Here is a 144,179-nt window from a genome sequence, read left to right as displayed (position 1 = left end):
CGGAGCGTACGCACATCTAAAACACTGAAGACATCTAAAATACTGAACATGATCGATCTGGTTGGTGGCTTTTCGATCCGGAGACAGCCTGGAAGCTTGATGAATTTTTTTATGCTGGAATCTAGTCTAGTAACACAGATAACCATATTTCGGGCCCCGGCGAAGTCGATCAGCCTCAACCCATTTGGAGATGTTTCCTCGTGGGGGCTGAGTTTACCGACTGTTGTGCCAAAGACAACTTCCTTGCGAACCTTGGCGTTAAAGTCGCCAAGTACAATTTTGACATTGTGGTGGGGCAGCTTCAGAAATATGCTGAAGAACCTCGCTTTGATGGGCATTGTGGCTTCATCCACAAGGGTGAATGCCAGTACTCGGCGAAATAGTTCTCCCACAACGAACCCCACACCGAATTTGCGCTCCTTTAAATGGCCACTGCAGTAAATTCCACAAGGACCTACTCGCCTTAGTCCTTTTCCCGTCCATCGCATTTCTTGGACGGCGGTGATGTCAACCTTTAGTCGAACGAGGACATCAACCAGCTAGGCAAGGACACCTTCCCAATCGAAGGGCCGGATATTCTAGGTGCAGGCTCTCAAATCGTAATCCTTAATTCGTTTGCATTGGTCGTCATCAAAAGGGGGGTCCTTCATCTGAGGCTGTTAATTAGTTTTCATTGGTAGTGTGCTTTACGTGGCGGTTCCCAAACCCAACGCACAACCCTGTGGAGGGGATGTTTTGCCTTCTCATATTAGTTCGCCTTCAAACGGATGTTCTTTGGCTACCCAGAGGATACTTGGTCTAAGACCGGAAGTCGTGAGCTGCTTGGGGCATATGTAAAGATAAGACGCGTGCTTACGACGGTTTGAGCACTTCTCGGAACCACGTGAAAAGAGCGATAAGGAAGTTTGTAGAAAAAAGGTCGGTATTATAAAACGAGACTGTATAGTATGTGCTGATGGGAAAACATCTGGTGGCAACAAACTAATTATTTCTGTCAAACATGAATCAATCAGCCCGTAATGCATATTGGGGAGTGCTTTAAAATGTATCATACTCTGCAAAATTATAAACAATATTATGTTAATTTCTTTTACTAATAAACATTCCTCGATCTCAACCAATTCCTATCTGTCGAATATCATTATACGTTGCTTAATTCTAAAATTATAATAGGTTATGCCTTGGGTTTGTTTGTCCAGCGTCCAAAATCGAGCGGATTGCAAAGGGTTAAAGCAAAATTCGTCTAGTCTCCATATACTAAATAGAAGGATTTTTAAACTTTCAGTTGGTTTTATAACGTAAAGATCGTTGTTCATTGTTTACAAGCAAATAACGGACCCTCTCTACCCGACATCATAAGAAAACACCGAGGATTATTTTTTTCCGAAAATTAATCTGAAAGAAGATTTTTTAAATAAAATGAATTTGTATTTCTAATTTCAAGAGCATTTATTGCGAAGAACTTAAGTTGTGATTTCTTAGAATTCTAAGAAATCCTCCTAAAATTTGAGAACATTATAGGAACAAATGTTTGTCAAATGTAGCAAAAAGCATAAGTTTGCGCTGAAATCTTTAATTTTATATTTTCCAATAACAATTTAATTCGAATTTCATAAAAGAATTCTGTATCGCTATTTTTTATTTTGCAACAATAGCGATCAAAAATGCTAATATAGTTAACAAACAATGTGGATTATGCGGTACACCACGTGGTATGAGTGACATATTCACAGCAAAATGCATCCATATGAATATAAACAAACTAATGCTAATTCGAACACTTACAACACAAATTATGCAATAATTGCACCTTGGCGTCTAATCAAGCGTTCGAACAACAACAATGTAAGTGCATGCAATTTTAAATGATAAGAGCATTTACTATGAGTGAGTGGGTTTGCTAAACTCTATGTAGGTGGCACAGCAGCAATTCTGCCATTACAAATCAGTGCAAATGCATTTCTGAAGAAAAAACAATAGCAATAACTATCACTTCACTGCACGCAAATGTTGCACTTAGCAGCGTTGTCCGTTATATGCCACTCAGTGTTGCAATCGCATCTAAAATGCTTGCATACTTTCACAGCCGTAGCTTCAACGCAGACATTTGCAGCACTTAAATTGAAATCACAATTTCCGCCAACGTGCAATCAACTGTGCAACACGCCCACACGCCCACTCTGCCACACTTAAGCGTGTGCTCACACGCCCATCTATTTTCATTACAAGTTCAAAACTATTCCCACACAAATATTTAGAATCATGAGTTATGAATTTGTAAGGCCACGTGCTGTAAATATTTGTAGGTTATACTCAATAACGGTAGGTTTGTGCTGCCTTTACTTATGGACGCACTCATACAGCTCAAGCATCGCTATTCTCGCGGGAAATTAATATTAAAAATTTGTTAAATTCTAGATTCAATATGTGAATAATAGAAAAGGAAAGGTCCTTACGAAGTTAAGGAAATCTACGTCGAACATTCATCCATCTAAAAATTTACTTGAATTTGGGTGAAAGCAAATTCTTTTCGATCAGTTTATATTAAGTGTACATGCATCTCTTTCTTAGCGGAACGTGTTTGGCATTTGCCGGTTAGTAGATAAGCAGCAGAGTGGCGCAGTGGAAGCGTGCTGGGCCCATAACCCAGAGGTCCGAGGATCGAAACCTTGTTCTGCTAATTTCTTACTTCTTCAAAGTCGCTGGTTTATTTTTATTAAAAAATAACTTTTAAAATAGTACAATTAGTTAAGAATAATAACTTGTATCTAGCGCTAAATGCTAATAAATGAATAAGACAATGCATGCCTAACTATTTTTAATTTTCGCGCAAAATTATTTTAATCAAGAACAAGAAAAAACGTTATCTTCGGCTGCACCGAAGCTAATATACCCTTCACAGGTGCATTTCTTTTAGTAACTATGTGTTCAGTTTGTATGGAAGCTATCCGATCTGAACAATTTTTTCGGAGATTATATTATTACCTTAGGCAGTAATCCATATCAAATTTCGAGAAGATATCACGTCAAATGCAAAAGTTTTCTATACACGCCCTTGATTCCGATCGTTCGGTTTGTATGGCTGCTATATGCTCTAGTGAGCCGATCTAAAAAATATCTTCCGATATTACATCATTTATATGAACAATCATACCAAATTTCGTGAAGATATATCGTCAAATGCAAAAGTTTTCTATACACGCCCTTGATTCCGATCATTCAGTTTGTATGACAGCTATATGCTATAGTTAACAGATCTGAACAGTTTCCTCGGAGATTGCATAGTTGATTTAGAAAATAATATATACCAAATTTCGTGAAGAAACATTGTCAAATGTGAAAGTTTTCCATACAAGAACTTGATCCTTCTTCGGTGCTTATTCTCATATAATAAAAGGGTATATAAAATCTGATCTGAAAAACATTTTTTTTTTAAATTGGTCAAAAAACGTTCCTTCGTGCAAGAACTTGTAAAGTATTGTATAAAATTTCATTATGATAGGTTTAGTAGTTCGCGAGAAGTCTTGCCAACCGACTTTGAAAGCATAAACAACACTTCGAGAAAAACGCCTTTTCAGTAGGGTTATATATTTTTTTTTTTCCAGAGTTGTTATACAATTAAATAATACAATAAAAATATATTTTTTTGACGTAAAATGATGTTATATGCATGAAAATACTTGTAGAGTTCGAGCTCAATTGCGAACCTACTGAACCCTCTGATTTCTGATTGTCTTCCAAACTGGTGTGAAAGGACATAGCAATTTGTAGAATGTTGCTGAATTGACATGCGGTTGATAGTCTATGGATTTTGAGAAGAACTTTTTAACAGGCATATTCTCAAATACTGACAAAGAGCATGCATCAGCTTCTTTGTAGAATATGGTCGGACGAAAGCACACCCGACGATTGAACTTCTGCTCTGCCCAATCCACAAACAGGGAGACCCCACAATCTGCGCCAACTACCGTGGGATAAGTCTCCTCAATATCGCACATGCGATTTTATCAAACGTTCTGTGTAAAATATTAAAGCCCACTGTCAGCAAACTGAGTAGACCTTTTGAGTGTGGCTTTAAACCTGGAAAATCAAAAACTCACCAGATATTCACCATCCGAAAAATCTTGGAAAAAAATCCGTGAAAAGAGGATCGACCCACTCCACCTCTCCGTCGGTTTAAAAGCTGTTGTGACAGCATGAAAAGGAGCTGTCTTCATGCCGCTATGTCTGAATTTGCTATCTCCGCAAAACTAATACGGCTGTGTAAACTGATGTTGAGCAATACCAAAAGCTCCATCAGGATCGTGAAGGACTTCTCCGAGCCGTCCGATAACAAGCGAGGTTTCGCGAACGTGCTGAACTGATGTACCGCTATATACTATAAGTGAATATATTTATTTTTTTAAACTCACACAACAACACTCGGAATCAAACGCATACACATATACGTACATATATTATAATTGAGAATTAAACGTGAGCCTAAAAATAAACATCAGCCTGTTTGTATGCAGGTATGTCTTTATGACGGCTGGATTGTGTGTATATAATTATAAAGTATATAAAACATGTGTCTATATAATTAAAACATCCGTTCGTGTATTTACTTTTGCAACTTTTTAATTGCATTCATGTCCGCATTTGCACGTTCAAACGTTTGTGTGTCTGTCTGTTTCAACACTCGCACTCACAGTGTTGAAACGGCTGGGAAACTTTTGTTGGTTGCACGTACGAGAATGCTGGCACTTACAATATGCGACAACAAAAAGGCACCTTTTCCAGCATTGTGCGCACGCTTTCAACTATGCCACAATAAACATGTATGTATGTATGTACAGTATACATTTGTTGTTGCATTGTATCCATGCTTCCTTGTGTACCAGCATTGCCGGCATTGAAGTCCTTAATGACATTGACAACGAAAACGCATTTAAACGCTCGCATTCGCACAGCTTTTGTGACCCCAACACATGCACAAGTATACTCACACACATATACATTCAAATATTGTAAAACGCAGATGTACATACATATGTATGCACATACGCACATTTTCACTTGGAGCATCGTTTGCACTAATTTAATTTTGTTGTACATTTGCTATGTAGCATACCGAGTGCTTGAGTGCGTGAGTGCGGAATTGACAGTTGAAAAATTCGCTCATGTAAATATTCGAATATATGAGCGGAATGCGTTTCCGTTGCATGCTGCAGCGGAACCTACTAATTTTCACATTTTATAATCAGCAGTAAATGACTAATGTGTGCAATTATGTGCCTGCACACAATTACACATACACACAAACATACTAAATGATAGTAGTCTTGTTTGCGCTGTTTGTACGCCTGAACATGCCATAAAAACAGTTGTTTAATTTTAGTTTGACATTTTCGGTATGTTTGGAATTGTATACTATACGGTATGTGCATAGAGAGGCAACACCATAAAATTTCAATGAGAGGGGTTGAAGCTAATGGGATATACTACTATGAGCAGAAAATAGTAAGACTTTGTTCATAATTTTAGTATTCTTAATTTATTCTTCAAAATCCGTATAGTATCCCTTCAAAGTAATATCTCTTGACCTCAATACACTTATGTCAACGTTTTTTCCAATCCTCAAAACAGCTCTTAAAGTCAATTTCTGAAATAGCCTTCAATGCGCGCAGCGATTCACGTTTGATGATTTCATTTGACTCAACGAGTTTTCTCGGAACGTTCTTTTAAGTTTGCTAATTAGCCAGAAGTCACACGAAGCTAATTCTGGTGAATACGGTGGTGGCGTCACGATAGTGGTTGAAAATTTGACGAAAAACCCAAGAAGAATCAATACCGTATCGAGATGCAAAAACCAAGAGTTGTCTGCTCATAATTCCGTCCTTTTTTACGAATAGCTTCGCGCAAACGACGCATAACACTCAAATAGTATTCCTTGTTGCCAATGTGGCCGGTCGGAAAGAATTCGGAGTACATCACACCACGATAATCGAAGAAAACTGTCAACATAATCTTGATTTTCGGCCTACTTTGACGTGTTTTTTTCAGCTTCGACTCAACTTTGCCAAAATATTCGGCCGATTCATCGCCTGTTTACGTGTCGTAAGCAAGACTAATCGCCAGTAGTAATCCATTTCATGATATGCTGGTAGTCGGAAAGCATTCTTTTACAGACGTTAGCGCGACGCTGTTTTCCGAAAAAATTTAGTAATTTTGAAAACAATCGTGCTTTCACTTTTAAAATGGTTTTCACAGATCTTTTCGATATTCCGACGATGCCAGTAATATCTCTGAATGACAACACATCATTGACGTATTGATCATCAGTTGATGTTCATGACCGTCCTGAACGTGGTTCATCGTCAACGCGTTCTCGACCCTCCTTGAATAATTTGTAACAATCAAAAACACTTGCTTGTTGGTCTTTTCGAACATTCTGTTTCGGCACCAGACATTTGATTCCACACACAAAATTCAATGGAACTTCATTGTTGAATAATTTCACTCTTCGTAGAAAACGTCAAATGCACTTTATGTACATCAGAACGGCAAGCATATGCTAAGTGATTATATTGATGTCACATTTGGCAAGATGTCACTGGCAGTTATGTCAACCTTGAAAAATAATATTTCCACGTAAGGGTTTTCGCACGAAATTTAAATTAAAATATATCACTATTTTTAGGCCACAGCAGTACTTTACAGGCTTATGACTGGCTTCTTTCTGTAACAGTTTCGCGCTTTACTTTCAAAAGATTTATTTCTTACAGAAATATATATTTCTAATAATTTTGGGTGTATTTTATTTTGGAATAGTATTGATCTGCAGGCGATGTTAAAGAGATGCCTAATTTTTTTTAATTCTTGGCTTGCCAAATTCGTCAACCCTCCTAAGTGCCACTGTCCATGGTCTCCCATTCATAATTTCTATTGAACTCGAATTAAAGAACACCAAGCCATGTGATGCCAACAGCAATTTATGAGAGAATTTCATGTCCCCATCGGAAGCACCAATGGTGCCTGGGCAAAAATATGATCCATATTTGTTATTGCTTTGCATTCGGGTAGTTAAATTGATATGCAACACAGCTCGCTCATTATTTGCACATATATCAAACATATACAGTTAACTATATGCTATGTGTGACCTATTACGCGATTCCAATGAATTAGTTCATTTGTGGTTTTGCTGTTGATTAACGCATTGACGCCGCATTAAAATTACAAGTTCGCAATTTTCACAGATAGTTGAATGTGTGTGTGTGTGTGCATGTCGCATGTGTTAATGTTTTCATAGAAATTAAATAAAGAACTTGCAAAGCTGTGGTTGTAATTAGTAAATAGAATCAGGAGTTTGCAGTAAGCAAATTAGCCATAATAAATGGAAGTTAACTCGACACTAAGTGGTCGCCAGGCTACTTTGTGCGAAAACGCGTGTGCTTTTGTGACGTTTCTTTTTTTCATGATTCTATTTATATTTCTTAATAAAACTGATGTGATATTAGTGGAATTTCGTGGGGATATATGGGGGAGAAAAACATTAAATTCGGTTACATCGAAGCCAGAATATCCTTCACAAATTAAAGTGTTTCTATTCAAGAAATTGATTTCGGTCGTACAGATAAAGCTGTCCATACAAGCACTTCTTCTTCTTTATTGGCGTAGACACCACTTACGTGATTATAGCCGAGTTTACAACAGCGCGTCAGTCGTTCTTCTTTTTGCAGCCTGGCAACAATTGGAGATTCCAAATTTAGCCTTCCCTATCTAGTCTTTCCAAGGAGTGGAGGTGTTCCTCTTCCTCTGCCACCCCAGGCGGGTACTACGTCGAATACTTTCAGAAGTGTTTTCATCCATTCGGATGGCATGAACATGGCATACGTGTGAGCTAAATCGTTAGTGCGGCGACTATTTGTTTGATGACAGGAGTTATTTCGTCTTGCCGTCGTTCACAACCAAACCCATCTGCTTCGCTTCCTTATTCAGCCTGAAGAAAGCAGAACTAAAGGGGCGGTTGTTGAGTTCCATGATATCAATATCATCGGCATACGTCAGTATCTGAACTTTTATTGAAGATTTTACCTGATCGATTAAGCTCTGCAGCTCGAATTATTTTCTGCAACAGTTGATTGAAGAAGTCGCCTTGTCTGAAACCTTGTTTGGTATAGAACGGCTCGGAGAGGTCCCTTCTGATCCTGAGGTTACTTTTGGTATTGCTCAACGTCTGATTACACAGCCGTATTAGTTTAACGTTATCTATTGGGGAATCGGGTTCACCATCTCCTAGTGTTATGCTTTCACTGTCATTCAGAAGGCTTTGAGCTTTTTACCTTCTTTCAAAATCGTTTGTTACGTAAATTGAACTGACAAAATCTGCCGATTTTCAAAAGCTCTTGATAGGCACATTGTTTAACGCTTTCGTAATTTTTATTATTATGTGTCATAACTTACAAGCTATGTTTACATTTTGTAGAACTTTCTCATTATATTGCATGCGATAAGTATAACTGCCTCCATATCCTTTAAATCGAGGAAAATTATCCCTAATTGTAGCTTTATAAAAAACACTGCACATTAATAGTAACAGTAACGGTAACAGAATGGAATATGCAGAACACTCAAATGTGAACAGCAGAGCATGCGAATGCAACATTTCTGTTAAACACACATGTTTACTGTTAACCAATTTAACAAACACTCAAATGTGAATAACAGAGCATGCGAATGCAACATCTCTGTTATACTCACATGTTTACTGTTAACCAATTCAACATTGAGTGAAATGTTTACAGTATTAACATTCTCCGTTAACAGCTGCTATTATTCCGCATTGTTATTTGACAAGGAAAACAGGAAGACCAGAAATAGTTTTGTTACGCTCACAATGCCTAAGCTAAATAACTGTTATTGCGTTAGTCTGTAGGTATGTACATCCAAGCATACTTGTGTACAAATGTCCTTCACATACATAGGTGTGTTAAAATGATTTACATGTACCCAATTGAAATGTATATTTTTGTGAACCTAAGGGGACTTGTAAACTGCAATAGCACACTTGAATAAATTTGTAAATATTAAAATTAAATTTCGTGTTAAGTGAAAAAATGAATTCGTTGGCTGGAAATATTGTTATGAATTAGTACATACTTGTTCAATTAAATTTTATTTTTTGATGCACTTAAACATATCACGATTTTTTGTGATACACTTGCATTATAATTGATTTCTAACCTTGCTTTTTCAACTCCACCACTTGCACCACCCCTTTCGCCATCATATTTTATGGCTCGATAATTACGTCTGTCAGCACATATCAATAAATTGAATCGAACATTTTTATTGAAAATTCCAATATGCGCGCCACCAGCATCAGTTACATCAAAACGTTGACTGACTAGGTTTGTCAGCTCCTTTACATGGTGGGCGTTATGTTGCGGGGTGTATGATCATATATCAATGGCATTCTTGTTGCACGTTGGTGGTTTTGATATTTTTATTAACACTTACCAGTCGCTTGACATTCACTCGCCGTGGAAATGGTGGCTCACGATGATCGATGGCGAATGTTTTTTGTTGATTAAAAGTTGTTGCCACACACACAAACACACGGGCAGCAGCAGCAGCGAAAGTGTTGTATTGCTTGTCAATGTGGATTGTATGATTTCCAATAATCCCACACAGCACTTGACACGTGGTGCGATTGCACACAATTGAAAATATTAAGAAATCGTACACTTGTGCCATTTCCGCAGGCAATAAAATGTGCTTTAGTGGATAACGGTATCACTAACTGAAATATGAATAATATTATTTTGATTAAAATAGTTGAGTTCAAAATATTTGCTGAAAAGCGGCGTATATTGAGTTTATTTAGTTAATGCAATGAAAGAAAAAAGTATACCCACACTAGAATCTATAGTAAATTACTATACACTATATCCTTTTTATAATTTGATTTGCACGATTTATGACTTCTGACTTCTTCATTCTGAGAGTATTGGACGCAGTACCTGCCGCGAGAAGCAGAGGGAAAGGAAGACGTATACTCCGTTATAAAGGCCAGGTGGAGAAGGACCTGCCTACACTTGGAATCTCCAATTGGCGCCAAACAGGGAAAAGGAAGTCCTACTTGTGCGCTGTTGTGAACTCGGCTATAACTACGTAAGCGGTTTCTGCGCCAGTAAAGAAAGAAAGATGAGGCCAATTTCTGGTTCGATGGGTAATTAAAGAAGCAAAATTTTCATATTTAGCACGAAGAGCAACCAGAAAATATTCAAGAGCATCGAGAAATAACAACAGTTTGGTGTGGTTTGTGTGCCGTTTGAATCCATATTTCTTCAAAATTGATGCCGGTGAGAACGTAAGCGTCAGTGGCGACCGTTATTGCGCCATAATAACCGACTATTTGATGCCTGAAATTGAAGCTCGTGAACTCGGCCACATTGGGTTTCAACAAGACGCCGCCACTTCTCACTCACCGCATCAATCAATGGATGTATTGAGAGAGCACTTTGGTGAGCAGATAATTTCACGTTTTAGGCCGTACGATTGGCCACCAAGATCGTGTGATATCACACCGTTAGACTTTTTTCCTGTGGGGATATGAAAATTCTAAAGTCTATGCCGACAATCCCGCTTCTATTCAGTCAGTTGGACTAAACATCACGCGTGTCATACGCCAGTTATCAGTCGAAATGCTCGAACGAGTCATCGAAAATTGTACTCAATGGTTGGCACATCTGAGACGTAGTTGCGGTCAACATTTGAAAGAGATAATCTTCAAAAAAAAAGTGCAAAAAAAGTTTATTAGAATGATAATAAACATTCCTCGTTAAATTTGAGCGTGAAATGGATCACCCTTTATATATATTTTCTGCATATTAGCTACCAAATATATGGATATTCTCATTAATTATTTAATTTTTTTCTCCTATAAAAAGTACCACGCTTATTAACCATAATTTATTGTTCATTATTAAAGTAAAATATAGTTAACTAAAACTACCTTTATTTATGTACTAGAAAATATATAAATAATAAAGAGTTTATGATAAAACGCACACATGCAAACACACAACGGCAATGCTATAAATCAACGGTCACTTTCGCCGATTTAGCTAAAGTACTAGCACGTGTGTGCTGCTCGTTGGCTCTAGGTAAACCAACACAAATATAAGTAAGTCACTTGAAAGTGCCCCGCAGCTGCCACACCTCGTCTAAATCAACACATACAAACACACACACTCGCAGTACATGTTTATACCCATCAAATGGCAGCAGGAAGGGATTACAAATTAACTCGCAGGGAACTCTCAGCTTTTCAAATAGTTTGCGGTCAAGTTGTTGCTATAACAACTAGGTAAATAGTTAAATTTTAATAGACTTGCGAAAAAGTGAGAGTGAATTTCGAACTAATTTGTACTGTTATGGATATATTAATATAATAGAAAGTTTTACTATTAGCTACAACAACACTAATAGTTATAATTATTCACGGCAGATAACCTAGCAAGTTTTCGCATTTAAATTACATAAAGGGTTGCGTTATTGTATGGCCCAACGCTGGAGTATTTAAAGGCAGTTGATGGCTACGACTGCGTGAATGTTAGATGAAAAGTTGCCTAACACATATTTTAATTAAAAACATTATTTATTTACTGGGGCAGGTCGTAAGTAGAATACCTACCGTCATGACCTTGAAAAATAAATGAAATATTGTTTTAAATTACGAAAAAAATAGCTAAGGAAAATGAAAGAGTTGCACAAAAATATTAGAGTTAGAGTTATAGAGAGCAAAATAAGAGAAATTAAAACAAAAAACGTTAACTTTGACTGCATCGAGGCTATAATAACTCTCACTGCCTCATTTCTTACATCATTAAGGGTAAAAAAGATACTTATCTTTATTTGACCGGCGAATTTGTATGACAGCTTTAAGCAATACTGATCATTTATATTTTATGCCAAATTTTATAAGGGCATATTGTATAAAATGGTTATCGATAGATTTGTATGACAGCTACATCCAATAGCGGTCCGATATTCCCGCTTCCGAAAAAATGGGCTCCAAAACAAAAAAAGAATATATGTGGTCCGCAGAACCTTTCTCTTGAAAGCTCATAACGTCGACTTATCGTTCATGCCTCTACACCATTTAGTAAGGCGGGGATGATGAGTGACTTGTAGAATTTGGTCTTTGTTCGTCGAGAGAGGACTTTACTTCTCAATTGCTTACTCAGTCCGAAGTAGCACCTGTTGGCAAGAGTTATTCTGCGTTGGATTTCGAGGCTGACGTTGTTGTTGGTGTTAATGCTGGTTCCAAGATAGACGAAATTATCTACGACTTTGAAGTTATGACTGTCAACAGTGACGTGGGAGCCAAGTCGCGAGTGCGACGACTGTTTGTTTGATGACAGGAGATATTTCGTCTTGCCCTCGTTCACTACTAAACCCATTTGCTTCGTTTTCTTATCCATTCTGGAGAAAGCAGAACTAACGGCGCGGTTGCTGACGCCTATGATATCGATATCATCGCATACGCCAGCAGCTGTACACTCTTGTAAAAGATTATGTCTTCTCAATTCAGCTCTGCCTTTTCTGAAACCCCGTTTGGTATCGAACGGCTCGGAAAGGTCCTTTCTTATGCTGACGGATAACGCCAGTTTATACAGTTTGTTTTGCGGGGATTCCACATTCAGACATAGCGGCATAAAGATAGCTCCTTTTCGTGCTATCAAAAGCAGCTTTAAAATCGACGAAGGAGGTGGTGTGTGCCGATCCCCTGCTCAGTTGCTGATTTTCCAAGCCCAAATACACACTGATAAGGTCCAATGTGCGATGTTGAGGAGGCCAGATTGTGTATATTCCCGTCGTCGGGCATGCTTTGGGCCAATCATATTCCAGCTAATTACAAATTTTAAAAGGATTATTATCCATTTCATTCTGACCACTAACTAATTTTTAATTTAAAAGTTTTTTTTTGTTTTTGTTTTTGTATAATATTTTAATACTTTTAAATTTTTTTTATGCAATGCAAGTTTATCGTTTTATGATTACTGAATTTTTGTAATTTGCAAATTTATTCCAATTAGAAAGTTTATGAGACTGGATACTCCATTCCGTTCCAGTCGGAGTCGTCGATATCGGATTACGAAAGCATACAGCTGCCATACAAACTGAGTGATCCAATTTCGTATTTGACGAGACAAAATTCACCTTGGATTATTGTCCAAAGCAATGCAAAGCTGAAATGTGGATAACTGCTGTGAAGTCTACTACATATAATTTTGTAAATAAACCTATAAGTGCACAGATTCTTACATTGAGCCTTTTTGCACTCCTCTGTTACATATGTATGTATGTAAGTGTCATTCAAAACCTCATCCTCTTCTATAAGCATACACAACTTTACAAATGTAACTTTTCATACGTGTTTAGCACTTATACTACAAGTATATATGTATAAGTACACTCACCATACACACATACATCTGTGTAGTATGATGCTGACAAAATTTTTGCTAAAAATGATGATGATTTATGAGCGTCATGCGGCAGCAAAGAAATTGAATTTCACTTTCAAATTTACAAACTCACATATTTTTTCATCTGCCATTGGACATTTCAATGTTTTTGCTTGCCAAGTTAGGCCACAAGTTTTTATTTGTGTGTGTGTGGTAGGTGACTGCACAGCATTTTATATGCAAGCATGCAAATATATTAGTGTGTGTTAGTATGTATGTACCATATACATATATGCTGCTGTGTGCAACGAAATATGTAGTGAGAATCCTCATACGAAATCCCCTGCGAGCACATACATAGTTATTCGGATCAAGTTCAGTCCGGCTAATATGAATTTGTGTCAATGAAATGCAGGCAAATTAGCTGTGCGGATGAAACCATTTGGGAAATGCTTTTTCTGTTGTCGCCGTAACTTATTGAAATTTCAATCAAATTTCAGTGTTTGCTTGGTTCGAATTTGTTTTTTTTTTTTGTGTTTTTTTTTTGCTGCCCACTGCCTCTTTTTCTTTTTGCTTAGCATACTATCAGGCGCTTGGAAGGCATTTCAGTACATCAGTACATACTAGCATTTTTAGTCAGCATTCTGTGCATTTGTAGTGACAATCAGTGCATATATGTGACTGTGTGGGTGCAAAAGTAAGTTGAGCTGATTTTCCGGTAGGCGTGGGCGTGTAGATATGTATGTGAATGTGTGTGTATTTACCATTCTCGCATTGTTGAATGCAAATAAATTTTGTGATTTTCACGATAAAAAGTGGGAAATATAAAAAATTTTGCATTCGCAATTTGGCTCAAAAGTATACTGATGTACATACACTTTCTTGGTGCATAAGTTTATCATTTTCTTACATACCAGTTGTGTGTGAGTGTGTGTGTCACTGATTTCCATACGAATTGCATTATTCCTTTATCCTTACTCCCTTTTTTATATTTTGCTTCCAACACAAAAACTGTCGCTTTTTTCAACACTTACTATTTCTCTAGGTATTTGTTGTTATCTGTGTGTTAATGTATTCACGTTTTTATCGCCAGCTCAGAATATGTAGTCGCACTAGTTTTCTTCTAATCAGATACACACTTGAATGGCTTTGACTTCATGTGTGGTACAAAGTAGTTTCCGCTGTCTAGCAATACAAGCACATAAAAGACGAGTAAGGAGAAGCTCAGCTCGGATGCAGCCGAATATTTCAACTCTTATAACTACTGTCAACGAGTAAGAGGGCACTTGTGTGATTCTTACGGCGTTGCATGGTCCGACTTCATACAGCATGTCCAAGACAATAATTTTTTGCAAACTAAGCAACATTTTGGGAAGAAAATCTGCCACCAGTTCAAAGTTTTATTAGAATTCTAGGAGCTTAATTTTGCATATGACTATTTTGTGATGAGAGTTTCCACACCACCAGGCACTGTTTATATGAAATTTTATTTCATGATGTTGTTGCTTTTGTAGCGGCAGAAAACATTCCTGACGAAGTTTGGAAGAATGCTCTCGGTTTGACAGTCCTCGGCCGGTTAGAAATCCAGGTCCGCTTCGCTTACGTATACTCGACTGTCGTTGGAACGGCAATAAGATCTTTATTGATGCTCTATTTCTTCATTTATATATCGTAACGTGTAAGAAACTGCATTTAATGTGATATCTGTGGAAAGAAGGCGATTATGTCTAGCTTCAAACTGCAAAAAATTGGTTGAAACTTGTAGCCTACTTGCTGAGCTAAACGTGGTTGCTCACCAATTTACCATTCTTTCACTAAATCATGAAGTCTTACCTGAACTGCTTCCCCTAATTCTAATTTGTACCGTCTGATCAAATTGACCCGGACTTCCAAAAAAACAACTCCAAAAGTGGTGCAGAGGCAAGGACGACATCTGATGTGTTGGCGTTACGAGTTTTCTAGAGAAAGGCTCTGCGGAAGATTTATGGTTCTTTGCGAATTGGCAACGGCGAATACCGCAGTCGATGGAACGATGAGCTGTTCGAGATATGCGACGACATTGACATAGTTCAGCGAATTAAAGGACAGCGACAACGGTGTCTGGGTCACCACGTCCGAATGGATGAAAACACTGCAGCTCTGAAAGTATTCGAGACAGTATCCATCGGAGTAAGCAGAGGATGACCTCCAGTCCTTCAAGTAGAGTAGGACCTGGCTACACATGGAATCGCCAAACTGCGAAAAGAAAGAACGACTAGCGTGCTGCTGAAAACTCGCATATAACCACGTAAGCGTTGTTTACGCCAATAAAGAAGCAGAAGGTTACCAAGTCAAGACAACCTCTTAGACTTACATATGCGTTAGAAAAGGTGTTGGATTTCTGCAGCAGTCTCGAAGTAAGAATGATAACGATTGTGTTTCATCATACATAGCGCATTGCTCTACATTATTTGCTTTAAAGCTTGATCTTCAACGCATACTTATTTTTCCGCATACTGAAACTACGTAAAATACCACAGGCAGGTTGCCTACATTGCAACAGGTTTATTCCAACTCGAAATCTGAAATAAAACCTAACCTAAACTAACAATCAAATTCCATAAATAAACGGTACAGCTAAATAAACTTCTATCTATCACAAAAAACCCGTTATATAAACAAAGTTACATTACCTTACCAAATAGTGCGGGGGTATGTGTATGATAATAAACGAACATAATATATTTTTGGAATATTTATAGCAAAATTTGCATGCCAACTAAAGAACTCGGCACACAGACACTAAACCACTACGGACGCACCTACAAATAAAAGTTATCTCAAAGTGTTGTTCGCTTTTCTATGGCAGTCTCAATGCAATTCCGTTTTGCGCCAAATGCTTTTCATGCCACAAAGCCGCGAAATATTCACACACACACACATATACTCATACATATATTATCTCTATGTCGGTATATGCCTTCTCTCCACACAGCCTAGAGCACTGCTCGTATTATTTACCCATATCGCTCGCTATTTTTGGCAAATATTTTTCCTCTCGTAATTTGTTTGTGATTCGCACGTGGCACGCATGAATATTTCGTGCTCATCTCGTTTTGTAATTTTTCCGCTTCTATTTTCGGTAAACCTTTTATCGCTAACAACAACAACTAACAAAAGCGTCGAGCGATTTGGAGGTGTGAAATTCAACACAATAACGATTGAAGTAAACAAAAATAGCAATTGCTTTCACCAGTTATGTGCGCATATCCGAGAGGACTGAAAGTATTTATGAATGGCGCCGGTGTAGTGGATTAATACAGTGATTACGGTGTGGTCTTGAATTGAAAACGCGCAGCAGAGTGGTTACACAATCAAATAAAATGGAAATTGGAGTAAACATTGAAAGTTTTATTGATGTTTTCACACTTCTAAATTTATGGAGCTATTTGGGAAGTGATTGGATTTAAAATATGTATATTGTATTTGCTTAATATGACTACCGGCGCCAATCGTCGGAGTCGTTAGAGGCCTGAATTAGGCAATGCAAGAACATTTGACCAATATCGGACCGACTTAATACCGATTTCCTTCGACAAGTTCGCCCAGTGGGCAGCGGGTGTAGAATTTGCCCCGATGAGGATAAGTCTGTCGTAAGAGGGGCTTAAACACGATATGCACTATGTCTGCTATTTGACTTGCCTCGAAATTTCCGCATAGTTTTGTCAGAAATATTGCTATAATACTCAGCTTGCCCTAAGATTATAGACTTTGAATGACTTTGATTTTGAAAAGACATTTGAAGTTCAAGCGACAAATGTCACCAGTCATTGAGTTTGATGGGTGCTCAACTGGTAGTAGCAAAAGCTACAAGGTCTGACCGGAGACTTAAATCTGGTACCACGGGGAGCAGTTAGCCCTTGGAGTTCGCTTCAATCTGCTCATTGGGTTTGGCCCTTTGTGGAGATTTGTGGCGGCTGTGGTTTCAACCTAAAGGCAGGTAGAATTGAAGATTCACTTTAGTGTGGAGTCGCATTGCGGCCGGTTGCCGGACCCAGAGGTTTTAAGTCGGCTCAAACCGGACCACGGTAGAAAAGGTGTCCCTTCCACCTGGTCAATTGGAACCAAATATTCTTTGTAAAAAGCAGGAATTGTTTGGAGAGCTGATTAACGCATTATTTTGTTATGTTTTCGTTAAGCACCATGGGGTAAAGCCGTCGTCGGCAGGTAATTACGTAAAACAAAAAGCCTATTCTTCCTTCGAGAAGTAATTTGCGTATCTTTCGGAATCTATAATATCAATTAGACTTTCGAAAATGGCTTTAATCTTGCTCAATTATATCTAAGCTAGCACCTAAATGGAGGAACACGTGGTTTAAATAGATGGTGGTGTCACCATCTTATTTAACACCATACAAATTGGCCGGTCAAGATTCTTGTCAGCAATCTTTTATATTCGTAAAGGATATTATAGTTTCATCGCACCTGAAGTTAATTTTTTTTTGTTTTTTTATCGTGCTTTTGTTACTTGAAACTTCTTTCTGTTTGATTTATTGTATGACAGTTTAATGTTAGTGGAATGGCGTTTCGGTCTTAACTTGATTTTGTCCGCTAAATGTAGAAGTCTGTCGAAGTCTCACCTCAATTACTTGGGTACGCTGCTGGCGTAATTTTACTCATGAAGTTCTATTAGCCCTCATATCACAAATGTTCGACAAATATGTTTCGTTTCATTTTCAACTCCCTTATAGCTTTTATTTTCCAAAACATGTTTAACCTAATCTAATATGCTGAAACATGGTTCGGTAAATAACTATGTTTCGAACCCGTTGAAATCGGTCAGTATCATCCCTTTAATGGAACTTTACTTATGAACTTTGAATTTTGACTTGCGTCATCCTTTCGAGGTCTTACTCCACTTGGTGTTTCCACCGGAGTGGAGTTCTTCCTCTTTCCCGGAGGGTACAGCGTCGAATACTATCAGAACTGGTCCATTCGGACGACGCGATCTAGCCATCGTTGTCCCATAATAACTATGCCAATGCCGTCGTATATCTCGCACAGCTCATCGTTCCATTGACAGCGGTATTCGCCGTGGTCAATGCGCAAAGGACCACAATTCTTCCGCAGAACCATTCCCTCGAAAATTCGTAATGCCTGCTTATCAGATGTTGTCATCATCCGTTCCGCACGTGTTGTGGGTTGCGAAGTAGACAGTCTGTTTTCTCTCCACTGCGCCACGGCACTCTTCATCGTACCAGCTGTTCTTTTGCGTTTTCCGAAAACCAATGGTTTAGTTAGCAGCTGTTCAGGTACGTAAGGTAATTGAAATGGTGGGACGTCATTCCCTTATACTGAGTTGCTGAAAATTGTTCGCCTGTCTGTTATAATTGCGTGCGTTTTTTGCTGCACACAGACGGGTGCGTACCTTCGCTGTGACAAGATAATGGTCCGAGTCAATGTTAGGGCCTCGGAGCCTACGCACAACTAAAACACTGGAGACGTGTCTTCCGTCTATCACAACATGATCGGGCGGGGGCAATACTCACAAGTGCACTTCAAGCGCTAATAGAAGACATCTTTGATCACAACATACTTCTCTTCTGTCGGGGCGTAGGCGCAAATCATCGACATGTTGACGAACTTCGCTTTGATTTGGATTGTGGATAAACGTTCATCCACCGGGATGAATGCCAGGTCTCGGTGACGGAGTCTCTCTCTACCCACGAAACGCACAGCAAATTTGCACTTTTTTATATGGCCACTGTAGTAAATGCCACAAGGACCTACTCGTCTCAGTGCAGGTCCCGTCCATCGTATTTCTTGGATAGCCGTGACGTCAACCTTTACTCTTACTAGGACATCAACCAGCTGCGAGACCTTCATAATAAAGTATGAGGTTGTGCATCTGTACGACTACAATACTACTACTACATGTGGTTCACTCGCTGCAGGCAGTATTATAACTAAGTATTTATAATGAAATTGATTTCTCACAATTAAATACAATTTACTCGTCCGCATACCAGTATTTTTCTATCACTCTAGTTAAGTTTTATCCACTTAACCCTTACCCTCCTTTAATCCTCACGAGTAATATGCATATCCATTACATGTGGACTCATATTTACATTTCCATATCCCCAAGCCTTTAACGGTTTTGCCCCTGACAGCATTTAACTCGTTCTTTTAGAGCTCACACAAGCTTCCCCGCCGAGCTTTTATGACTGAAATTGTATACCTCTTCGCCTGAGTTTATGTAACAGTACGCTTGTGTGTAGCTGTTCTATAAGTCAAGAGTGTGGAGAAAATTTCTAATGAAGAAAAACTATTTGAACACTTTAGATGGCTATTAAGGTGGCAACACTGCTCGTTGTGGCATCGTTTACACGCGCATACCTTTTCATATGCACACTTAGCGTTATTTAGTTTAACTGTACTCTGTGTACTTACACCATTTAGGTTCATAACTTTGTAGCTCTATGTGGTTGTATGTATGTATGTGTGTGTGTTTGTTCGAGTAAAATTGCATTTAAATGTGTGCGTGTGTGCAAAATGGCGTAAAAGTGGCAGAAATTGTAACGACAGAAGTGCACGAGGAAATGGTGAAACCGAGAAACTCGGAGCATTTTTACTAATCTGCACATGAAGTGTATATCAATAACCGGAAAACGTGCCAAGCATAAAGCGACCGGCTGCCACTGCAACACAAACGTGTATGCATACACACACATATGAATGAAGTGGTGAGACAAATGCAGGTTGTGGCGAGAAACAAATAGAACTACGCAAGTAACTGGATTAAACTCAGGCGGTGAGTACGTAAATTATATAAAACAATTATTGTTGTTGCAATAAAATGTGCTTGCTATATTTTCAGTGAGGTACGATACAGTTATATAGTTATTGAGTTAAAAGCGGTTAAGTAAGAGTAGTGTGCAGAGCAGAGATGATAAAGATGAAGCTGCGGGAATGAGAGAATGTAACGGAAGCTGCAATATAAAGTTCTTCAGCCTGTAGACTTTATTAAGTCCAAAGGTCAGAAGGTTCGAGTGTATTTTAAAACAAGAGAATAACAGTAAATTTTTCCATAAAAAACGTGATTTGGTTCGACCCGTTTATATGGTCTCTATCGAACGAATGAGCAGCTTCTTGCGAAGAAAAGATCGAGTGGAAAATTTCAGAGTGATATCTGAAGAATTGTGGGAATAGCCACGTGTATACTGAGGGTCAAACAGATAGATGGGCATGACTAATATCGGTATTCTGCTTGAGACGATTGTCTCATGTCTCTAATTGTCACAATCTTCATTTAGTGACTCTGTTAGTCAGGAGTTTCATTTTGGTATTCTGACAGATACAGTATATTACTATACAGTATACTACTTCACTGTATCTGCCAGAATACCAAAATGAGACTCCTGACTAACAGGGTCACTAAATTACTATTGTGACAATTAGAGACCTGAGACAATCGTCTCACGCAGAATACCGATATAAATCAACTCGGTTCGTCAAGCTGATTATTATTATTCATATAAAGGGTGATCCATTTCGAGATTCCCTACTTTTTCTTTAAGAAAAAACAGAGAAACTTCAATTTTAACGAGCAATGTTCACTATTCGAAATAACATTCTTTGGCATTTATATTTTGAAGATTATCTCTTTCATATGTTGTCGATGTCCCTTGTCAAAGTGCTTTCGAAATTCTGCAAGTTTTTATATTAATTCGGCAAAAAGCTCAAATACCAACTATTCCACAGTAAGTCCACTCCACTCCACTAAGTGTTGCCAGGTGCAATATGACATTTCCATTAGAAAGTTTGACATTTTTTAGCATAACATCACTCAGAACGTTTTGTCATTTAATCGTGAATTGTTTTATTTACAGGGAATTAAAAAATTCATCTCGGCCAAAAAATGGAATTAACTCGTGAACATTTTCATGCGATCATTTTTCACAACTTTCGACGTGGATTATCACGACAAGAGTGCATCTATGAACTAAAATCTTTATATGGCTATGAAGCACCATCCTATAGCACTGTGAAAAACTGGTACAACGAATTCAATCGTGGCCGACGCTCGCTCAAACACGAATTCCGTGAAGGTCGTCCAAAAACAGCCGTAGTGACAGAAAACATCGATGCCGTACGTGAACTGATAATCTAACGATACCTTGGTGGCCTATGCATTTCTCCCACCAGCATACATTTGATATTGCATGAACACCTGGCCGTAAAGAAAGGTTTTGTTAGATACATTCATTGATTGACAATCGTGTGGATTGGTGTAAAGAAATGCTGAAAAAATACGATCGCGGTGCTTCAAAAGACGTTTATATGATCGCCACAGGTGACGAATCATGGATCTATGCGTATGAGCCCGAAACAAAACAGCAATCGACCGTGTGGGTCTTCCAAGACGAGCCAAATCCAACGAAATTTGTTCATGGAAGAAGCACTTCGAAGCAAATGGTCGCCTGTTTCTTCATCAAAACTGGTCATGTGGCGACTGTTCGGCTTGAGCAACGTAGGACGGTCAATTCTGAGTGAAACCACCATTTGTTTGCCTGAAGTCTTCGGAGAAATTCGAAAAACGAAAAAGAGAAGACGAATCATTGTGCACCTAGACAATGCGAGCTTTCACACATCGGCTCAAACCAGCGCCTTTTTGACCGGCCAAAACGTCGAATTGATGAGTCATCCGCCGTACAGCCCTTACTTGGCACCCAATGACTTCTTTTTATTCCCACACATCAAGAAAATAATGCGTGGTCAACGATTTTCGTCGCCAGAAGATGCTGTTGAAGCATTCAAAAACCATGATTTGTCTCAATCGGAGTGGAAAAAGTGCTTGGAAAATTGGTTTGAGCGCATGCAAAAGTGTATAAATCTTGATGGAGAATATTTTGAAAAACAATAAAACCATGCGTTGATAAATATTCCTATTTTCATTATTAGGCCAGAAATATATATAGCAGCCCGTAATATTTTGGACAGCTTCTGCTTGGAATTCGTAAGTCTAGTGGAACACGATTCCAGTAAACACACTCCGAGCAGAATGAAAACAAAGTCTGAATGAAGCTTTCTTTATGAGCTCAGTGACACCATAGATAAAGACGTATGATTTAAGTATTTAAATTTTGTATCAATTTATAAATCTTTCGTAAAAGAAATTTCTTCTACAAGCGTGTTCATATATTAGAAGTTTCTGAGTTTTTTTAACCAAATAAGCCAAGAAATACATTATCAATAAAAAGAAGCGATTGATATCACACGGATCAATGATTGCTTCTATATAAGTTTCATCGGATTTAAGATTTTCAAATTGTATACTTTGATTTCTTTAATATATAAGCTGGGAAGAAAAATATATATTCGGTCTTTCGTTGAATTTTGTTTTTTTGTAATGGATACCAAGCCCTACCACAACCGCAATTTAATACCCACGAATATGGACTGCGCTGTACGCATTACTATCAAATATGTAGCTACCAGGGGCGTGGATGCTATGTATGTAACACATTAGATCAAGTATAGGTTCAGATCATGCTGGTGCTTGCCAAATCAGTCACGCTCAGACACTTTACTTTGCATGCTCACTCCACTCTCAAGCACCCTTGGACCGCAACTATTGTAAGCTCAATAAACAATCTGGTTATAGAGCTCTCTTAACAGACAAAAGTATTACTATGCTATTCGCTCATAACATTCGTGTTTCTGTATCGAACAGTAGAATAGACGATGTCAACATAAACTAATGAGCTGGCGCTCCCAGGGTTTGCGCTAAAAACCCTTCGTAGGATTTTTCACCCTTTACATGTTGGCGACAACTATCGTATCTGAACAAGCCAGGAGTTGTTTGACCTGTACCATGACATTAATATTGTCCAGCGAATAAATATTCGGCGGCTGCGCTAGGTTGGTCATTTTATGCGAATGGAGGATAACCCTCCAGCGACAAAGGCTTCTATGAGCGAGTCGCTCGCAAAATACTTAGTGGTAGACTGTGGTCTGGTAGTTGGAAAATCGGTTTTTTTCTGTAGTTCGATAGTTTATATCTTGTATCAGACTGAAAACGTGTGCGCGTAAAGCTTTCCATCAAACTAGAAAATAAAAAATACCGTTAAATTAAATAATAAAGATTTTTTAACAAACAAAAACAAAAAAATATTATTAACCCCCTCAGATAATGGAGTCGGGTGTACTCAGTTGGGTATTGAAATACCGATTAGGCAAAATTATACGCTGAATGGGTGAAATTCAACTTTAATTTTTATTTAAAAAATGTTTTTCACAACCAAACTGATGTTTTCTTCGACATTGGTGGCAGCGAGCCACCATATTAAATGATCGAAGCCGCCTGTGTGTGTTTACTGATACTGTCGAGGCTGGCATTACGGCCCCCACTAGATCGTCCTGGAGCAGATTTAAAGCTTTTGCAATTTCCACATAAAAGTTAAATAGAGTTGTAATGATTTGCACATAAAACTTTTAGTTTTCATGCATTTACCATTGCTGCATCGAATTCATTTATAGGCAACGGCCAGTGTCATTTCTTTCCACTTACCCTAATGCGGTAGTTCATAGCATTGCCACCCATCCGTTGATTATATTCGCTTATTAAGTAAGGTTGGTCAATAATCGTCATTTTCCGATTTTTTCGATCGTATCTTTCATCAATGTTAATACCTATATAATAATGGTGATGCTTAAGAAAATTTGTCATTATTGTCTATCGTGTCGTTGTCGCAGATGTGTATTTCTTGTTTTAGACATTTAATTTAAGCCGTCCAATGGACTGCTTTATACACTCTCACCCCAATGACAAGCGATTAGACCAATACGAGTATGAATGTAAATGCGGCAACATGTGATAGCCAGTCATACTTCTTGAATTACAAGATGGTATATCATCAATGGCTTTAAAGTTTGCCGACCACTGTTCCAAAATGTTGAAGATGACGGCTCTCTAAAACAATTATTTTTGATAATTCTTATTTACAAAAATGGTGTTAAATTTTTTATATTTTGTTTAAGAATTTAAAAATCATATTCAATTAAGATTTACGGGTTCGCGAAATAAAAAGGAAATAATTGCAATGTTCAATCAACTATATTTTTTTAATGCATTTTTTCAAACCCAGACCTTAAGGGCTATGCACCATCCTTACATTTGGCTAATGTTCCTTTTCTCATAAACTTATCGACCAATTCTGATCTCCTTGTGTTTCCATGGTGTTCTATTGCAACACATTGAATATAGAAGACATCGAATCACAACCACGCCTACTTTCACTAGAATACAAATATCTCACACTGCAAAAAAGCCGAACTTTTCAAGCGCCTTCACTTTTAAGCAGTCCTTCAGACAAGTTATATCTGATCTGATAGAAATTGCATGAATTATCAAACACAGTTGTCATTAAGAATCAAGTGGCTCTTTATACTTAAGAAAATGGAAATTTTTAAAGAGACATTTCTCGTCTAAAACTTTACAGAATATTTCGTCAGAAATGAATATTCAACTGCAAGTCGTCCACCATAAATTACTCATAACTCATATTACACACATCATTGCACGTTAATGTGGTACAATATATACTACCAAAATCAAGTGCATACTTATTTGCTTATGCAAATGGCTCGAGGGAACTGCAGCTACGCAAACTTTTGCATGCATTTACATACACACACATACAACTCAACCGCAATTGAAGCACGCTTACATTGTACTTTTGAAAAATCGACAAAAGTAAAGCGATGTAACGGTGACATTTTTTATGCACCGAATGCACCGAAATTCCCCAACGTCACATTTACATTATATGCACACACACACACATGGACGACACACAGGTGCACAATATTCAAAACCCACACAGAATGGTGTAATTTATCAATCACTAGCGCCCAATCAACAGACAAAAACAACAACAAGGTAAAAGAAAAAACAACAAGGCAATTCTGAGAACAACAACAAGGTAAAAGGAAACACTGAAGAAATGCCGCTGACAATGCACATTAAATAAAAAAGATAAATGAAAATAATAAGAGGAAATATAAAATTTCTGTGAAAAGCAAGCTGCCGCGCAACCCTCACACATCCCTGCCCCAATAAGCAGTGTAAACTTGGCTGCATGTTTTACTGCCGCACACCGGTGACTCCTCGAGGCACTTTTCCATACACTCGTAACATTTTGTGCAATACAGATGATGCAGGCAATTTCGCGTAGATCGGAAGAAAAATTGTCTTAACCTCTGTGCGAGTATAGTTGTTGTTGCAGTGAGCAATGGATGAATGAAATCAAAAAGAAAAAAATACAAAAAAAGTAAAACGAACTACAACAACATTTACTGAGCGATGACATTGCAGTATCTCTGGGGGAAATTTTTCATTACACGACGTATACGTGCCGCCGGAAGGCAACGAAAGAAAATCTATTTAAACGTGATGAAACGGTGTGGGCGAGGAGATGGCGCGAAGAGTTTGCGAAGTAGCTGTTCTCAGGTGGCAAAGCACAAAAGTGCATACCGCTTTTCACGTATACATATATGTATGCATAATCATTAGGGTCGATGTAAAAACAAGAATATAGTGGCTGTATGCTATAGTGTGCCGATGTGAATAATATAGTCGGGGATAATGGCGATACAGTAATCTGTGCTGAATTTCGTGACGAAATAACTCACTAAATATATAAATATGTACGTCAAAAGCATTAACACAATACTTATCCGATGTATTTCCTCTCGACGCGATATAACTAACTAAAGATTTTCGAACTTCCAAACTTGCGATTTTACTCCGTGCCAGTCGTTCTTACTTTTCACTGTTTGGCGCAAATTGAAGATTCCAAGTGTACCCAGATCATTTCCTACTGAGTGGAATACTCTCAGAGCTCCGTTTTCAACCATTCGGACGACATGACCTAGCCAGCGTAGGCGGTATCTCTTAATTCGCTGAACTACGTCAATGTCGCCGTATAGCTCATCGTTTAATTTATCGGCTACGGTATTTGCCGTTGTCAATACGCAAAGGACCATAAATCTTCCGCAGAACCTTGCCCTCGAAAACTCATAACTCCGACTCATCAAATGTTGTTGCCGTCCATAGCCTCTGCACCATACATCAGGACAGCTGATGCAGAGGACTTTTAAAGTTTGATCTTTGTTCGACCAGAAAGTATTTTTCTTCTCAATTGCCTACTTAGTCCGAAGTAGCACCTGTTGGCGAGAGTTATTCTGCGTCGGATTTCGAGACTGACGTTGTTGTTGGTGGTTATTTTGATTCCAAGAAAGATGAAATTATCTACGACTTCGTATTTATGACTATCAACAGTGAGGTGGGAGCTAAGTCGCGAGTGCGACGACTGTTTGTTTGAAGACTACAGATATTTCGTCTTACCCTCGTTTACTACCTGCCCCCTTTACTTCGCTTCCTTATCCAGTCTGGAGAAAGCAGAACTAATGGCGCGGTTGTTGATGCCAATAATATATAAGATATCTATTATAAAATATTGTACCTACTAGATTCAGTTCTGAAGTTCGAATTATTTTCTCCAGGGGTAGATTGAAGAAATTGCACATAGGCAGTTGACTCCCTCGTTTGGTATCGAACAGCTCGGAGAGGTCCTTCCCGATCCCGATGGAGCTTTTGGTACTGCTTAATGTCAGCTTATAAAGCCGTATTAGTTTTGCCATGATACCAAATTCAGACATCGCGGCATAAGGTAGCTCCTTTTCGTGTTCTCAAAAGCAGCTTGGGCATTGCTCACCCATATTCCAATCGGGGCAGTAGATAGATTCGTAATATGTTATTTACCTCTTAGATCTTGAATAGTTAAAGAAGGTTAATTCGGCATATTGCATATCTGATAAAGTATGGAAAATTTTTTATCTCTCTTACTACACAGCTTCGGACAAAAAGTTCGGACGAAATTCACAATGTTAATTAAATCTCGTTTTCTTCACCAAATGCATTCCTGTGTTATTACTAATTGACATTTTCTCCCCGTCGATCGGTCCCATAACAGTCTCCTCATAATTTCCTACTGTCACTCAGGGTACACCCTCATGTTCTTGCAATTTGTAAGCATCTTTCGTCGAAGAAGAAATATTATGCGGATATAGAGAAAGAAATTTTCCTTGCTACATTCTTCTTGATAACTTTTGATAAGCAAAAGCAAGAACTAAAACGTAAAATAATAATAGAAAATTAGTAGCAGCAACTTTTATTGTGCGCAAAGTTGAACTGAGCTGTTCTTACGCCCTATCTGTAAATGTAGAAATGTTTGCAAAACAAATATACAAAGAAATGGCAAACGAAGAACAATCAGACAGAGACTTAAACGCGCGGAAATGCAATAAATTGCAATTTTAATGAAAATAATTGAATATTTTTGTGTTATCTTTTATTAAAAAAAAATGTCTAGAGTGTATAAATTTGTGCTTGCAGCATGTTTCGCTTTCGATTCTAAATATAACTGTAATTCTACTACTCGTACTTAGCATGTGGTATGGAAGCACTTAAAGTACACTCTCCGTTAGGACAATTGCATGTATTTATTTATTTAATGTGGTCTCATGTGTGACTGTTGTAGTAAAAATACTCACAGCTGATGACTACATACATCCCTGAGGAAAAACTTAATGCCAGCCAACCCATGGGGAAACTTAAGGACTCACTTTTATGCAGATATCGATTTAAACAATTAAAGTTGGAAGAAAATCAATTGTGAGAAAAACGTTAAAGCTTAAAAGCAATTAACTATGAGGAAATGAGTTTCTGAAGAATTTCAAAAGTCAATAGCGCAGATCACTGCAGTTAAAGAAGTGTTCTTGTTTCGGCAAACAAGCAATGTATAGCAGCTTTGATATTACGAAGTCACTTAGGATTTCAATAAAGATAGTAAAATATTGTATTGGTTTCTTAATGGATCTAACATCCTATTTCACGTGAAAACAGCAACGGATTCAATTACATAGTGATATTCTTGGTAATCCCAAACAGATGAACTAGTCAGAGCAGCTACCATCCTACAAATAGAATCTGATAAGGCGGGATTATATACATATGCCTCTTGCTACTTGTAGATATTTCATCGACAAACATACATATTATAACATATTATGTATACAGCTGAGTCTCTTACCGTTATTAAAATTCCAAATTATTAATATAAGTAAGACTCCTAGTAGGAGTGGTGTTTTATTGGCAGACATGCCAGTAGACTGAGATTACCATCCAATGTCTATTGTAGAAGCTGCTAAGTACGAGGTTCCCTACTTCTTTAAACAAGATGTGGTATGATTATTATCATTCGAAAGAGCACTCTTTGGCATTTATTTTTTAAGATTATCTCTATCCGCAGCTACGTCTCAGATGGTCCATCCCTTCAGTCTAATTTTCGATGACTCATTCGAGCTGTTCGACCGGTAACTGGCGAATGAAACGCCTGATGTTCATACGATCTTGGTGGCCAATCGACCAGCTCAAAACGTGAAATTACCTGCTCATCGACATGTTCTCCCAACAAATCCATTGATTGATGTGACATCTGATGGCGCCACGTTGCGAGTTTTCGAGAGAAAAGTTCTGCGAAAGATTTATGGTCCTTTGCGCATTGGCCACGGAGAATAGACTTAGCATTGATGAACTGTATATTTAGTGATGAGCGATATTTCAATACGCGTGATTTTTTCATGTGATTGAAAAAATCGCAAATGGCAACTGCGATTACTTGTTATAAATAGCAGCTTCGCTTTCTAGGAGATATTGCGATCGCAGTTCGAAACTGTGAAATTACGATCACAACAGCAAATAGCAGAAAAGTAACAACTTTCTGCAAGGTTTTGTATATTATCGTATATGCTATTTTTCGTCATAGCGGTTTTAAGTTTTGAGTGTAACGTTCTTATAATTTTTAATAATGGCAGGAAATGTTCAAGGAAAAAAGAAGTGAAATGTGATGTTTGAAGTGGGTAGATGATAAGATAATCAAAATGAATATTTTAATTTGTTCTTAATAAAATTTTAATTTTACTTATTGTTAAAACCAAATTTGAAAGTTTTTTGTGATGAAAACAAGAATTGTAACTTAATTAATTCAGAAAAAAAGGATGGAATAAAAAAATACGGGTTTTTAATATTTGTCCAAAGAATAGGAAACTCGCGTTAATGCATTGGGTCTTGAAAATATTAAAAGCGGTATACTAAACAAACAATTATCAACCACACTAATGGTATCCTTCTACGAAATGGTGAAACCATAATACCAAATACAAATTGAACTATGCATACGCCTCGAAGTGTCAGGTAGGCCGAAACCGCTCCAACATTTGCGAAAATGTATGTGAAAAGAAAGGCGGAAAAACGTGACTCGATTACAGAGCCAAAAGAGGAATTTGCCGCCCACTAACGACAAAATGTTTCCGTCGTTCCCACGACAGTCGGGTCTACGTAAGTGGAACAGACCCGGACTTTTATCGGCCCAAACAGTGTCCAAAATTGGCAGAAATCTGGCGCTACAACAACAACGACGTTTGAACGCCGGACTTAGTTGCGGATGCAATAGCAATATAAAATTCACAGTGATGTAAAAATAGCAATCACTGAAACAACGATATCGCAAAAAATCACCATATCGCTCATCTCCTACTGTATAACGACCAGCATTGACACAGTTCAGCGAATTAAGTGGCAGCAGCTACAAATGGACGAAAACCCTCCAGCTCTGAGAGTGCTGAAAAGAATGGGTAACAAGAAAAAAACAGGTGCATTTCTTCTAGTAACTAAGTGTCCAGTTTGTATGGAAGCTATATGCTATAGAAATCCGATCTGAACAATTTTTTCATAGGTTATGTTATTACCTTAAGCAGTACTCCATGTCAAATTTCGTGAAGATACCACGTCAAACGCACAAAATTTTTCCATACAAGCCCTGATTCCGAATCGTTTCGGTTTGCATGGCAACTACATATATGCTATAGTGAGGCCGATCCTGAACAATTTTCTTCCGATATTACCTTCATTTCTTATGAAACAATATAACTTATACCAAATTTCGTGAAGAAAAATATTGTCAAATGAGTTACATTGTGCTTTAGACAATAAAATCTTTACCAAATTTCGAGAATCTATCTTGGTCAATGCAAAAAGTTATTCCATACCAGCCACTATATTCCGATCGTTAAGTTTGTATAAGAAAGCTGTTGTTATACGTGGTATGCTATTGGCAGTTCTGACAAATAAGCAGCTCTTAAAGAGAAAATGGACGTTTACACAATTTCAAAACGATATCTTAAAAACTGAGGCACTAGTTCGGTAAGATACAGACAGGCGGATCAGGACAGGACAGGTGACTTGGTCATGGCTAAACTCGACTCAGCTTCAACATACTGATTATTTATTATACACTTTTAGGGTCTTTCGACGCTGCCTTAATTTTAATTTTGAACATACGGGGAAGTTCATCAGATTGCTCCTCTCTGTGTTTCTGGTAATTTAAGATAGTGACGATGACATTTCCTATTGTGCGGTTTCATCTAATCAGCACAAAATAAAATTTGGCGTTAATTTAAGTTTCTTTCTATTAAAATTTATCATACAAATATTAAATTAACTAATTATTTGTTAATCGTCAAGTAAATACAAAAAAATGTATTTTCATTGAAATTAAAAGTCACTTGTCGCGATACTCAATTTATCAGTGAAAAATTTGACAGCTATATGTAGACAATTTTATATTAATCTTCAAAATCATTTGTGACAGCGTCAAGTTACTAATTGTGTTACTATTGAGTGTATATGAATATTTAATAGTCCCATTCAGTACTTAATTTTATCAGTTATTTGTTCTGATTAAGAGTTGGTCACAGAATGTTTATATATATTTACATAATAAAAAATATATATGCAAGCAGAGAATGTTATTTTATTTACATATATAATATATTTATTAACATTCTCTGGTTTAATTTTATTCATTGTTGTATGAATTTCAATTGCAGACGTTAATATTGGCGTCAAAAGGTATGAGTTCACATTTTTGTTTTCCAAATTTCTTTGTATAATTTGTATTTCAAACACTTTATATTTTATGAAATATTTTCGACTTATAAGTCTATCGGTTTATAGTGAAAACATCGTATTTCGTTGGAAGTTTATGGTAAATATCATATGCTGCAGCTGAGAGAACGTGGCATGCTCGATCTAAAAGTGGTAATTTTGGCTTGGCAGACGAAGAACGCCCTGGACACCCAAAAACGTTGAAAAATAAGGAACTGTAAATAATACTCTGTGAAACGGTTGCCAATCACAAAAAAATCGGGTACAATATGAATTGAAGTTAAGATATGTTGAAAGAGGATTTTGCGATTTTTGAATCGGTTTGTGAACGGTGGTGATAAATGGACCATCTTAAATGCAAAAAAGCTTATTTGAAACCTGTCTAATCACAACGAGGCAAATGAACGGCGAAACCACATGTCCATGACGCCAAGATACTGCCATTTGGTAAGTTCGAAGGAAAATACTGCATTATAAGCTAATACAACAACTATCAATTTAAATCGAGCGATTGCCGAAAAACGCCCGGAATTTGCAACTAGACACGAAGCAATAATTTTTCTTCATGACTACGCTCGACCTCATATTGCAAAGCCCGTTAGAAACTAAGTATTTGGAGGACGGCGGCTGGGAAATTTTACTCCACTCGCTTTATAGCCCAGAATTTGCTCCTTCTGACTACCATTGTTCCAGTCTAGGCAGAATGCCCTTACTGGAATGCGGTTCACATCAGAACAAGTTATCAAAAATCGCCTGCAAATACCTTGGTCTCACGCTGGATTTCACTCTGCGGAGCTACAACGACTCGCCTGCATCTGTGTGTCGGGTGCCTTGCGCACATATCCAAAGGCGGCACTTGAAGTCATGCCGGTTCATCTAGTAATCGGTCAGATTGGCAAACACACAGTACTCCAAATAATAGCGTAAGGGTTTGGCAGAGGCAAGATTACCTTCCTTCCCCTCTCTTCGATGCCTAGAGATAAACCTCCATCGCAACTACCAAAATGAACATAGTTATACTTAGCGACAGTCAAGTAGCTATTGGGGCAGGAGTGCATAGAACGGCTGAACAATTTATCAGATCGTAACCAAGTGCACCTTATCTGGGTACCCGGTTACAAAAGTATAGCCAGAAATAAACTGGCTGATGGGCTCGCCTGCTCCGCAGCATCCAGCAACATAATAGGAAACAAACCGTTCATTGCGGTTGGTCCCCACACCATAAAGGAGCTGCTCCGCAAGGATGAAGGAGTGGGTAGGGAGGGGTCTTGGCAACAACTACATGGCATACGTCATGTTAAGTTGCTAATGGGTGGTTACAACCTTAAAAGGTTTAGATATGTAATCAACCTATCAAGGGACATACTCAGACTACTTGTTGTCTTCTACACTGTTCATTGCTGTTGGCGAATTGCTGTTTTTGCGACATGCAGCCTGAAACTCCAGAACACTTGCTAGGCGCAGGATAAAGGCTCTTGGATCCATGTTCCCAAATAGGAATCGCATTACGTCAATAGCACCTAGCAGTATTTTGGAATTTATTAATATGCTGTGGCTAAGTGGGCGTTGGACTTTGGAAAGGGTACAATAGACTTCAGGTCGCGGTGCAATCCTTATTTACATATACATATATCTAATCTAATGGAGGCCTACTTTGACTACTTCCAAAACACGAATTTTTCAGATGAGTTAAAACGAGTAGCTTAGGGAGCTAAACTGAAACTATAATGAGAGCTAAATCGACATACTTCCAAAAGAACGCAACGCTCACTTTGACAATTGAAAGTTGAAAATTTGATTATTAAGAAGATTATTATAATAATCGAAACTTACAATAGAGTATTAATAAATAACGGTAAATTTCAAAAAAAAAAATTTATTTTATATTTCCCTCTGTACTCAACCTTTGCTTAAAGTCTGTCGAAATATAGCAGCCAAGGATTCATCAAACATCACGCGCTAAATGAGCTTGCTTCATCAATATAACTACACTCTCTCATACTCATTTGAGGAATTCAATTTCAGCAAAGTTCAATTTATTTTCCAATAGTTTTAGCTTTTTATTCAACTCCATGGAATTCACTTCATTTAATTCCCAAACACGTCGGTGCAACGTTGCAACAAAAACCCGCTAATAAAAGCGGATTTGCGGTCAAAGTCGAGTGGATTGCTCGCTGCCAACTCATCATGCATTTATTTCACACACGTATAAACACACACCTACACAGACCTTACGCGGTTTGCACACATACTTACATATAGCTGCACTCCATTTAATCACTCAACCGCTTCCGCTAAACGTTTGCGCACTCTCGGCCGCTTTTCGCTTAAATTTTCACTTTACAAACAAAAACTTGCAGCGCGCTTATTCGCACATAAAATGATATTTGCTGAAATCAAAATACAAATTGCGTTTACCCACCACACAGCTCGCCTTCAATGACGATTAGCAGACAGCGCCAATCGGAGGCGGCGGCGCCGAAAGCGAAATGCAAACAAAGCGTGAATTTACAATAACCACAGCATTGAGGGGGGATAGAGCGCCGAAACGTGTTCGTAATAAACTTTTCGACAGCATAATGGGCAACGAACGTTGGCGCTCTTGGCACGTGACTTGCATGCAACGGATCAGCTTACGCGTCCGACTGCCGACCGTCCGCCCGCCAATGCAGCTGCGGCGCTTTGGCAATCATCATCAATATCAGCTGAGTTTCCCTTGCTGCGAAGCCACCGGCAGCGGGCAGTCGGCAGTTGCAATACAAACAAACGACAATCACCCAAATTCGTATTAAATTGAAATTTTCGCTCGTGCGTTGCGTAATTACAAAGCGGTTGCATGCTTGTATTGTACGCCGTTATGTGTAACATATACATATGTATGTATGTAGGTTGCGGTCAAAGCAATTAAGTCAAGAAACTGTTTTAAATGGCTTTGTGCACAGTTGACTCGCTTACGGGCAGCATGATGTGTTTGAAGGTACATGCCGTATACGTAACCTTCGACGACAGCACTCTTCAGTTATTTGGAGAGAAGAAGACATTTAAGTCTCTTCTATTGTACGGACTGACAGACTCCTAATCTATTATAATTTTCATTGTTTTGTTAGAATTTCAGCTGACGCTTCGCTGATAGCTCTCCGTTTATCAGAGGACTGAGGACCGTTACATTACCGCCGAGTGCGGACTTTAGCTTTTCATTTGGATGAGGTTTCCCACCGCTGGTGCCACATTGTGAGACTCTTGGTTCTCTCTATTTTTTTTTTTTGGCTTGTAAAACGGCTCTGATATCTGATGTAGTCGCTCGAAGCGGTCCCCTGGATGTCAATGGGCGGCATGCTGGCTAGTATTTCAACAACATCGCTTGATATCGTTCGGAAAGCATTTATTACTCGGATTGCAGAAAACTTAATCACTGTATTTATTGGTATTGCATATGATGTTTTGATGTCCAGCGCCTGTATCCACCAATATGGATTATCAAAACATCATATGCAAGACCAATAAAAACAGTGATTAAGTTTTCTGCAAACAATATTTCCGTAATATTGTCATTGCTTTTACTATTAAAACTCGCCGAATGGAACGCACGTAGTCTCTATTGGCCATTCTCTATAGAGCATTATACGCGTGTTTCTTCAATTTTAACTTGGAGTCCAATATTACTTTCAAATACTTCAGCTGAGGCTGTGAAGTGACATCACATTCTTTTATGGTTAGTGATACCCTTTCTTCTATCTTCCTTAAGCCAACTCTAAACTTATTGTTGTAAGCCATTGGCGTAGACCACTTAGGCAATCATTGCATTTGAGCCGGAGGTCATGGGACGGAAAAAAGTTTAAAAGAAGACTTGATAACACAAATAGCCTTTACAATATTATACTGCGAAAGACACAATGTGTCTTTACAGAAGCAAAATTATTGGCAGAAAAAATTGAAGTAATTCTAAGCTCATCGTGCAAATAATTTGATTTGAAGAACTCAGCAAACAAATTGGAAATTTCACCAGGAGTACATACCGACCCCAGCGCAAAGCGGAAGAAGATACCGAACACGTATTTCTAGATTTTACCTATTTCTGAAATGACTTAGAGATTGACTTTATGTTAGACTCTGTGCTGTCAATAAACTTTTTATAGGGTAATTTATGAAAATTATTAAACAGTCAACTTTAAGAAACTTTTTCTTTCAGTTTTCGTTATATTATCTTCCTTGTTAACCTCACTAAACTTACAGATTGTAAGGAGGGCTTATTACAATTTTTATGGTCGAACTAATGAAAAGATAGTTGGAAATCAGTGTTTTACACAGTGATTGTACAAGTCCCATAGTTATTAATTCCCTGCGCAATCCCTCCAAATACATGGGAAAACCTTCCGAACCGTCAATTCCGTCTTGGCTACCGTTTGCATCGGCTCTCCGTCATTCAATTGCGTCCGTTTTCGTTCCACTTTGTCGCAAGTGATTAATTTTTCATCACAAGTAACCATTCATTTCAGAAATGGATCGATTTTGTTATTTGTTGTTTGGATATTTGAATTAGGTGAATTTTTGGGTAAACTCGTGTGACACTCGATAATGGAAATAGTGCCTAGTTGAAGGTCAAACTAGACGATTACCATTTTTTATCGATATTTTCGATGACTGGCCTTCCAAAACGTGCTTCTTTCATCAAAATTTACCTTAAAGGAAACGACGATACCAAAGTTACCCTTGATGGGCTGTTATAGTCATGACCATAAATACTATTCACATTTTTATCCAATGTCGTATTTTCTATTTGCTCGGGTCCGGTTTAACGCGTACACCAAACAATACGAAGTCAGCCAATCACTAAACTGTCTGAGACAATTTTATTGTATGTAATTTTATCTTTCTAACGCTATATATCGTAACCCGATCGCACATACCAAATCCTTCTAAAATAATGGATTTATTTTTTCTAGATATTATATGTTAGACCTTTTTCATTCTACCTTCTTTTCTTTCGCCAGTTTTGTTATTTATTTTACTCTCCTGGCAGTCAGCTTAAGTTATGATAAATTACAACAATATTAATCCTTGTTCCGGCAATGCATTTCTCAGACTTCAAAAATAAAAATGTCTGATGATATATTCGAAATATATAAACACGAATTATGTGCATCAAAAACCTTATATATACATACATACATATATCTGATATGTGTGAGTTGAAGGTGAGGTGAAGATATGTATCAATAATATCCTCTCCTAACCCCCATCGTGCCACCACCTATCCACGTGGATAAACATCTTTCACAAGCAAAGGAATTCAAGGCTAAAGCGCACTCAGTTGGTTCTCCTATCTACAAACTCTCACAGGTATATTGACGAAATTCCAATATGAGCTTTTCTGTTCTGTCTTTGAATGGCACAAATTTGACAGCATAAAAAATCGAAAGAAGTTTGATCTCCAACCACTTGTTCATTTCCAGCTGTGCTGGAATCCCACGTGACTATGCAACGCAGAGCCGCATGAGCTTTTGAGCCGATGTGGTTGTCCATACGCATTTTTTACGGTTTCATTTTAAGCTTCTTTGCCACGTTTGCTTATCTTTTCATTCAATTCCACTTTTGTGGATAAAATCCGCTTTGTGCGAGATGCGGCACTGCTTGTGCGACTCCTACTGGCGACCTCTAAATGGCTACACAGCTGAGTTGCTCGTAAACAAAATGAAATCGTTTTAGGTTAGGATTTGCAGTTTTGATGCGGTTATAGTGAGGCATTTGGGAAGTCATTCATATACCGCGCGTATATACATTATACATATATGGTATTTATTGTTAAGCAAAATTATGAAGAAAAATCCAAGATGTTGAGCATTGCAGATTTATTACAACGACAAAAGAAAGGCGGCCAACGCTTAGAGACATTACCTTGGAGAAGCTACGCCTAGAAGACATTACTTTTTACGAGCGAAACAAATTTAACGATGATGCTAATTGTGTAAACACCGAACTGTCTCCTTTGGTAATTGAGGAGGATGAGAAAGATGCGGAAAAAAGCTTGCAGAAAGAGACTTTGAAGATGATCTCACAACGGAAGGGTACGACCCAATGGTAGCTGATGACAAGTCGACAACTAAAGGCGATCAAAAACCACTCAGGCTGCAGCGATTGCATCAATTACAGAAAAAGAAGACTTTAAGTGGCATTTTATTCACGGAGAGGATCCTCACTTCAGAGGTATTAGGGAGGCTATATGTGTTGCCATAGATGCAAGATTGGATCCTGATTCGGCTGATAAAGAACCAAATGACGACAAATTAAAGTTGCTAAGTGTGATCAGGATGAAATGGCAGCTCTTGAATCTCGTCAGGTTGCTCTTCGTCCCAAATGCGGCAAATTTGCTTGTTTTCATACCCATTGAGTCGGAAATGGCTGCACAAAATTTGGCACGAAAACGTCGGATTTCATGAAACTTTCCAGGATCCCAAATAGCGAAACGATGTCGCTTGAGAAGGTCGAGTGGCTTCAGTTCTTGCAAAAGTATTCTGGCCCCTACCACTCGCTTTGTTGCAGAATATAAATTAATCAAAAACTAATAAAACCATATGACGAATATAATAATTGTTGCAGCAGTCGTTAGATTTTAATATGAGAATTGAAATCACTGTACTTGAAAACGAAAATTTAATTAAACTTAAGATCACAGCGAGCGAACGAAAAATGTGTTGCACCAATGCCAAACGGTGCGTGCAGGCAGCAAATAACCGTGAGAATGCCTCCTCGCGAGCAATTAAAGTGCCACGTGCACACACAGACACCCACACACACATGCATATATTACACCTAATACATATGTATGTACATAAAAACATGTGTGGCTAAATTGTGTGCATATACATATATGTGTATGTGTGTGTGTGTGTGTGGATGCCACTGCACGGTTTGACTCCTTGTAACACTTTAGTGGCAAGTGCTATCAAGTGAGTGCATATAAATTTATTGCCATACGCCATTGACTTGCTTCATCTTCCCGCCAACTGGGTGCTGGTGCGCTTGTCCGCAATATGGCATGTCGAAAGTTAAAATTGATTGGAGTCTCGTTGCGTTGCCACAAAATCGATTTCCAGTTACCTAACAACTTCAGGCAATTTTCTAAAAAGGAAATCACAGAAAGAGTCAAGGAAGCGCACATCCACACATACATATATACATACATGTTTATATATATAGACCTATATTCAAGCCTGCTATATGGAGCCGTGGACTTGCAAGGCTCCCATGTGGCACCTGGCGCTCGAACACACACGCCCACACGCGATGCCTTTTATAGACACATACACTTACATGTATATTCATACACTTGTACCTGTATGTGTCAGTTGGTGTGCTTTTGGTGTACTATATTAGCAAGCTCTGTCTTATTATGTTCAGACAACCGCAACAATAGAGTTCGAAACCGTTGCCAATCGAGCTATCAGCACCGGAAATTCATCGATTGTTTTTCGAAAGAAACGCATTTCCGCCACACAGAGCACTGGCATTTGTTCAGGGACACGCTGGTTTGTATATTCATACATACATATGTATGTGTATACGAGTATAACCGAACATTTCATACTCTTGCAACTTGCAGGGATTAAAGGCTGGGACATAACTGGTACATAAGGTTTGTTATGGGGTCTAGGTTTCACCCGGTTTTATTCATTCTAAGCACAAATATGTACCGTTATAAGAAAATCGCGCTCTCTTAATTTTATTAAGAAAACTCACATATCCAGCATAAAGTCACCTGGAAGTTCGAAAATCTTCATATTAGGTATAAGGGCACTAAGAGAAGTTTTGACCCGATACAAGCCATTTTCGACACATATACAAACTACAATCAGGAAAGGATTCTCTCTACATTCCAATTATATATCTCACACATTAACCGATATTTTCGATAAAAAGTTAACTAAAATCACTAGGTCGACGTATTCGATACCTTCAGGCTTGAACAGTTTTGGTTCGATTTGAAAAATGTTTGGTCATATGGTGTCACACCTCAAAGGCACTATTCGTGCAAAGTTTTATTCTGTTATATTAATTCCTTCTTGATTTGTGTGCTGGAAAGTAAAAATTTCAAACGGAATTTAATATTGTGTTATATGGAAAGTGGGCGTGGCTGTAGTTTGATTTAGCCCAGTTTCTAATTATAACATAAAAATGTCAAAGGAATGTCACCTACCGAATTTGGTTGAAATCGGTTGGGCGAGTCCCGCGATAAGTAATTTCACCGAAAGGTAGGCGGTGTCACGCCCATTGTACAATTTGTATCCCCTTCATACCATCACAGCGGTAAAACTTAGAGTCTCTGTCGTATTTAGTTATTGATTTATCGTTTTACCAGTACCGTTATATGGGACGTGAGCGGTTTTACCATCCGATTTCATGCATTTTTGTACATTAAACTTATTAAGGGTGGGACCACGCCCACTTTTTAAAAAATGTTTTCCCCACAGATGTTTCTTGCAACTTTGATCACATATGCCAAATGAGAGCATGGTTTCATGCACTGCGATGCGGCCCACACCTAAAGGAGTTGCTCCGCTCGGAGGAGAGAGTGGAGAGTGGGGAGAAAACGGCACTAGCAACAGGCAGCAGGAATGATCGATATGATCATTGATCAACCTCACCCGAAACAAATCTCGTCTCTTTGTCGCGCTCATCAAACTCAGAAAGCACTTGTCCAACATGGGCATAGTTTCTTGCGCAAACTGCCACTTTTGCGACATGGAATAGGAAACTCCAGAACACTTGATTCTTGATTGTCCAGCATTTTATGGACCCTTATGACCATATTTAACATAGGAGAGGGCACTATAGACCATGGGTCGCAGTGCAAAACCTCAATTATTTTTCTATCCATCTGTTTACTTAAGTCACCCGAATTTCAATTTTTTTCAATTATATATATGTACGTAACCCTATATCTATCTCGATTAGTTTTAGGTGATACATACAACCGTTAATGTGCCTACTACTCTAAAGTATTGAATAAGATGGTTTCGTGCGATTGGTAGTTTCATACAGTACACACAAGCGAAAAATGTTTAAATGAAAAAGTTTTTATTCTTTTATTTTTTATACATAAGCTTTGGTAAACATTTTTTATTTATTTATTAATCTGGTATTTAGAATAAAATCCAAGCTTTGTTTGTTCTTCGTTAAGCACCTAAGTTTACAAAAACAACTGGGGTTGCCGAATTTGCTAAATTTCTGGGTACATCACGGCCGGAAACCAAAGTAAAGTTTTAATAGCAGAGTATGTTGTTCACCCCATACATAAACCACCAAGCAGTGTTATTAAAACTGTGCAAGGAAAGAGGTTTTTCTTAGCGCCTCTGCGACTACTCAATACAGTGCTTATTTCTGACATAAATAATTTCTAATATGTAAAAATAATTATTTTTCTGCGTAAATTATGCGATAACAATATTATTAAAGCTGGAAGTAGTAACGGATTAACAAATTACATTTTATATTTGTCATAAAATTTCGTGCTTACTGGCCATATGCTCCAGCAACAACTGACATAATAAAGTGACACGTACTGTATGCATTTGTTTGTGGGGGATTTTCCAATTGGAACGCATTGTACCACCCATATGGCAACTTGATAAAGTCAGCTGCTGTCATTTCATATTCCACTTTGAAATGGTATTCGTAGCTCCACCGTTTGCTCCGTTCTTTTCAACTGTTTGGTTTTTTGCATTTTCAGTATTTCTGTTCGGCGCGTTCGCGAAGGTTGATTTAATTGTTGACTTTAGATGTTTGCACTCAATTGTTCCACATGGTAGTGGTAGCTGTTGTTATTATCCATCCCGACTGCACCATGTACTGTTGATGTTGCTGCTGATTTTCCAACAAAACGCAGATACAAAAACTACTGCAACAACAACAAAGCGTATTTATTGCGGTAGCAGACACAAAAGAGAAGCTTATCGATTAGTTTTCCATCGACAGTCAACGAGCGAGTGAGCTGAGTGGAAAATCTTTTTTATTTGACGGTCAATTGTGCTTAAAAAAAAAATAATGTAAATGAAAACAAGTGCAAAATGTTATTGTTGTTTGTGCGCGTGGACGTAATTGACGGCAATTGATGAATGTTTTGCAGACGTAGCTTTAGGTGGTCCGTGTCTCGTTTGGGACAACAACGCAAAACGCCCAAAAGTGGTTTCTATTTAACGGTATTGAAGTGCGTGTGAATTGAGTAGAAAAATAAATAAAATATTTATGTGAAATAGAAATAAAATAATGCTTATAAAAGAAATTTAAAAAGGTGTTACACAAAGGGCGGAAAATTTGCAAAGATAAAGTCAGCAAAAGCAAAAATTTGCAAATGCAAACGATAAGAGGCCATACGTTAAACGGCGTGCAGTGCAAAAAACAACGAATGTTGAGCAATAACATAAAGTGAAAAATTCCAATGAAAAATAAGTAGAATAAAGAAAATTAGTCCAAAATATTAATTTGTGGAAATTTAAAATAAAATTTATATATCATATGACGGTTAAGTGATAAATTGTGCGATTGTTTAAAATGTATCATTTATAGAAAATAATTGTGCAATTGAAAAGTGTAGTGCCAAATCAAGCAGCAGTTTTGCATCGCTTCTGCCCTAAGCAGATAAAACCCAACAAGGACCAAGCTTTGAGGTGTCGCCGCCGCCGCCTGTCTCTACTGCAGCAAAGCTAAAATGTGGATATCATCCAACAACAAATACGGCGTTGGTAAGTACAGCGAACGCGCCCAAAAGCCGACTACTCACAAACGCTGGGTGGTCACTGTCAACCCCCAGTTGCAGGTGGTGCCAAATCTGTCGGCAGTCGTTGGAAAAGCACCACCCACGCACACTACTCATCGTGCTCGTATACACAGTATATGTATATTGTATATAAATGTGTCACTTGTGATTTATGTGTATATGTGCAAGGTTGGGTGTGCGTTGGGTTGGTGTACAGAATATGCATCTGTTTTGGAATTGTGTAGCAACGTGCGGATTTTTCGGTGAATCACGTTCGCTTTCCGCGAATCAGTGACGTTGCAAACTGATGTGGCGTGTACGCGGTTACATTTACGGACCCGGAAAAGCGTTCAGTCATCAGCTTTTCGTCTCCGCCCTGCGCTTCTATCTATGACTTTTAGCTCTCCATTTCAGTTTTGTTTTTGTTTCTTTTTTTTGTTTCTTTGTTTCTCATCTCCAGCGTGTTTTACTCTGCTTGTGCACGTTATTTGTTTGCTTAATATGTTTTTTTTTTTGTTTTTCTTACGCTTGCCGCGAGCGGTAAACTAATGTGGAAAAGTAAACACCGCCGAGGTGTTCTCTCGCAGCATCTACATTAGAAGCACTATGAACGTGCAAAAATACTCACAGGTTTATGTCTTTCTTTTATTTTAATAAATTATACTTTTGTTTGATTTTATCCAGCGAATTCTTTGCTAGTGATTTCATCATATTTTATTTAAGTGCATTCATAATCATATGGCTGTTTATTTATACCTACCGAGTTATTATTATCTTATTGCTTTTATGGATGCGGTATTATTTTAAAATATTTTCATGTGTTTATAAAAGAAGCAGCTAAGGATTAGGAAAATTAAAATTAAATTCGAATGAAGTATGTTTTACTCATGAATTTCATGCCCATATTTTGATTATCTTGTGTATTTGTTGTTGTAACGTTTAATTTGTCCACGTTAGGTTACGGTAGGCCCAAGAAACGTGCGGTTTTGACGGAGTCGGACCATAGGGAGAGGGTCAGATGTGTAGGATTAGCTGGGCATGCAAAGAGGTGGTTAGAGTCATGCGAAACACGACGTTTGGTTGTTCTACGTTACCTAGATTGACCCGGATTCTATCCGGTCAATGGCTGTTTTTTTGAGATCTAATCCCATTTGCATCGATTAGATTGGATCTTAGGTGTTTTATCAAATCTACTAAAACTATGAAAGTTGTCCACTGATAGTTTTTCAGAATATAGTCAGTCAGATTGAAGAACAGAACCCACGATCGTTCCCACGATAATTAGATCTATGTACATAACCTTTATCTAGTCGGGGACTATCCATTGAACAACATTCCTCATAATTCTTTGGGGAACATTTTCTGCCGTCATAACAATAATAATAAGAACAGATTCTGCTCCGTAGCCGAAATATGAGCCTTCCACTTTAAAGTAAAAACATTTTCTGCCGTTATAACAACAATAATAAGAACAGATTCTGCTAATATGAGACTTCCATTTTAAAGTAAAAAAGTTTATGTAGCTGTTTTATTTTATAAAATCTTGAAATCTACATTTCTCAACAAAGTTTGTATATAAAAAATTAAATCAAAAACTTAACATTGGCTTTTGAAATTCGCTCACGCTCTTCGAGTAATCACTTTATTATATTCAGAAATGGAAAGCTTTATTTTTTTATTTTTACTACGCCATTCTTGTCCTGCTGTAACAAACCATTGAAACCAGTTCCACAACAATTGGGTTAATAACCGATATTGCATGTAAATATGTGTGTATATGCACATATCTAACTAATTGCATGTACATATGTATGCATATAAGTAAATAGATATGTACATATGTATGTATATCTACCAATTCCAAATTCTCCCCAGTAAGAGTTGAACGCAAAATAAGTGATATTAAAGCAATTACGATTCTCATTATAATACACATTTATATACATACATACACACATACAAACATACCTACGTACTACATTGTATGCGGAAATCAATTCATAAATGCATCAGTCAGAATATGTATGTACTTGCTGGTAATTATGTAAATACCTCGGCATACAATCAATAAAAATTATGTTTGTATTACGAATCATTATCGCCTCACTCACTGGTTAGGACAATCAATCAAGGAAGATATGTACATACATATGTAGGGTGATAAATGTAGATACTTGTAAAAATATATGCAAACGTAGAATGGTTAAGTAAACAATAGGCAGTAGAGCAATTAAATCGGATAATATGAAAACACTATATTTATAGGATATTTATATACGTTATTGAGGGCGGTTCTAAAACGTATATACCTGATCAAATATTACCCGGACTGCGGCATTTAAACTGCGCGCGCAAACCGAAGCGATAAATATTTCTTTCTTACCTCAGTATTACATTTTTTTATTCGTGTGAAGTTTGATCTCCAATTGTCAATTAGTGTGTGTTTGACAGCTGTTTGTTTACGGCGCGAAAATAATACCTGTTGTATTTTACCTTGAAAAAATTTTGCTTGAAATTTTCTATTTCCAAAAAATCACGGTCACGGAATCGTTCAAAATATTGCAAAAATTATTTGGAGGGCCCACTGTGTCACCAACACTAGTGTTTGAGAACTACAAAGCATTAGTGAAGGTCGTAAACTGATCAAAATCTTGTCTCTCGCGAGCCGTCTATCCACCTTTAACGATAACTTCGAAAATTGTAACGAAATAGTGCCGGAAAATCGTCGATTGGCATTAGAAAGATAATCTCAACATTATTATTTGGTTAAAGTTTTGGATATGAAATGTGTCAATGCTAGATTCGTACCAAAAGCATCAAAACTGTTTGCAAAACGACGTCAAGTAGAGATCGCTGAAAATATCAACCGAAATTAAGATAAGCAAAATACACTAAAGCCACTGAAGTCGAACCCAGCCGCGCCTTATAACAAGTGGATGGACTATTGGATTAAACGTTGGTGTGCTTGTATTGGCTCACGAACCTATTTTGAGGGCGATAATAAAAAATTGTATTAAAATACCTGAAGATGTTATGTTTGCCAATTTTTTTAAAATATTTGAAATTGTGTTTTTTTTTTTGCCAATCCGGGTCAAATTTGATCAGTTGATGTAAGCATTGTTTTTGGGCTTTGCTACAATAAAAGCGCTTTAACCACATGTGACATGGCTATATCGTCCACAATTTGAAGCAAAATTTATGTTTTATACTGTTTAACAAGATTGAAGTGTAAAAAATGGTTTCATTTATTTTCTAAGGGCCACCCTAACACATACAATATACATACATACATATGAGCATTACTATTCATAATCACTTGCTTTAATTGCTGACAAATTGTTATAGTGGAATCCAAATACTGATAACAGTGCGTACTCGTATTCCTCAATGGTTATACATACATATGTACATATGTATGTAAATTGGAACAAAGAGTTCGCACTCTTAGTGCGGGAAGTCTCCGCTTGTTAAGTAAGTCGACTGGTGATTATCTGCTTTATACCACTTCGGTTGAAGGAAAACATAACTCGTAAAAACCGGCAACGAGTCGTCACATAAATATGTACATACATATGTTGATAAGGATTTTATAGAAATATTTGTTTGTACTTCTGATTTGAACACTTGTTCGCTTTATATGCAGTAATTATATATTATATTATAGTAACTGTGGTCGCTACTTATCTGATCGTTAAAGTTGGTCCAAGAAAATTTATTTTTATTTCAACAAGACGGCGCCACTTCCCACAAATCGCATGGATTTATTGAGAGAACACTTCGGTGAGCAGATGACTTCACGATTTGGGCCGGTCGATTGGCCAAGAAGATCCTGTGATATACCACCGTTAGACCTTTTCCTGTGGGGATATGTAAAGTCTTAAGTCTATACGAACAAGCTCGCTTCCATTTATGCCTTAGAAATGATCGAACGAGTCATCGAAAATTGGACTCAACGAATGGACTATCCGAGACGTAGCCGCGGCCAACATTTGAAAGTGATAATTTGCAAAAAGTAAAGGCCAAAAATGTTATTTCGAACATTCTTCATTAATTTTGAATTTTCTATGTAGGAAACCTCGAAATGGATCACCCTTTAAAATTAATTTAATAATTGTTAATATCAAGTATATGCGAACAATTTAAATTGTACCGTTAATTTCCGGTTTAACACCATTTTCACTTTTCATCTGTGCTGACTGCTACCAAAAGCGATATTCGAGAGCTATTAAACTAACTGCCTCAGAAGTGTTAAGCAATTTTAATAGCTGCCCGGCCAGCAAGAAGAAGAACAATAAAAGTTAAGCCTTTCGCAACCACAAGTCAAGTAGCTATAACGGCAAAGTGTGTGGCTCTTCTGCCACATGAGTCTATTTATACATACTCACACAGATGTGTGTATGTGGGGGCATTCTTGCCTTTGGTTGCGTGTGTGAGTGTGTGTGTGCACATTGTCTTTTATAATCTGTTGACACATGTGCCTGAAGTTTCTCTTTCAATCGTTCTTTGCATTTTGTTTTGATAAATGATTTCTATAACATTTTTGCATTCTTTTTTCAAGTTTTCTGTTCTTTCAAGTTACTCTTCTTGTCTGTATTTGTGTTTATTGTTGTCGTATTTTATAACTCTTTAAATTGACTATTTTCACTCCATTTAACAACAGAGAAGCTGAGCCGTCAAGTCAACTGAGGCATCTGCTTGTCTGCCAGTTATACGCACACAAACATTCGTTTGTATGTGCTCAGCCAACAGATACTAAGTGCAAACAAATATACAAACATACAATACAACAACCAGACAATAACAACATGGTCAACATTTGCTCCAATTTAATACTTCTGCAAATGACAAGAATGACCATAATAAAACAGCAGCAAACAATGGTGAAAACGACTATTACAACAAATACCATATGCACGTTTGTTCGTCTGTATGTATTTTTGTATGTCTATAAGTGTGGCTGCAATAAAAAGAGATGTTGCTGCAGCAGCTTTAGTCATTGTTACAGACATCAGAAAGCGACAACAAAAAATTTAAGCAAAAATCAACAACTGCTCCAACAACTTGCTGCAAATACTTAGGGTGGTTCGAAAAGTTAACCTGTATTGACTCGAATTTCGAGACTTGAGAATTTGACTCTCTACATTTGTAGAATTATTGTTTTAAAAGAATGGTGTTCGAATGCTATATGGAAAGGTCTAAATTTCGGTGAGAAGAATTTAAGCCAAAATTTGTTGGCATGGTTGTTGTTATAGCAAAAAAAACATTACTAAACTAATTTTGAAGGATTGCTGCCGCGTTTACAGTGTTCGGTTGTTGTAAAAATTCAGGTCCACTTCGGTTACGTTGTTGTCCTAACTGTCGTGGGAACGGTTTTGGGCACTGTATTCAACTGTGTTTTTCTTTTAGTAGGTGTACAGAGTACAGTACATCCAAACTTTTCTCAAGATCGTCAAAAACACTAACAGAGAAACTTTGAAACGCAATCCCAGAGCCGCTCAGAGTAAACTGATTTTTATATCGTGTTGAGTACTCTGAAGAACATACATTCATAGTTCAGTTATGACAATTAAACACTTGTGCTTTTTTTCGCTTTCAGTCCAAGGCTCCATAACTAATGGATACAGAATGCTCTATAGAAACATATTGCTCAAGTAACGCAGATTTCTCGAAATTCGAAAGAAGAACCAAGCTTGCTAAATCTCTCTGTTTTAAACTGTATTTTAACCTTAGGTAGTAACTATATTGGTAATACTTTGCAATAGCTTCATTGCATCTATTTTTAATCGCATTTGTGGACCCCTCTAATCAGAGTACCACTGACGACTCAAAGGACTAAGGACAACAGCACGTTGACTATAAACAGTTGTGGAAGACAAAAAAGTGTTCCGGACTTTGAATCCCTACTTTCCATATGGTACCTACGAAAAATAAGTTAAAGTTACTAAACGATAATAAGTACATTCTCAAATCATTTTAAAAATTTGAACTCAAATATCTGTACTCAATACTGTCGGAATTAAAAAAAATATAGATTTTATTTTCTAATTTTCTTAAAGTATAGTATCCCAGAAATATTCTCTGAATATTTGTAGTAAATCCGACTAGTACCTTTCAAGTTATTCTATAATTATGAAAGGGTTATCGAGGCACTCTGGAACATTCATGTTAAACTTCAAATGTGTTTTTCTCAAAACTATGCTTTTTTGAACCGGTAACCACCGTATTCTCATTGCTTTTAGATGAATAACTGAAGATTAATGATGGCCACCGTATTCTTCTTCCTTCTTTTTAGTGGTGAAGACACCGCTTACGCGGTTGTAGCCGAGTTAAAAACAGCGTGCCAATCATTTCTTTTGGCGCCAATTCGAGATACCAAGTGCAGCCAGGTATTTCTGGTCTTTCCAACGGAGTGGAGGTCTTCATCTTTCTCTAGTTCCCCCGTCATTTAGCAGGCTGGGGAAGTGTTCCCTCCACAACTTCCTTTAAAATTATTAATTGTCTTAACTTCTGTCAAGGTCATAGAGATAATCGGTGAGAATCAAGTCTGGTCTCTGCGTGGCTTATTAGTCTAACCAACTAAACTAACCAAACATTCTGCCAAGTCAAAACTGTATTTAATGATGCTTTATTTTCACTTTTTTTTTAAATAAAATTATTTACCGACGCAAAAAATTAATTAAAATCGTAAACTTTTCAAGTTTCTGACGACACCTCACACCTAACCACTTAAAACCATCGTTGCATAAAGTTTCCTGATCCAAGCGGGAGACTATTTAGTCAAAACACAGCAAAAATAATTATTTTTCATCAAATCTAGATTAAACTTTCCTCTTCACCTACTGAATATGTAGTTATGCAATGACCTCCTTTACCGATGCAACCAAAAGCAAAGACTTCAAGTTGATAGCTCAATATTAGCAAGTATTCCTTTTAGGTTATACACATTTCTGAAAATATGCGAGTGGTTTTAGTCGACCACTCGATTTTCAAAAAATTGTGTGTACTTTTTGCACCACCCCTCCAATTGGGCACACACACTATGTAAACTCCAATATATCTCCAGCTTGTAGCTTCAGCTATTTGCAATTATGTCTATACACTCTTCTGGCAACATTTGTGTTGACTCCGGTTAAGCTGGTTGATTCCTTACTTATTTGCATTTCCGCCTTCAGTCCATTCACAACGGCGCCCCTCAGACCACACTCTCTTGTGGTACTCTTCGGTAAAACTCGCCATTTCTACTATCAGCATTACTACCGAAAACCAGCTGATGTTCTTTTTCTGGTACACATACTACAAATATATACATACATATAATATACATACATACATTTGTAGAAATTTGCGATTTTGTATTTGCATTGACTTTGGCTTTGGGTTTGGCTTGGCGCTGGCCAACGTCAATTGCCTCTTTTGTATTTGGTTTTGGTTTTAATATGCTTTCTTGTTGTTGTCGTGTTTCAACCATTTCGCAGCGTTGTAAAGTGAAGGGATTTTTGGGGCAGTCACTCGTACGGCCCATGCGCTTTTGTCACATTAAGCTAACGCCCAACGGCGGTTGACTAGTAGCAGCCTTAAAGCGGCTTGTCCCTTCGCTGATTTTTAAGTCATTTTATGCTACAACAATTTTCTTATATATTTTTTTTATACCCGAGCTCAACTTGTCAAATAAGTACGGAGGAAAAGTTTTACAAACATCCATCGTGATATTTCTGTTCACCTGTGAAAGACATTGGTGAAAAGAAGAATTCCACTTCAACTAGCAGAGGCTAACCTTCACGGTCAACGGGTAGGAAAAAACCCTTAGTAACGGATCGGTAAGAAAGCTTCATATTGCATTTGCTCAAGAGAATATAGCAAAGACTCAAAATCAGAGCTGAAACAAAAACAAATAAAGTTAGTCCGAATGGTAGAAAGTATGTGCGCACCGACCAAACCGAGCTGCGTTCGATCTCAAGTTCGTCTTACAAATTTTAAAGTACAGAGGGTGTTAAAGAGGTCGCTGATGAAAACCGGAAGAATGATCAAATCCAAATTGAGATCGATGCTCATTATCTTTTTTGACATCAAAGGCATCGTCCACCATGAATTTGTTCCTCCTGGACGAACCCTCAAGGCCAAATTTTGTGTGGACGTCCTCAAGAGACTCAAACGAAGGGTCAATCGGGTCCGACAAGACATCGCAGCCGATTAGAGGTTGCAGCTACCTTATCAAGGCCGGTATCCCAGATGTGGCCCCCCGGATTTTTTTTGTATCCTTGCCTAAAAAGGCCGATAAAAGGGGATCCAAGCAGCATGTACCTCGGCTCTCTTGGAAATCGTGCTGGCAGCGCTACATGGACGCAGAAGGAGCCTATTTTGAAAGTTTTTAATGAATTGTAACGATTGGTTTAATAATTTTTTTTAAATCGACTCAGTCCTATTACTTTCCAGACAAACCTCTTTCGGTTTTTACACGAAAATTTCCCTTCCTTGATTCCTTTTTGATTTATTTTTTTGCATTCTTCTTTCCACAACTGCTTTTGTTGCAAATTGTGGCAAGTGAATAACGATTATTTGGTCTGGTTTCTCCACTTCGCATGCTTTTGACTCTTAATGGTTTTAGTTTTATTACTTCTCTCTCTCCTTTTTTTTGCCGATTTTAGAGTAGCGGTGACATGAAATCGTACACTACTTGCATTACGATCTGTGGTTGGCTTTTGTTAGTTGGCTCAACCTCTTCACACTCTGTCGTGTCATGCTGGCGCAATCTTTCGCCCCTTCACCCTCGACCTAGCGGCATTCATTCACGTGACCAGTCGACAGCAGCACGTTCGGCCATTCTCTACTATGTGGCTCGCCCTGCAATTGTATTCAATTTAGAAATTACTTATGCTTTTATTTTCACTTAAATGCGTCACACCGGCAACATCGTCGTCATTGTTGTTTTTGCTGTTACCGTCGTTGCCGTCATCGTGCTCACTTCCTTCGCCGGTCTATCGACTGTTGCTTCCTGCGCGAATTCATCGAATTGAATGGCTCAAGCTATATTACTATAGGTCGATATCAATGGAAGCTTGAGCACTGCTGTGTGGGGTGTTTTTACTCGATAGAATTCACCGCATAGCTTTTCACCGTTTTACCTATTTTCAACCCTTACAAAGATTGCATGGCGAAGAATTTATTTTCAATACTATTTTAGTAGATTATTGACAAAAATACCAGATGTTTGATGGCCAGGGGGAATATTTAATTTTATTTGATTTTAATGACTTAACTTTTATTGTGGCAAGAATTTCTGTGGCTTTTTAAAGAGATCAAATTTCATAAGGCTTAAGAATAATAAAAGATTAAATATTTAAATTTAAATCCTGTAATTATAAGCCCGTCATTTTTTTCGAGCATTTCGAAAACCTCTTATATGTATGTATGTATATTTCAAGTCTGACAATCAACTTCGTGTTCAAACCTGGGTATCACATGACATTGAGTGATTGTTAAAACAAACAATAACACAAAATTGTATATGTATGTAAAGTTTCATCAGAAAATGGAAATAATGTCTATTGCGCATATCACTAAAAACGCTACACATTTCAGACTACTATAGCATATATATGAAATATAAAGACTTTTTCATTTGACGAGTAATCTTAAAGAAATTTGGCATGGTTTATTGTCTAAGGCAGTAATAAAATGTTCGCATCGGATCACTATAGCATATTCCTCTCATACAACCGAAGTTAACGTTTTTTTTCTTGCTGATCTCTGCTTCCCTTTCTGTAATGATTTGCGTAATTTTTCTAGCTTCGATGGATGTCAACTCTTAGTCAAATACATAAGTAAGATGAAAACATCGGAAGTCTCTCTTTAAAGCGTTTATTTTTTAGGCAGGTGGTAACTTTATTTCTAAATACTTTCAAATTAATTATTTTTAGAGTACTCCGTAGAGATGGCTTTAATGTACCCTGTACAGGGTATATCAAACACGCCACGAAGTTTGTAAAACCCAGAAGGAAACCTCGGAGATCCTATACAATATACATATATATGTATGTATAAAGGATCTGTATGACAAGCTGAGTCGATTCAGCGCAGTTTTTGATGTATCGATTCGAAATTATGAATATGTCCTTTTCACCCCAATAAGCTACTCATTTGCCGAAACCGCCGATATTGCACCACTATAGCATATAGCTACCCTGCAAACTGAACGATCAAAACACATTATGGAAACTTTTTTATTTGACAAGAGAACGCTACAATACCCCAAAAAATGTTAAGATCGGATCACTGTAGAATATAGCTGCTATACAAACTGACCTTAAAAATCAATGCTTATATGGAAATCTTTATTAATTGAGGTATTATCAAGCACCCTTCCTTCTTTTTTAATCTTTTTTATATGCAATTACATAATATATAGCACATACATACATACATATGTATGTATATGTGATTACTGATTTAAATTTGACAAATTTCATTTAAATATTGAATATTTATTTGAAAGAATTCGTAATATTTCAGAAATCGGTTATGAATACTTAATTTTAAGGTTAATTTGTTAGAAATCCTAAACAACAATCTTGAAAATTGTCCTTAATTGTACTTTCAAAAATTTTATAATTTACGTAAAAATGGTTTTTTTTTGGTATTTATTTTTTTTCTGGGATTTTTTCTAATTTATATTTTTTTGAATATATATTTTAAATATTTTTTTTTTTAATTTTTTTATATATTTGTATTAATATTTACTTTATACATTTTTTTTAATTTTTGACAATATTTGTCATATATATATTTTATTAATATTCTTTGTTTATAATTATTTTTTTTTTAATATTTTCTTATAAACTCTTTTTTAATATTTTTTTCTAATTTTTTTTTAAATATTTTTGCTTTTCGATTTTTTTAAATATTTTTTTTATAAATTTTTATTTTTTTTTTTAATTTTTGACAATATTTGTCATATATATATTTTATTAATATTCTTTGTTTATAATTATTTTTTTTTTAATATTTTCTTATAAACTCTTTTTTAATATTTTTTTCTAAATTTTTATTTTTTTTTTAAATATTTTTTTCTAAATTTTTATTTTTTTTTTAAATATTTTTTTATAGAGTTTTATTTTTTTTTTAAATATATTTTTTTATAAAATTAAAATTTTTTTTTAAATTTTTTTTTAACTTTTCTATACATTTTCTTAAAAGTTTTCTATTAAATATATATTTTTATTTCCTATCACTTCAACTCGGGCAAAATTTGTTTCCAAATATATACATTTGTGTGTGCATATATGTATAAATAGGTATCATTTCCGTTTTTTTCCTTTTTGTTACTTTAATTTATTCATGCCATTAATTTAATGCCAAGTTGATTCATTATTTAATTTATGCCTGGCACAACTAATTTGAGTGCTTTCACCTCAACACGCACCCATGCAACCATACACCATATACATATGCACATATGCACATACAGACCGAGATTGGCATTGGCATTCCCGAAAATTCTGCATGTCCCACAACTCCGCTGGCATTATTTTAAATATTCTTTTTTTTTCAATAATTTTTTTTCAATTAAATTTTTTTATTGACAATGCGGACTGAGTTCCTGTTTTGTCAGCTAATTTAGCATTGCCGGATGAGCAAACGACACGCACAACATGCAAACAAACAAACAACTGTAATTGTTTATACATACATATGTATGTACATGCGTGTGGGTATGTTTATGCCGGCTAAGGGCACATTGTCTCTTTTACTTTATTTTTATTTGCATAAAATGAATATGAGAACTTCATTTTCGATTTTCGCTTAGCTTTCAAAGCGGCAAAGACATGTTGAAAGACAAATCGCATGCAAATGCCAGTTGACAAGTGTCAAGAGGCCACCGCATTCGATTACACACAAACACATACATATGTGTACAGCTTTGAGCTCTTTGATGTACATTTGCTAATGTGATTATGATATACGATTATATAAATGTATATAAATATATGTGGAAACACACACACATACACACATACATGCATATACATACGTCAAAGTCTGCTTAGAATTTTTATTTGACTTTCCGTATGGCACATGAATCACAATACATACATACATATGTATGTATATGTAAACACACATATCAACACCTCCACCGGATGAAGAATAGCTGCATAAAGCGAAATCCAAGCGAGGCCATGAGGTCCAAACCCAAATAGTACGCGTAAGCATGGGCCAACTGTTAGAGTTAGAGTTGCAATTTGTCGGTAGTGTGCACATCATACATCCATACATATGTATGTACATATGTATATGCAACAATAGCTGCGGGAAGTGGAAGTGGGCATCGTAGCCGTAGCGGTAGCGGATCCACTTGCCCTCTACGGTTTTGAGTTTTTACTTTTACAGTATTCTTCTTTTATATGAATTGTACACTGCATTTGCATGCAACACACACTTCTATTTACGCATACATACTTACATACATAAGTATGTGCGTGTGTTTTCCATGCGTTGCATGTTTGATTAGAACGTTAGGCGGCGCACAATAGCAAACAGTCCATTAAATAAGTGCCCATTAATATACATATGTGATATACACCCATACACACATACTTGTGCAGCTATTTGTCGGGAGCTCAAAGTCCAATTCTTCGGAGAAAAGTAAAATGTGAAAAATTACTGGAAGCGGGAAATTAAAGGTAAATCAGTCGATAGCTATTTTGATGTTTCGAAACTGCACTTTTAGATTTGCGCAGCAGTACAGGATTTAGTGAAAAATGAAAAATAGGATTTGCTTAAAGTACACTTTAAGACCATACTCGTAGAGATCTAATTATATTCAAACAGCGGTAAAAGAAACATGTCTCTATTCAATCCGCTGTAGTATGAAAGTGTTCGCCAGCTTTTCGAAATGGCCCGACTATGGTACTCGGCGACTATCTCACGCACTCGATTGAAAGTAATTGTAGTTATCTAGAAACCAACGTTCCATTTTTTTAAACTCACAAATCTTATCTCTTTTTAATTATCCCAAAATAAATTGTCGAAGCTAAGTCTATATTTATGGCTCTAGTCTGGCCTGGTCTGGAAATTTTCGCCTGAGCTATAATTCAAAAATTGCAGTGCTTAAACTGCTTTAAGTCCGGTTGTTTCGGTTATCATTTGTGTGTTGTAATGCTCTTGATACCGCATTTCTGTCGTACGAAGGTCTGTAAAAATACATATTTCTATCCATTTTGATCTCTCAAAGTTAGCTGGGATTACTGGATTTTCATATAACCACACAAGCAGAAGTCAAGATTAATCAAACTTGTAGAACACGGTAGTCAGTCAGTGTCACCCCTATTTGACATCAGAGGTTCATGGAAGTTTTGCTTCCGAAACTCGACAAAGTACAGAAACAGAAGAAGCAAAAGCTTTGATATAGCGGTGTTTCAATTGCAACTTTTCGTACGCTTTTGCCATTTTGTGGTCGTAATAATAGTCCACTTGGGCTCGCTATTTATCGAATCACATCGTGACCATATAGTGTTGAAAAGGTGAGATTTTAAGCTTCACTTAAACAAAAAAAATTAAATTCGGGGAATTTAAAAAAGATAAAGCTGTTCAAAAATGAGTGAAAATAACGAAAAAATTCGCTATATTTTGAAATTTTGTATAAAAAAGGGAAGAATGTCGCACAAGCCACCAATGAAATTTGTGAAGTTTACGAAGACGATGCTGTATCAGTTCGTTTAGCACAACAATGGTTCGTTCGTTTCCGTTCTGGAAATTTGTGAAAGATGCACCTCGCTCTGGTCGACCTTTCGTTGAAAAAGTCGATGAAATTATAAAAAATATTGACCAGGATCGTCACATAAGCAGCCATGACATCGCTAAGGAACTTAACATTCATCTTCAAACGGTTTTGAACCTTTCAAAAATCGCTGGCAAGAAAAAGAAGCTCGATGTTTGGGTATCACAAGAAATGTCTGTGAAAAATTTAATGGACCGAATTATCATCAGCGATTCTTTGCTGAAACGAAATGAAATCGAACCATTTCTGAAGCGAATGCTATCAGTAGACGAAAAGTGAATCAAATACGACAATAATGTGCGAAAGGGATCATGGTCCAAGCATGGTGAAGCTCAACAAATAGTCGCTAAACCAAGAAAAGTTATGCTGAATGTTTGGTGGGATTGGAAAGAAATCATCCACTATGAGCAGCTTGGTCGAACGTTTGATTCCACATTTTACTGTTAACAACTGATGGTATTGGAGCAAGCAATCGGAAAAAACGGCCAGAACTGATCAACAGAAAGAGCTTCGTCTTTCATCAGGACAACGCTAGACCACGCACATCTTTGACAACTCGGCGAAAACTGGGAGAGCTTGGCAAAGAAGTTTTGATGCATTCACCATATAAACCTGACCTTGCACCATCGGTCTACCATTTGTTTCGATCAATGCAGAACTCCCTTAATGGAGTGAAGTTGGCTAAAATTACTTGTCGTAGTTTTTCGCCGAGAAACCAGAAAAGCTTTACACTGATGGAATAATGTTTCTAGTGGAAAAATGGCACATATTTGGTTCATTAAAGAGCAGTATAAATATAAAAAAAAATAAGTAGAGGTTTGATTAGAAATACAAAAAGACTTATTCGACTACTCTATATCTATATATATAAAAAAAAGTTATTGTTAGTTACACCATTTATAACACAAGAACGGCTGAACCGATTTGGCTGAAAATTGGTGGGGAGGTAGCTTAGAACCAGGGTAAGGACATAAGATACTTTTAAATTTAATACAGCTCATAAATACAAAAATTAAATTTCAAATCATAACCATTTGTTCAAAATTCATGTTTGTAGGAATCATTTGAATATATGCGTACAATTTTGAACACATTCTTCCTCAAAAATAATACAATTGCTAAGTATTTGGAATAGTAAAGAAGAAGAAGAATAACTGGCTCAGTAATCAGTCATTGAGTATATTTTATACCACGTGCATCTCAAAAGACTGATGTCATAACCTTTCCAGCCGCCTTTTTCGTCTTTCCACGCCTCAGAACCGGTTCATCATGAGCACTCCACTAGAATGACTGTCGATTGGACTTCAGTGGGAAATGATGGAGCTATGTTTCTATCACCGACGCAAAAATTCGGGGTTATTCCGATTAGAGAGCACTCAAATACTTCTCAGAACCCACTTTGCACAGAGATTTCGCCTCTTTAAGCTTAGCAAATAATTTTTCATGGGTGGATTTCCCTGAGCCCAAATTCAGCAGTATTTTCCTCCAAACGCAATGAAGCACACGAAATGCTCTATGATCTATTTTTTTGTAAACTAACACAAGTTGCTTCACAGAAATGCTATATCTCATTAATTAATAATTATAATTCAAATAATAGAAATCATATAAATGGTAGTAGTAGTATCAGCCACAGTGAAGCGTGGACGGGTCCTCTAGTTTATTCATAAATTGCATCATAGAAAATCCAGTAGGTGAACAGAATTAGCATTTAAGAACCAAAATCAGAACTGGTATAGCACAAAAGCGGATATGACTTCTATTTCTAAATATATAAACAAAATTACATACATAATCCGAAGTGCCCTAAAATTTTTCAACTTCCGTAAATTAGGAAAACTTATTTTGGCGATATGTACATACATACTCGTACATATGTATTTTATTTTTCAAAAATTGTTGGTTTCAACCAAGTAAAGGCAAGCGCACAGTAGCGGCCAAATTAAAAGAAATAAACTACAAGCAAAACGGAATAAGAAAGTTTAATGAGTTTTTTCTGCATATGTATTGTAGGGTGTATAAACCATTAAAACATAGACCACTAGACCTAGACGATAGTGTGATATATAATTTAATTTAATCTATTGATTATGCCATTATGATGATGAAAAATTGTTCACAGCTCTTTCACCCTCAGTTTTAAGACCTCTTTTATATATCAATTTCCAGCTTCGGGTAGTGAATGAAGTGACATTTCATGTGTTTCAAATAGTTAAATTGAACTGCCGAAATTGTCTATACAAAATTTGTATTTCAAATAATTAAATTGTCCACCGAAAGCCACACCTTGGCTTTAAGCATACCTGTCCTTAAAGAGTCTCGTATATAAGTATTTCTAAAATTTGTTTTGCTTTGTATTTATTAGCATTTCCTCTTACTCCTATTGTTCTGACAACGACTGTGCTTAATTATATTCATAGTTTGGGTGTGCTATATCGTTTGCGAATAAACAAATATTAACAAAATACTTAATAATGCAAAGGTAATAACTACATACTATATATATTTCCACCACAAAGCTATTGCCGTCGGTAAATTCCTGAGGCATCATGATATCCACTTAATCCAAATATCAAATTACCATTTAATTAATTAATATCCTACGCAAAGGCTTCACATTGATGGTCTAATAGTGATATAAGTAGTTTAAATTTACAAATACTATAACTCAAAGCAATGTTTGTAATGTTTCGCTACTTACGTATACAAGACCCAGTAGGAAATACACCAGAGTGAGAAATGGATTTTAGAAAAATGACTGATTCATTTATGTTTGTCAGAAGAGGTGACTCAGTTCCGTAAGCTTTCTATTCCAGTGTACGAGCATTGGGAAACAAATTTTGGCAGTTTTATAGCACATGAGATACTTCTTCTTCTTTACTGGCGTAGACACCGCTTACGCGATTATAGCCGAGTTAACAACAGCAAGGCTGTCGTTTAGTTTTCATTGGTACTGTTTTTTACGTGGTGGGTCCCAAACCCAGCGCACAACCCTGCGGAGGGAAGGTTTCGCCTTCTCACTTTAGCTCGCCTTCAAACGGATGTTCTTAGGCTACCCAGAGGATACTTGGTCAAAGACCGGAAGTCGTGAGCTGCTTGAGTCATATGTAAAAGAATCGTTTCTGGCCACTCCCAAGTGAATGGCGATCAGAGAACTTTCCTCACTTGCGTGAACACATGACTCCATCCTCCACATGGAGATACTAGTCGATGCAAATAATTTCCTGTGAACACCAAAAAATACTGACTAAAAATGTGATGAGCATCAGCTTGATCTTTGAGCAGCTTTGGCGTGGTGTTTTTTGTTTTCGGCTCATTTTTTCCCTCCATCCCGTTGATTGTTGACTTGACTTAAACAATTTCTCATCGGCAGTTATAATGCCCTCTATCATTATATGGAATCGGAATTCGCGCGATCAAGCATGTCCAAAGAGACCTGTTTATTATGATGATCAGTATGTTGAGCTGAGATGATTTAGCCATGTCTGTCTGTCTGTCCGTCAGTCTGTATATATACGAACTAGTCCCTCAGTTTTTAAGATATCGTTTTGAAATTTTGCAAACGTCATTTTCTCTTCAAGAAGCTGCTCATTTGTCGGAACTGCCGATATCGGACTACTATAGCATATAGCTGCCATACAAACTGAACGATCGGAATCAAGTTTTTGTATGGAAAACTTTTACATTTGACAATGTATCTTCACCAAAGTTGCCACAGGTCATTTTCTAGGGCAACAATGTAATCTCCAAATAAATTGTTTAGATCGGTTCACTATGGCATATAGCTGCCATACAAACCGAACGATCGGAATCAAGAGCTTGACGTGGTATCTTCATGAAATTTCATGAAATCGGATTACTATATCATATTGCTTCCATATAAACTGAACACATAGTTACTAAAAGAAATGCATCTGTGAAGGGTATATTAGCTTCCGTCTCTCTAACACTTGCCTGCAATAACTTTTACGCGGGGAGTTTTTATAATTTCCGAGTACTTTTTTGTCACAATAGTAGTTCTCACCTTATAAAAACTTGTAGCTACATCCTTCTGAATTCCTAGCGGGTGTTCATGTAAGTATTAACACCACATTTTCACCTCACCACCTCCGCATCACCATTGCTCCTTAATATTTAGCGGTTAATGCAAATGCTTATGTTACATATGTACATACATATATGCATATTCATACATGACTATATATCATCGGTGGTGGTCGCGGCATACTTTATTCTAATTAACCTAATTAATTCTCTTGTTGCGGCGAAATGGGCTTACGATAAACTGAAGTGTGTGAAGTGTGCATGTTCGTGCCTATTTGTTGTAAATTGACGCATACAAATATACATATTGCACGGGTGTTTACATATGTACACATGTGTTTCAGCACAAATTTGTGTCTTCTTATGCCTTGGAAGATATAGTAAGAAGACGCTCCCTCTCTGCGACATCCTCCCAAGTATTTGCGCACTCGAACTGCTGTGTATGTGTGCGTGTAGAAATGTGTTTATGCGCCTTACACAAATTTAATTTATGATTTGAACTCACAATGCTGCCAGTGCTAACAAACTGGCTTACAACAACAATGTCAACAACAAGCATCTTGTCGCCGCCATCGACTCTAGGTCAAATATAGCACTGGAACACCGCTTAGCATCGTCTCCATAAATGTGTTAAGTACTAAGTATGTTATTGTTGTTTTTGGATTTCCTTTTGCTCCGGTCAACGACTCCGCATTGTGTGTGCACAAATTGCCATATTAATGTAGGGCTTTATACAGCGAGATTTTTCCAGTTCTACTTGGTCCATTAGATGCGACCGCAATTTCGTTTGATTTATTGTTTTTACTTAAGAAAACAAAAAACTGGAAGAAAATCTACGAACTTTGCTTTAAGAATACCAAAATTATACTAGAAATTTAAGCATTGCTATTAGAAAGTGTATTCAATGTCCTACAAGGTATGTTGATTGAAAGTGCATCAACCAGTTGCCTAATAGCTGTGTAACCTCTGAAGATGACGTCTATGAAATCTACCTGTATTAATACAAAAATTTCTGGACACTTTCTAGAGGCTAGGTTAGGTTAGGTTAGATGACTGATTATCCGCACGTGGTTAGGCACTCCTTGACCAACCCTGAACGCGATGTTAATGAGTTGAAGGCTCGTATCGCCGCTCTGCTATCTGAGTGAATGGTCACTTCTCCGAAGAAGGCTGCACTCCGGAACAATAGATCTGCTGCTACCTTAATGGCTGCAAGCTCGGCTTGGAAGACACTACAATAGTCAGAAAGTCTGAAACTGGAGTTGATGTAAAGCTCCTCACAGTAAACCCCTCCACAAACCTTCCCCCATCCTGTGAGGATATCCGAGTATTCCGATACGTGTTATTTTAAGAACACATATTCTGAGTATGCGTGGACTTAATGCACCACACATGCTTATGAGCGCCGCCCGTTGAACGCTCTAGAGTTTCTTTGCAAGTGTGGTCTTTTCTAGAACTCTCCACCGCATAAAGACTCCATAGAATATAATGGGCTTGACTGTAGTGTCGTAGAGCCAGGGGACCACTATCGATGAGAGATACCATCTTTTGCCAATGGCTCCTCCATAGCAGTATAAAGCAATCGATGCCTTTTTTTTTACTCTCTCTTCGCTATCGGCTGCCATGAATTCCTATCCATGATGAGTCCTAGATACTTCACTGTATCCGTCGGTTGCAAACGCATGTCTTTGCATTTGCTTCAGAAATGCATAGATAATTTTGTTATAGCAGCAATACGCAGATGAAAATCCGGACCCTGAGATCCTTTGGCGTTAACTCATGTGACATTCATACATCGAGTTTCTATTTGTTTTCAGACTTTTATAAATAATTCACAACATTCCCCGAGCAATCGAAATAGTGCTTACATGAAGGTCGATCTCCACAATTTCCATCATTTTTATCGATATTTTCTACAACTGACCTTCCAAATAGTTGTACAATTAAAAATTATAATATAAAAATTTCCGAAACGGAAGCGAAGAAACCTAAATAGCTTGCTAACTTGCGCTCAAATCCAGTCAAGGAATGTTTGTACTCACTCGAAATAGCAACAAAATACATCTCTCATCAAGCACGTCTAGGTGCCTGTCCACAGGCTAATCGCAGGCTATTGCAAAGTTAGCGAGATCGGGTCCCGCTCACATTGGAATGATAAAGCAAAAACTGCCATTAGCCGTCTCAACAAATGTGTGATGGGCTCAAGGCGTTTGGTCAATTTGTAATAGATTTATGATTTATTATATAGAAGTATTAGGGAACACAGCGGACTGGCGTTCTGAGCTATCCATTGAGTAGATCTTTGTTAGGATCGCCCTCATAATCTACGTTAGTTAGTACAGACTCAGGACATGACATACTGATTACTAAAGCCGTTGGGATCTGCCTAGTGGTACTATTTTTTCACGCGTCAGTATTTTGCTGGATCTCTATTTTACATTTTTTGTTCTGTTAATGAAATTGTAATAGGTATTTTCTTCAGCTGTAGTGTTGTCCAGCGCCAAAAGATTATGCCGATGTTTCTAGGGTTAGGGTATTTTGCATAATCAAATTATGAAAAGCGTTGCCGTTGATATAGATGAGGTAACTGTTAATTTACGTGCATCATCGTCATATGTATGTTTCCGACACGTCGTCAAAATGATGCAATCATCGCTGTGCGCGGTTATTATAATAATTACTCCCTGGGGTATGGTCGATTACGATGGTCACCTTTGCAATTTGTGCCTTCAAGGTTGAAAGAGTGCCGTGACATCTATGCAAAATGCCACATCAAAATAGTCATTTTTGTTTAATATACGCTTGTATTTCTGAAGTAAAAAAGTGCATTTGCGGTTTTTACGACGAGTGAAATTATTCAACAAAGAAGTTCCATTAAATTTTGCGTGCGGAATCAAATTTCTGGTGCCGAAACGTTCAGAATGTTGGAATGTTAGAAAAAACCTTCGGTGATAATTGTTTGTCGAAAGCAAGTGTTTATTGGTACAATTTATCCAAAGAGGGTCGATAGTGCATTTACGACGAACTAATTCCAGGACGACCACAAAGATCAACTTTAGTAAAATAAATTGGTGCTTGAAAATCGACGATTAATAGTTAGAGATCTCATTGGTTTCGTTGAGACATTCTTGGTATCAGTTAAAATCATTTTAAAAGATCATTTAGGCATAAGAAAACTGAAAACACTGTTAATTCCAAAATCAGTAATTTTTTTCGAAAAACAGCGTCCCGTAACGTCTTCGAAACTGTTTTTCCGACTACTATGATGTCATGATACGTGTTAGTACTTGCGATGAGGCTTAGATCTATGCTTATGAGCCGCAAACATATCGGACGAATATCGTGACAATGGTGAGTCGAACGCAAAAAAGCCACGTCAAAGTAGATCGAAATTTAAGGTTATGCTAAACCTCGATTATCGAAGTGTGGTACACTCCGTATTGCTTCCGATCGGCTAAACTGTCAACCCAAAAATACTATTTGAATGTTATGTGTCATTTGCGCGAAGCTATTCGTAAACAGAGGCCGGAATTATGGTCCGACTACTCTTGGCTTTTGCAACCGGCGTTCTAAGCTGTCCAGGTGAGATCCCGCTTGGAATCGACCTCATCACCTAACCTAACATAACCTAATGCTTCAAATAAATGGCATATACTGAAAATGAGCCAATATTAACGAGGAAATACAAAACATTTTGTGAAGCACTGATCAAAAGATCGTCTAAACTTTCCAGTTTTCATAATTAAATTTTTTATTTAATATCACCCGGCTTTAAAACATAAATTGTATTTCTTGTGAACTAAATAGGAATTGAAACTTCCTCGACATGGTCATAGTTTCTTCCTTATTTACATAATATTAAAAATTTTCTTCCGCATGCGAAATTATGCCAGCCACCATTTATGATTTACTTAAATTGGTGAAATTTTGAACTTCATGCACAAATTATTTGCGCTCTTCTGGAGTTCCTTCGAGCATTCCGTGCCGCCGCCAAGCCCATAATGTGCATGCATTTCATTATATTAAAAATTTCTTATATTTCACGTATGTCAATTCCCAGCTTTTCCTTGCTTCCTTCAACTGAGCGCTCCATATGGTTTTTTCTCTTGTTTGCTAAATGCTTATCAGCTTTGAAGGAGCGCCTGTGTTAGTGTGTGTGCATGTGTGGAAATGAGTGCTTTTCCACAGCTTTTCATAATTCAAATAACACAAGTATTTTCACATTACGAAAATGCTTAACCAAACACATTTGCACACGTCACATAAACATACATTTCTATGTATGTGTTGTTATGTTTTATGTGTTTGTATTGTTTGTAGTATATTGTAAGGATACAGCATTTTTGCATTTTTGCATTCCTGGCAACAGCTCAGCTGGCATTTCTGCACGCGCAGCCAACTGCATGGAAATTTATTTCTCCTGCTTTACACAACAACAAACTGTATTTACGAGTGTACATACATATATACTTATATGTATAAATAAAAATAAAGAAGTAAAATTATATGACAAAAACAACAAAAATATATTTTTGAAGTACATTTGTGCTGAAAATAAAAGTAGTTGATAGCATATACTCATAGTATAACCTAACCACAATGCTTCCTTATTGCACCAGTTTCGAAATGTCTTGCTATATTCGGACTACATGAAACATCCGATTTTCATGAGTTTCTTTAGAAGCTTAAAATCCAGTATAGAATATAACTTACATACATTTGTGAATAATTTCGTAATTGCTCGAAACTTAGTTATTTATTTTGCCATCCTTCGTTATTTCATAATTACGAATATACTAAGTATGGTGCAGGAAAATATTATTCTACAAGGTGCGTTCCAAAGTAAAAAACCCTTTGTGGTGTTTCCGGCAAAATCAATTTATTTTATTCAAAATAGTCTCCTTCTGCTTCAATACAGCTTTTTGCACGGTCCAAAAGCATGTCGAACGAGTGTTTCAGCTCGTTGGCCGGTATGGCCGCCCAACGCCCGGTGATCAGGGATATTGATTGGCCCACATGATGATCGTCATTTATGTCTTCACGACCACTTTGAAAACGTTGGAACCCCTGGTATCCTCTGCTACGGGATAGGTACTCATCGCCATAAACTTGTTTCATCAATTGAAATGTTTCGGTAAAAGTTTTATCAATTTTAAAACAAAATTTAATGTTGGCTCTTTGTTCGAAGCTCATTTTCGTATCGACAACACAAACATACTGACACTTAAAACGCAATAACTTCACTTCCAATGGATGAAATGTCATGAAATTCTCACTGGACAAACAATAAAGATAGACTCTAACGCACTAGTCAACATATAGATGACGCCACCAGGGGATGCTAGCTTCAAAAATTCCTGTTTACTTTGGAACGCGAAAAATTCACGTTCTGCAAAGAATGTGTTTCGCGCGCTTCTCTCAACTTCAGACCAACATAATCGGCCTACTGAGCGTACTAATCGCATCACCATTACCCATCTTGAGACCAAGCATTCATTATTGGATAATATTCGAGCGAATAGATCACGTCGAGCACGCATTGAAGAAAATATATCACCACGAAGACGGTGAAGATTCAGTACGGCGCCGTTTGCAGCGTAAAAAATGCAGCGTGTGTAAGAACTGAAGTTGCTGGAAGCGACATCGTTACGCTCTATGGGCTCTTGAAAAGTTCCAAGAAGTTCCTATGTTTTGAGCCAAATTTTGTTCAGCGATGAGGCCATTTCTGGCTCAAGGGATATGCACACAAGCAAAAATTTACGCATTTGGGATGAAGAGCAATCTGAGAGATTCAAGAGCTGCCATTTCGTCAAGAAAAAACAACGGTTTGGTGTGGTTTGTGGGCTGGTGGAATCATCGGTCCATATTTCTTCCAAATTGATGCCGGTGAGAACGTAATCGTCAATGGCGACCGTTATCGTGCCATAATAACCGACTATTTGATGACTGAAATTGAGGCTCGGGATCTCGGCGACATTTGGTTTCAACAAGACGGACTGCTCACGCATCGCATCATTCAATGGATGTATTGAGCGAACACTTCGGTGATTAGATAATTTCACGTTTTGGGTCGGTCGATTAGCCACCAAGATCGTGCGATATCACACAGTTCGACTTATTCCTGTGCGGATATGTAAAGTCTAAAGTCTATGAGGACAATCCCTTCTCGATTCAGGCCTTGGAGCAAAACATCGCCCGTGTCATTCGCCAGTTAGCAGTCGAAATGAGAGAACGTGTCATCGAGAATTGGACTTAACGGATGAAACATCTGAGACGTAGTCGCGGCTAACATTTGAAAAAAATAATCTTCAAAAAATAAATACCAAAAGATGTTCTTTTGAATGAGTTTCGCGTTTTTTCTTTAAAAATTAAGAAACCTCGAAATGTATCACCATTTAGTTTTGTTAGGTGAAAACCGAAATACTTTTTCATGACGCCTGCCATCAAAATATTGGTTCTATAAAACTGCTTATTTATGCACTTAAATTCAATAACAGAAACATATGATATCCAGCTATTCTATCACTATTTGACTTATGCCAGTTTTTTGTTCGATTCGTCACTAGCTAAGGTGTGGCTGTATGAGCAATGACAACAAGCATATGCCATCTACGAGCACTTCAGGCGCGTCAAGTGAATAGTGGTACTCATCTCCACTAGAAACCCTATTATTCACTGCAGGGTTTATGCGCTTTTTTATAAAGTCTTATGTATGTATGTATGTGTATGCCACACTTAGAAGTGGCACGTTATGTTCCATTGTACATATTGTCACTAAATACCAAGCTGGTGAACGTTCCTTTCTATTACACATTTGTTTATTGTTTTTTTTTTTATTTTCGCATTTTTCTATTATTTTTGTTGAGAAAAAACCCTCTGGAGTGCCATAACAGTTGGATGCGCGGTCCCTGTCCCTTCTAGCACTCCAGCGCGCTTTTGCCACTAACTGCATACTATCCTGCATATACATACTATATACATACATACATATGTATGTATGTATTTAGAGAACGATACCAACAACAGGGCGACAACAGCACTTACAACCATGCCCTTATCTTAATGTGACTGACCTATTTAGGAGCGTTTTAGTTTGCGCCACTTGCGCTTTGCTTTGCGCATGTTGTATGCCACTTTATTGTTATTGTTGTTTTTGCCATTTTCGAGTTGTAGGCAAGTGTACGACATGCTTGTTGTCGCCTTTTGCCAGCCGCATATTTTGCAAATCACTTCTCCCCCATCCAATTGCAGTCAGCCCCAAGCAACTACCGCGTACCCTTGCTCGAATATGTATGTATGCAATCGCTTATGCAAAAAAACCGCTCAAAACCGCCTCTACGATTGCCTGCCAGTTTGTGGCACAGCCGGGCCGTCGGTCGGCCGCTCGCTTGTTGCAATTAGTGCTAGTGGAACGTTTTAATTATGAAATACCGACTGCCGACCATTTTGTGCCGCGTTGGCGCCCCCTCACTCCTGCTGCCACTGCCACTGCCTCTCACTTACGCGCTAAGTACGCGTATTACACACCCACTTTACTTAGGGAACGCACTTAATTATCTTAAATACTCACTTTCTGTTGGCTGGTGGCATTTATCCTCCTTTGCGTCGTTATTAGCTTTTCACATTTGCGGCAACGCTTCTCAAAAGGCCTTGTTGAGTTGCCAGTGGAGCTGGAGATGGAGCCGGAGCCAAGCGTAACTGTTGTGGGAAATTAATTTTTTTTGTTGTGGTTGCTAAACAAATTAATTATTGCTAGTAAGTTGGCCTAAACAGTGACCTAAAACTTTGAAGTACACGCAAATGACATGCGCAAAAACAACGTTTGTGCGGTGACCTAACAAGCTGCGCAAGAAAAGTGGCATCTAAAAACGGATTATTTGGAACATAAAATTTTACGCTAGAGGATAAAATGGTATGACTAAATAATCAGAAGCCGGTGAAAACCCTGGGGAGGAACCCAGAGGATACTTGGTGTAAGACCGGAAGACGTGAGCTGCATGTGTCATATGTAAAAGAATCGTTTATGGCCACTTCCAATTAAATAAGGCTCAGAGAACTTTCCTCACTTGCGTGAACTTCTACACATGACTCCATCCTTCCTTACTGCAATTTAATCCGATTGGAAGCGAATCGATACTCCGTGTTTTTTTTTTTTGTTCTATCGTTGAGTCTATGGTCCTTCCGTAAGTTCGGCAAGCGCTTGTCAACAACCAAAACATGTGTGGCTACGAGATCCTTCTGGCCCAGAATAAACAGTAAGAGATCGTCTGAACTACTTATTCTTACTACTTAAGTCAATCTCGACGCAGTGTAAGTTTTCTGACTGGATACTGTCGAATAAGCTCACACGCGGTGCGGTGTGCGAACACCTTTTGCAAAAGCTGTATGAAGCAAGACGAGGTGAAATCATCCAGACGCTTTCTCCTCTATTGCCTAGCTTTTGCCATATTAAGATTGATATAACTCGGTAGATACACCTTCGACGAACCTAGGAAAATAAATAGGATTGGTATTAACCGACTTAACAAATTTGTGGTAAGCTTGAAATGCTTCGTCGATCTAGGTGATCCAGTTTTACGAGTTTAAAGTAACACAAAAAACCGACGTTCACAGTTGTTCAAGTGATACCCATCGCTACCTTTCGAGCAAGGATCAACCCAACCACCTAACTTAAACCTAAACTAACCGTTAGGCCAGAACATACTTCGTGCAATTAAATTTAAGTCGATTTAAAATGAAGAGGCTTCGAATATGTAGTTTATCGAAAACATTGTCAAAAATTCAATAAGTATTATTATTTTACTCCTCTGCGGGCCAACATGAAGAAATTTATCGAATAGTGGAATAAAATGTTCCGGTCCAATTAGTACAGTTCAGTCTGATTTTACCGAATGAATAATTTGCACTAACAAAAACAAATCAAAAGCCATCTGTTAATTTAAATTTTGGTCGCCAAATTTGGTCCACTATTCATTTATTAGTTCCTCTAGCTTAAATATCAGGCCTAAAAATCAAAAACCTACTACCAATATATTGTCCACATCCCCCGGCGAACAGAATAGGTACGGGTAAAAGCTCCGTTGGCTTCTTGCGGTTCACTACTGGAGGGTTTGGCCTTAGACCAATGTTAATAGCGACTGTGTAGTCTCAAGGAACTTCTGACCCAGGGTAAATCGTCAGAGATCTAGCGAACGCATCGTCGTCAACAAAGTCCACCTTTTAATAGTTGTAAGCGCCCTAACTTGACACTATCCGATCGGTGTTTACACACTAAGATTGAACATTTTACCGGATGCCAGTTTTATCACCTGCTTGGAAGATGATGAAAAAGATTTATTTCAACACTTCCTCGAATGTACCGCCTTCGCTAGATCAAGGCTAAAATATTTACCTAGGATCTTAAACTTACAGATAGGCAGGTGATACAGCGAAAAATAAAGCACCTAAGCAGATTTCTGATAAGTTCAAGGCGCTGTATCGAAATTGAACTAACTATACTCGTAGTAGATTTCATCTGGCTTCACAAAATACTCTACATAGCAGACTAAGTGTGATCACTCGCTATCTTGAGGGATCAGCCATCTAACCTAACCAAGCTTCATTCTCAAGTCGAGTTGAATATAAAATTGAAAAGACTCTCACCAAGTCTCCACATTTTGAGTGCATATGTATTACTTCGCGTCAAAGTCCATAACATCAAGATTAAGAGCCCAGTTGACACTAATACACCCTTCACTTTGTGTTCATTATTTTAAATCTTTGTTAACCACCACAAAGGCCCATTCAATTATGCCTTGAATCAGCTGTGCCATTGTTTAATTTTAAATTATTAAAGACTGCCACGCCATCAGTTGCGACTACCCGCCTTTACGTGAGCATTTGAGCTTGTTGTGCCGACAGTCGTTCGTACATACATATGTCCAACAGATTGCAGGCGAGTGCAGTGCAGAATGCACAAGCGTCAATTGCATCAATTCAAGCTCAAAACAACACTAAATTATAAACACATTAAATAAATGACAGTAAAAATGTCTCGTCTACAAATGCAAGTGACTCGTAAAACTCATAGCATGCTTGCTTTGTTTCGCCATCGTTGACGTTTTTTCAGCGACTCTTTGTGTTTTTGTCGTCAACAAATGTAGTGATGAGAGGAGGATGAGAAAAAAAAATACCCTCAGTTTCTTGTAGAATTGTTTTCTGAGAGGTTTTCTTATGACATTACGACAATTTGGCATACATTAAACTTCGACAAAAATCCGCCCTAGACTTATTCAAGTATAAAAACATAGAAGTCAAAACATACATTTTTGGATTTCTTGCTTCGAAGTCATGCTATGACAGAGTTTTGAAAAGTCAACTTTTCTGGAAAAATTTTATTAAATTTAAAAACTCTATTTTCCACAAATATTATTGAACGAATACCAGGTTGTTTTGTCCTTGAAGACGATCCACGTGAAGGACGTCCAAAAACCCTATCAACACCAGAATCTTCGATTTACTGAGAGAGATTTAGTAGAGGCTCTACACATCTCATTAGACAGTATGAGCCATATTTTGAGTGAAATTTTGGGTTTTAGAAAGCTGTGTGCACAAAAACACATTCGAATGCGACTTTCTTAGCAACGTTTTGAGCGTTTTAAAAAGGATCAAGTGGATTTTGTGCGTCAATTCATCACTATAGATGAGACTTGGGTCTATCACAATGATCCTGAATCAAAACAAGTAGCTAAAGAGTGGTGTGAACCTGGTTGTTCGGGCTCGAAACGTGTTCGTGTCCGGAAATCGGCCAAGAACGTTATGCCATCAGTTTTTGGGGATGCGAGAGGAATTTTGCTTGTGGATTACTTGCAAACTGGTAAAACAATTAATTCTGAACATTATTGCAACCTTTTGGATCAGTTGAAGGAAAAAATTCGTGAAAAAAGGCCAGACCAAAAATCTTTGTTCATCAGGACAACGCACCGTGTTACCAGAGCATTTTGACAGACCTTACGGATTCTCACTTCAGGTATGGGATCCACAGATCGGAGGATCGTTGAATCGTTGGGGCAAGTGTACTAATGTTCTATGTTTAACCAAAAATTATTTCTTCGTCGTGAGTAGGTAACTTCGACCTTACTCTTTTATCATGACCGCACTTTTTGCCTTACAACGTATATACAAGAATCGCCTTCAGACCCATCTCTGGAATATTACGTAAAATTGTATTCGTTAAATTCAAATTTTGAAGTCAATTAGCAATTTAGTTCTTATATTAAGAGTTGGTTTTTAGAATGTGTTAAGAATAGTGGGATCGTTGATCGTAATGCAATTATAGTACTTGCATATAAATTTCGAAAAATGTTGCCTACATTTCGGGTCATTCAATGCATAAGGTACAGACCAAATATTATTTCCATGTATTAAAGTAAGAGTTGAAGTTCGAATACTTTGAACTAACTTCATGTACTATTTCTAGAATTCTTAACTTTTTAGATAATATCAATATACTCACAGCAAACTTAAAAAGAAGCACAATATTATATGAACGAATTAGTACCACAGTGTCGTACGAGGTATGACAATTAAGTAATGAGACTGATATATCAATGGAGAGGAGAGGGAGAAAGAGAAAGGAAATTTCAAGGTCACAGGTTTACCACAAGCTCGGCAATAAAATCAGTCTCATTACTTAATTGTCAAACCTCATAGATATCGATCTGAATTTTTTCACACGACCTTCTCTACTCAAGAAACTGCTCATTTGTCGGTACCGCGAATTTTTGACCACTATAGTGTATAGCTGCCATATAAACTGACCGATAAAACTCAAGTCCTTGTATGGAAAACTTTTTATTTTGACAAGGTATCTATATGAAATTTGGTACAGGTTATCATCCAAGGCATTGCTACAATCTGCGAATAAATTGCTCAGTTGGGACCACTATAACATATAGCTGCCATATAGACCGAAGATGAAGTTCTTTTTATACCCTTCTATGCTGTTACAATTACACCTGTGAAGGGAGCAACTGAAGTTAATTTTTTCTTGTTTTATTTTCTAAGAAAAATTATCATATATTAAACATTTAAATTTAATTTATGCTCTGCAATATCGCTTTGTTTTCTGTTTATTTAATTTCTCAGTCTTAAAATTAACTCAAGCCGCTATTATTATTTTAACAATAAAAGAGCTATAAAACATTTTAATATCATTAAATATGTATATCTCTCTGTCTGTATGCCTGTCTGCTGTCTTCTTAGTAAACAGCTCACTGTCCGCTCTCGTCGGCGGCGGCCAACGTCTACGTCTACGTCAAAGCGGCTACTGTGCCTCTGCATTTTGCTTGGAAAACACTGCCGGTGCCAGCGCTGTTTGCCAAGCCCACACCGCCATCCAGCTGGGCATGGCGATTCTCCTTGCCGACCCCCAAGCTGGTGCGGCTGTCCGTCTGGCGGGTTGGCACGCCGGCTGCTTGGCTGGCAGAGTGACGGCAAGTGCGCTCGTTCCAAAACAGGAAACCGCATATTTTTTCGTTTTATTTTATTTTATTTTGTTTTCCTTTGCGCCGTGCACTTTTTTATTGTTTTTGCTTTTTATTTCTTTCCATTTCTAGCTCGCTTTCAGTCGCAAGCTTGTTGCCTTTGTTTTTGTGCGCCGCATTAAATGTTGCTGCTTTGGTTCGGCGATTGCCGGTTGCCTCAGCGACTGACTGCTAGGTTGCTTGGCTGCCTTTTATCTGCACTTCCCGCCGTTTTACAATATTTTTATATATCTTCCTGGCTCTGCAAACGCATGAAGCGTGCAAGTGCATCTCCGCGTGTGAGTGTGTGTGTGTCTGTTGCTTGCCTGAGTGTGCTTTATGGCACTCCACGGAGTTTTATTTGCTTCTTCTTGCTTGGCATATCATTTGCACGGCTGCTCCGTTGCTTTGCATTTCTTCTGTTGACAGTTGTTGTTGTTGTTTTTTCTTTTGCGTTCCTTTGCATTTATTTTGCGCTGAATTTGCTGATTGCAGTTGCCAATGACGCGTATGCGCTTTGAATCCATAATTGGCAACGCTGCTAAGAAGTTTTAGCAGGCAAAAAATATGTTAAAAAATCACTTTCCGTCTGCACACACACACACACTTTTGCATAGGCAACATAACTGTGTGTGTGTGTATGTTTGTGCGTGGCGTTCTAGCTTTTAAGCCGCTGTTGCCAAGTACCTATTATGCATGTAAATACCTGTCGGTTTGCGTAAATAAATATTAAATAGTAAATTCTAGCTTACGGCAGCTATACATTGACATCCTGGCGCCCACTTTTCGCTAGCTCATTTCAAATTTATGCACCACATCATTTATTGCTTGTTAAATGTTCCATTGAATGAAATAAATTTTTCAGCAAACAGCTTTTCACAATCGTTTACATAACTATAATTATCAGCTTTCTTTAACAGCAGTGGTTCTATGAAAGTGACTATGACTTCCTTAATACTTATAAGTATGTAAAAGGTGATTCATTTTGAGGTTCCCTACACAGAAACTTCAAATTCAACGCAAATGTTCATCATTCGTAAGAACACTCTTTGGCATTTATATTTTGAAGATTATCTCTTTCAAATGTTGGCCGCGGCTACGTCTCATCTGGTTCATCCGTTGAGTTCGATTTACGTTAACTCGTTCGGGCATTTCGACTGGTAACTGGCGTATTGCACGTGTGATGTTTTGGTCCAACTGATTGAATCAAAGCGTAATTGTCTGCATAGACTTTAGACTTTACATATCCCCACAAGAAAAAGTCTAACTGTGTGATATCACACGATCTTGGTGGCCAAACGACCGACCTAAAACGTTATCTGCTCACCGAAGTGTTCTCTCGATACATCCATTGATTGATGCGATGGGTGATAAATGGCGCCGCTTTTTTGAAACCAAAAGTCGCCGAGATCACAAGTTTCAATTTCAGGCATCAAATAGTCGGTTTTCATGGCGAGATAACTGAACTAACTTTAAGAAATATCGACCGCTAATTCCATCGGCCTACAAACCACGCGAAAAGTTGTTTTTTCTAAATGAAATGGCAACGTTTTTTCGAATTTTTTCTTGGAGTATTTTATTGGATAAATAAAAAATAATATTGTACATGGTCAGAATATATTCCCTTGGTCTCGTATCCGATCTGTAGTAAGACCTCCAAAACTCAGTATCGAGCGGTGGACAATTTTTATATTCTAACGGTTGTACGTATCTCCTAAAACTAATCGGGTTATGTATCTATATATAACCAGGAAGGAGTTAAAATGCGAGTGACTGTCTGTCCGTCCGTCCATGGAAGCTGTAACTTGAGATGATGAAACTTGGTATGTGTGTTCCTTGGCAAAAAATTAAGAACGAGTTCTCAGATGAGCGTAATCGAACCATTGCCACACTCACAAATCGCCATTAGTCGAAGAATAAATTGATTGATATAAAACTCTAATTAAACACAGAGAATTGCAGTAGAGAAGGACGAACAATTTTGGAAAAGAGAGCGTGGCTCACCTCTAATCAGTTTAATGTACATATCTCCTAAACCACTAAAGCTACAACAACTTACGCTACTATGAAATCGGAAGATAATCCTGCTCACTAGTCATATAATGGTACTGTTAAACACTACTAAAAGTGTAATAAATCAATAACTAAATACGCCAGAGTCGTTGTATGATGGTATGAGAAAGCTTTGTGACAGCCGGTGTGAAAATTGCACGATAGGCGTGATATCGCCCACTTTTAGGTGAAATCACATATCTCGGCTCCCGACCAACCGATTTGGACCGATTTTCCTTTAAAGTATGCCAACTTAAGTTGGCAATTTCCCAAATCCTACCAAAACTGTTCAAGCCCTTAGGCACCGAATATGTGGACCCCAGTATCTATAGTTGACTTTAGTTCCATTAAAATTCAGAGAGAATACTCTTCTGGCCATAGCATCTATGTGTATGGGTTGAATCGGTTAATACTTCCCTGAGCCCCCATATACCTAATATAAAGATTTTCGAACTTCATACCGCATATATATACATATGTATATATATATACTAGAGGACCCGTTTACGTTTTACTGTGGCTGATACATAGATAGTACTACTAATACAATCTATATGATTTCTATTATATTTTTTACGAAAAAATTAATCAAAAAGCATTTCGTGCGTTAAGAAAGAATTGGTTTTTGGGGTAAAAATACTATTGAATTTGGGCTGTGCATCAGTGAAATCAATCGTGATACCATTCCCAATATTTAGCAATTTTATTATTTTTCAGGAAGGATCAGTTTGAAATCGTACGCATATATGTATTCATCGTTCACGTTTAAATATTGTATTGCTCTGTGTAATGCTTCGAAAAGATTTCTGTATATCTCAAATCTCTTATCAACACTTCAGTTATGCCGCTATTTTTTTATGCCAGACCTTTTGCAATTTTAAATTGCCTGTCAAGATACCCCCTCCAATAGTTAGCAGGTATGAAAAAATGTTATAGCTACCCATAGATGTATTGAATAACCCAATTTATTACTTAAGAACGAACAACTCTGTCCACAATATAAAAACTTGATCCACAGATGTCGCCTTTTACTTTGGGATCGATTTCTTTAATGCATGTTTACGTCAATTTAAGGTTTGAATATTGGATACTGCGATGGTAGCGCCATCTATCGGTCAAACATTCCAAAATTAACAATTGATTAAAAATACAAAAAATAATTTAAAAAACATTTTCCAGTGGACCAAATTGTAAATCTAAACCCTTCTCGAATCTCCTTGAACATGCACACAAAATTCCATCAAAATCGGTCCATCCGTTTAGGAGCAGTTCAAATGCAAACACACGGTCAGAAGCTTTATATATATAAAGATATGAGTTATCTCAATTAAAATTACAGAGCGTGTTTTACTCGTAACGGTATATCTTTGTATCTAAAATTTGGCGAAAAGTTGACCTAGTCCCCATAAAACTATTATCATAATTTTCAAACATACGGTTGACTTTCTTCCATATGATTAGTGATTGTATGTGAGGTAGCTTAATGAAACTGAGGGAACATTTTTTTAGTATATGGCATGAACTATTATCATAATAGATAAAATCGCGTCAATATGTACTACATCAACCCAAATATAGTACATACATACATATGTATAACAAAGCTTATGTCGAATATTTCGGTCAATGTATGAGTTATATATCGTATATGTATGTATAGAGCTCGGGGTATACTACGAGTTCAGCGAGTTAAGAGACAGTGGCTACGCTGAGAGTGTTGGACACAGTACCCGCCGGTGGAAGCAGAGAAAGAAGATGTCCTCCACTCCGTTGGGCAGACAAGGTGGAGAAGGACTTTGCTAAATTTGGAATCTCCGCTGTTGTTAACTCGGCGATAACCGCGTAAGCGGTGTCTACGCCAGTAAAAAAGAAGTTTATTTTCTTTTTGGAAGTTGTGAGCGCTCGATTTGTTACGCCAATTCATCAAATTATTTCATATTTAATATTCTGTTTGGTTTAGGAAAGGGAAACTCATAGAACAAATTATATTTACATACTTATAATATCTGTTGACGCAACGATACCTTCAACCTGAGGCACCCCATGCGCCAAACCCATTTTTTACCAGTCCAAGAAAATGTTCCAATATCAGTAAGTAAAACAGTTAAAATTGCGTCTTCAAGGCGAAAAAACCATGTGTCATACTTTAAGAATCGATTTTTTTTTTATTTTTACATGAAAGTTTAAGCATATAGTAATGTCTCATATGTGACTGCACTTATTTAGCTCCATTATTCAGTAATCGATTGTTTAGATTTTCCGGAATAATAACAATGTCATTACCAAAGCTCGCTCACACGTTTAAAGCAGATAAATGACTTCCTCTTTTCGCTGCGTCTGTTTTGTAATTTGCGCACTTTGAGCTGCGCGCCAATGACTAAGCTAGCAGTAGGCGCCATTCGGCTCATTCACTTTGTAATCGCAGCTTCATTCAGGCAGAATGCAAATGATATAAATATGTACATACATAGCTTATATATTATACAAATGTATGTATAAAGTCATGGTGCGTTTATTTTATCAGAGCGTTGAACCAAAATTACAATAAAGCCGACTATTTACGAAGCATATACTGCTATGCATACCGACATAATTATACTATGTCTTTATGTAAATTTGGCGAATTGTATTCAAACAAGTAAGGGAGGCCAGAGTTCTGTTGCAGCAGGGAATCATTATTTATTATCTAAGTTTTATTACTATATTTTGTTTCATGTCCCAGATATTTATATTAAAATCGACTTAAGTTAAATGCGATGTTATATGATATTGACTTGAGGGGTTACTTGGGCAAAAAACCGCCTTTTTCAGCAAATTTTTCTCATATAAAAAATTCAAAATTTTATTACATATACACTATCAACAAATAAAGAAATTCTGAAATTTTTGAAAAAAAAATTTTCGTCCAAGGACACAAAGACCTGTGTAAAATTTCCTGAAGATTGGTTGAGTAGTTCTCGAGAAATATTGCCAACCCAATTTAAAAAAACAGTTTCGAAAAAACGCGTTTAAAGACGGCGCACTTATCCCAGCTAGCCACAAGTTCTCAATGATGTATCTCCGAAACTATTACTCGGATCAAATTGAAAATTTAAAACGATATTTTAGAGGCATTGTAGAATTTAATAAGACAATAAAAAATTGATTTTTTGAAATTCGTAAATCCGTGTGACCCCTTAACCGAAAATACTAAATTTAATACATTGAAAATATGAAGAAAAATATTAAATTAATTATGATGCACGGCGTCCCCTTCGTTGTTTAAGTATACCCCGAGCATAGTTTCCGTTCTTCAAACTTCCTATGATGAACCATTTTTTCTGATACAATTTTGGATTCTGAAGCGCTTTTCATTCACGAATTTAGAGAAATACAGGTTTTTCATTAAGATTTGAAATACATCCATATATTTCATTTAATTTTAATTATAAACTAGATAATATATCTGACATTGTCGACCAGTCATTAGAAATCTGTTGAAATTCACCACAGAAAAAATACCCGTTTATCGTGGGGGTAATCGTGTACAATAAATTCCTATTAAAGCTTGTTTAAATTCGAATATTTAATAATCCACCGAACACTTTCTTTTCTTGCAGCCATACACAACTGGCATGGTGATGTCCGTTTTGGTCTGGCGCTCGACGTGGGTGATTCCGTTGAAATTCTGGAAGAGTGCAAAAATTGGTATCGTGGCACATGTGCGCGAAAGTCGCGCGCTGTCGGAATCTTCCCTAAAACCTATATACACATTAAGGATCTGTCGAAAATTGATCCAGTAGTCGGTGAATGTACACAAGTCCTGCGTGAATGGTCGGAAATATGGAAGAAGCTTTATGTGGTTTGTACAAAGAAGTACAAAAACAAACAACACAATTTTTATAATGATTTATTTTTATAATTTTATACTCTAAAGGATCGAGAAACGTACAAATTTCTCACATTACGCAAGGTAATGTTGTCCATCTTGGAGTGTCGACGCGAGCTGTTAGGTGCCACATTGACGCAGGACCAAACATTGGAATTGCAAACATTGGTTGTTTCGCGCATCGATTGGGGAAACCGGTAAGTGATTGCTCAAGATTAAATGCATGAATAAGTAGAATTTTTATAAATATATTATATATAAAATATAAGTTAAATAAACTATGCAAGCTTTCCTATTGCTCACTATTTGGAGTGGTTTTATAAAGAACCGAAATAAATTTATATACCCAGTTTCGGTCAAAAAGCGCCGCGATATTTTTTCGAAATTCACCACTTTTGTCTCACACATGTAATGCCGTTACACCTTTAACACTTTTTAAAATATGTATAACCAATAATTTTAAAAACATAAAAAACGGTAAGAAGAAGAAAAACGGTGGTACGCTATATATGTAGCTTTAATATCGCTTAAAATTTGATTACCATGTCGACCCGCGTACATATGGTGAATACATCAGTTATAGTGATATTCCAATTTAATGAAGTAAGGTTTATAGATTTGCATCAAAATACTCCTATTATGTATGGTGACTAGTTCCAGTATAGTAGTCTCTGAGCAACCGAAACCTAAAATTTGCATTATGAATGGCTGGCTGTAAATGGGTACACAGCTCGCAACACCCTGAAAGAAACATCAGTGACCTTATAAAAATATATGTAAATGATCAGACTGATCAGACTCAAGTCCTCTGATGGAAAACTGTTTGATTTGAAACTTGGCACATATTATTCTCCAAGACTTCGCTACAAAGCGAATTGCTCAGATCGAACTATTATATCATATACAAGGTGCGTTTCAAAGTAAACAGGGCTTAAAAAAAGAGACAGAACAAATGGTTTTTCAGCAAAATCAATTTATTTTCACCCCTATCATGCATTTCGATTACGTTCCCGCTCTACGCTCCGCCGGAGTCGAAATTAGGTATCATGCGTTGCGATTGGATTGAAAGAAGAAGAGGAAGAGCTATAACTCTTTCGAAATCAGCTGTTTGCTTTGAAATATGTGAAACTGGAACATAACAAAGCAAAAATACACAAATTACTGCTGTTCAAAGAAAATAAATAAAAGTAAAATTTTTATATTGTTATTATTTTATATTACTATATTACTGGTTGAGGAGGAGAGCAGCGCATCTCAGAATGCTGGGATGAGAATTGAAAGGAGAAGATTACGAGATATGTGCGATCCCTTCCAGATGAATGACGGGCTGTAAGTAATTGCACGTGAAAGTCTTACAATTTGTTTACTTATTTAGATTCAAAAAAACTTTCGTCTGAATAAGGACGCATTCAAGTATGTCCTAGAAACGTTTGCGGAAGAAACGACGGCAAGTAACTTTGATGCTACCTCTTTCCAAAAAGCCTGCACATCTTCCTTAGGACGCTGGTGGAAACCGTTGGCTATATCTAGCTTACTCTCCATCATATCTGCAAATTTTTCATATTGCTCTGGTGTTGTTGTTTTTGACCTGAAAGCATATCAAAAAACATCACTAAAACTGGAAATATCGTGTGTTTTACAACTTTTAAATACAAGTTTTACTTACATTTTTAGAAAATTAAAAAAAAATCACGCAAATAATAAAATTTTCGCAGCAAAATAAAAACACAAAAAGTTCTCCGCCAACAAAATTGCAACTTAGCAAAACGGAGCTACGATCGAAATGCATGATAGGCAGAATTGTAAATTTCGAAGTTGAACTTAACGGGAACGGAACGCATGATACCAAAGTCGCCAAACGGAGAAAATTTCAATCCAAGTCGAAATGCGTGATAGGGGTGTTTATTCAAAATAGTCTCTTTCTGCTTCAATACAACCTTTTGCACGGTCCAAAAGCATGTCGAACGAGTGCTTTAGCTCGTTGGCCGGTATAGCCGCCAGTGTGCCGGTGCAAGCCTTTTGAATGACCTCTACGTCTGCATAACGCTTTCCTTTCATGAGCAAATGCATTTTTCCGAGAAGGAAGAAGTCACAGAGTACTGTATCAGGTGAATACGGGGAGTGGTTAATGGTTAAAATGTGATTTTTGGTCAAATAATCGGTCACAAGCGTCGATCGATGAGACGGCGCATTATCGTGCAACAAACGCCAACTTTCATCTTCGCTATATTCGGGCCGAACACGTCGAATACGGCGCACCAAACGCTTCAAAACTCCAAGGTAGAATACCGCATTAACGTTTTGGCCGGGTGGAACAAATTCTTTGTGGACAATACCCTTGGAATCATAAAAACAAATCAGCATTGTCTTCACTTTTGACTTCTTCATGCGCAATTTTTTAGATTTCGGCTCGTCCGGTGCCTTCCATTTAGCACTCTGGCGTTTCGTTTCGGGATCATATTGGAAACAGGGCGTTTCGTCACCAGTCACAATATTGTGAAGGAAGTTTTTGTCCTCTTGATCTCTTTAATGATTTCCTTCGAATATTGGATTCTGAGCAATTTTTGTCCGTCAGTCAATTTGTGCGGAACAAACCGTGCACACACCTTTAAGACCAAATGTTCGGTCAAAATGCGATAAGTTGATATTTTGGAGATGTTCAATTCCATTTCCCTGAATTTCAATGATGATTTCGGCTGGTTTTTGATGAATTCGCGCACCGTTTCTATGGAATTTCCGGTGATCACGGATTTTGATTGGCCCACATGTTGATCGTCATTTATGTCCTCATGACCACTTTGAAAACGTTGAAACCACTCGTGCACTTTGCTACGGGATCGGCAATCATCGCCATAAACTTGTTTCATCAATTGAAACTATGGTACTAAAGAAAGAACTAAATACACTACAGAGGGAAAAAATGACGACCTCGATCACTGACGGAGGTGTGTCCGAAATACTTGTATATCAATAATTTTTAATTTTAAAATTTCGCGGGTTTAGTCAATTCAATTGTAATTTTTTTTGTATTATGTTGATGGACGAGTACATGCCCCCGAATTACGATAAAATTGTCGGCTGTATTTATTGCTTGTTCGGTCTGTAGCAACCGCTAAGGTTAGATGTTTTAGTACGACCTTAGCGATTTTCGTTTTTGAAAAGCTCTCTCTTCGTTGCACAAACAATACTATAGCGATTCCCCACTCTCCATATCCGCTAGACATGGCTCAGTGTAACATTTTCTTATTTCCAAAAATAAAGAGGACCTTAAAGGGCCATCGCTTTACAAGTATAGGCAAATGAGTAGTGTTTCGACGACTGAAAGAAGCGCTGTCGTAAGGGAATAATATCGAATGGGGATTATTTTATGAGGATTATTTTGAAGGTAACAACATTAATATAGACGAGTGAATAAAATTTTTTTTTAACAAATATGATTTCTCAATGACACAATAACTGTTGTTTATCGCTTCATAAAATAGAAAAATTTATTTAAAGAAGTCTCCCTAACAATCACAATATTCGCATTTTCGTACATGAATTTCTAAACTTTAGCTTATCTAAACACTTTATCAAATGTATACTAATTGTATTTTTTTGTTTTTTGTTTATGTTGATTTTTTAAGATTTAACTTAAACAAATTTCCAGTTTTTAATATTTTCATATTTATGTATGTCTGTATGTAAAAGATCATTCAAGTAAAATCTAAAGGCTTACAATATTTAATTTATGTACTAAAAAGTCATATAAGTATAAGAAATGCGCGTATAAAAAGTTAAAAGTTATGAAAATGGAAGGGGGAATTGTGGCTTACACAATTGTCAATATTATATAATTATATTGTTGCAAGTATAAGTGCTGCGCGTATTGGCCTTGTGCAATAACTATTGAACAACTTTAGTTATGCTTTTACATAATAAATTCTATAATGTTTCTGCTTAACTTATTTGCGTGTGTGTGTGTGTGTGAACAATGTTGCAAATAGCTTGCAAATGGAGAAATTGCACGGTTGCGCAGGCGTTGTGTGTTGGCAGTTAATTTTTTTTTTAATATTTATACCTATGTATATATAATTTTTTGTTTTTGTTTTATTTGTATTATTTGCTTGGCACAATTGTATGCTTTTCGCTGTTTCAAAATCGAAGTACCGCTAATTTTGTGTTTTAAAAATTTTCTGCTTTGCCAGTATTTTGAGACACACAGTATTTGCCGTTATTGCTGTGTTTGTCTGTCTCTTGATATTTTATTTCTAGTGGAGCCCAGGTGCAGGTGCATTGTATGGAATAGTTGGATGTTTACGCGCATAGTGTCAAGCTGATGCTAAACAGCAGAACGCCGAGCGCTGACTGCCCTTAGCAATTTTTGCTTTTTCAACAGTTTTTGTATTTGCTTGCCTGTGTGTTTTTTTGTAGTTTTTGTTTTTTAATGGCGTTTTAACTTTCTTTTCATTAATGTTTCGTTTTGTTTTTGTTTTTGTTTTTGTTTTTATTATCTGTTTTTGTTTGCACTTTTTCGCTCCCTTCCGCCAACTGTGCATCGATTTATGTCTCGGTCTCCTTGCCGAATCGATCTACTTGCGGATACATGGGATGCATCTCCAAGGTGGATGGCGCCGATGGCGTACGCGAAGCGCCAAGTACGATACAAAGCTCCTGCACCAAGTCACAGTAATACTTTGTATTGATGTTCTGTCCCAAGAAGTGCAAAACCAAGAAGTCGCCAATCTGTGCAAATGCAAAAATAAATTATTTAATATTAAATCGTATAAAATATATATATACGGTTCATGCCATCCGAAATATATATTAAAACATTTTTTCGTGCAAAAACGTGCAAAAAAATTTTTTCGGGCGAATAAATTTTGAAAATAACCCCACAATTTTTTAAATTGTGTCGAATTAAAAAAAAAAAACGCATCCAATATTTTGACTCAAGAAATACAAAAAAAATGTTGCACGAAAAAATTTTTTCTTATACATTTTGCACGGAATGACCCATATCTGGTATATAATTGCATTCACTAAAACTCACATCCAACTGGCGTATCAAAAATTGGATTTCCTTGTGCTGTCCCGTACGATAAGAGCGTTTGATGATCGTTTCGCGTGTTGTCGGCATCATTATAACGGTAAGTGAGTAAATTAAAGCCAAGCCAGAGAGCACGGATAAAATGATGAACCAGAACCTGCAAGTGCAATAATATTCTTTTTCAAAACCACAAACAAAAACAACAACAGCAGCAACAGCTTACCACAAGAAAATGTAAATTTTCTCATTCAAAATATTCAAAGCCAACACACACAACGTATCGTGCGTCTGTGGTGAACCGCCCGGACCGAATTTACGGAAAGTACACTTCGTCAAACGTGGAAATATTTCAATCATCGGATCGAAACGACGTTCCTGATCCATATTTGAGAATTTAATCACATCGGTGCCGTATGTCATGAAAGCGCCACCCAAAAATTTATCCACCAAAAAGATATTCAACACAACATTGGCGAAATTCAAGGCCTCACAGAAGTAGTAAGCAAACGAGTAACTGCTATGCGAATTCAAGCTCTGCTTCAAGTATTTTATGATGCGTTCTTGCCGATCTTTGCGGTAATCTTCAGGCATGGTAATGAAACCGCGCAGACCCTCGGTGATGTTGCGCATTTTGCCATCTTCCAAATTCTTCCAAATCCAATGTGGTACATAGAACATGAGTCCCTAAAATAATGATAAAGAAAATTAATTTGATTTTCACGCGTAAAATTTGAGTCAATCTTACGCACCTGGAAGAACAGCACGAATGGCACCCACTGATAGTAGCTGTGATAACGCTTCTCTTGTCCATATTCATTACCCAGGCCGTGCGCTGCGACATCTGTGCCAATTTGACGGTGCTGCTGACCGGGTATGGTGAATGTGTATGTGATCCAACAGAATGTGTTGATGACATGCATTGGTATGGAGCCATCATTGATGCATGCAATGGGATCGCCTAGAAGGAGAATATTTATTTTGTTTATTTTTTGTTGTCATTTTTCTTATAAAATTTTGTCGTAAACTTTGTGCTTTAGCTCTTTTTAATGATTAGTGGTAAGTAGGAGTATAAAAAGTTAAATAACCAAGCTCTGAAGCTTACCTAAGGCAGCAAAAATCAAAGCGGCACGAAATAATTCAAAGTATATTAAATGCAGTGTATGCCTCTTATATTATCAATGTTTAGTGAATGGAAAGTTATTGAATCAGCAGTTAAGACTTGATCTGAGAAGGCTTGAGATTGATGTGATCTCATCAAAAATTTAATTTGTGAGACATATCTCAGTGGGAGTAATTTCAAGTGTTTTGCAGTTCATGTTGTTTCAGCGAACAAACATTCTTACTATTATTTCGTTTAGTGTAACTCTGTAATTCTCGACAGGTTTATTGAAAAATATTTTTGCACGTATACCATCACAAGGGGGTTAAAATATTTTTTTTTTTTTGTTTTTGTAAAAGTTAAATATGCACCTTGAATGTTTGTTAAAGGGTTTGTCTATTCTTAAGCGTATAAGATATAAGACACTATGGAAAAATTCGATCTAAGTCTTCTGTGGCGAGGTAGTGCCTCAGTTTTTGAAATGTCGATATGAAATTTTGCACACATTATTTTCTTCTGAAGAAGCTGCTTATTTGTCGGAACTGCCGATATCGGACCACTATAACATATAGCTGCCATACAAACTGAACGATCGGAATCAAGTTCTTGTATGGAAAACTTTTTTATTTGGAGAGATATCTTCACGAAATTTGGCAGTGATTACTATCTTGGGCAATGATACAATTTCCGAAGGAATTGTTCAGATCGGACTACTATAGCATATAGCTACCATACAAACTGATCGATCAAAATCAGGTTCTTGTACAGAAAACTTTTTTTATTTGTTATAGCTACAGTGCAGCCAAAATTAACGTTTCTTATTATTTTATTTTGTTTAAGTTTTTTTTTATTTATTTTATGCTACAACCGGCTCAGTATTATTTTGCTCATTTGATATTAGTTTTTTCTCAATTTTTATCTCATACTTGACCTAAAAGCATTTAAGATTTAAGCGACCGCTCTATTCAATAAGCTGTGATTGTATGTGTACCTATATTCATGTGTTTGTTTGTATGGATAAATTCCATTTACAGCACTCGCCCGCTGCGTCGGCTAATATCAACTCGTATTTAAATTTCACGCAGCCGCTGTGATTTAATCCGCCCACGCGGCGTCATTAGGAAGCATGTGATTAGGCTAAGCTGTGCTTAAAACGATTTACGCGTAAGGCTTCAGAAGATTTATATTAACATGCTCAATTACACATACATACATATAGTATGTATATACATATGTAGAAAATGTATGTATGAGACAAGTACAAAGGCTTCTAATATTTAATCATGCCTTATAAATATATAGTATGTGCATATGTGATTTAAATGTATATATCTATGTGTAAATGATGTGCAAATACCAGACTTGAAACTAATACTTGCATATTCGCTGATTTTTATAAAAAGTAGTTATATGTAAATAAAAAAATATTTCATTAAGAACGCTTGCACTAAAGGCCTCAGGCGCATATTTAGTTGCATATCTGTATATGGTATATATATTTGATACACATATAGACATTTGTAGCCAATTGCATATTTAATTTGATTTTTTAGTTGCCTATTTAATAAACATTTTGTGAATTTATTTCATATTTTTGTTTGTCTCCTATATACATACATACTCGTTCAACTGGCAAGCTCTAAGCAGATCTCAGCTCAAAGCGCACTAAGTTTGAGAGTTTTTGGTATTTGACGTGCATATTAGCGTAATATTATATTATATTAAATTTTTATTTCATTATTATTCATTTTGTATACTTTTTTTTTAATATTTTTTTATATTTTTATATTTTATTTTTTTTTTATATTTTTTTATTTTTAATATTTTTTAGTATTTCCCGTTTCTTTTTTTTTGTTTTTTAAGCTTTTAATATTTGTAAACTTCTAAAATTTTGTTATTTGAGTTTTTCTGCTGACAAAGTAACGTGTGAGCATACATGAATGCAACCATACATGCGCTTATCTCTGAATTAATATGCATTGTATGAAATCCAGTTTTGATTGTTTGAGTTGCCGAGTGACTCGCTGGTGGCTTACTCGCCAAGTCCGGAGCCAAACCACTCACAGATATGCAGTGAAAAATAATAAATAAACATTGTGTGTCAAGCAGTTACAAACTTTTGTACATATGTACATCGAACGCATATACGTATGTGCTACACACAAACATATATAAATTTACATATGGATATTTATATGTATATGAGAGCCACTGGAACGCAGGCTTAGCACTTGTCCCTTATTATTTTGACTGCTTCTCTTTGCTTGATGAATGCTAAGCCAATTTGGAGCTGAAGCAGTGGAGCTGAATTTTAGGGAGTGCCTCTCCATTGGGAATGCATGCTTATCTATGTGCGTTGGAAACTTTTTTTTGTTTTACTTTTATAATGTTAACAAATGTGGCATTAGTTGTTGCACTCATGAACGCAAGTACCCCACACACTAAATTTTTGCTGCATCAAATGGCTAGTGCTTGTTTCATGCAAAGCTAAGTATGTACTTATGTGTGAATACATGTACCTAATATTAAAAGTATGAATGCATTAAAATTCATTAAATTACCGTTTCGACCGATTTTTTAATATCCAGGTAGTTTAACTAACGGTTCGATCACTGGCATAATTGCCTTCGATTATTAAAAGCAATTGGCTTAAGTTATGCTTGAAATCGCTGACAAATTTATTAAAATATATAGATCCTGTGACAAGGCTTTTTAAGGGACTAACCTTCTATGGTGGCCTGAACCTAGTTTATTGTATAAATACACTACAGTCGCTCGAACATTTTTATAGTTTTCGAAGTTTTTCATGTTCTATTGCAACAAATCGGAAGGAAAAATTGACGACTGATATGCTAGAGATCTGTGTGGTATTTAAGGTGTCTTGATTACGAATATTAGTTCAAATTTTCATCAAGTTGAGCTTATTTTTGAGATTTTAATAATTAGTGGGGTCTTGATCACTACTACATTTCTGACTATAAGAGAAAATTCCTACGTGTTAGGAAATTTTTACTATAATATTCGTTTTTAAACCCCAAAACCAAAATCATAATTTTTTAAGTTTCAAAATATTTTTTCGAAGTTTTATAAATAACTAGTAATTTTTAAGGTATTCCGTTCCTCTACAGTCAAGCACTGTCAAATCGTCATAATTCTGCTCTTGAAGAGTCCAATTGTCGAACATTTTTTTATTATGTTAATATGCATGTCCCTGAAAACCCTTAATAAGCAGTCCATTATTACATTTACATTACAAGATAGATAAAAAATTGCCGAAAGAACTAAAGGCTATCTCAAAAAGCGAGTTTGAGGACTGTTCCGACGCTGGCATAGGTGCATAATACCGAATGGAGAGTATTTGGAAGAAGACAATATTAATATGGACCAATGAATATTTTTTTTTTTTTCAAAAAAATTTTCTTTATTTTCTGTGTTCTCATATAGAAATTTATATATTCTATAATATAAATAGATTTTTCTAGAATACATGAGTGAAATTTAAAGCTTTCTCCAATTTCGATTATTTGGATGATTCAAGCTTCACCTCGTGGTACAATACCGTTAAAAAGGCAGATAAATCACTAAAGTGTGCGGTTTGCGCCACTTACGTGACATTCAACTCGTTGATTCGTCAACAAAAATAATAAAAAAAATCACACTTACTTGGGCTTATGTACAAATAATGTATATACAGAATATGCAGAAAACAATAAAAATAAGCAAAAGCGTAACAAATTAGAAAAAAAAAGCAAACTCACTTATCATATTACATGCAGCTCGAATCGAGGTTTCGCTCAAACGCGGTGTTTACATAACTACAAATACAGGGGTTTTCAATAAGAGTGATGTGATTTCTTAAAAAAAAAACACTAATTGTTAAGAAATTTAATTTTTTTAATGTAAAGGACAAACGATACAATTAAGGTCATAATATAACATCATTCAGATGGTCTCCACGACTTTTTTTTGCAAGATTGAACGCGTTGAACCAAATTTTTGAGTAATTTTGTCATTGAATCAATTCCAATGTCATGAATAGTATGTTTAATATTGGCTTCTAAAGCTTGAAGAGTGTTTATTGTTAAAGATCAATAGCTTCAAATTATCCCTCAAAAAGTAGTCTAACGGTGTTAAAACACAACATGTTGGAGGTCATTCAATGTCACAATTTCTTGAAATTATCGAATATCCAAACTTTAGGCGCAATAATTCGGTTGTTGTACGTGCTGTGTGGCACGTAGTCCCGTCTTGTTGGAACGGAATGTGGTCAGGATCAACTTCTTCCAATTGCGGGCATAAAAAGTTGGTTATCATCGATTTATACCGCTCTCCATTGACAGTAATGGTGTCACCAGGTTCATTTCGTAAGAAGTGCGGCCCGGATAATTCCACCGGATCAAAAACCACAACAAATCAAATTAGTTATATGTAATGGTTGTTCATAAATTGTGTGTGGATTTTCTTCGCAACAAAATCGACAGTTTTGTTTATTTATGGCACCACTCAGATGAAAGTGAGTCCAATCGGCGAAGATGAGTTTCTTAATTATTTTTTATTATTATTTTGATAAATAAAATTGAATAATATGTAATTGTTACTAAATGCAATCAGAAAAATTACAGATCATGACATATTAGAAATGGCTCAAACGACGCTTAGAAATCATATCATTCCTATTGAAAACCCCGGTATATATATGGTATATACATGGTATATATACGTTATACATATATATGGTATATATAAGGTATATATACGTTATATATATGGTATATAGAATTATAAGTACATGTACGGCTCATAGATCTCAAATAAAAACAGCTGAGATCACTATTTTGCTTTTAAACATATCACATTTTTTCATTTTGCGAAATGTTAAAACAAATATCGATTTCAAAATCAACAACAATAGCTTAGCAAACAAAAATAATTTCACAAAAGTGTCACTTAACAACAATTGTGTTGCCAAAAAAAAGAATTGAAAAATACACTTTAATATTGCAATAAATCAATAACCTCTCTGGCAACACCCCACGCTGCCGCCTTGTTGCTCACTTTTATCGAATACTCGCAGCATTTTGCTAATTGTGCACTTTTTTGCGCAAAACTCGTTAGCATACAAAAAAAAGAACAAAAGAGTGAATCCAAAAAAAATGTTTGAAAAACGTGCGCTACTCAATTTACACGCTGCCGCTAAAACGCTTGCACCAAATGCATTTTAAATACCTTAAAAAGGTGTAAAACGCTGAAATGCCCGCAGTGCAACGCTGCAAGCGAGTGCTTAGCTAGTTTTGTCGTTATGGGTGGCTTGGGCGTTGCAAATGCAACTATATGTTTGTATGTAAGCGCATATCTGTTTGTTTGTGTGTGGTGAAAGTCGATTGCCTAGCATACATTGACGTGCGTCTCCCCTTGCAAAACCACAATAAATGCATACATATTTACATTGGATCTATTTGCCGGCTTATTAGCGGCTTTTGTCGCCGCCAATTCATACGAAGTCACGCTTTTCACTCGGCGTCTTTTGTCATCTCGTCTATTTTGCTGCAATTATCAAATTCGATTGACTTTTTGTGTGTGAACTTGCTAATTTGTTGCTGCTTTGTAACTGTATAGAAATATTTGATTTAGTCGTGGGTGTTTGGATTATTTACGCGACTCTTTAGATGTTAATTCAAATGTTTATTTAACATTATTTAACATTTTTTTTTATATATGCCAGTTTATTAATTTACGTGGAATCTATTCGACTGATTTTTTGTGTCCATTTTTTTGGTGATGTTTGTTTTTCATTTTATTAAAAAGGGATCATCGGAGACCATATAAAATTTATATATGTACTAGAATACCCCCTTAAGGTTTGAATATTGGATACTGCGATGGTAGCGCCATCCATCGGTCAAACATTTAAAATTAGCATTTAATTACAAATGAAAAATTAATTTAAAAAAACATTTTCCAGTGTACCAAATTGTAAATCTAAACCATTCTCGAATCTCCTTGAACATACACACAAAATTTCATCAAATTCGGTCCATCCGTTTAGAAGGAGTTCAAATACAAACACACGGTCAGAAGATTACAAATATACAATTGATCAGCGTGATGAGCTGAGTAAAATTTTACACATTTCCTTTACTTCCCAAAAAGCTGTTCATACAACTACTATACAAGCTTATTGATAAAAATCAAGTTTTTGTAAGGAAATGTTTTTTATTTGCCAAAATATCTTCCCGAAATTTGGCAGGGACTACTACCTTGGGCAATGATGCAATATCCGAAGAAATTGTTCAGATCGAACCACTATAACATATAGCTACTATACAAACTGATCAATTAAAATAAACTTTTTGTATTGAAAACTTTTTTATTTGTATGGATACCTTCACGAAATTTGACATGGATTATCGTCTAAAAAAGTACTACAATATCTAAACAAATTGCTTAGATCGGACACTATATCATATAGCTACCATACAAACTGAACGATCAAAATCAATGACTTCTAAAGAAAAGTCTTTTATTTGATAAGATATTTCCCCAAAAATTCTGTTACGATTATTGTCTAAGGTAGTGGTACAATTCACGAACAAATTTTTCAGTTCGGATCACTATATCGTTTATCTGCCATACAAACTGATCGATCAAAATCAACTTCTTGTATGGAAAAGTTTTTTATTTGACAAGATATCTTTACGAAATTTGGCTGAAATTATTGTTTAAAGCAACGTTACATTTTTGGCAGAAATTGTTCAGGTCGGACAACTATAACATATAGCTGCCATACAAACTGGGTAGTAAAAATCAAGTTTTTGTATGTAAACTTTTTGTAATGTCGTTGCTACTGAAGTTAACGTTTTTTATGTATGTATGTATTTGTTTTTGCGTTTTTATGTTTGATTTTTTTTATACATATATTATATACAATAAATTTTTTTTTTAATATTTTTTTTTTTATTTTTTCTTCTATTGAAAATTTCATTCATATTTATGCCACTTAACTTTTTTCGTTTAATTTTTATTATAAAATCGATTTTAAACTTTTTTATTTAAATTACTATTATTTATTTTGGCTGCCGCTGAACCGTTCTTCAAATATTGGCGAATCGTTAATTAACTAGCATAAAGCGAATTTCGATAGATAAGTTAGAGCTATTACCACTCGCTTTTTCTCTCTTCTCTCTTTTAATGACTTCAGCTATATAATTTGTTGTTGTTTTCAAGTGTAATATTTTTACAAACTGTCATAACTCGAAACTTTATGATTTTTAATTAATTATTAATATTTTTTTTCTCAAATTAATACTCACCAATTAAATTATTTGCCGTTACAATAATGCAGCAAACAAACAGCAACGCTGTTGTAATTCTATAATGGCAACGAAAGACCATGTTATCGATAACCGCACGATCCAAGAGATTTCGAATTTTTATAAAGCCAGAAACGGCCGACACCATCCCAAAAAGGGCCATCTTGACTTGACTTAATAATTAACTGCAGAACCACGAATTATGTCGTCAACAAGTTCAGTGTTCTTATATAATGTACAACTGCCGTTACTACTATTTTCGCATGCGTTTTAACTGTAAAAATAGCAAAAATAAACCCAAATATAACAAATATTTTATGCAAAATAAATAGTCTATAAATAAAAATATCTAAAATTAATTATTACATAAATGCTTGCAATTAAATAATAATAACTTTTAATTAAACAATTATAACTTTCATACACATACATATATTCTAATAGTTTGTTTATTCACTTGTTTACTTCACACTTTCGCGTAAATAATACCGGCTTTTGTAGCTAAACAATTTTTAGTGGTATAAGCGCCGAGTTGTGTATATTTTTCGCATGCATTGTCAATCGAAACCGTTCAATAGTTAAGCGCCCCGTTAGATTGCATAATAATTGTTGTGATTTTATAATTAGACATGATTTTCCCACAGCCGTATTGAGTGAGCTATTAAATGCTCAGAGTATGTGGCCTACAGACTTGTGAGTATAATTCTCAATATTTTGCATATTTGAATGCAAATTGTCACATATACATATGTATGTATTATTTTTTTTTTTGCAATCATTAATTGTGCAAATTAACGGTATTCACGGTATCATTTTGAAGAAGACTTTACTCTACTGTTTTTATTTGTGCATTTGAGGAATACTCGTAATAATTTACACAAAAAGTTATTTTTGTAGCATCCATATAATTTCTCATAATTGAGTGACTGGAACTTATCTATTAAGCAGAAGTAACTCACATATCCACAGCAGTTCATGCATTTTTATGCAATTATTTATGAGGGCACAGCCAAAGCATAATCTGCATTACGCACACTTACTGCAATTTGTGCTGGGAAAGCACTTTTTCAGCGAACTCACAGACCAGGCGGTTGTTTTCCGCTTCTTGCCATTTCTTTTTATAACATTATATGACTCAAATTTGCACATATATTCGGTGGCGTTTTCTTTTTTCCTGAACAGATATGGTTTGATTTCCGTGAAGTGAAATCGGTTAATGCGGTTACTCGTAATAGTATCGCAGTCATAATTGAAAATAGACGCAAAGAGTTAGGTAACTTTGCTTTAAATAATTCTTGCTTTATGTACCTATAGAATCTCGTTGGCAACGGGAATCTACTTTCAAACTTATTTTGCCTAAAATTATTGTGACAAAGAAGTACCTGGAAATTATAAATAAAACGCAAATTATTCACCAATATTTATTTTGTCGCTTTCAAAGTAATCCGCACCAGATGTAAAACACTTTTGCTAACGACTTTTACAGTCCTCGAAGCACTTTTGAAAAGCACTTTATCTTCTTCAACGAATTTTGTTTTAATTCGACTGAAAACGGTTTCTATTCTGATGATTGTTGATTTGCTTGCATGTCAAACTCATAACCCATATCTCATCGGCAGCTATAAGGCTCTCCATGAAAGTGGGTTCGGAATCCGCACCATCAAGCATGTCCAAAGAGTCCTGTTTACGGTACTCTTTAAAAAAAAAAAATAATGCAGCTTTATCGAGACAAGTCGAGCAAAAACGCTTTTCATACCCAAAATAACCATCAAAATCTTAAGAACGGACTCGCAAGTGATGTCGAGCTCTCTTGTCATCTTTCTAACACTTGCCTGACGATTTTCAAACACCATATCCTTCACTTTTTTATATTTTCATTAGTTGAAGAGGTCGAGGGTGGTCCAGAACGAAGCATGTCTTCAACGCTCTCTCGATCGTCTTTGAAGGCTTCGTACCACTCATAGGTTTTTGTTTTTGAAAAAAAGTGAATAACCGTAAGCCCTTATCAACATTCGCAACGATTCCGCACACGAAATGTGGTTAAAAATACAAAATTTAAGACAAATTCTTTGTTCGATATTTTTATCCATTCTAAAAATCGCAAGCACTACTGAGGTTTACCGACTTAAGCAGCTGCTGTAAAGAAACTGGTTGTCAGATCTTACTTATGTATATTTGGCATAGTAATAACAATTTCCGTTTGCTTTTTTGCTTTAATGTTGAGCTGAGCTGAGTCGATTTTGCAATGACTATTTGTCTGTCCGTATGCCGTACTAACTGACCGTTCAAACACAAGTCCTTGTATGGAAAACTTTTTTATTCGTAAAGATATCTTAACGAAATTCGGGATGGATTATTACCCAAGACAAAGGTACAATTTTCAACTCTTCAAACACACTAAATGTTCAAACCTTTGTTTTTCAATTAAGTTCCAGTTCATATGCAAATTTATTTCAAATTTAAATATCGGCAGCTATCGACAGTTAAATGTCTTTGTGTCATACATACATACACATCATAAGTATGTGTAAAGTATTTAATAAGAATATAAGTTTGCTATATGCTTTTGTGGGCTTGCAGACGTTCTGTAGCTGCCTTTTAAAGGTAACTCTTCCGCGCTTTCTACGACATAATAGAATGCTTTCACACAGACACAGACACACAAGAAATAGTGGGTTGCATACATACATGCATAAATATGTATGTTATATGGGTGCTTGAACCTGACACTTTCCAAAAGTCTTTTTTTTATATATTTCTTTTATTCTTTTTGCTTCATTGCTACGCATTACTGCTATTCAAGATCAGAAATTTGCATTTTCACCACACACACACATGCACACAACTGCATACACACACACACATAATTTATTCAGCAGTTGCCACCATACAACGGCATTTAGCCAGCTACATACATGTGTATGTATGTATGTATGTATGTATAGCGCTCGCAACTTGAACCTACAGCAACCCTACAAGCAGACAGACGACGCTTTTGTACATTTCGAAGGTGTCAAAGCGAACGTTTCATTTCCAGTTCTATTAATATTTACGACTTTTGCTCTCCTTTTGTATGTGAAATGTTGCTAACTGCTTGTACGAGGCACTACCTCATAATCTCGTTTTAAAGGCCGGTCGGCGCTCGCGTTGCGCTGCGCTGCCACGCTCTCTGCTGTTCTAAACAAATTTTTATTTTATATGCTTATGTGCACGCATACATATGTATGTACATGCATGTGAGGCAACATTGCGTGCTACGTGTTGCAGTTGCACGAATGCACATGTGTATCCCTTTCCACCACAGCAGTGTGGTGTATATCAACTTTGCTGTAGGTAGCGCATCTTTACATATGTATGTATTAAAGAGCGAGTAAATCCTTCAGTTTCATTTTTTGTTTTTGTGTTTTTCGTGTCTTGCTAGAATTTCGAAACTGGTTTTGAGTTCTGACTCTCCGTAGCTATTAGAGCATTGCTGTAGCCGGCAGTGTTGCTGCGCTGCCGCAATGTATGGCGTGTGGCCTCTGCCATAGCTTCTGCAGCGCGTGATGGAACTCTCCTCACTGCCATTGTTTTTGTTGCTTTAGTGTTGGTGTAACCGCTTCTACAAGTACGTGTATGAATGTGTGTGTGCTCTGCTGTTGTTGGTGTGGTTTATGACCCAAACTCCAAACGAGATGTTCTTGGTTATTTTGCATGGTTTCCAGCGTTTGCTTTTAACACATAACTTTTTATTGTTTTTTCTTTCTTTTTTGATTATTGCTTATTAATATGCGTATTTTTTTTGTTTTACTTTTGTATTGTTTCGTTTATGCAAATTTTCACACAACTTTTTGCGAATTTTTTATGCGCTCTACCACTTTTTGGCCATAAACTAATGTATTTATCTACAAATTTTGCGGCTAATTTTAACCTTACCTTTTCTTCTATGCCAAGCTCTTTAGCCTATAGTCTTGCCATTTACATATGTGTATATATGTATGTATATTTTACTAGCTGCGAAATTATTTTTCGAAAATTTCTATTTTTTTTTTACTTTTTTGCACTTTTTTTCGTAAACTGCTTTAATTTCCAACACTTTTCAAATCATGCTTTACACTTCATTATTATTATTATTTTATTTTATATATAATTTTTTTCTTCCAACTCACAGCAGCTTCTGTTCAGTCTACGTTTTTCTAAAAATCAAAAACAAAAAACTCCGTCGCGTGCGTGTGTATTGCAATTACATATGGAAGAAATTACAAATGGACGTTTTTGCTACTGTGTGCCTGGCTTATGGCTGACTCGGACTTGACTGTTAGAGCTTGCTTTTTGGTCGCTTAGTTCGTTCGTTTGTTGCCTCTACTGCTGAGTAATGAAGCTATTGATAATGTAGAGTTTGGTACTTTTTTTGTTATTATTGTTGGTGACACTACGGACACACAGAGTGTTTGCTGTGTCACTTAGATCGTGTGTTAGCGGATATGTATCGTCCGACTAGTTCTACCAATCTTTTCGCCTGCTCAAATCACACTGGTGAATGTACTTTCAATGAGCGGCTCATAAAACCCACGCTGAGTGGAAAACCTCGACGACGACGCTAGCTTTGGCGGCAACAGCGAAGGAAGCAGCGCTGCTTTGCCATACTCAATGGCTAATGGTTGGACACAGGGTTGCCAAGTGCGCTGATTGTGCAGAAGTGCTTTTGCTTCTACATACTAAGTTAGTATTTGCTATTATATGTACATACATATATACCCACGAAATCTGTTACACCCAGAAGGACGTCGGAACTTATAATATAAAGTATGTACTAAATATATGAATGATCGGCCTGACGAGCTGAGTCGGTTTGACCATATTTGTCGGACTGTACGCCTGTGTATACGCGAATCATTCGCTCAGTTTTTGAGATATCGACCGGAAATTTTGCACACGTGCTTTTCTCTTCAAGCAGTTGCTCTTCTGTCGAAACCGTCAACATCGGACCACTATTGGATATATCTGCCATACAAATTTACCGTTGAAGATAAAGTCTTTGTGTTGAAAGCTTTTTCTTTTGGCCAAGTAGCTTCACAAATTTGGTATGCACTATTGTCCACGAAAGTGCTATATTCTCTGAGCAAATTGATCAGATCGGACAACTATGGCATTTAGCAGACATACAAACTTATCGATCAAAGTCAAGTTCTTGACATTTGAATGAATCTTGAATTCGACAAATTATCTTCACGAAATGTATAAATTATCTACTAAGGCATCCCTACAATCGCCGAAAAAATTTCTCGGATCGGACTACCATAGCAGCTATATGCTTACAATCTAACAGATCGGAATCGAGTGCTGATCTTTTAATTGCCTTCTATGCTATGAACAAAGCACCAGTTAAGGGTATCATAGCTTCAGTACTGCGGAACCTAATGTTTTTTTTCCTTATTTTAATCTCTTAAGTCAAGCTTCCAAAGAATTTTACTCGTGAAAATAATGTCTCAAAAGTAGATTCTTCAGTCTACTTTTTATTTATTTCGATAATTAAAAATAAAAAATTTAAAACTGCGTACTAGAATATCAAAGCGATACTACTATAAAATCCGCAAACTAAGAAATAGGCTAACTGTCCTCAACTTGTAATGCCCAACCTCATGTAAGAATCATCATCATTGTTTGTGAACAATTCAAAAGTTTCGTTACCGCCGTCATCACGATAGTCGGGTCTATGTAACCGGAACGGACCCGGATTTTTATCCGGCCAAAGGTTGTCAATTCGGCAGAATTCAGAAGCTACAAAAACAACAACAACAGCATATTCTAGAAAGGAATACATAACATTTTGAAGGAAAGCTTAAGCGGCCCACTCACGACAAATTTGTTTGACAAATCTGTTTGAAGACGGTTGAGCACTCTCGACAAACCGATTTGACAAACTTTATTTCCATTGTGTGCTTCGCGGAGTTAACATGTCTGATTATAACGCGGATGATGTAATTGCGCTACTAGTAATACACCAGTGCATGAAGCGAAAAAAGCCAAATGCAAAAAAAAAAAAATAATGAAGAAAGAATGGATGAAAGAGTGGTTATGTGAGAGATATAACCACTCACATGTAAAACTATTAAATTCAATGGAGCTGAATTTTTCCACGACTTATCTTTTTGGCAATTATTCTTATAATTTTCACTTTTGCATTGCCATAAGGCCGGTTCATTTTTAAATAATTCAATAAACTCTTCCAAAAAATGTTTGCTCACGCTTGCCATTTTTTTATCCGCTGATGTTTACTCTGCAAAAATTTCAAGCAACTGACCAAATGTTTGCAAACCACGCCACTCACGACAAACGAATCCACAAATCGGTTGTTAGTTTTTGAAATTTGTCGCAAACCTTCAATCCGTTTGACAACATGCCCACTCACGACAAAAACCACCTCAAACTCAAACAGATTTGTCAAACAAATTTGTCGTGAGTGGGCCGCTTTAGCCAATTAGTAACCAAGTAGTAAAAAACTTGCTGTAGCTTTGTTCTAGTACTAAGTCTCCAAGTCATAAATATGTATTAAAAATAATTACAGTTTACCTTGGCAACCCTGCTTTGTATCTTTTACATACACCAAAACTCGCTTACCAACGCAGCGCAAACTTAACTCTCCCGCTCTCTGTGCGTATTACAGTAGATACATTTACTGCCATATATTTGTAGTAGCGTGTGTGTGTGGCCGAAAAGGTTCGCTGACTCAATGCACTGAGCTCGCTTTACTCCACATTCAGCGCTATAAGCACACCAATACCACAAAAATAGAGATCAGAGTTAAGAAATGTAAGAGAAATGTGCATTGTTGCATTTCCTCTATTTCACTCACACCACTAACAAACACATGCACAGCATTTTTTACCATTTTGCACTCCATTTTAATGTGAGTCGCAGAAACTGCACAACTTCGTGGCACATGATTACAGTCATGCAGTCAACTGAGTGTGTTCGTGCAAGTGCAGCTTTGAGCTGTAAATGTATGTGTGCGTGTGTATGGAGCGTTATATTTGTATGAAAGTAGTCGTTTGTATGCGTGTGTAACGGCGATCCTGGCACTGCAGTACTGCGCGCAGCTATATTTCTATTTAGTATGCTCCTCGGCATTTTCCACTCAACTTGTATGTTTATAACATCATTTTGTGCTTGTGGATGTGGTGGTTGCGATTTTAAGTATGTAAATATATTACCTGTTGCTACCTTACAATTTACTGATAGAATGTTGCATTTCTACTCAACTACGCGATTTTTTATTTTCCTCTAAATTGCAATAAGCAGGGGATACTTTTTCATCTTTATACATAAGTATGTACATTAATACATACATACATTACATTAATACATACATATATAACATATGAACATAAATACATGCGCAAAGATATGTGTGTAAAACCGAGCCTCTTGCCATTGCTAAAATAAAACTTAAATAAAGGCAATGACTCATGAGTGATATCTAAAATATCATATATGTATGTATGTAAATGTGTACTACATACAGAATATTTCGAATATTAAATGCTTATAACGGGTTTTTCAATAAGAATGCTACAAGAAACGGTTTGGGATAGCAATGAAATTCTTTATTACTGTGGAAGTACATTCGATGTCATTATGTATCGAACTCGATTTCTTTTGCATGGCCACCACGGGCACGCCTGCAGAAGTCCAGATGCTGAAACCAATTTTCGACGGTTCGACATAAATCGGCCGATACTGCTACAATTTCGCGTTCAATATTCGTACGAAGTTCATCAATCGTCGCTGAGTTGTTAGCATAAAACATGGACTTGACGTAGCCCTACAGGAAATAGTCCAACGGCGTGAACCGAGGCAACCAATTGACTGGGCCATTTCGTGAGATAACACGTTCACCAAACTTGGTTTTCAATAAATCGATTGATGACATTCGCTTTCCATATCATTCAATTCGGGCCACAAATCATTGAGCAGTAACGATTCACATTCACAGTAACGTGACGGTCTTGATCATCATGGAATAAGTACGGCCCAATGACGCCGTCGGCCCATAAACCGCACCAAACCCTAATTTTTTCGGGATGCGATGGTGAAACATTGAGTACGTGTGAATAGCTGCCTGACCAATAACGCATATTTTGTTTATTGACGAAGCCATTCAGACAGAAAAGAACCCCATCTCTGAAGATGATCTTTCGATGAAAATCCGGATCATTTACGAACATACGACAAATCTGGTGGTCAAGCGGCTTCAGTTCTTGTGTCAATTTGATCTTGTAAGAATGTAGGCCAAGATCTTTTCGCAAAATTCGCCACAACGACGTCACAGAGATGCCCAACACTTGAGAACGACGCGTGTGAGAGACTGATTTGGGACTTCCTCAATTGATGGCTAGCTGCAGCGATATTCCGACACGAACTTCTTTGTCTCACTGGCACGGAAACATTTTGTAATGTGCCTGTGGACTCAAATGTTTCCACTGGACGCTCAATTGTTGATCTGATAGCCAGTTAAAGCTGTTCATACTGCATGGACTGAAAAGCCGTTGGCCTAATCAAGGGATCACGCCACAAACCAATAAGTTTCTATTCCTGTCATAGAGCACTAATTTCAACCGTTCTGGTTGTCAATATCTCGTGCTATTTCGTCCAGTCGCTCTCAACTTATAGGTAAAGGACGGTACTTCCAATATTTTCATCTCGACGGAACGCATAGATCCCTCGATTGAAGAATTTTTCGAGATGGAAAGTTTTTGCTTGAATAGTTTAACTTTATCTTTCGATCGATAAAAAGGAAATTGATTTACTCTATGAACTAGTCCCTAACCTCCTGCTGCCAATTTCCTTCAATATCACATAAAGGCGAGACTAATTTTAAGAACCCCCAATTTTGTAGGACCAATATAACTAATACATTACTCTAAAAATTTTTAAATTTTTTTTGTACAAAATCCAAACACTGTGTCCTCAAATATTTTTGAACACATTCATTTGCATTTAAGTCCTTTCTTAACCACTAATAAAAATATTATTCTAGCTAACCTCACTTTTACCCCTAGCATTAATGAACATTTATAGTCTTAGTGTGAAGCTCGTGTGTCGGCCCTTTGGTCACTGGTCGTTTAAAAGTAAAGTCATAAAACTTGAAAAACAGATTTCGATTTCACGCATTTTAATGGTAAACTTGGTGAGGTGCAACATAATTCTCACGATTTGCATATACCGGCACTTATGTGCCCACATACATACATGGGTAGATATGTATTATGAAAGGAGACCGAACCAGGTCATAAAAGGGGTTTGTAGACAATTCCATTTGCGCTTGTGCCAACATGTATTGAGTATGCATGTGTGTGTTTGTGCGGCAACTATTAGTAATATTATTTGGTTATGCGCTTGTTGTTGTTGCTATTGTCAATCTTGTCACTGTTGTATGTCTGTTATTTCTTGTTTAGTTTTTGTTGTTGTCGCACCCTTTCCGATACTTCAGACGAGGTACATAACTATATTTGTAGATATATGCATAGGTTTATGGTGACCCAACTGGAAATCTGTAAGGGCGACTATATACATTCTAGTGGAAGAAATTCATAGGCATATTGGAGGTTGGATTTCCTGTTGAGATCCTATTTATGAAATATGTCAGTAAAGGAGTGTAAAGCACAGTTTAAACCATTTATTATGTGATTTGAATCAGCTGGTCGAGTGACTTAAGTATGAGTACTTTCGGGACGTTGGGTTTGTTGAGGGTAAACCAGACTTCTGATGTTGTCTGAGGCTTCACATTCTGTCTGATTCGGGTTTCCTGCTTACCGGGGATGGACCTCTGAAGGCATTTTTCCATCAGAGGCATCTGATAGATCGGGTTTTTTTGTGGCGGAGGTAAAAGTCTGGGTGCATGTAATTGCAAAATACCCGATGTACTCGGATATTAGGGATCTGGGTGCTATGGGGATTAGCTGGACTAATAGACGTTTAGATGTTAGCGGTGTGATCTCCACTAGTTGGAATGCCGAACAGTTAAGGTCGTTGGCGTGTGAATTGTTTTGGCGGTGAAGGCGTTTAACTGAGAAATAGGGTTAGCTTCTTGTGTGAATGGTGTGTGCGTGTAATGTGCGTATTGGGTTCAACTCCTGATCATCAATTCAGAGCAGTATGAAAGCTCAAATGGCAGTAATTTCGGCTACGAGCTCTGACCGGAGACTTAATTCTGGAACTACGGAGAGCAGGAGCCCTTGGAGTCCGCTCCAACCTGCTCATGCAGACTGGCCCTTCGCGAAGTATCGTGGTGGTTGTGGTTAAAACCCGCTCAAAACTGACACTTGGTCAGTTGAATGTGGAGCTGCTTTGCAATCGGGTGCCGGACCCAAAGTACGGCAGCGGTTTTAGATGGACCTCGAACCCTACCAGGGTGGTTAATGTGTCCATTCCACACTGCCAATTGGTACTGAAAATACCTGGCATTGATTATAATTATGCCAGTACATTTGGTTTATACCACTTTTCTGTTCTATTCACCACTCGCTTGGAGGTTTGGATAGACCAAAACAGTTATAATTTCATATTTTCATAATTTTATTAACTTACAACTAGTTCAGTTCTAGTTTTTAGTCAGTTGGTAGAAACTTCAATTTGCCGCTTTTTGCAATTTTAAGTAATTTTGAACTAATAAATTTTAGACCAGTTTACTATTAAACCAGTCTGTTTTAACAATTCCTAACCTATTCACTCTTAGCACCTAGCGAATCAAATACAGCTTATAACCCTCTACTTAGTTTATACTAGCTTATTTATGCCAGTTTGTTGTTCGATTCACCATTCCGCGAAGAAAATATTAAAGTTAGTATCTATGGAATTTTTCTTACATAGAACTTAGATTCCATTATAGTAAACACGTACAATGTCCTACTGGGTTTACGTAGGTTTATGTGAGATGCGGATAACCACAGTGCCGCGGCTCGCGACATCGTCAACGAAAGCAGAAATCACCGCTTAGAACTTGTCGCCAGAGACAGCACGAATTAGTAAACTCTCTATAGAAATCGGTTGCAGTTGCCATCGAAGATGCTCATCTTCATACATACACACATACAAACACATGCGCTTAATATCTGTACCTAGAACACAGGTCTTGCGATGAGCCGATAAGCAAATCACATATAGACAGCCAAACGCAGGCAAATCAACACGTCTTATACTTTATTATTTTATGTATTTATAATTTGTTGAATTGTCACATTTTATCTTTGTTTATTTGCACTTTTTCCATTCGTTTGCTTGGCTAATCCAAGGATATGCTTTAAAGAGCCGTAGACCCGGTGTTGGACCACGAATTTCGGCGCCATTGAAGTCTGTGACATTTTGCGTGGAGTTTCACCTTACACACATACATACATATGTACATACATACATATGCATATATATACTATATCTCTGGAAATTTATTTGTGGTTGTGCATATTTCATGCATTTGACAAAAGCGGAGCAGAAGTCAAACACGCACCGATGACCCGTCTTTTTCTTATCAATGTGTAAATAATTGTAGTTCTCTTATCTAAATTGTTTGCTCAAATTTCAACACGGTTAGTTTTAGTTAGGTCCATATAAACATACTAGCACATATGTACATATATACATATATCATTTTCGTTCGACACTTTTCATTCAACACAACTGAGTTGCCTAGAGACAGACAACAAAGTGCACAAGCATTAATGTTTTCCACTTGAAAATGTCGTCTTCTTTTCATAAAATATTCTTACTTTAATTCGAGTACCTTAAATTTATCCGAAAATAATACACCGTTGCTGCGCTCAATTAAAAGCGACTTAAAGAGTTCATTACTCAAACAGCTACTGTTCAGTTGCCCGATCCGCGGCGCAAGCAATAAGCATGAATATGTTTATATACACATATATGTACATATGTATGTATGTGCGCATCTGTGCTAAGATCGTTGGCAGATCTCCCAGTTCGAATCCTCGCTTGGCTTCTTGCCTTGGCCAAGTCTAATAAATTATCTTATGCCACTTTATGTACCAATGCTATTGTGGCTTGTGGCTGTGTGTGCGTGTGTTTGTATGTGTATTAGTGCTGCTCTTAGCCTGTTTAGCGCTCTCTGCTTCGCTCTATTGCTCTTTGTATAGACCCAAGCGTAGGTGATAAGTATGAGCATAAGGACTTAAATATTGAGCCATTTTTCAAAATCGAAAACTAGTTTTTATCAAAAAAGTCAACCATTTACTTATGAGTATGGAAATGCGCATGAATAAAACTATTTATCTTTTCAGCGCTGAGTTGCCATGTTTTCGTAAATTAGCAAAATTATTTTTCAAATAGTATGGTCAAATTCAATATCGTCGATTTTTTCAAACTTTTCATACAAAAAGCTTAAATTATTCCAAATTTGAAGAGAAAACAGAATTATTTGCATATCTTTAGGCGCTTAAACTTAAACAACTTAAAGAACATTCACTCTATACAATAATACGTAATAAATTCACAGTTAGAATAATCGAAACCGATTCTGAGTAAGCGATAGGCAAGGAATCGAAAAAAACTATTTATTTTATTGTATATAGGGCGAGCCATATCGAGGTTCTCTGCTTTTTTAAAGAAAAAACACAGAAACTGCAAATTTAATGGGGAATGTTTATTATCATTCGAAAGAAAATTCTTTGGTATTTATATTTTGTAGATCTATATATCTTTTTCAAATGTTGACCACGGCGACGTCTCCGATGATCCATCCGTTGTGTCCAATTTTCAATGACTCTTTAAAACATTTGGTCTGGTATCTGGCGAATGACACGCGCGATGTTTTGCTTCAGGGCCTAAATCGATGCGGGATTGTCCGCATAGACCTTAGACTTTACAAATCTCCACAGGAAAAACTCTAACAGCGTGATATCACAGGATCTTGGTGGCCAATCGACCGACCCAAAACGTGAAATTATCTGCTCACCAAAGTGTTCCCTCAAAAATCCATTGACTGATGCAATTTGTGGGAAATGGCGCGTTCCTGTTCAAACCAAAGGTCGCCGAGATCGCGAGCTTCAATTTTAGACATCAAATAGTCGGTTATCATGACGCAATAACGGTCGCCACTGACGCTTACGTTCTCATCGTCATCATTTTTGAAGAAAGATGTTTCCACTGGCCTACAAACCACACCAAAACGTTGTTTTTTTCTGGTTGCTCTACGCCCATTAAGCCAGAAATGGGTCCCATCGCTGATATATCGATCTTCTTTGAACTTTTCAAGAGCCTACAGAGCGAAGCGATGCCGCTTGGGAAGATCGAGCGGCTTCAGTTCTTGCACATGTTGTATTTTTACGCTTTCGATTTAAGATCTTGACGTAAAATGCACCAAGTCGTTCCATACATCAGTCCAAGCCGCTGCAAACGGAGACGAACCGACTCCGCGCGCTTCGTGTACACTCTCAGCTATGGCTGCTATATTTTCTCCACTGTGTGCTGGACGTAGTCTGTTCGCTCGAATATTATCCAATATTGAATGCTGGGTCTCAAGATGGGTGATGCTCTTGCAAATAGTACGCTCAGTAGGCCGCTTATGTTGACCATAAGTTGAGCGAAGCGCGCGAAACACATTCAAATTTTAGTAATAAAGTTGAACAATTTGTAAAAGTTGTTAAGGCGTAAGTATTTCCATGATGAAATGTCAAACAATATTAAACAAAAATAACATGACAGCTTGACACGATTCACCTGTGAGCTGTCGGAAAAAGGCTATTGAAATAAGTACTTCTACTTGAAGCGTCCAGTTATGTTATTAGAGTATAAAAGGAAACCTAAATCATGTTATTTACTAAATAACATGAATAAATACTTCTATATTTCCATTCCTATTCCATGCTATCCTAAAAGAGATATTGATTTACAACTTGGCAACCCTTTAAACGTATGTTGCCTATACCTAATCGTATAAATATACTATACATATTCATATACATTTTGTCTGCTGGTAAGAGCTGCTAACTGGTCTTGTAGCAAGCAATTCAATGTCTCTTCACGAGCACCAACCCATGCATGGCCATACACATTGTCACCGAAGTCGGAGAAATGAAGTTATAACCTGTTGCCACAAAAGCTTCTGAATACCTAGACGCTAAGTTGCTCACATAAAAATAATGAGTTACGAATAAGATGCTCGTGTGCCAACCGACATATAGACATACATGCACATATGTATATATACATATCAGCTTCGAGTGGAACCGAGCAGCACTTTTAAAGCGAGTGCCAGCTGAATTGCACTACTCTTGCCACTTTGAGGCGCTCTTTGGCTTCAAAGCCTTACGCTCATAAACACGTTTAGGCTACGAGCATATAAAGTTAGCCAAAGAAGCATAAATAAATAAGTAAAAGCGACATAAATGCATTCCACGCCTTTGAAAAATGTTCCATGTCTCTAAACGGGAACGTGATGAATTGCAGGAGATGGCAGCCGCAACGCTCGTTCTTCGTGTGTATATTTGTACACAGTTTTTATTTATATATGTGCGTACTATGTACATATGTATGTATGTAATATATACTTGCCACTCCTCATCCTCATGCCATTGCACATTTCTACCTCGTTAGAGCCATCAGCGGCAGTGAGAGCTTCACGCACGCGCAACTCCTCAACAACACTCGTTTCGCTATTGTTATTGTTGTTATACTCATTGTGGTCAACGCCGCCTAAGATCGATCAGCGCTCCAACTTATAAATACGAGTGTATATGTATGTGTAGCTATGTATGTAACGAGATCGTTTAGCGTTCGCTACCCTCATTGCCGTCATCATCATCGTCGTCGTCGTAGTCGTAGTAGTCGTCGCGATCATTAGGCCGCTTGTTGGCCATCTCTTTCTCTGCGTAAGCCAGGTAGACGACGTAAGCGTAGAACGGCAGCCCGCTGTGTAGCACAACAGCGACAGCGAGCCTGCTTCTGCTGCTGCTGTATGTAAGCGTTTAGGCGGCCACTGCCGATCGCGTTTTCGTTCCGCTTAAACATTAACCACTGCGTGGTAGTGGTAGTGATAGTTGGCCAACAACTACACCACACCGACAGCAATCGGCCCATATGATTGTACCAAAAAATTTATCTTCAGCGAATTCTTCTATGCCGTTGCTGTTGCTGTGGAATGTCGTCGTCGTCGCCATCGTGTGGCTGCTTATGGAGCATTGTTGGCTCAGTATTTCAATATTTGATTTGGTAGTTGTGATTTACTTCGAAATAAATGTATGTGACGTAGTATCCACCGAATGTTGGTTATTTTTCGTTGAACTTGAGTCAGCTAAGGCCAGTTTTTGCTTTCAGTACAAGCGTTGGTGATATGTACTACATTTTATGTCTGCCGAAATTTTTGTGAAATTGACAAGACTGTTGAACCTTGTTCTAAAAGCTCGGAATTTGACTTTTTCAATTTTCTTTTATAAGTCATTAAGTATATGCCCATTATTTTTAATAATTTCAGATATATTGATGCAACGATTTAGGCATCTAATTTATGGTGCAGCAAAATAGGGAGGAACAGTAGTTTCAGCAAATGTTTGTGATTTAATATATTTCGGGGTACTTCCACAAAATGTCTTTCAAATCCAAATAATAGCTTATCCTTTTTTCCTTAGTAGTATAAAGTCATAAATATTTTTCGATAAATAAAACTATAAATTATTGGAAAAATTATTCATGAATGCAGAGCGCTCGTTTCAATTTGAGCTCAACCCGATATTGTTTTTAGAAGACTTACAAATTGTATCATACTGGTTCAGATACTTATTAATAGTATCGTAAGGTCGCGGGGTAGGCAGTATGTTTTCTCTTCCTTTCCATTTTCCGAAAACCAATGGTTTCGGTTACAGCTGTTCGTAAGGAGCTTGAAATGCAGTCCCACAGTTCCCTTATACCGAGTTGTAGACGAGTGCTCTCACAAAACAGGAGCACAAGTCGAGTAGAAAATCGTTCGGCTATCTATTGTGATTGCAGCTTCTCGACGTCGAACTTTCCTTGTGTTTGTTGACGTGCGTTTTTTGTTGCACAGAGGTGGGTGCATATCTTGGCTGCAACAAAATAGTAGTCCTAGTCGATGTTAGTGCCTCGGAGAGTACGCATGTCTAAAACACTGGAGACGTGTCTTCCGTCTATCACAACATGATCGATCTGATTGTTGGCTTTTCGATCCGAAGACAGCCAGATAGCTTGGTGAATTTTTCTATGCTGGAATCTAGTACTACCGATAACCATATTTCGGACCCCGGCTTAGTCGATCAGCCTCAACCGATTTGGGGATATTTCCTCGTGGAAGCTGAATTTACCGACTGTTAGCCAAAGATACCTTCCTTGCCCACCCTGGCGTTAAAGTCGCCAAGCACGATTTTGACATCATGGTGGAGGCAGCTCTCATAGGAAAAGAAGGCATCTTTGGTCACATCGTCTTTCTCTTTCGTCGGGGCGTTGCCACAAGTCAGCGATATGTTGAAGAACTTCGCTTTGATGCGGATTGTGGCTAGACATTCATCCAACACGGTGAATCACAGTACTCGGCGACGGAGTCTCTTTGCCACCACAAATCCCACACCGAATTTGTGTTGCTTTATATGGCCACTGTAGTAAATGCCACAAGGACCTACTCGCCTCAGTCCTTGTCCCGTCCATCGCATTTCTTGGACGGCGGTGATGTCAGCCTTCACTCTAACGAGGACATCAACCAGCTGGGCAGCGGCACCTTCCCAATTAAGGGTCCGGACATTCCAGATGCATGCCCTTAAAAATCTCTTTCTCTTCCCAGTCTTTTGTTCGTTTTTCACGTGGCGGTCCCCAAACCTAACGCACAACCCTGTGAAGGGGATATTTCGTCTTGTCACTTTAGGTCGCCTTCAAATGGATGTTCTTTGGCTACCCAGAGGATACTTGCTCTAGTACCGGAAGTCGTGAGCTGCTTGAGTCATATGAAAAAGGATCGTTTCTGGCCACTCCCAAATAAATGGCAATCAGAGAAATTTCCTCACTCGCGTGAACATGTGTAGAAGTCCATCCTCCAGGCAACTCCTTCCCAACAATTTTTCTTGTTAAATACAGATTTTATCTCTCGCTAAAGGGGCTGATTGCGGTTTTTCGAAGATTTTCGTTGAAACCTAACACGGTCACGTCTTCCACAAATTCTTATAGTCGACATAATTTTATTGTTACGAACCTTTTAATTCACTTGTTGCTAAAAAATGTTGCAGTGAAATAACTACAAAAAACTTTTTCTCTTGCAGAAAGCTCGGCTTGGATCAAGTGCCACGTATCGGTCCACTAGCTGTAGATCCGCACAACATCGGCATTGTAGGTCTGTACAATGTGCATGTGTCTAGCGCAGACAATGCCAAGGCATCTTCGGTAAGACGGATATAATGGAAACAACTTAACAACAACGTAATAAATATATATTTCCTTTCCCCCAACTTCACCTACAGAGCCGCGGCACTTTGCGTCGCAAAGTTCAACGGAAAATCCTCACACACCATTTATACTTTTGTATGCGCGATTTTGGTCACCGTATCGGCGGCGATGATGCTGAGGTATATTTCTATCTATACGATGCCAATCCGATGCGCATGCGTGCGTTGTCCGAGCGATTTATGGTTAAGATCTCCAAAGACGGTTTCTCAAATTACATAGAAAAATTGCATAGCAATTGTACGGTGTTCACGGATTTGGGTAGGTCTTCAAAAAATTAATGTTATGCAAATGGGAAAACTGCTAGAATTACTTCAAGATAAAAATGCTTAACCATTTTGCATGTATTTTCTTCCAGGCGCTGTCGATTTAAATGAAGACCTACATTTAGTGGCTGTGGTAATGCGCGTGGGCAAAATTAACCCTTCGGAAACGGGCAAAAAGGTGGAAAAGAATAACAGTCTCTGTTGCACGGGTCCAACCTATCGTCGGCCATTTGGTGTGGGTGTATTGCCGCTAAACGATATTACACAATATGATAGCTCAATTGAGTCGGAGGAGAAAGAGTATAACTTTAAGGTGGGTCAATAAAAAATATAAATTGCAACATATTAAGTATATGATAATTATAGTAATATAAAAGGCTTTTGTACTAGCATAGTGTTAGAGATATTCATAGAATCTTGCAATTTTTAGCAAAAAGTAGAAAATTGTTATAAATTATCTCTTTACTCAAAATCATCAGCTATTTCTGCCTATTAAGTCTGGGAAATTCATGTTTTTGATCCAAAAATAAAAATAAAAAATAACGGGTCTATGGTATATTCAAGCTCAAAGATTTGTTAAAGTGCCGAGTTCCCCATATGACATCGATCTCTTAGAAAGCTTAGAATATTTCATTAATAATAAACAGGCAATCTCAGAGTCTAGGTGATTATCGGACTGCACTCGTATTATCTAAAAATTGTTTCTTCGTTTTCTTTTTGTTTCGTGAATACTTTAATATATGTATTTGGGTTGATATATGGTACAGGATAGAGTACTGAACTTATTTTTTCGGCATTTATTATTTAAATGTGTTTTTCTGATAACAATTTTTTTACTACTCTTACCACCAAACCAATTTAGATTTACCAATGCGAAGAAAAAGACTTCCATCAACTACACGAATTAATTATTAAGAAATCCACTGGCAAATACTCGCCAATAACCTCAGGCAATCAAAATACACAGGGTATCGTAGTTTCGTTGAAGCTCTTGCACGGCGGACTCGGACAGGCGCGCCAAGAGCAACCGTTACTCTTTCAAGGCACGACAATCACACGAAAAATGGGCTTTCCCGATGTCATCATGCCCGGCGACGTGCGCAACGATCTCTTTATTACGCTGGAACGCGCCGAGTTCGAGCGTGGCGGCAAGAATACCGCAAAAAATATACTAACTACCGTGGTTGTGCTCGATACGGCTGGTAATATTTTAACAGAATGTTTGTGGGGCGCTTCAGGCATGGATTCGCAGAGCTACTACAAATCCATGATATTGTATCATCAGAACTCTCCCTGTTGGAATGAAATGTTGCGCCTGAGTGTGCCCATAGATAAGTTCTCCGCTGCGCATGTGCGTTTCGAGTTTCGTCATTGTTCCACACGCGATAAATCGGATCCGAAACTCTTCGGTTTCAGCTTTGCGCGTCTTATGGATCCCAGTGGTGCGACACTCACCGATGGTCAACACGAGTTGTACGTCTACAAGTGTGAAGATTTGGCCAAACTGCATGCTGGTAATTATCTAAAATTGCCAAGCAAACCGAAGGATCCACACGCCAAAGTGGATTGCAGTTCCATATTCCATCGTAGTTCAAAAGAAGTTTTTGTTATTAAATCACTTTTATGTTCGACGAAACTCACGCAGAATGCCGATCTGCTGTCGCTACTGCAATGGCGTACAAATCCCGAGACGATACAAGACTCACTTACGGGTGTGTTGCGTTTGAACGACGAGGAGCTGGTTAAATTCCTGCAAGATGTGCTCGATGCATTATTCGCCATGTTTTCCAATGAGGAAGGTAACAGCACTGAGCATTCGGGTTTGGTCTTTCATGTGCTCGTCAGCATTTTCAGCGTCTTGCAAAGCAATAAATTCCAACATTTTCGTCCCGTTATGAATGCTTACATTGAGAATCACTTCGCAGCCGCGCTGGTCTACAAGGGTTTGATTACGTCGGTTGAGCATATGGCTGTGTTTATGACCAAGGCCGAGCATCCAGATCCCTTCCAGAAATGCTTTAGTTCGCTAGAGTACATCTTCAAATTGCTTATACAATCGCGCAAGCTGTTTGCTCGCGCTACCGGCGGCCAGTATGAAGACTCGTTTCGCAGAGATTTGCACTCGCTTTTTACGGCGCTCAACGGTATGTTGGCGGTGCCATCCTACGATGTAATCATACCCACACAAGAGGCGTTGCTGAACTCCACCGGTGTGGTGTTGGAGCAGTTGAAGGACACATTGCCGGCGCCGGAGTTGGGTATGTTGGCGCGCAATATGCTAGATGCCATACCCAGAGATGCGCCGGTACGTCTGGTGCAGGCCAAACTGAATGCGGTTAAGGATCTGGTGTCTGGCGAGCTGTTTCACGAAGATGGTGAGTTGTGGAGCTCTGTATATAGATTTCTTTGTTTCAAATAATTTTAGCTATACTTTGTTCCAAACTCTTTAACTACTTTTCCACTGTCTTCCACTTCTTCTAGACTCACGCACTGTGGTGCTCTCTGTTGCCTGCAAACACCTGCGCATGCATCTTGGTCGCCGCGATGAGCTACGCCTTTGCGCCGAAATAATATCTGAAATTCTCAATCACCTCTACGACTTGCAGCGCCAGCAGCGCGAAAAAGTCACAAATACTTTGCAACATGATCTGGATTCGCTGTGTAAAAACATCCTTGGCATACTCATTAAAACCATAAGCATTATGATGGAAGGTGCCAACACTGTGCTGCCACAATTGGTCGCTTGTCTACTGGGTCTGTTGCAGCTTCTCGATGAGACACATTACAAACACTACTGGGACGAGTTGAGCCCCAATAAGGATCCACGTGATTTGAAAGATTTCCTCAGCAAGTCTTTATTGGTGTTTGAGGAACTGCTCTCGCAGGATTGGCAAGTGTTCCCAACCGATTGGCTAATCATGAAATTGGCTTGCAACGATGTGCTGCGTAAGGCTTTGGAGGAGTTTGCTAAACCATTGGTTTATCGTTTTCTCGGTCCACAATCCTTTGACTCACCACTTTGGTGGTCTTACTTTAGCTTGGCGGTAACATTTCTAACACAGCCCTCACTGCAATTGGAAAAATATCGCGAACCAAAACGTCGAAAGATTTTGAATACTCATGGTGACATGCGCGTGCTAATGGGCTTCCAGATACTAAGCATGTGGTCACAGTTGGGCGAGCAGAAATTACACTTTATACCCTCAATGGTTGGGCCGTTCTTGGAGGTCACGCTCGTGCCAGAGCAGGCACTGAGAAAAGCGACACTCACGGTCTTCTACGATATGATGCAGTGCGAACAAGTAAGCATTTGTTGGTTCGTAGCGGAACAAAGCGTAAAGAGTACATTTGTATTTGATTTTTTCAGAGCGCACGTGGTTCATTCCGCTTAGTGGAGAGTGAACTTATCGATAAGTTGGATCTGCTCATCAGCGAAAATAAAGGCGATGATGAGTATCGCGAACTTTTCAGCACAATGTAAGCTTCCTGTTAAAAGTTGGCTTAAACTAGCATGCGTTGTAGGCTGGAGTAAAAACGTAAAAGTTTTATACCCCACAATATGATAGAGACAGGGATGATAGTCTTGTATGTGTAACAGAAGAAGATTTTAATATGTTTGTTTGTTATATGTTGTACTAGTCCGATTTGAACAATTTCTTCGTGTATTTTACCGTTGTTTTGGACGATAATCATTTTCGATCCAAACGAGGTTAGACTTGATCTTAATATTGCAGTAGATCTCAATAAAATTCCGACTGTCAATAACTCTAAAATTTTGGGCGTGACACTCGACAGCCTATGCTTCTCCACTCCTCACAGGTCCGCGATTATTGTCAAAGTACAGAGCCGCAACAAAATCTTCAATTTGCTAGCCGATAGTACATGGGGAAAAGAAAAATAAACGTTTTTGGCAAAATACAAGTCAATCGGCCGGGTGGTCCTTAAGTACGCCACACCAATAAGGGCGCCTGGATGCAGTGAAACGCAGGCGGAAAAGCTTCAGACATGTCATAACACTCCAGACTATATCAGAATACCTCTTGACGTCTCCTACTCAAGCATCAAGATTTGCTTCCTCAACTACGTTGACGACATAAGACAATAGGCCGACCAGACTACGAACGCAACTAACTTCAGACATGCACTGACCGTCATGCACCTTCAGCCATTGCAAACGACGAGTTCGAGTGGCCGCGAGAATCAAGAGTGACCCTTGCGCAGCTTCGTTCTGGATACTGTAGCAAGTTAAAATCATACATATTCAGAATAGTCGGCGACAAATCAACTATTCGCCCAGCACGCAACAAGTCTCCGCATGACTCTAATCACTTATTCGCAAGCTCTAACATCTGACACCCCTTTCCCTATGGTCCGATCCCGTCGAAACAGCACGTATCCTGGACCTACCATAGGATGACCTCGATGACACCTTAACTGAACCTTACCACTCGAACGGGGACTAAATAACCCTTATAACAACAACTACAACAATAATAATTCTTTCCAAGTTTCGTGAAGATATCTCGTCAATTGAAAAAAAATCTGAACGATATTGGACAAATAGCCTTTAAGGTGCAAAAACTTTCATCTTAAAGTAGTCGACATCGGAGCTTAATTTTTTAAACCATGTCACCGATATTAAGACTTGAGTGTCTAAGGCTAAATTTTTTTTCGGCGTTTTTTTCTTATAATCGTCTTCGTCTTCTTCTAATATAATGATTTTAGAACTTTTGAACTTTTCGTTATACCCGCCAGTGTGAGTGAAAGCTTAATGAACCACAATATGTTTTCGAGATTTATTTCTCTCTCAGTTTTTAACATTATAAAGTGTCAATAACTTAATAATCTTAACTACTTAATCTTAAAATCTAAGATTTGAACTTTTTACGAGGTTTCTGTGTATGACAAATCGCGTACAGGATGCTTTTTGTGTTTTACTCCAGCCTATAATGCGGTGTTGAACTTTTTATATCGATGTTTGTATGTGTATGTGTTTGTGTTTGTTTTTCAATTCTTCATTTGTCTCTTTAAACCAAATTGTATATACGTATATATACATATTTTATACTAATCATTATCATGTTAAATGTCTGTCCATCGCCTACAAATCGCCTATTAAAAAACAAAAACATGTTAACTATGCATACAATTAACTAACTCAAAATGCAACCAACCAAACGAAGGGAACATCTAAGCTTGGTGTAAGTGAAAATTATCAACTCATATGCTGTCATCATTCTCTTTTGTTGTTGTAGTATATCTATTCTTTATGATTTGCTAACATTTCATTGTAAAATTCTATCATAAAATTATTTGAATTATTTTTAGAATTTATTATTTTTTTCAACACAACTAAACGGGTGTTAGATAGTAAAAATTAAATTATTTATTCAAATTTAAACTCAAAATTATATTGCTAACGGCCAAATATAGCTGTATGTATGTATATGGCTTGCTGCTGCATTTGTAAGACACTAATTATATAATATTTTTATATATTTTAATATAAATTAATATGCTAACACTAACTTTTATTTTGTCGACTAACATTTTCGAATTTCACAAATATAATATTTCCGATTATTATCTAAATTAACTTAACCTCTATTTAACTCTAAAAAAAAATAATGGTTTCCAAAATCACTCTGTTTAGTTTGCTTGAGAAAGTGCAATCGGAGAATCCCAATTGGAAAGACTCGGGCATTGCTTTCATAGCATCTGTGACGCGTTTATTGGAGCGGCTGTTGGATTATCGCAGCGTTATGCAGGGCGAGGAGAATCGTGACAAGCGCATGTCCTGCACAGTCAACTTATTGAATTTCTATAAAAATGAAATCAATCGCAAGGAAATGTATTTAAGGTGAGTAAAGGAGCGATTTAATTATTCCACCACTAATCCCGGCTGCAGGGTGGCTATGTGATGGCACGGCATTCATCATTATACCAATATTTCTGCAACGATTACATGTACAATAATGTAAAATTTCGAAAAATAATGAAATGCAAATTCAAAGTCATTAAGTCTGTGAAAATTCGTTTTATAAAATCTTATTTGATTCTTTTTTTTCAGATATATCTACAAACTGCACGACTTGCATTTGCAAGCCGAAAACTACACAGAGGCCGGCTACACGCTCAAACTCTATGCTAATATGCTCAGTTGGGATCGAGAATCACTCTGCTTTGCGCCTTGCGACAATACTGGCCAGCCGGAGTGGCAGCGCAAGGAGCGGCTTTATCACGAGGTAGAATAGCCACTATAACCCTTTAATTTTTTACGTAAGTATAGTAAACGCTTTTCTGTTACAGATTCTGAAATATTTCGACAAAGGCAAATGTTGGGAGAAGGGTATACCGTTATGCAAAGAATTGGCTGTGCTGTATGAGACACGCCGCTTCGACTACAATAAGCTCAGTGAAATACTTATCTTGGAGGCGAAATTCTTTCAAAATATCTTAACACAGTTGCGGCCGGAGCCGGAGTATTTCCGCGTTGGTTTCTATGGTTTGGGTTTTCCGCTATTCGTGCGTGTACGTACCCTTCTTTTTTGCTTTATTAATTATACACAAAAACTAATAATTTATATTAAAATTACAGAATAAACAGTTTGTCTATCGCGGCTTGGAGTACGAACGCATTGGTGCTTTCACACAACGCTTGCAAACCGAATTTCCCACAGCACAAATTTTAACCAACAACAGTCCACCGGACAACTCGATACTCACTGCACCCGAACAATATATACAGATTAGTAATGTGCGGCCGGTTGGCGATGCGCAAGCGTTGAAGACGGCAATGGTGCCGGTACCGGAGAAAATTGCTAGATTCTATGAAGTGAGTATATTTAACTTTTCTACAAACTGAGCATTAACTTTTGCATATAAAACCGTTATTGCACATTATCCTTTCAAGGTCAACGACGTCACACGCTTCATCTACGATCGCCCCATCTACAAAGGTCCGATTGATAAGGATAACGAATTCAAATCACTTTGGATCGAACGCACCAAACTCGAAATATCCAATCCACTGCCGGGCATACTACGTTGGTTCGAAGTGAAGCACAAGTCAGTGCATGAGATCACACCCGTCGAATTCGCCTGCGAGACAATGAACAATGTGGGCAAAGAATTATGGGATCTGATAGTACAGTACCGCAGCGAACCAAAACGCAATATAAATCCGTTCTCAATGCGTTTGCAGGGCATTATCGATGCCAATGTAATGGGTGGCATAAGCAAATATCAAGAGGCATTCTTCTCCGAACAGTTCCTCAAATCGCCGCAAGGTCACGGCCAACAAGCGAATGTGCAAAAATTGAAAGCGCTTATATTGGAGCAAATACAAGTGCTGGAGCAAGCCTTAGAGCTGCACGGCACACTGGCGCCATCGGGCGTACAACCGCTACACAATCGTTTGCTCGAACGCTTCTCACAGCTAAAGCAAAGCTTATCGGGACTGGGTCGTTTGAAGCGACAGCATTCGGAGAGTATAGTTAATACACCACTGCCACCACTACCAACGGAAAATCGCACTATGAGCCTGGGTAATCCCAATACAAATGCTGGATCCTCAAATTACTATGGTGTGTACGAGCATGATGATATATATACGCGACCGGGTGACACGCTGCGCCCAGTTGAAACTGCAAACACATTGCTTATAAATAATTCATACCAAATGCTGAGCAATGAGTGTATGAGCACAGTAGAGATTACGCGTGACAAAGTGCCACCGGTGCCGAATCGACCGCGTTCGCAGAATTTCATGGGCAGCATGGATGGGCCGGAGGTGCCGCCCAAACGTAATACGAATCAGCCGGGTTCACCAAGCGCGCCTCCGCTACCGCCGCGTGGCATAACACCCGACAAGCGCGCCTCAAATCCGATTGCAATAAATGATTTCACGAGTAGCCAATACCCGTCGGCTGGCTCCATGCCACGTCGCCCACTATCGGCACACCATCAACAACAACAGCAGCAGCAGCAGCAACAGCAACAACATGAGCACGGTCAAAAGTATGCTGTGGTGGATATTAGTTTTGACGATCCCGAAGCCGATCAACCACCACACTCGCTAACGAGCGTGGGCGAGACACAACAACTGAATGTGGTCGGTTATGGGCCAAATGACTTTCGTGATTCCGGCATCTCAACGACAAGTTCACACGAGCTGAACAACTTGAATAATTTAAGCGAAGAGTCATCGAGCAATTCCCAGAGCACCGTACATCACCGCGATCACTGTCGCATGGCATCGAATGGCAGTCTCGACAGCGCCTACACGATCAACGCAACACTCAATATAAATCAACGTGAAAACTCCGCGAATTCCTTTGATATCGAAGATCTACCAATGCCGCCGCCACCACCCATACCACCCAAGTCTTTGAATATTATGCAGAATACGACGGATTCATCTTCGCTCGACGAGCAGCATTCGCCATTGCCCAAAGCAAGTCAAAATCAAAATCATACCACAAGTAACAATCATGCACACGCACATCTACCATCACATCCACATCATTTGCAGCAGAATTGCAGTCATACTCATAGCAATACGAATCGCCAGACGAACGGCATCAACAACACGCACAACGACGGTTATACAACACCAAAAACGCATGACGGTGGCGGCGTTGATAGTGCCACCGCTAAGGAAACGCACAATGATGGCGGCACTTTTTGAGTTGCAATATGTCGCTGCCATCAGCCGGTACTGAGACCCATTGCGCCACTACCGCCGCCTTCTGGCACAACGACTGAGACCGAAACTGAGACTTCATCGACAACAACAACAACACAAACGCCTTCACCAACACCACCACCGCCGCCACCGCTGCCCTTACTCCGCACACATAACACACACCACACCGCTGCGAACGCCGGCCAAACCTTGCGCCGGCGCCCATTCAAAATCACAATACCAAGTGCCAGCACAAGCGCTGCTGCCAACACGACCGCCACCTCATTAGCGCTGCCCACAAGCACAAATCCATTGCATACATCATCATCATCATACATACATCAGCATTACCATCATTATAATAGCGTTCATTATTGTCATGACTGTCTCTCCTCACCCTCACCCTCACCACCACCACCACCACCACCACCTCTACCAGCGACATCAGCATCAGTAGTTGCGGCTACCATAACCGAGCAGGCAGTGGTGCATGCTTCCTCGTCTATGTCCTCACTGGTGACACCGCCACCGTTGCCGCCATTATTACCGCTGCCAAAGCCATTGATCCAAACTCAGGACACGTCGTCTGCGCCTTTACTGGAGCATTGTTCCTGTGGCTTGACGTTCACCGTGGAACCGGAGCCTGTCTATGAGTTGTCGCCGCGTGCGGTACACTTTGAATCCCCCATACAGTCCACGATATACGGCAGCCAAAGTGTATATAGTAGTAGCAGTAATGTCTACGAGTACGAACAGTCGACAACGAACGATTCGAGCGAAGATTACGTGAGCAAAGTGCAAACTCAAACCACACACATTCATGCGCACTGCTGTCAGCATGCGCGCAGCAATGCGCATGCGCAAACTGAATTCGCCTATGAACCGCGATGATGTTGTTGATGTTCTTGGCGCGAAACGCATGAAATGTTCATAATTTTATTGCAAATAGTATTGTAACTCAAATATTCTAACACTATATCGATAGCCAAACAAAATTACGCCAAATGGCATTTAGATATAGACATACATACATACCAACAAACATATATGCAAATGAATTGGAATATACTAATCATGTGTTGTATGACACTAAAGTGAATCGCGAAACGTTTGCAGTTACTAGTTGCGAACGCACTGGCAACTTTTACTAATGTTGTATTTGTATTTTAGCAGTAACGTATGAATAACTTTAATTATAAATGCATTCGAATGTCGAAAATTTGTAAAATATATACATGTACGTATCCTAAAGTCTTCTAAGTAAATACACACATACATACATACATAAGCATTGGAATTTTGAAACAATTAAAGTAGTTATTATGGAAAAATTAACCGATATTATTTTTTTCATCGTCTTTAACCTCAAATAATAACTCATAGTTAGCTTAGTTAGGTACACTTATACACATATACACATAATATAGCAACAACATTTAATAAAATAGCTTTTGTGGCGGCAGAAAACATTCCCACGATAGTTTTGAGAAATGCTTTCGACAGTCTGATCCACGTGACCGGCAGCGACCCTGGCTTTTTCTAACCAAGTGCTTTCAGGAAGACCGGGAGCAAAATTAGAAACTCAACGCACAAGAACGCACGCACGAGGTAGCCCTTGCAATCCGAGAGCTATCAGCACTGTATGTATGTGTACTCATTAGTTTTGAGAACCTTGTGCTTTGTCCGACGTTAGGCCGGGTCTATGCTGTTACGCAAATGTTATCTCTTATGGAAACGCTGAACTCATTAGCAGTTTACTTGTGTCAAGTGCAATAAAAAGTTTAAAAACAACATCGAACAAAACTATTATACTCTGTAGCAACATGTTGCAAGAGTATAAAAACTACTCAATTAGTAGTAATAAATTCTGGCATACTAAGTACTAAATAATGCTGGGGATTTCTTTTAAATTATTTTTACATTCATTTTGTAATATTATTTAATGTTTTAATATTTTTTCATTCATTTTAAATTAGTAAATACGAAGATTTTACAAATTATGTGCATAAATTATGTAAGGTTAGGTTTATCTAGTACGCAATAACAATTGCATTTAACCAAATTCAATAGTTAAACGAAGCAATAAGGCAAGTGTCCGCCAGACTTTAAAAAATAGCAGATTCAGATTCATTCAAATTCAGATTTTAAGAAAAGCAGATATTAGTGAATGATTTTTTTCTAAAAAGAATAGTTAATATTTTTACGGCCTGCATCCGATTATAAGTTTTTGGTATTATTTAGGTTATTTGATTTTGTTGTTCCGCTTTTATTCCATATTCTTTATTATAAAATAAATGTCAAAAAATTAAATATTCTAGAAAATTTTTAACAGACAAACTGACCGAACTTTGAAATTTTTAATTAACAATTGCAGCAGTACTGTTACAATCAGGGTTGTAAATATTTTATATAAAAATATTTTGATTAAAAGTTAGTTTTTCAATCTTTGCTTCTGATTTTGGGAATTAATGTTAAATATTCAACTTTTAATGCTGTTTTTTCCTGGATGTTTAAGTTTTGAAAATTTATTGCTCTCAATTAAAAATAAGTTTCGATTTTTAATTCAATGATAAAAAATGATAATTGTAGCCAGAATGTTTTGAAAAAAAATTGAGATTTTTTTTTAATTAAAAAAAAAATTAATAGCTAATAAATTAATAAAATTAATAGAAATTGATTTTTCAAATTAAAAGTTGGCGTGAAAAGCGATAAAAAGGCATTATTTCTAACTGAAGTACTATAATTAAAAGCAATTAAATCAAAAATGATTTTTGTTTTTTTTTTTATTCAGATTTGAGACTGAAAATTAAAAACCTAAATTAGAGATTTTTTTTTATTTTTAATTCTAGTATTTGAAATTGATTTTTTTTTTCAATCCGGTATTTGGGATTAAAAATTAAAAATTTCATAATTCTAAGGGCAAAGTGCAAAGTGGACGAAAATGTCACAGTCTACAAAAATACCCTGAAAATTTCAAAACCAACGTTATAGTAATTTTTTTAATTTCCAAAAATCGGCGTGTGTCTACGCTGTCACTCAAACTCAAAACTTTTACTAAAATTTGACACATTTTGACAAAAGTCGTTCCCATACTCGCAATGGTTGTAAAAAAAGAGAATATAACAACTGTCAGAAGTTATCAGTTTTAGTGTGAGGGTTTATATTTTATGTGCTATTTTCGTATTAAATATTTTTAACAAGTAACCCACGGAATTGTTTATAGAAAATAATTGTATTTATTTTGTCAACAAATTATTGGAAAACTAATTTTTGAAAAACGGTTAGGTTTGTCTTGTCCATATTGAGTCTGCTGGAAATATACTCATTGAGACACATAGCGGTTGTTGTTGTAGCGTCATAAAGTTTTCTAAGTAAATGGTGTAAGGAGACCTTAGACGGGCGAAATGAGAAATTAATGCATATTATTAACATATTTATTTTAAATTATGAAAAAATATACTCAGCTTCAATGTTAATCTAAAACGATAAGTTACTAACTGCACTAACGGTAAATGATAATATTTTAAATGTACAAAGAAAACACGCAAACACAAGGCAGCGCTTAGCAAGAAATTAGAAACTTATTTTGAAAAACAAAATAATATTAAAATACTGAAATCCCCAGCAAACGAAAATCCCTCAACGAATATTTAAATGAATAAACGAAATATTTTACTTATGATATTGCATTTTATAAAAACAAAAAACACAAAATTACATAAATACACACAAACACGCAAAGAGTAACTAATCGAAGCGAAATAAATACTAACTGCCATAGAATTGCGAAAAGCGAATTGAATTCAATACTAAATACATACATATATACATACATGAGTACATATGTACATACTTCCAATTGTTCTACATGGTTACATGCAATTATAAAACTAGCCTGATGATATCAATGTGAATTGTGACAACAAACGAAAAAATAAACAGAAAAATTACATACAGACATGCATACAAACACTTGTGCATAAATGTTGAAAATCAAAGTTGTGAGTAAAGCAAATTATTGCGGTAACGAAATCAAAGTTCTTCTAACAATTAAGCAAAAACAACAAATCAAAAGAGAAACAAAACCAAAAGAAAATCAAAAAATTAAAAATAAAAAGTAAAAACACAAAAACAAAAACAAAAGAAAATCAAAAAATAAAAATAAAAAGTAAACCAAAAAACTTGCTAAAAAAACAAATTGAAACGTAATCAAAACACCAATCAACACATTTTATATAATCAATAATAAAGTCAATACATATACATACATGTATATTATACTATAATTATTACATATAATTACAAACTTTTGAAAAACGGCGATGGAATATTGCTAAATGGCGATGTGAGTGTCTCACTAAACTATTGTGAGCGCATAATATAAATGACATGCGCATACATACAGACATACATGCAAGTATATTTCGTCACCTGAAATGCATTAGAACAAATCATCAAAAAATTCGATTTTTTTTTTATTGCTCACGATTCACTACATCATATTATACATATATGTAACATTGTAAAACTTCAAGCTTCCGCTCATAGATAGTATAACCAATATATGTATAACCATTTTATAACCAAAACCCAAATTTTATTTCAATATGAGTGGATTCTACTAAATCGTTTTTCTTCGCCTATAAACTCATTAAAAGTGATGTTTGCATTTTCAGTGACGATTTGTATTTACATATTGTATTTCTGTATATATGTACTCTTATGCTCATGTGCAAGTTATGCTCCGAAACTATTGTAAATGCAACAACTTTCAATTTTCCATAAATAAAATTGTTTGCGCACTTGGCAATTTGTAATTTAAAAGGATTTACCAAAAATGTCTTAAGCAAAATTTATATATTTTTTATGCAAATAAGTTTACAATAGCCTTTAGCGTTTACATTACTTGTTGTAATTTGTATATTATTTACTGTTATAATTTTTTTATTGATATTTCTATATACGCCGACCGACTAGTCATGAGTCTTCGCTGGAAAAAATAACTGCAAAAAGTTATTTGTATGAGATCGTGTGTAATGATTTCTATTAATTTTAAAAAATATATTTTTTTAAATAAGCGTAAAGCGGTATTATTATTTAATATCTTTGTATGTATAACCACAAATTAAAATATAGTATAATCGAACGAAGAAAATTTGTTTATATGTTGTGGGGGGTATTGGTTGTGCTTGGTGTGCTCAAAGAGTTCAAAGTGGAGTGACTTAGTGTTTTTATTATTAATATAAGTTTGATACATGCAACGTAATCGCCCTCAGTTAAACTCAGGGTTGCAACTAATGCATTAAAAAATTAGTTTTAATAAAATTAGAAATAATTTTTTATTTTGTAATACCAAAATTTAATAAAAAAAATTTCAAATTTCTAATCCCAAATACCAGATTAAAAAAAAAATATTTCCTGAACAACAATAACAGTTTTATTTCCCTCCAATTTATTTATTAATTTTATTTTTAATACAAATTTTTGGGGCTTAATTATCTTTTTTATTATTCATTCAGGAAATACAATTGTTGTTGATCAGAAAATATTTTTTTTTTTAAATAAATTTCATTTTTAATCCGATTTTTGAGAAACAATTTTTTTTAATTAAAGTAATTTCTAATCCAAAAAATAGTATTAAAAAAAATTACAATTAAAAATTTAAAAAGGAAGTTTTTTTGGGATTAAACATTTTTCAAACCTTTAATTCCAAAAAGTTATAAAATAAAAAATATATTTTACGAAAAAAAATTTAAAAAACATTAAAAAATAATTAAAAAAAAAAGAAATTAAAAAAAAAATTGAAACCCAAAGATCGGATCGGAGTTTATGCATGTATGTATGTATAATTAAAAAAATTAAATAGTTTTTGGCATTAAATTTGTATTGAATACAATTTTTGTTTAATTTTCATTCCAAAAAATATAATAAAAAAAATCCAAAAAAACCCAAAAAATAAACTAAAATACAAAATAAAAAACATATTTAATCCCCAAAAAAAGTTTTAATTCAAAAATAAAATTAAAAAAACTGTTTAATCCTAAAAATCGAATTGAATAATTCCAAGCTTAAAATTAAAAATTATAAAAATATAAATTTCTTAGGATTTATTTTTTTAGAAATTATGGTTCGTTTTAGTTACGTAAACCTAACAGTAGTTTTGGGAGTACTTCTTTTCAAGCGGCTTCAAGGCGTCGAGGAACTTCGCCCACTAACATTACCCCCAATATCTCTTCTGTCGCCAGTAGTCGACAGCAATGGACGCTTGTTCTTGTCTGCGTTGAAAACCTGGGACACGAACTACTATATGACCGTTCTCGGATTAAAAAAAAAAAAACCTAACCTCTTCCCGGCTAAAATACGATAATCCATTTTACTAGTAAATTCGAGTTGATCATAAGTCTTAAGTCAATATGTCAAAATATGAGCGATTAATCAATAGAACGAAGACAATCGTTGTGACTTTCGTCAGTCAGTACCAAGAACGTCATAAACCCAAACTCTTCTTCAGTTGTTGATTTATGGCAGTGACAGAAAACATTATTGAAGTATTTTTGGAAGATTGCTGGTGAGCTTACAACCCTTAGCCGGTCGAAAATCCGGGTCCGCGTGGTTAATTAAACGCGATAATTATTATTACTTACCGATCCACACTGGGTTAGATACTCGAAATAACAGACCTTAATTGGAGTATGTTTTTGTAACTGTAATCCCCCAACACAAATTATTTTTTGAACAAATCCATTTAGCTTAAATTTTTTTTTGTATTGAAAAAGTGCTTTAAGAAATAAAAATAAAAGTTTGTATTAACATTTAACATGTACAGATAGAAATAAACATAAATAATATTCACGTAGACAATTCCAAGCTGAATTAATTTCTGTTAATACCAGTTAACTCTTTAAGGTTGTTTATCAAATATTTATTGTATTCCTTGTAATCCAATGGTGCGACAGATTGAACTGTCAGCTTATTACGTTGCATATCCTGAAAAAATTAAAAATAAAACAAAAAATAAGTAATTAAAAAACGAAAAGCCGCGCTGTACTTACACCAAACTGTTCCACTTTGCTGCGCAATTTAAATATATACGAATTGAAGTTGATAGAGGAGAGCACTTCTTCACCTTCTGGGGGATTGTTTTCGAGTAAATCACCGATTTCCTGTGACGAACGCTTCAACAGTTGTTCAGCCACTTCGCTGAAGCAAGTAACCCAACGATTTGATGTCCAATCGCCAATGCTCATCTGACATGGGGAAACCAAAACATTTAGACAATGAAATATGCAACAGTGGCAAAATTAATAAACTTACATTAATTAGTAGCCTGTATTTGAAGTTTGGGAAGACGGCATTACAACGCTCGCAACGATAATGTCCGTTATTCTCGTCGATAACCTTTTTGTTGCATTCCGCTTGCGGACAAGCCTTGTAGAAGGCATTCTGACATTTAACTATATGCACAACAGCTTTGCATTGGAAATAATCTGGCTTGTCACCAGAGCCCAAATTTCGGCTGCGTGCCTCGTGAAACGTTAACCACTCGGTGCTATAACCACCGCCAGCACCACCGGTTCTAAATTTTATAGGTTACATTATGTAATTAAAAAAAAATATATTAAAGTATTTTTCAACAAAAACAAACCTGGTGGAAATCATATTTGAAATGTGTTCACCGCCGCCGTTATCGAACCAGCCACGAAGCTTATGACCTTCCGGTATGTCTGGGTTTATTTTCATAACCGAGCCATTGCCCATGCTTATACTTTTACCGCCATTAAATTCAGTCACGCGTGCACCTTTTACTAAAATCACTGGTTGCACATAGCCATCGAAGTTAACAGCATCTTCGCCCCATAATGTTAAATTCACCTAAAAATTAACAAGGTTACTTACATAACTTTTTATATTTTATTATTTCAGCTTACAGCAGCATTGCTGGAGTCAACCAGTGTCAGTTCACGTTTTTTGAATTCCTTATTGGTAGTGCGAGAGGTAAATGTTTGTAGTTCACCAACTTCTTTGCAAATACCAATCGTATCTAGAAAAAAATTGTGAAGTGTTTTTTATCAATAGTTTTGCACATTATAACTTACCAACACTTGTACGCGCCTCTAGGTTCGCTAATTGCGATATAGGAACCAAATCGTATTTAATTTCTGGTATATCATTGTCGTCTTCCTCACAAGCTTGGATTTGTGTTTCACCAGTTAGTGTCATTTCATAATCATTTTTCAACGTGGTAAACTGTTTATTCGCAGGCTTCAGTTGACATTTCGATATATAGTAAACGCGGTCAACTTCAATTATATCATAATATTTCTCAGCTTGTTCACGGAACGCGGTTGCGCGTATCTCTCCAGATTCATCCATTAAATCCATGCTAAAAAGTTTACCTTCGCCCTTTGCATTACTCCAGGTGCGCATTGGACCTTTTGCCGTAACTCGCGCTTTAATAACCCATTTATTCTGGTATGGACTCAAGCTAGAGATAGGATGAGTAAGACCAGCGGTCAATGATTGGTTCAGAGTGTTGTTATTATTGTTGTTGTAAAGAGATGGCTTGGTATCAGCTTTCTTTGCAGCACTTGTTGCGGTAGGTTTCGTAGCAGCATTACTGTTGTTTGCACTCGCTTTACTTTGTGCTGCGGCTTCTTCGGTATACGAGACTGGTGTACCAATCTTTTTACCAACTTCAGTACCCGGATTCAATACACTCAATTCAAGTATTATGAGCACACGCCTAAAAATGTAATATTTAAAATAAGATTTAAAACACAAGTTTATATACATACTTTCCGGCATCTTTGCCGTTTACCACCGATGTTATATATTTGTCAACTCGCACTATAGTGTATTCCGATAGTTTACCTTCCGCATGCAAATGATTGAGTTGAGTTGCTAACATGGAATAACTGTTGATAAATTTTCCATCCGAAATAAGTAGACGCAAACGATCGGTTTCGCCGCCCGTAATTTTCTTTGTTCCCAGAATTTGCAAAACAGGCTTATCTACTTCCTCGCCTCGCATTATACGCTAAAAAATAGTTTAATAAAATTAAATATATACATACGTATCAATGCATTTTCTTTTATTTCACAATGCCGGAAGAGAATTTTCACCTCTATAACGCCCGTGGATAAAGGAGCTATGCCTGCCATATTTTATTATATATTTTTTTTTTTTGTAATTTAATGAACAAAAAGCTAGCTTCAATTATTTTCAATTGTACTTTACTTTCCGAAAAATTTCTCAAATATACGTAGTCTTACAAGAATTTACAATGTTTTTTGCAACCTCAGTACAAATATTCGCAGACGCTGTCAATCGATTTTAAAACAGGCGGGAATATGCACTCCGTATTCACTATAGAATGTACTAAAAGTAATGAAATGTTCGCATTAAGGAGATTTGCGGAGATCATACTTAAATAAACATTATCAAACTAAATTTGTTAAAATGTGAATACAAAATATAAAATCTAAATTAATTCTTAAACACCTTTATATTTTTTGTAATTTAAATATATAAAATTTGTTTCTGTTACCCTGTAAGAAGAATACGGTCACTTATTAAGTTAAACATTGTATTAGTTAATCAGTAGATAATAAATTGATAGATTACATTGGTGGCGCTTAGTGAAAATTAAATAATTGGAGAAATATTTTTTTCTCTTACAATAAAAGAACTTTTCCCAGTTGATGGAACTTGGTTAGGGCCGTTTCCTCCATGCCTGTTTAACAACCATTTGTCAGTTAAATTCTAGTTAATTTAATCAAGACTCCTTCTTTTGGTGAAAAGCCTTTTTTTACCAGAATTTAACTGACAAATTACTGCTAACCAGACATTAAGAAAACGGTCCTTAGTATCTAATCTATTTAATCTCATTCTTCTTCTTCATTCTTAACCATATGTTTAAATCTATCGTGCCCGGCGATAAATTGTGTGAATAAGAAGAAGGTAATATTTACCGAAAACAAAAGTAAATTTTTATACGATTAGAAATCTGTTGGCTGTTTTTTATAAAACGTAGAAATGGTAATTATTAATAATGATTTTATTGAATTATAATATTAATAACTACTTTTACATTTCAGGCACGTAATGCTGAGAAAGCAATGTAAGTAATTTTTACTTTTAGCATGTATGAAAAATATATATGTCGTCTGTTCCGTTTTTAGGACCACATTGGCGCGTTGGCGCGCAGCTAAGGAAGCCGAATCTGGAGAAAAAGATAGACGACCGTATCTAGCTTCAGAGTGCACTAGTTTACCAAAGTGTGAAAAATATCGCCTAGAGATCATTCGCGAAATATCTAAGAAGGTAGCCCAAATACAAAATGGTTAGTCAATGTTTGTAATTAGTTAAAGTAAATGCTAGAGAGATTTTTACTTTTTCAAATTTTAGCCGGTTTGGGCGAATTTCGGATACGAGATTTAAATGATGAAATAAATAAGTTACTGCGTGAAAAGCGACATTGGGAAAACCAAATTTCTGCTTTAGGAGGTCCTCATTACCGCCGTTATGGACCAAAAATGTTCGATGCGGAAGGACGTGAAGTTCCAGGAAATCGCGGTTATAAATATTTTGGTGCTGCTAAAGATCTACCCGGAGTGCGTGAACTCTTTGAACAAGAACCACCAGCACCACAGCGCAAAACACGTGCTGAGTTGATGAGAGATATAGATGCGGAATATTATGGTTATAGAGATGATGATGACGGTACTTTAATTCCGATGGAAGAGCGCATTGAACGTATAGCGATACAAAAAGCTCTTCAAGAATGGAAAGAGAAAATTGCACGGGATGGTCACGTTGATGAAGAAGAAGAAGAGGAAATATATGGTTCATTAAAGACGCCTGCTGATGACAACGACGATGATGCTGATGGACGTAAAACAGTATCAAATACTGAAGTTGGTAATGATCCTTTGGAACTGCTGGCACCCCGATTTACCGCACATGTTCCTGTACCAACGCAAAAAGATATTGAGGAAGCACTGTTGAAGAAACGAAAACAAGAGCTGCTGGAAAAATATGTGGGCAGTGAATAAAGTAATTGTATCTGTAATTACGTCTTATTACTTGAAAAGTACTAATAGGAGTAATCTTATATTTTTATTAATAATTAAATAGTAAAATATATTTTTCGTTTGAAGATTCTATTTTGAACAAAAGTCGATGAAGAATCAGTTAGGTTTTACTTCATGTGCTTAAAACTTATCCCATAGCTACTTATTTAAGCTTCTTTTGTTAAGATTTGGATAATACTTAAAATTTATTTGCTTTCGAATATTCATTTGCTACACAAATATAGCAAGAGCATCCAACAAAACAAATTATTACAAAATGAAACTTTTGTTTTGTGGATCCCCCAGTTGTTTTCCCGTTTTTTATTGAATTGGCATTACTTTTTGTTAAATGTCATCGTTGTCAAACACGGAAATTCTTCTTCTTCTCCTCAAGTCAACAGCGCAGTAGAAGAAGAAAGGAAAAATTTGTCATTTCGCATTTGGTGTAAAGAAAAAAGTGTAATAGTGAAAAAAGGCTGCGACAAAGCAATTAATAGTGAAAATTTATATAAATTTATACGAAAACCGTAATCAATATGTTAGCGTTAATTAACAGAATACTGGATTGGTTTAAGAGCATTTTCTGGAAAGAAGAAATGGAACTGACGCTGGTTGGATTACAATATTCAGGCAAAACAACGTTCGTGAATGTTATTGCAGTGAGTATTTTGCGATAGTGCGTGTGCGAAATCATTTTCCAAAACACCCACCCGTAATTCTAAACGCTAAAGCATTTGTTAATGCCCACACAAATAATGTGCGTTTATAGTGACACCCTAAGGCAATCCCATTTTTCTTTTCGGTGTGCGAAAAAAGATCCCTTATGACCAGCAACTAACGCCACTCCCCACCGAAATTTCTTCATTAAATATGCCTCTATTGCTCACTATAGTATTTGCTATTGCTTTGCGTCACTGCCCCCATAACAATCGTTATATACTTTGCAGCTATCAAACTACAAACATTTGTGCTTATATTCTGTGATTTGTTTATATGTTTTTATTGTAATTCACACTTGTACTAATTATGACTAGAGATTAGCTTACTTTTGGCTTCTGCACAGCAGACAATGTGAAGCTAACGAAAATATAGATATGAAAGACGGTTTTAATAGAAATCAATAAACTGTCATCTGATCGCACATGACTCGGCCCCTCTCTGCTCTAAGACACAATTGCTTCTTTAGCACGCACTTTTATTTGTACGGCTAAATTATATTTAATATACATATGTATGTATGCAAACAAAAAAGATACTAAAAAGAGCTATCCATTCGTCTAAATATTAAATGGTATGCAGGAAATCAAATTAAACATTACATTGGAATACATATATGTACATATGTATATATACATTTTGTTGATATAGGATTTGCTTTGTAATGTAATAATAAATGTACGGTACAAATGCTTACAAACAATCAAGTTTATTCCCTTCTTAGTTCTATCAAGCGATTGGGGTAATAAACTTTTAAGTTTGCCAATGACTCATATAGTGTTGTTGCATTTGTTGGTGATAACATAATGCAGTAAATATAATCCATTGTGTATATGTAGACCTGTTTGTATTTAAATACTGATTGCACTGTTGATCTCAATTACCTACTTACAATATTGAAAATATAAATACCATATATACATGATTGTACATACATACATATATACTTACATATTGAAACTATTGTTGTTGTTGCTTTTATTTATACAAGTATGTACTTTTATAATGCTTAATATTTTACTTTGCAGTCTGGACAATTTGCCGAGGATATGATACCGACTGTTGGTTTCAATATGCGTAAAATCACCAAAGGCAATGTTACTATTAAAGTTTGGGATATCGGCGGGCAACCAAGATTTAGATCGATGTGGGAGCGATATTGTCGCGGTGTAAATGCTATTGTGTAAATACTCGATTGCTTGTGATTTATGAAGATATTCCGATAACTGTAACAAATATTTAACAAATTTAGATATATGGTGGATGCAGCTGACTTGGATAAAATGGAGGCATCTAGAAATGAATTACACTCATTGCTAGACAAACCGCAACTAGCGGGTATACCTGTGTTGGTGCTAGGCAATAAACGTGATCTTCCAGGTGCACTTGATGAAACCGGCCTAATTGAGCGAATGTAAGCGTAATTTATAAATTTAAAACCTATTTACAAATAGATGTTTTAATTTTTCAGGAACCTAGCAAGTATACAAGACAGAGAAATTTGTTGTTACAGCATTTCATGTAAGGAAAAGGACAACATCGACATAACGCTGCAATGGTTGATCGCACACTCAAAAAGCCAAAGCCGTTAGAAAATTACGCCTATAGTTTACTAGTGCTGTTGCTGTAGAAAGCAAAATTTATGTGGCGTGAGCATAATTATAAGACAATGAAAACAACAAATAAATAACAATTAACAATTAAAACGAACAACAACAACAAAATGATAAAAACCGTAGAAACTGCAAAACAATTAGGCATTTTAATTAAACAAAAAATAAAACCAAAAAACATTCATTGCTGCACTTTGTATGAATCAAATGAGATATATGTATGCAGGTGTGATTACGCATGATGAAACACTAAATAGATAAACAATATATTCGTTTAAAGTGAATTGACAAAAATGAAAGGTCAAAATTACAACTAAAGAAAACCACAAATTATTTAGCTAAAAATACATTTCCAATCGTGCATTTGTGATTACGAATTACATCTTGAAAGCTTTATTCAAACAAGTTAATTTATTTCGAAATTGATAAAAGAAAAGTGTGGTGAAAATTGGTTTTTGCACGTTTAATTCATTTAGTACAAAAAAATTCAAATTCAACAAAATTGTAAAATGCAACACAGCAAAATTATTAAATATGCACTGAACTGTATGTATGTCAAACTTTTAGTTTAAAACTCATTTGTCCACTTTCAATGTCTCAATTCTTAAGTTTAGACAAATCTAAACAGGAATCGTTTTCTAGCGCTCGGTGTGATTACAAAATATTATATATATAACTATATTATTTACATTTAAATGCTATATTTAGAAATTTCATTTATATTTACATATGTATGTATATTTTTAATTCGAATTTGTAGGCTACATTTTCTCTTACGAAAGTTCGCTAGGAACCTACCTTGTTGAGTACGCGTCTATATTGTTTTTTGATAACTATATTAAGCGCAAACTGGTGGTTAATAAAATAATTTTAACAAATGAAAATAAGCCCACTTTAAACGCAAGACACTGTACGAAGTGCATTACTACACGTTTGATATCGAAATGTGAATCACAATTATTAAGCATTGTTTATTGTATGTATTTAATCGAGTTATAAAAGGAAAACACAAAAAGACAACGCATGAACACCTTTCTCGTGTAAAATACAACCAACGATAAGCGTTTTATTGTCGTCTTTTCTTATTTAGCATATGTGCGTGTGTACACGGTTTTGCAAAAAGTGTGCACATGCTGTTGTCACATACGTTGAATTGGTTTAAATGATTTATTCATCAACATTTGTGTTTACACAAGGACTCATAGGCATAGTGTTTAAAACATGGAAAGTTCTCAAAAGATAGTAATGCTTAGTAATAACAAAATAACAAAAAAGGTAAATAAAAGTGTAAACAAAACGATTATATATGAACAATTCTAAGTAAAATAAATAACTTTAAATAAAAACCACAATTTCGACTTCTCCATTTAATAAAATAAAAATAAATAGTATTTACTAACTTTGTGAAAAAGAAATTTTTCTAACCGCGGGTGTTAAGGATAATTTTTATTTTCTAAGTAGTGTATATTAAGCTTGTCCCGAAGTTTGTAATCCACAGAAAGAAACACATCGGAGACCCTATAAAATATATACATATGTATGCACATAAACGATCAGCACAACGAGCTGAGTTGATATAGCCATGTCCGTCTGTCTGTGTACATGCAAATTAATCCCTCTGTTTATGAGATATCGATCTGAATTTTTGGTTATTTATCGGAACTGCTTATATTGAATTACTATTATAAAAACTGTACGTCTACTATACAAACTGTACGATCAAAATCAAATTCTTGTATGGAAAGTTTTTTTATTGGTGAAGGGTATGTTAGCTTCGGTTCAACCTTTATCTAACTTTTTTCTATTCTTTAATTATGCTGCTCTTTATAGAATTATTGAAATTTTCTTTATTGGCCACATTGTGTTTTTATTATTCCAGCTGAATATTAATTTATTCTAAATCATATCTTCGTTGATTTATTAGTTTTCCACGTGTCTTTTACTGGTTTTTATAAGAAAGTATTACAATGACAAATTATAAAGGCGGGCAGTTGGCATTTGACCTCTTCGTGAATCGATGTGCTGTATTATAATTAAAGGGTCATAAATATCAAATAATCGTATAAAAATTAGTTGAAGTAATAAATATTTAATTTTAAAATTCGAAATTATATTCGAAAATTAATCGAAAAAGTCACGCGAAAATTTTAAACCTATCAGTCCAGCCGTCTCAAAGAAATTTTCCTCACCGACTCTGAAAACAGGATTTCCGGAAAAACGTGTTTAAAGTGTTCACAAATATTTCCGAAACTATTTGTCGAACCAACTTAAAATTTCCGGATAATATTTTTCAACATTATATCGAATGTAAGCAAGCCAAAAAATTTTTGTTGGAAAAACACAAGTGAATCCTAGATCGCTTAAATAAAAAAAATGTAATCTTATGACAGTGAATACAAATGCATACATATGTAAGTATGCTTTGTGAGTCACTTCTATGCCACCCATATAGCCAAGGCCTGCCAATATGAGTAAATTCAGGAAGCCAACAACTTTTTGACACAAACTGAATTGCATTTACAATTTACAACAGCCTTGCCTATGACATGTCTTTAAATCACTAATTATTTATGCAGGTAGCAGTGTAGCCACTGCCTGATTCCAAGAAATATTGAACTGCTCACACACTCACACAAATTTACTGGTGGCTGCTTTGTTCCTATGCAACGGGATGCGCTGGGCGATTTGTTTGTATGCATAACTTTGATTGAGGTGAGCTCATAAATATTTTTCTAATGTTTAATGAAGGAATTTAGGTGTAAGGCATTTCCGTTCTGTGCTCGATTACCATAAATATACGCATGTACATTTATTGCTTTTGAATTCTGCTACTTATTCCTTTTTAATGGGCAGTTCAATAAATCTTTGTAACGTAGCGTGTCGTTTCTTCGAAACATTAAGAATGTGCACGTATTGATTTGATGAATGTGCAGCATACACTTGTTTAAATGCGCTGAGCATACAGTAAGAGCTAATGAAGGATATCAACCTAGACTCATTGTCTGCTAGAAAATATTTTCGATACGAAAAACGGTAGTTATTTTATATTTTCCAATCTTCGTGATGGCTGCGACAAAATAACCTTTAACATTTTAATTTATGAAATCTAAAAGGATCTACCCATCTTCTACTAAAAAATAAACATTAAAATAAATTCTTACTTTTTATTAGGTAAATGTGCAGAAAAAAGGTATGATTCAGTTACAACACAAAACTTTCGTAATTGAACCACACATAAAAAAAAACTTATAAAATATGCCATTTTAATTAAAATCTCAGCCTTAACATTTATATTTGACAATAAGCTAGGTAAGTGCAACATAAATAAACATACACATATATGTAGATTTGTAAAAATTGATAATTATAGTTTGCTTTGCTGAAGTAATTAAATGAATTACTTAAACCTTTGAGTACAAAGCTAATTGGTCAATGAGTCGATGTGAATTTTATTAGATATACTCTCATCGTTGTATTCCAACCGCGATTTAATCATTTTATTTTTTTCCGTTATTCTTGAATGAAATTCATTGCTATTTTTGATGCAGCTGAATGGTGTTCTTTTCATAGCATTTTCATTAGAGTCTTTTTGTTTCAATTTAAGTGATTTCATATTCTTAGGCCCATTTTCCGAATTTTCAGATGTCACACGTTGCGGCGATATTTGCAATTCTTTTGTAATACGGCGTGTGGGTAATGGAAATTTTTCATTAGCGCGTGAGCGACGCATACGTTTATGTGTAATTTTTCTAAATAGTTGACCTTGTCGATCGGGCTTCTTTGCTTCCACGGCAGTCTTTTGATTATTTGAACTAACTGAGCAAATACTATTATCACTCATGTCAAGCGAAAGTGTTGCTAGTATGCTTTCTAACAGAACGCTTTCGGTAGTTTCATCGTCATCATCGTTGAACATTATAGGTGTTCGGTCAACACCAAATGTGGGCGAACGTGGATCAATCTCATCTTGTATAATTTTTGGTGTGCGTTGAGGTGAAACGCGCTTAGGTATTAGAACATCTTCTTTTTCAGTTAAAGACTCTTCTTTACAGGATTCTGAACACTCAATAACTTCTTCAATAGTTTCGATCTTTGTTTCTACTTCATAAGTAGTATTTTTAGGTGCAAAATCTATGTTATTACTCATTTTATCAATCGCATCATTGAATTCTTCTACGGATGCAACTGAATTCATATCATCTGCATTTTTATTTGAAGGCAATTCTATGTTAGGTTCCGATTTTAGGTCCTCCGATGTGATAGGTTGTGGTTGAGTGCCGGCAAATAAATCAGCAAATGTATCATCTAGGTTTAAAATTTTATCTTGCGAGTCGTCAAATGATATCGGCGTACGATTGAATTGATAACCAGGTGAACGTGGATCGTTTAGGTTGTAGGAAAATCCTTTGAAGATTCTTTTACGCAGTTGTGCAACGGCACTCTCGGAATCACGATTCACTTCAACATTTTGTAAGCCGACGGTAGTTTGATTTTTCGTTGAAAAGATCTATAAAATAAGTGACGAAATTACTGTAATTACATATATTATTTAATGCTAGTTTAGCAATAATTACACTGATAGGAGTTCTGCACATATTTGGCGAACGTGGATCTTGTACATCATTAATTTCCTCATATTCAAATGTATTTTCCATGACAATTGGCACACATGATGAACCAGTCGGCACTATAGGTGTCTCTGGCAAATAAGTTCCCTCAATTTTCGTTTGTTTGGCGCCCATGATAAATTTTTCTCTATGTTGAATAAATTGGCTGCGCTTATTTACTATTTTGTCGACAAAACGCAAATTATGAAAATATAGCGCAACTTTTTCGTTTTTCAAATTATAATGGCGGTTGTTTTAAGGCGAAGTTGGCTGCAATTTCGGCAAAGAACAGATGTTAAAATAAGGCTGCCTGATCGCTTGTACGTGACTAGTTTGTTTTTCTTCGAGTATACGTATAAATTGTATAACAGTTTATGTTATACAAACATGCATTTATTTATAAGCTTATATAATATATATGTATATAGTATTTACGTAGACTTTGCAAAGTAGCCTTAAATATGAAAGTAAGGCATATACGTACATACATAACAGAAATCTTTTGAATAATAATAATTTACAGCGGCAAAATATTAATAATTTTGTTAAAAGCTCAAATAATTCTTTCAAATAAAAATACAAAAAATATCATGTCAAATAGCATCAGAGTTTGGCAATATTCATATAATAGTTCCTAAGGAGCTTCAAACAGAGCAAGAGACAGTCCAAAGAGCAATTTTTGGGAATAAAAAAGTCTTTCTATCAATCGTTTAAAAATTTCCAGGTTATACCTATTTTAAGGCTAATTAACCGATATTGTTAACCTAAAAGTATAGATATGGTACTCTATACAAATAGGTGCAGGTCTCGCCGTGGGAACTGCAGGAACTCAACAATTTAAGGAGAGTAATTTTGTACAGCAAACTGATGTCGGAACTCAATGTGCAAAAGAGGCTGAAAAATGCCAATGGCGTCCTCTACGCATGCAAGAAGATACTAGGATCAACATGGGTCTTATCACCTGGCTTTGTGCATTGGTGTTACACAACGGTAGTCAAGCCAATCTTGTTTTATGGTGCTATGATGTGGTGGATCGCTGGTCCTCAGCATAACGGGAGGTCTAAGAACCACTACAACGGCTGCACTAGAATATATACAGGGATCCGGGTCACAAGGACATTTTGAGAAACGAAGGAGCTGATGAGATTGCCAAAAGTGCCATCCGCTTGGATACCAAACCTAGTATTGGAAATATGCAAGACTTCGCATAATAAAGGGTGTTTTTTAGATTTTGTTATAAAGATAAGGTTAGCTCAAATAAATTGCAGCCGAGAGGAAGAATTTTCCACTAAGTTTTGTCAGCAATCATGTGCTGATTATTCTCTTCTAAGGCGTAGACAACCGAATTCACATAGTCTCACAAAAAAGAGTTCATGCTCACCATCTTTGAGGCCACGCCACATTAACGATCCCCTCCAACCGAAAGTAAACTTCATCATTGGACAAAAATTTCTTTTGAAAATCGGAATTGGCGACCTCTGTCGTTTTGGATCTGTTCACCGAACGGGCGCTTAATGGTCTTTCGGCCTTAACTCCTGCACGGGTTGGATTTTGCCTGTCTTCGAGCCAAATTCATTCCCCATAATCTGTCATAAAGTTAATGTGCTCAGCTCCAATTGTTGCTCGCCATAGCGGATGGACGTATTTGGGTTTTTTGCGCATTGTAGGGCACCTCTCAGGATGCGTATTATCTACTAGAGCGAACTCGGTGGAAACCCTTCCATGGTTAATCGAATTATTACTTATTCCCGAATTACTACTACTACAGCTGCCTTTGTTCCCAGCTCTTTTAGTTTGTTTGCATATTTCGCTTTTCATGTTCAATATTTTAGGTTAAGTTACGACAAAAATGGAAAAAGTGGCCAATTCGCGTGAGCCAACATCCATTTGAAGAGCATGAATCCCTACACTTACATACAGTCTCACGTTCATAAGCATTAGCTGTTAATTAACACTAAGCAACCGTTATAAATCGGTGTCAAAATCAGCTCGGCAAAAATTAAAAAATTTATAAATGAACTTTTTTTCAACCTAGGCCGGTAGGTAACGCCTTTTGACCTGAACAAGCTGTCCGTTAGTCATTATTTTGGCATGTTTGTATGTTTTTGCACATACGACGATTACAACAAACAGCATTGCCGATCACAATGTCGGCGATAACCAAAAACTGGTATGCAAATTTTTTCACTTAAAAGTTTGTCCAACAAGCCGCCACATTTATTTGAATAAACTGCGCCGGGACCGAGATCTCTTTGCTGTGGCGATGATTTTACGCAAACAAATTATAAAGAAATAAACATAAGAAAGCATGAAGAGCGGCTAACGCAGCAGCGGTAATGACCAACAAGGCAAGAAAAAATTACAAAAAAAAAAATATTTAAAGAAAAAAATAATAATAAAATAAAAAATAAAAAATAAATATCAAAAAAAAAAAACAAAAAAACCTAAAAAAGAAGCTTTAAAAAGTCAGCTGTGTGTCTTGGCGCAAAGTCCGTAAGGGTGCAAGTCGTCCGGCTTATTAATATTCAAGCGTATTTAAAGCGTAGTTAGCCAGAAATTTTGGCCACCTTCCAAGTGCGGCCGAAACGCCCAAAGAGCTTACTAACTTCATACATACATAGCATATGTATTTGCGAACACGCGCATTGCTGGTTGTCTAAGCCTTGTTGGCGCTACCGTTCTTTTGAAGTTTGCGCAGCTGCCGCCAACATTACAGCGCTGACAAAATACGCTGGGTGCATGCGAAAACTTATTTAATTATAATTCTTTTTTGCATTTGCATTTCCATTGCAAATATTAGCGTAATGTCAAAGAAAAAGCCGAAATTTGGCGGAAGGCGCGTCGTCGTGCGTTGCGCATGCGCACACACGCGTCCGCAGCGTGCGGCTGACCCAACAGCGCACCTTTAAATGTCACCGCCAGCTCGTCTGAGTGTGTGCTTCTTTTCTATATAAAAAATTAATTTTTTTTATATTTTTTTTATTTTGATTTCTTGTGCGTTAGGCTCCTTTTTACATGCTGTGTACTTGTGCCGCATAAAAGCAAGCAATGAAATCGCGCGCATATGGCACACCATTTACACAACTCATTAACTAAGTGCTAGTAATTCTTCTCCTTTTTTATTTTAATTTTGCATACAGTCTTTTTTAGCGCTCAATGCTTCTTGTTGTGGCAGTTATGTTTTTGCCGAAAAGTTGTCTCATAAAAAAATTAGTATAAAGCGGTTACGTGATTGCCGGGTGTACGCGTACTTTATGTCGCTTTAATAAACAATTCTTTCTGGTTTTTAATTTTTTCCGTAGCTTTTTTTTTGTTGCAGTTAATACTTGCCTTGTGGCCTGTTCTATAAGCGAGTCTTTTGTGCGCTTGACTTCATTGCGTCCGATGGCTTTTGGCTTGTGTCTTAGCAGTGCCGTGAAATGTTCATAAATTTACTGGTACAATTGTGGTCACACTTCGAGATTTCTATCGCACAAATGTAGTTGTTTATTTTAATTGAAGAAAATAAAAAAAAGTAAAAAAAAAAGTAAAAAAATAAAATAACAAACTTTATGTTTTTGTTGCGCTGGGTTTTGCTCGCAGCCATGTAGTATTACTACAATGTTAATGCTTAAATGTTACGTAAGTATGTATGCGCCAAAGTATGCAAATTACTATAAACGCTGACCGCTGAAACATTTATGAAAACATTGTTTTATTAAAAGCATGTCAGTTCAGCTACATATATTGAGTATTTGCAAAAAAAGAAATTAGTTAAAAATAAAAAAGCATTAAGGAGGTATTCTACTCTAGAAAAATTCGATTTTTTTGATATATTTAAAGTTTAGACCCTTAAGAAAATATCCTCCAAAGGATTTTTAAAAATTAAAATTATTTTAAGAGTTACAGTTACTTTAGTGACGCAGTACCTAGCCCGGTAGGTAGGTAGACTCACTTTTTTAAACGCGTTTTTCTTGAAACTACTTTTTTCCACACGGTATCGGCATTATCTCAAGTTCTATACAACCGATTTACTTGAAATTTTGTGTGAACCTTCTTTATATAATCCTTTATCTTTATATAATCCTTAATCCTTTGTTTTTAATATTTTAAAAAATTTAGGAATTTCAAAAAAAAGCGTAAAAAATGGTTTTTATTTTCAGGCAGTCGCCATTTTTCAAAAAAAAAAATTTCATGTTGCCTGAGGTAGGGACTATAACAGCATCCTTACTGATTAAGAATTTCTTTTGATTTTTTTTTCAGACCACCAGGAGAGTCACGATCAATGTCACCAGGATGCGCCATTTTTTTACACCTGTCTCTCCCCTCTCCCTCTAATTATTTTAATTTTTAATATTTTTTTTACAAAATTTTTTTTTTCTGTGTTCTTAAGATATCAATAAAAACACCATAAAAAATGGATAGTAAAATTATGTTTTGGTTTTTTTTATAAATAAAATTCAAAAAACTGCCCAAATTTGATTTCTAGAGTAGAATACCCCCTTAACTTCGACTGCACTGGAGCTATAATACCCACTTATAGTCTTATAGCCAATATATGTTGAATTAAATATAAGAACGTAACCGGCCAACCAATTGCATCGTCTCAGTATGACCCTCCGAAAAATCAGTGATTTTCGCGATATTTTTTTTTAATGTTGAAATTAACTAATCGGTCCGATTTTTGTTTTGAACAAATTGATTGTTTGCATTTAGTGTTGCCGTAATGGGGCAAGTTTTCCTCATCAGTCATAATCCAATACAAAAACGAATTCTTTTTGTAGCGTTCACGCAGTATTTCTGTCTTGCAAAAACGTCTTTCGTCTCTTGCCTTCAATTCATATGACAGCTAATTTCTTCACTTTTAAATGTATCTGGATTGCTTGAGTGATTCTCAAAGATTCTGCGAGCTCGAGTTCAGCTGGAGCCTGTTCATATTAAACGTTGACTTTTGGCTGAGAGTTTCGTCATATAAAAAGCAGAAAGAAGAATTTACCCAAGAGCACTTTTCCAGGCATAAAATTTGAAATGAGTGAAAAAAATTATTGTTGTTTATGCGTCAAATGAGTGACATATGCCGAAGAAGAAGCACAAGAATAGTAGCTTTCCAACGCAACTTCAGTATTTTGGAACAATAAAATAAATTGTAAATCTAGGCAAATATTCATATTGACCTTTAAATTTTCGGTAAGAAGAAAAGTAAAAATATTGCTTTTCTTTGAAAACAGCAAAATATTGAAATTCCACTAACAAGCTTATGTTGGTTAATAATAATGTTCAAATGTGTGCTAATGTTCCCAAACAAATGCTTTGGATGATTTTTGTTGTTTTCTTTCCTTCCGATCGGTATTTAAAATTATTGATGGATATCTGCAAAGGAGTGTATTTAGTGTCGGATGTAGTGGGATTCTATATTTGATTTTAATCGATATTATTATTCAACATACTTGCTATCCACCGATTATCATATAGTGATTTCGAACTTATTGATTCTTCGAAAAAATATCGGAATTATCCCTCCATTGCCTACAAATTTCTCTCCTGCGAGCATTCTTTTGCGATCCGAGAAAACAAAAAAGTCGCAGGCAACCTGCTGCAAGCAATTTTGTTTCATTTTAATTTTTTAATAGATAATACTTTGCTCCTCCAAATATCCATGAACTATATGTTCAACACGTTACTTTGATAGCTTTGCAGTGTCAGCTATCTGGATGATCTTCATTTCACTTTCTTTCTGAGTTCTAGCGAATGGTTGGTTAGCACACACTTTAACACTCTTCAACACATTTTGAGGTATTCGCAGCATTTTTTGATGTCAAAGCTTAGGAATCAAAATTAAGCATGTCTGCTTGCCTTGCAACCCTGCGCACATCATTTTAAAGCAGCTTGCATGCATTATTCGCTCAGTTTACAGAAGACTTAAGACACGAACTTGCTCAACAGTTCTTGATATAATATTTATAAATTTAAAGAATGGCGAATATAAATAACTAATTGCCTCACACTTTTTGAGTGTACATTTTAATATTTTTTCAGATTTGTGTGCTACATTTTTGTTAAAACTACCAAATAACTGTGTTGTGTGTGAATATCTATTGCATTGATTGCAGTTTTGAGAAAAATTTTAGTATGTTATTTTAAAGTTGTCTAAATATGAAAAAAGTCATTTTTCATTGAATTTTGAGCCTCTTGTTCTTATGTATATCGTGTTGTTGTTCTGTTTCAGTTGATTATTTCGGCGGGGACGCGTTGCTTTTTTCAGATTTTGAAGTGCTTTGACTGAAGTTTTCAAACCAATTACCTTTCTTCTCTGAAAATATATGCCCTTCATGTCAATTTACACAAAAAAAGTAAAATAATTGTTAAATACATAATAAATACTAAAGAAACCTTCAACTCTTACCAACATTGATTTCGATTCCATTCAAGAAACCAAGAATTTCACACGCCAAATAAGCAAATTCCTACTCACCGCCGACTTACTTAATCAACTGCGAGTTATTTTAAGTCCAAATTAAGTTCTCAGGTGTGAAGGTTTTCATTGCTCGCATTTAATTGATGACATTGCGGAGGAATTTCCAATGGCATTTTGTTGCTGTCTTACAATCAAACCGAATTCGTACAAACTTACCCACTTGCCGTGTGGCTACATTGTGTTGCATAGCTGGTTGTTGTTGCCGTCGCGTGTTTTTTTTTTTGTTTTGTGTTTGTTAAACAAGACCGAGAATGTATTGTAGGTGACACCTCTTACTTTCCGAGACAATGTGTTCGTTTATTGCTTTTCTTTTGCTACAAAACTTTGCTTGGTTGTGTGTGTGTGTGTGCGTATGTGCGCTTGCTGTGGCATGCCACAGCAGCGGTGTTGTGAGGTATTTGTGGTACAGATTTTTGTACAATGTCAATCGATTGCAATCACTTAATTTTCTTATTTATGTTTTGTTTATATTTAAGGGTGCGTGCAGCAGTTTACAGTAAGGCATGAAGGTGTACAACAACTTACATACACATTTCGACTGTTAAAAAGAGTAAAAGTAAAGTATTTGGTGCATAAATGCTTTACTTGTTTAATTTTTTTTTTTAATATTTTCAGTAAAAAAGTGGAAAAAAGTTAAATTAGTTGGTGTGTTTGCGCTGCATAGATTTTCTCAATGAGCGAGAGCACTTCTAGGAATTGTTAATGATCCCAACGAATCCTGTCGAAACTCGCTTTTAATTTCACGCATAATTTAGGCAAACTCTTGTTTGCGCATCGTGGTTCTGTGTTACGAGGACAGTGTGATATGTTTGCCTTTTAGAAATCTTCTTGTAGTAAGCTCAAATGCAACACTGGTGCTGTTAACTAGTAGCTGTTAATGAAGCGTATTCCAAGTTTAGTAAATCGTATTATTTGAACTTTAAGAACAGTGGCGTAGCTACAACTTCGGGCGCCCGGGGATAAGGATGTTCTGCCGCCCACTTTGCCTACCTACCTACAAGTTTCATGAGGTGGTTCGAACAAAAGGGAATTTTTACAAAATGTCTTCGATATTTATAAAATGTAGAAACTAGAAGCCACGCAAATTCTGCGGTTCCAAAACTCTCACAATACAGTTTTTGAGGAAATTGATAGTAAATTTACAGGACATCTTATTAAAAGCCATAAAAAAAACCCATTTTCGCCCTATACCTTGTACACTTTTGACACAATTTTCAGGAATTTTTACCCGAATTGGGGTTTTTAAATACCATTTTTGGCGCGAAGATCGTTTTGCCGCCCCCCAAGACGTTATTTGAAAAACTTACCTTTAGTTGTAACTCAGCAGGCAATACGAATGCTTATATTCTTAAGTTCATTCGGAGATTCGGGCAAACTGCATTCGGC

General features: G+C 36.7%; 6 protein-coding genes and 1 non-coding gene across 11 annotated transcripts; 4 read left to right on the top strand and 3 right to left on the bottom strand.

The window, feature by feature from the left end:
• Window positions 1-2,608: 2,608 nt before the first annotated feature.
• On the top strand, window positions 2,609-2,680 carry Trnam-cau (transfer RNA methionine (anticodon CAU)). The gene has a single exon. It is a non-coding gene; the product is annotated as a tRNA-Met (tRNA).
• A 38,520-nt stretch (window positions 2,681-41,200) lies between these two features.
• On the top strand, window positions 41,201-119,664 carry LOC105230992 (dedicator of cytokinesis protein 3). 2 transcript variants are annotated; one of them, XM_011212054.4, is made up of 15 exons: window positions 41,201-42,251; window positions 78,241-78,482; window positions 78,558-78,706; window positions 109,197-109,317; window positions 109,395-109,638; window positions 109,736-109,956; window positions 110,506-112,018; window positions 112,125-112,945; window positions 113,011-113,120; window positions 114,827-114,844; window positions 115,297-115,503; window positions 115,714-115,888; window positions 115,953-116,174; window positions 116,242-116,478; window positions 116,557-119,664. In XM_011212054.4, the coding sequence occupies exons 1-15, from the start codon at window positions 42,218-42,220 to the stop codon at window positions 118,330-118,332; spliced, it is 6,090 nt and encodes a 2,029-aa protein (XP_011210356.2). In that variant the 5' UTR covers window positions 41,201-42,217; the 3' UTR covers window positions 118,333-119,664. The 2 variants fall into 2 exon arrangements, with proteins under 2 accessions (XP_011210356.2, XP_011210357.2); XM_011212055.4 differs by lacking the exon at window positions 114,827-114,844.
• Window positions 82,575-103,781, bottom strand: LOC105230990 (innexin inx3). 2 transcript variants are annotated; one of them, XM_011212052.4, is made up of 6 exons: window positions 103,706-103,781; window positions 91,948-92,221; window positions 84,288-84,496; window positions 83,762-84,222; window positions 83,542-83,695; window positions 82,575-83,234 (listed from the first exon to the last, which is right to left on the bottom strand). In XM_011212052.4, the coding sequence occupies exons 2-6, from the start codon at window positions 92,108-92,110 to the stop codon at window positions 83,052-83,054; spliced, it is 1,170 nt and encodes a 389-aa protein (XP_011210354.1). In that variant the 5' UTR covers window positions 92,111-92,221; window positions 103,706-103,781; the 3' UTR covers window positions 82,575-83,051. The 2 variants fall into 2 exon arrangements, with proteins under 2 accessions (XP_011210354.1, XP_011210353.1); XM_011212051.4 differs by lacking the exon at window positions 103,706-103,781 and adding an exon at window positions 95,863-96,474.
• Window positions 119,665-125,073: 5,409 nt separating the features above from the next.
• On the bottom strand, window positions 125,074-132,668 carry LOC105230989 (replication protein A 70 kDa DNA-binding subunit). 3 transcript variants are annotated; one of them, XM_049449150.1, is made up of 8 exons: window positions 132,531-132,668; window positions 127,125-127,366; window positions 126,426-127,072; window positions 126,258-126,370; window positions 125,975-126,201; window positions 125,644-125,905; window positions 125,382-125,576; window positions 125,074-125,316 (listed from the first exon to the last, which is right to left on the bottom strand). In XM_049449150.1, exons 2-8 carry the CDS (start codon window positions 127,358-127,360, stop codon window positions 125,203-125,205), a joined length of 1,794 nt encoding a protein of 597 aa, XP_049305107.1. In that variant the 5' UTR covers window positions 127,361-127,366; window positions 132,531-132,668; the 3' UTR covers window positions 125,074-125,202. The 3 variants fall into 3 exon arrangements, with proteins under 3 accessions (XP_049305107.1, XP_049305108.1, XP_011210352.2); XM_049449151.1 differs by lacking the exon at window positions 132,531-132,668 and adding an exon at window positions 131,071-131,093; XM_011212050.4 differs by lacking the exon at window positions 132,531-132,668 and adding an exon at window positions 127,453-127,693.
• LOC105230988 (pre-mRNA-splicing factor ISY1 homolog) lies at window positions 128,232-129,473 on the top strand. The gene is made up of 4 exons (XM_011212049.4): window positions 128,232-128,368; window positions 128,428-128,450; window positions 128,512-128,672; window positions 128,738-129,473. Exons 1-4 carry the CDS (start codon window positions 128,366-128,368, stop codon window positions 129,382-129,384), a joined length of 834 nt encoding a protein of 277 aa, XP_011210351.2. The 5' UTR covers window positions 128,232-128,365; the 3' UTR covers window positions 129,385-129,473.
• Window positions 129,788-133,084, top strand: LOC105230987 (ADP-ribosylation factor-like protein 8). The gene is made up of 4 exons (XM_011212048.4): window positions 129,788-130,061; window positions 131,148-131,302; window positions 131,372-131,533; window positions 131,591-133,084. Exons 1-4 carry the CDS (start codon window positions 129,939-129,941, stop codon window positions 131,709-131,711), a joined length of 561 nt encoding a protein of 186 aa, XP_011210350.1. The 5' UTR covers window positions 129,788-129,938; the 3' UTR covers window positions 131,712-133,084.
• Window positions 133,085-134,882: 1,798 nt separating this feature from the next.
• LOC105230986 (uncharacterized) lies at window positions 134,883-136,596 on the bottom strand. The gene is made up of 2 exons (XM_011212047.4): window positions 136,307-136,596; window positions 134,883-136,239 (listed from the first exon to the last, which is right to left on the bottom strand). Exons 1-2 carry the CDS (start codon window positions 136,472-136,474, stop codon window positions 135,154-135,156), a joined length of 1,254 nt encoding a protein of 417 aa, XP_011210349.2. The 5' UTR covers window positions 136,475-136,596; the 3' UTR covers window positions 134,883-135,153.
• Between the last annotated feature and the right edge of the window lie 7,583 nt (window positions 136,597-144,179).

Source organism: Bactrocera dorsalis, chromosome 2 (genome assembly GCF_023373825.1).
Source record: "Bactrocera dorsalis isolate Fly_Bdor chromosome 2, ASM2337382v1, whole genome shotgun sequence".
NCBI classification, from domain to species: Eukaryota; Metazoa; Arthropoda; class Insecta; order Diptera; family Tephritidae; genus Bactrocera; species Bactrocera dorsalis.
The sequence above is the reverse complement of the archived record's forward strand: the minus strand, read 5'-3'. Positions and strand labels throughout refer to the sequence as shown.

Coding starts and splice junctions, on each gene's coding strand:
- LOC105230992 (XM_011212054.4), top strand. CDS start 42,218: ATGTGGATATCATCCAACAACAAATACGGCGTTG. Junction 109,318..109,394: donor ACAATGCCAAGGCATCTTCG/GTAAGACGGATA, acceptor CTTCACCTACAG/AGCCGCGGCACTTTGCGTCG. Junction 109,639..109,735: donor TACGGTGTTCACGGATTTGG/GTAGGTCTTCAA, acceptor ATTTTCTTCCAG/GCGCTGTCGATTTAAATGAA.
- LOC105230990 (XM_011212052.4), bottom strand. CDS start 92,110: ATGGCCCTTTTTGGGATGGTGTCGGCCGTTTCTGGCTTTATAAAAATT. Junction 84,223..84,287: donor CATTCGTGCTGTTCTTCCAG/GTGCGTAAGATT, acceptor TCATTATTTTAG/GGACTCATGTTCTATGTACC. Junction 83,235..83,541: donor TTTTGATACGCCAGTTGGAT/GTGAGTTTTAGT, acceptor GCATTTGCACAG/ATTGGCGACTTCTTGGTTTT.
- LOC105230989 (XM_011212050.4), bottom strand. CDS start 127,491: ATGGCAGGCATAGCTCCTTTATCCACGGGCGTTATAGAG. Junction 127,367..127,452: donor TATCCACGGGCGTTATAGAG/GTGAAAATTCTC, acceptor ACTATTTTTTAG/CGTATAATGCGAGGCGAGGA. Junction 126,371..126,425: donor AGAGGCGCGTACAAGTGTTG/GTAAGTTATAAT, acceptor ATTTTTTTCTAG/ATACGATTGGTATTTGCAAA.
- LOC105230988 (XM_011212049.4), top strand. Junction 128,451..128,511: donor CGTAATGCTGAGAAAGCAAT/GTAAGTAATTTT, acceptor TTCCGTTTTTAG/GACCACATTGGCGCGTTGGC. Junction 128,673..128,737: donor GGTAGCCCAAATACAAAATG/GTTAGTCAATGT, acceptor TTCAAATTTTAG/CCGGTTTGGGCGAATTTCGG.
- LOC105230987 (XM_011212048.4), top strand. CDS start 129,939: ATGTTAGCGTTAATTAACAGAATACTGGATTGGTTTAAGAGCATTTTC. Junction 130,062..131,147: donor CGTTCGTGAATGTTATTGCA/GTGAGTATTTTG, acceptor TTTACTTTGCAG/TCTGGACAATTTGCCGAGGA. Junction 131,303..131,371: donor CGCGGTGTAAATGCTATTGT/GTAAATACTCGA, acceptor TAACAAATTTAG/ATATATGGTGGATGCAGCTG.
- LOC105230986 (XM_011212047.4), bottom strand. CDS start 136,474: ATGGGCGCCAAACAAACGAAAATTGAGGGAACTTATTTGCCAGAGACA. Junction 136,240..136,306: donor TGTGCAGAACTCCTATCAGT/GTAATTATTGCT, acceptor CTTATTTTATAG/ATCTTTTCAACGAAAAATCA.